The sequence below is a fragment of the Acomys russatus genome, chromosome 14 (assembly GCF_903995435.1).
Source record: "Acomys russatus chromosome 14, mAcoRus1.1, whole genome shotgun sequence".
NCBI lineage: Eukaryota > Metazoa > Chordata > Mammalia > Rodentia > Muridae > Acomys > Acomys russatus.
The window spans coordinates 7,765,358-7,909,536 of record NC_067150.1 but is presented as its reverse complement, the minus strand read 5'-3'; the positions used below and the strand labels follow the sequence as shown (position 1 = coordinate 7,909,536).

At 36.9% G+C, this 144,179-nt stretch overlaps 1 protein-coding gene across 1 annotated transcript; it reads right to left on the bottom strand.

Moving 5' to 3' along the window:
• Positions 1–67,424: 67,424 nt before the first annotated feature.
• LOC127198711 (hydroxysteroid dehydrogenase-like protein 2) lies at positions 67,425–68,658 on the bottom strand. The gene is given in 4 exon segments (XM_051156770.1): positions 67,425–67,787; positions 67,962–68,242; positions 68,245–68,452; positions 68,614–68,658. Coding segments are annotated over 4 exon segments (897 nt in total).
• Between the last annotated feature and the right edge of the window lie 75,521 nt (positions 68,659–144,179).

The following is a 144,179-nucleotide window of genomic DNA, read 5'->3' as shown; positions in this document are numbered from 1 at the left end:
GGGTATACACACACACATGAACACACATAAACACACACACAATATATATATATATACATATATATACAAACATGTATATATACACATCACACAAACACATATATACACACATAAAAGCATACATGCATAAACACATACATACAAAAGCATGCAAGTATACAAAACACATATTTATACAAACATATATTTACACATATACATAAAAAGTCACAAACACACATATACATACAGGCACACATACATGTACATATACATACACAAACACACACATAGGCATATATATTTTCATGTGCCATGATCAAAATACATGAAAACTGAGTACATGCACATGTATCTAGTATATAGCCACACATGTGCCATTTGTGATTTCTCTCCAAAGAGGTAAATTGGTCAAGTCAGTGTCCATGGAAGATGGCTGTCCGAGCAGATCATACTGAGGGACACTGATCTCAACCTCTAGTGACACCATTGGTGCTATTTGTAGCATTTGGAATCAGTTTTTATAAGAATATTGAGAAAGTTGAAATCAATATTTCTTGTTTTGAGATTTCTGGTTGTTAAGTTTGCCATGCATGACTTTTGTGTTAGAAGACACATAAATAGATTATTTTTAATTTTTTACATCTATACACTCACACAAGAATCTGCTGATTAAGTACAACATCTCTATGTATGAAATAGATGTTGTCTCTTAACTTCTGCTTGTATATGTACATATATAGAAAGTGAAGTGGAGAAAGTGAAGGATGCTACATAGATTTACTTTTCAATTTAGGCTTAATTTTTTTCTCTACTGGTAATTCAATGAAAGTCTGTTGTATTGTTTGGGTAACAGTCATCTTGAACTGCTTAGCAGACACAAACACAAATCTGGTAAAAAAAAAAAAAAAAAGCAAAAAATTAAAAACAGACCTCTGGGGTCTTGTTATATTGGCCTGGCTTGGTTTTATATCGTGTGGATACAATTACTGGGGTTATCCCTCAGAGCAACAGATTTGGTAGTTTTGATAACCTCATCAAAACTTTCTTGTTTCTGGAGGAGAGTCTTAGAGGAACTATCTAGGAAGAATGTATTCCTTTTTAGTGGAAGGACATGAATTTTGCTGAGAAATCTAAATAGATAATCTCTGAGGACAGCTGATAAGAGTTCTGTCTTGTTTCCACCTGGTGTATCCCCTCATGCCCAAATGTTGAGTTCCACACTCATGAAACAGTTTTCGTAATACATTGTATGACACATCCACATTTAGAAGTTTGGAGAACCAGAATTATCTCAGTTACCACAAATAATGGAACTTGAATTCTAATACATTAAATTATCTCTAAATTATTTTGGTCTGTTTTTTGTTCCCATTTTGAAAATCTGAAATTTAGAAGTTTCCAAGCTTCAGGATTCTCTGGTCTCTACCAAGTGCGATATTATAAGAGGTCATTTCTCAGTGACAGAAGAGTCTTCAGAATGGAAGGAAATTATAGAGAAACAGAGCTTGGAAAAGGCACTCTGGGAAACTAGAGCAGGAGGGGAAAGGCTTCCAAGCTCAGGTGTTTCAGAGGGGTGTGAGATGAATCAAAGAGATGACTATCATATTTTAAAGTGTGTTAAGTACTTTATATATCACTAGATCCTTAGTTTCTGGATAAATTGCAGTTTAAATTTTTAAGGGAAATTCAACTTCTTAATTTTTTCTAAATTCTTATCATAGATAACCTTGGAGGTTTCATTCATTATTCAAGGCTCCTCATGCTAATCAAAGTATGACAGTGAATATTTAGTCTTGGATGCTTTTGTTTTAAGTCATAATATGTATAGTTTATTTTGTTAATAACTGAGGTTATTAGAGTGACTCAATAGTCACTCTATTTATCCACATCCTTAATCCCATCCTGTGTCAATTATTTGTTGGTGAATGCTTTGTGGCATTGGTTCCACAAATCCCATGTGTGTAAGTTGAGTGGCACACTGTGGATGTGTTAAATGATGGATGATTGCTTCTATTCACGGAAAATCAGCAGAGGAATGGCAAGTAATCACAGAGTCTCTTCATTAACCCTCTACATCACACATTAGAAGCCTGTGTGATGACACAAATCAAAGACTACAGCAATGACATATCAAACAAGACAGAGGGGAAGTGGTGAATCAGTGCACTGGCAAATAGGAGCACAGTCCTCCCCCAGTCCTGTTCCTGGGACTCTGTCACACTGGGACACTTTACCTGAGCAATGCTGGACTTAGTCCTTTGCAAGATACTGTAGTGGAAATCGTAGAAGAAAATGTCTGATATTGCTAAGTGTGAGAAATCTTGGCCATGAAAAGGTCAATCAAATGTTTTGTTTTGTTTTTTTTTTCAAACTGGGAATAAAAGAACTTCATTATCTGTTAAACAGAGCCCTCAGTTTCGTTGCGGACACAGTAGTATAAAATTATACTTTTGAAAGAAAAAAATTATTCTTGAGATTTTGTAGCCCCTGAACGGATGAAGTGAATTTATTGTGATGAGTACAGGGAAGAAGTTGGGTTGGCAGGTGGGCAGATTGCCCTTTTGGGATCTCTACCTTAACATTTAATACTAAAGACACAGGATTAATACTAATTTAAATAGACTGCATTCCAATGTTCAGAGAGACTCAAAAGCATATAACTCATATTGAAAATGTTCATAGAAAACTTCCAAAACATGAATGGAATTTAAAGTTTGGCAACAGCTTACTGAGACAACTCATTTATATATTTAAGAAGTAGGATTTAAATCTGTATCTTAGTCTTCATAAAAAATCCCATGGTGCATAAAGAATTAGGACAGTGAAGGAAGGAAGGAACCGATACAATGAAGAATGAATAATCCCTTGAAAATATATTAAAGGTGTTCTTGGAAGCCACTCCACAGCTTCATAGATTGGAAAAAAAAACAATAACAGCTAACATAATTGATTGCATGAGAGATAAAAAGGCTTACAGTGCTGAAGCTGTGATGTATTTTGGGTAAAATGAACATTCTAAAGTATGATTTCTATTGCATTTAAGTAAAATGTGAGTGTCACACAAAGGTGTTATTTCAAGGGCTTAAGAAAGCTGGAGAGGTGTGTATGTTTCCAGACTTGCACTGTACATGTGTAAGCCTGGGAAGGCAGTAGATGTTTTGTGTCTGTGAGAACTGGATTGGGTTCACTTAACCACATGAACAATTTAAATAAAGAATGGTGATATCATGAGTATCCTACAAAGAGAATAGGACAAATGTAACTGCAATAAAGCAAACAGGGTATGGAGAGGCCTCATTGCTGCCATGCTAATATTTTTGTGTCAGTCTGTATGTGTGTTGCAGGGGGCAGGGAGTGACTGGAGAGTTACACTTATAGGATAAAGAGATGATATTGTTTTTGAGTCAGTCACCGAGATTCTGTGATGAGGAATTTATACGTGACTCTGTAGATACTGCTGAGCCAGAGCCTGGCCAAGGTCTTGCTTTTAGCCCTAAAAAGAGATATCACTTTGTGCACTACATGATACTTTCAGAAGTGGTAGTACATGCATCATATGTATGATATTTTATTATATATATGTGTGTGTGTGTATGTGTGTGTGTGTGTGTGTGTGTGTGTGTGTGTGTGTGTGTGCATGTATCCACACATTCAGACACATGTGGAAGCTAAAGGCTGGGTTGGGGATACTTTTGAGTTGAAGTCTTTCATTCAATCTGGTGTTTGCCATTCTGGCTAGATTGTCAGTTCAGCAATTGCCTGAGATTCACTTGTCTCTGGCCCTAAACATTGAGGTTACAGATAATTGCAGCCATGTCCAGGTTTCCGTGGGTTCTGGGGATCTGAATTTTTCCTCATATTTGTTTGGCAAGAACTTTCCTCTTTGAGCCATCTCCCCAGTGCCTTATCTCTTATTTTTGTAATCATTAAAATGTGTTTTCCATTATTACTTCACACAACTGCTCAAGGTACTGTATTACTTAATACCAAGACTTGAATTAGCTTTCTGAGGAGCTTTGTCCATTTCTGAAAACAGGGATAGAGGGCTGGCAGTTCTTATTTGTCCTGAGAACTATAAATACAAACTAGTTATGTAAATGAACACATTTATATGCTGTGACTTCATACACAACAAAAAAATCCCACCAATTATGTTTCTTAACAGTGGTTTAGGATGATATCAATGCAGTAGCATTCACTGGAAAAGGTATAAGTTTGTTGGCAGCAATTAGGTCATTACTAAAACAACACTAATAGAAAATAAAAATTGATTCACTGATGAACAACTGTTCTTTCTTTTTTTCTTTCTTTCTTTCTTTCTTTCTTTCTTTCTTTCTTTCTTTTTCTTTATCACTTTAAAGCCCAACCCAGCTCACTCCCTCCTCTTTTTCCAGTTACATCCTCATGCCCTCTTCCCCCATTTCTCCTTCTCCTACATCTCAGAGAAGGGGAGCCCTTCAAGAAGTGCCATCAGACTCTTGCATCTTAAGTCACAGAAAAACTAAATTTATCCTCCCCCGTTGAGGCCTGACTGAGAAGGTAACCCATCTAGTGGAAAGGGGTCCAGAGGCAAGCAACAGAGGCAAGCAGCAGAGGTAAGCAACATCTCATACTCCCATTGTTAGAAGGCCAACATTTTGACCAGGCTACATACCTGGTCACTAAGCCCAATGGGCCCAAGTTAGTTTACCCTATAGGTCTTCTTGTGATGTCCTTGACCCCTCGAGTTTCCTCAATCCCACTCTTCATAAGACTCTCCAAGCTCAGCCTATTGTTTGGCTATGGGTCTTTGCATCTATTTCCATGAACTGTTTCAAAAAGTCTCGCAGAAGACAGTTATCTTAGGGTGCTGTCTGCAAATATAGCTAAATGTCATTAATAGAGACAGAGGTTGACTGTCTTCCATGGGGTGGGTCTGAAGTCATTGGTTTGCAGTTACCTCAATCTCTACTCCATCTTTATCCCTACACTGCTTTTAGGCAAGACAAATTTTGTGTCAAAGTTTTTATAGGTGGGCTGGTATTCCTGTCTCTCCACTGGAAGTCCCACCTGGTTTCAAGAGGTGGTGACTTCAGGCTTCTTAACACCTGCTACTAGAAATTTCAGCAAGAGCCACTTCCAAAAGAGTCCTGGCAGTCTCTCCTTTCCAAGAGATGTCAGCCCCATTGATTCCCATTCTCTCTCCTAGTACTCCCCTCACCCTTGCCCCTCCCTATGCCTGATCTCCACTACAGTTACCATCCCCACCTATTCTCCCATCCAGTTCCATCTCTCCATCTACTTCAGATGTCTAATTCTATTTCCTCGTCCAACTGAATACCAAGCATCTCCCCTTCAGCCCTCCTTGACTTCTTTGGATCTGTGGATTGTAGCATCATTATCGTGTACTTTATGGCTAATATCCAGTTATAAGTGAGTACCTACCATGCGTGTCTTTCTGGGACAAGATAACCTCACTCAGTATGATCTTTCCAGGTTCCGTCGATCTGCCTGCAAATTTCACAATGCCTTTGTTTTTAAAAGCTGAGTAGCATTCTGTTGTGTAAATCTATCATGTTATTTTATACATTCTTCAGTAGAGGGATATCTAGGTCATTTCTAGTTTCTGGTTATTATAAATAAAGCTTCTATGAACATAGTTGAGCAAGTATCCTTATATGGTGGATCATTTTGCGTATATACCCAGGAGTTGTATAGCTGGGTTTTAATGTAAATCTAGTCCCAATTTTCTGAGATCCCTCCAGATTAATTTTCACAATGGTTCTACAAGCTTGCACTTCCACCACCAATGGAGGAATGTACCCCTTGCTCCACATTCTTGTCAGCATATGCTGTCTTTGAGTTTTGATAATCACCATTCTGACAGGGGGAAAAATAGAATCTCAGAGTCATTTTTTAATAACATCTTTTTTATTCAGGAAAACAGCAAACAAACTTTATGGATAGGGGGAGATGTCTGTCTGTCCAACCCCAGCCCCCATTGTTCTGACAGCAATAAGGAAAATGGGATAATGCCCCCCCAAAATAGTGGTATGTGTGTGCATAGAAAGAATGGATGCAAAACCTGAAGAGAGTGGTTGCAGAGGGGACAGAATAAATTAATACTGGGAATGATGCTGGTGAGAGACCATTTTACAACATTTCTTATTGACCAATCCATCTTAAATACCTTCTTTTCTCATCAGCAAGACTAGAGTCTTGGTGACAGTGACATTGAAGGTGGGGGCTCCTCTGGTGCTCTTGGTGAGAAGATCCATTGTAAAGTCCCTTTCCTGTAGTAGTGAGTTCTGAGTCAAAGAATTACAAAACATTTTCATTTCCCTGGTGACTAAGGATATTGAAATGTTCTCTTAATTGTTTCTCAGCCATTAAGTATTTCTTTGTGGAGAATTCTCAGTTTAGCTATGTACCCCATTTTTACTGGGTTATATAGGTTGTTGGTGTCTAATTTCGTGAGTTTTTTCCATATATTTTAGATAGTAAGCCTTCTGTCAGATACAGGATTAGTGATTATCTTTTGACAATATGTATGCTGATATTTTGTTCTACTGACAGTGTTTTTTACCTTGAAAAAGCTTTGCAGGCTGTTTCCAGGTTCTGGCTGGACCCAGGGGTTCTGCTCAAACTATGGCACCAACCAAGGACAATATGTGCAGTAAACATCAAACCCCTACCCAGATCTAGCCAATGGACAGGACATTCTCCACAGTTGAGTTGAGAGTGGGGACTGACTTTCACATGAACTCTGGTGCCCCATATTTGCCCACATCCCCTTGATGGGGAGGCCTGTTGGCACTCAGAGCAATGATACCATATGATTATATAGATGGGGAGGAGGACCCTCTCAGTCACAGATATAGGGGAGGGGAATAGGGTGAAAGTGCGAAGGAGGGAGAAATGGGAGGAAACAAGTGATGAGATAACAATTGAGACTTAATAAGAAAAAATTAATAAATAAAAGTTAAAAAAAAGCTTTTCAGTTTCATGAGGTCCCATTTATCAATTGCTGATCTTAGTGCCTGAGCTGTTGATGTTTCTGTTCAGAAAGATGTCTCATGTGCCAATGAGTTCAAGGTTTCCCCCCACTTTGTCTTGTCTTAGATTTAGTGTACTCAATTTTATCTTCAGATCTTTGATCAACTTGGATTTGAATTTGTGCAGAATAAATACAATTCTATTTAAATTCTTTTACATGTAAGCATCTGGTTTGACAAGCACCATTTGGTGAATATGTTTTTTTTTTTTTTAACCCATTGAATAGTTTTGTCTTTTTTGTCAAGAAAATCCAATGTCCATAGTTGTGTAGATGCATTTCTGGATTCAATTCCATTGATCAATCAGACTATTTTTATGCCAACACCATAAGGGTTTTTATTACTATTTCTTGGTAGTACAGCTTGAAATCAGGAATGGTGATACCACCATAAGTTTTTTATTGTACAGAATTGTTTTTAGCTATTCTGGGTGTTTTATTTTTTCATATGAAGTTGAAGATTTCTCTTTGAAGGTTTATAATGAATTGTGTTTGTATTTTGATGGGAAATTCATTGAATTGTAGATTGCTTTGCATAAGACAGCCATTTTCACTCTCTTTATTTTTAATTTAAGTAATTTATTCACATTATATCTCAACTGTTATCCCCTCATTAGTATCTTCCCATTACTCCCTTCCTGCCTCTTTCATCTTATTTTCTTCTCCTTGGTCTGTGACAGAGGGGACCTCCTCCCCCACCATATGATCTAAACTTATCAGGTTTCATCCTAGTAGCCTGCTTACCCTTCCCTTGGGTTCTATCAAGCCTTCCCACCAAGGGAAAATGGCCAAAAAATGGGCACCAGAGATCATGTCAGAATTAGTCCTCTCTACACAACTGAGGAGAATGTGCTATCCATTGGCTAGATCTGAATAGGCGTTCAATGCTTAATGCATGCATTGCCCTTGGTTGGTACAGTAGTTTGAGAAGATCTCCTGGGTCTAGATCAGCCAGCTTTGATGGTCTTTATGTAGATTTCTAGGATATTCTGGATCTTTCTATTTCCCCATTCTCACATACTTCTCTCATCTGGAGTCCCAGTGGGAAGACCCAACATCTATTTCAATCTTCTGCTAAGTGAAGACTTTGAGGGGACATCTATGTTCAGGTAATGTCTAATTATAAGTGAGTATATATGATGTGTATCTTCTTGGGTCTGGGTTAACTCACTCACGATGACATTTATAGTTCCACCCATTTGCCTGTAAATTTCAGAATATCCTGGTTTTTATTAGCTGAGTAGTATTCCATAGTGTAAACATACACAGTTTCGTTATCCATTCTTTGACTAAGGGACATCTATGTTGTTTCCATATAATGGCTATTATAAATAAGGCTACTATGAACATGGTTGAATATATGTCCTTGTGTAATGGAGTATCTTCTGGGTATATTCCAAGGAGGGGAATAGCTGGGTCTTGAGGAAGCCCTTTTCCCAGTTTTCGGAGAAAACAACAGCTAGATTTCCAATGTGGTCCCACAAGTTTGCATTCCCACCAGCAATGGAGGAGTGTTTCTCTTTCTCCACATCCTTGCCAGCACGTTGTATCACTTGAGTTTTTAATTTTAGCCATTCTAATGGGTATAAGATAGAATCTCAGAGTTGTTTTCGTTTGCATTTCTTTCATGACTAAGGATATTGAGCATTTCTTTAGGTATTTCTCAGGCATTCAATATTCCACTGTTGAGAATTCTGTTTAATTTTGAGCCCCATTTCTTAACTGGGTTATTTGGTTTAGTGGTGTTTAATTTCATGAGATCTTTATATATTTTTGATATTAATCCTTTGTCAGATGTAGAGTTAGTGAAGATCTTTTCTCAGTCTGTAGGCTGTTGCTTTGTTCTGTTGACAGTGTCTTTTGCTTACAGAAGCTTCTCAGACTCATGAGGTTCCATTTATTAATTGTTGACCTTAGACCCTGGCCTGTTGGAGTTCTGTTCCGGAAGTTGTCTCCTGTGCCAACGAGTTCCAGGCTCTTCACCACTTTTTCTTTTAAGAAATTTATTATCTCTGGTTTTATGTTGAGATCTCTAATCACTTGGACTTGAGTTTTGTGCATTGTGATAAATATGGATCTCCTTGCATTTTTCTACATGTAGCCGTCCAGTTAGACCAGCACCATTTGTTGAAGATGCTATTTTTTTTCTTTTTTTTTTTTTTTTGTTATATATTTTTTTTTATTAATTTATTCTTGTTACATCTCAATGTTTATCCCATCCCTTGTATCCTCCCATTCCTCCCCCCCTCCCATTTTCCTATTATTCCCCTCCCCTATGACTGTTCCTGAGGGGGATTACGTCCCCCTATATATTCTCATAGGGTATCAAGTCTCTTCTTGGCTACTTGCTGTCCTTCCTCTGAGTGCCACCAGGTCTCCCCCTCCAGGGGACATGGTCAAATGTGAGGCACCAGAGTACGTGAGAAAGTCATATCCCACTCTCCACTCAACTGTGGAGAATATTCTGACCATTGGCTAGATCTGGGAAGGGGTTTAAAGTTTACCTCCTGTATTGTCCTTGGCTGGTGCCTTAGTTTGAGCGGGACCCCTGGGCCCAAATCTGCCTATCATATTGTTCTACTTGTAGATTTCTAGGACCCTCTGGATCCTTTTATTTTGCTGTTCTCCCATGCGTCTCTCATTTAGAGTCCCAATAGGATGCCTTCCCCTCTGTCCCAGTTTCCTGGTAAGTGAAGGCTTTTGTGGGACATGCCCCTTGGGCTAGTATGCAGATATAAGTGAGTATATACCATTTGATTCTTTCTGCTTCTGGGTTAACTCACTCATTATGATCATTTCTAGCTCAATACATATACACTATGGAATACTACTCAGCTATTAAAAACAAGGAATTCCCGAAATTTGTGGATAAATGGATTGTGCTATCCTTTTTTCATTGAATAGATTTGGCTTCTTTGTCAAAAATCACTTGTCCATATGTGTGTGGATTTATTTCTGGGTCTTCAATTCAGTTGCATTGGTCAACCAGCCTACTGCTATGCCAGTACCATGTTGCTTTAATTACTATTGCTCTAGAGTACAGCTTGAGATCAGGCAAGGAGTTCCTCCAGAGGATTGTTTATTGTACAGGATTGTTTTAACTATTCTGGGTTTTTTTTTGTTTTTGTTTTTCCATATGAAGTTGAGAATACACCTTTCAATACTTTAAAAAATTATGTAGGTATTTGGGCAGGGATTTCATTGAATCTGTAGATTGGTTTTGGTAAGATGGCCATTTTTATTTTGTTAATTCTCCTGATCCACAAACAAGGGAGATTTTTTCCATCTTCTGATGTCATCTTCAATCTCCTTCTTCAGAGATATGAAGTTTTTTTCAAACAAATTTCACTTGATTCCTTGGAGTTACTCCTAGGTGATTTATATTACTTTTGGTTATACTGAAGGTTGTAGTTTCCTTAATTTCTTTCTCACCACAATTGTCATTTGTATACAGGAACGTTACTCGTTTTTTTTTAGTTAATTTTGTATCCAGTTACTTTGCTGAAGGTGTTTATCAGCTATAGGAGTTCTCTGGTGGAATTTTGGGATCAGTTATGTACACTGTCATATTATTTGCAAATAGAGATAATTTGATTTCCTCTTTTCCCATTTGGATCCCCTTGATCCTTTTTTGTTGTCTTATTGATCTAGCTAGAACTTGAAGAACTATATTGAAGAGATATGGAGAAAGTGTGCGGCCTTGTCTGGTCCTTGATTTTAGAAGAATTGCCTTGATTTTTCTCTCCTTTTAATTTGATGCTGGCTATTGAATTGCTGTATGTAGCCTTTATTGTGTTTAGATATGTGCCTTGTATCCTTGATCTGTCCAAAACTTTAAACATGAATGGGTGTTGGATTTTGTCAAATGCTTTTTCAGTATCTAAGGAAATGATCATGTGGTTTTTTATTCTTTAAGTTTGTTTATATGGTGGATTACATTGATGGATTTCCATATATTGAACCATCCCTGAATACCTGGAATGAAGCCTACTTGGTCATTGTGAATGATATCTTTGATGTGCTCTTGGATTTGGTTTCTAGTATTTTATTGAGTTTTTTGAATCAATGTTCATACGAGAAATTGGTTTGAAATTCTCTTTCCTTGTTGGATATTTGTAAGGTTTAGGTATTAATGTGACTGTGATCTCATAGAATGAGTTTGGTAATGTTCCATCCATTTCTATTTTGTGGAGTAGCTAGAAGAGTATATGTATTAGCTCTTTTTTGATGGATTGGTAGAATTCTGCTCTGAAACCATCTGACCCTGTGTTTTTGTTTTGTTTTGTTTTGTTTGTTTGTTTTGGGCAGAGGGAGACTCTTAATGACTGCTTCTGTTTCTGTAAGAGAAATAGCACTATTTAATTAGTTAGTTTATCTTGTCTTGATTCAACTTTGGCAAGTGGAATTTATTGAGAAAATTGTCCATATCCTTTAGATTTTTCAAATTTTGTGGCATATAAGCCTTTGAAGTAGGTCAGAGCCACTCTTTGTATTGCTTTAGTGTCTGTTGTTATGGCTCCCTTTTCATTTCTGATTGTGTTGATTAGGATAGTGACTCTTTGCTTTTTAGTTACTTTGGCTGAGAGTTTTTTGGTCTTGTTGATTTTCTCAAAGAACCAGCTCCAGGTTTTATTGATTCTTTGTATTGTTCTCTTTCTTTCTAATCTATTAATTTTGATTATTTCCAGCCATCTATCTCTCCTGGATGTTTTCCCCTCTTTCTAGGTCTTCAAAATGTGTCAGTAAGTTGCCTATATGCAATGTTTTCAATTTATTTATGAAGGCACTTAGTACTATGAATTTTGCTCTTAGCACTGCTTTCATTGTGTCTCATAAATTTAGGTAAGTTGTACCTTCATTTTCACTGAATTTTAGGAAGTCCATAATTTCTTTCTTATTTCTTCTCTGATGCAGTTGTCACTAAGTATACAGTTGTTTAGTTCCCATGTGTGTGTAGGCTTTTTGATATTTCTGTTGTTGTTCAAGTCCAGCAATATCTATGGTTGTTGGATAGAAAACATAGTATTATTTCAATCTTCTTGTATCCTTTGAGCTTGCTTTGATCAATTTTGGAGAAGGTTCCATAAGGTGCAGAGAAGAAGGTATATTCTTCTGTGTTTGGTGGGAAAGTTCTTTAGATATCTGTGAGATCCATTTGATTCATGACAATGGTTAGTGTCATTGTTTCTTGGGTTAGTTTCTGTTTCAATAACCTATCCTTTGGTGAAAGTGGGATGTTGAAATCTCTCATTACTAACGTGTGGGGATCAGTGTGTGGTTTAAGCTTTCTTAATATTTCTTTTACATATGTGGGTGTTCTTGTATTGGGAGCATAGATGTTCAGAACTGTGACGCCATCTTGGTTGAATTTACCTTTGATGTGTATGAGGTGTCATTCCTCATCTCTTTTGATTAAGTTCGGTTGATTAAGTTTGGGTGAAAGTCTATTTTATTTTATATTAAAATGGCTACACCAGCTTTTTTCTTGATCAGATACTATGTATGTTCAGCATGACACCAACTTGGATCTCCACCAGTTTTACTCAATCCTACTGATTCAAGTTCTGATGTCTTCTTTAATTTCTTCAGAGACTTGAAGTTTTTGTTATACATGTGTTTCAGTTGCTTGGTTACATTAAGATACTTTATATTAATTTTCATTGTTATGAAGGGAGTGGTTTCCTTGTTTTCTTTTTTCAGTCCTTTTGTCTTTTGTATACAGGACGGCTACTGATGAAGAGGATGTTTTTGATGTGTTCTTGGATTCATTCCATGAGTATTTTATTGGGTATTTTTACATCAATGTTAGTAAGAGAAATTCATCTAAAATTCATTTTTTGGTTGTGTCTTTGTGTGGTTTAAGTATCAGGGTGACTGTGTCCTCATAGTATGAGTTAGACAATGTTCTTTCTATCTCTATTCTTTGGAATAGTTTGAGGCCTCCAAGAGAATTCTTAAGGTCACATATATTTGAACAATATTTAGAAAGAAATTCTACTGATGAAGATATCACCATTGTTTTTTTTTTTTATGAAATGTCAACTATTAAGTCATTATCCCCAAAATTCTTTTTCTTACTGTCCCCAAAGTTGTCAAATCTGTTGTCTTCAACTCTCAACAAATCACACATAGGGATTCTGGCTATTGAACATTGGCAGGATGAACTAGTTGGCTCACCCAGCTTGGTCATCCAAAACTAATGATAATGATTGCTTGAGAACTTAATAAGACCATGGTTGGTCATAGGAGAGTGCAGTTCTTTAGGCTCTCCCCAGCCTGCCGGTTCCTAAGTACATCATTAGCATTCAGTAAGAAATTTTAAAAGATAACGATGAGAAAAAATATTCTTTCAATGATGGCACTATATTTTTAAAGAATGATTCATTGGCAATAAAACTTTCAAAAGATGCTGTAGTGTATGTTGAATAGAGTGTGCACTTCCATACTAGAGAGTTGTAAGAAAATATTTCCCAGGAATGTGGACTCCACCTGACAGGGAACCCAAGTCATTACCGCCAGAGTGATCAATAACCACCACTAATGTGTGCAGCTGGCGACACAGACCTGATCAATAAAACCTGCCACATGCTTTTGTTTTAGGAAATGAAGCCTTTTAGTTCTTAATTAAGGGAGAGACCTCACATCCGCAATGACGACGGCAATGAATATTACCACAGAGCACATGGGAAGGAATCTGATTTGCCATTTAAGAGCTGCATAAGGAAGTGGGAAAGCAAGGCCATAAATAGAAGGCCTTGTTATTGCTTCCTTATACTGTTAATTGTAAACCTATATAATTCTACTCAAAGTGAGAAAATGGTAATGGCTCAGTGTTATAAGTTCAGGAAAAGGAAGCAAAAATAATTTTCTCAACAGATTTCTTTATCTCTTATACTAAAAATGTGTTTTTTCAAATAATATGCCCTACCGTTTCTCTGTTCATTCCAGTTCCTTCTCAGGCCCCTCCCAGCCACTCTGTTTCTATTTATCTGCAGAGAAAGTCAATTTCCAAAGGATAATAATAAAATAACATAAAATGTAGTAAGATTTCAAAATCCTAGCACATCATAATAGGACAAAACAAACAAAGAAAATGGCAAAGGAGAAGGCCAAGTAACAGACATAGACAAAGACACAGTCATTCTCACATTCAGGAATCAAATAAAAACAATAAACTAGAAGGCATAGTGTATGCACAAATAACCTTTTTTGGTAAATATAGACATATATTAAATATATTATTAGTATTTGTGTGTGTGTGTGTGTGTGTGTGTGTGTGTGTGTGTGTGTGTGTAAACAGATAAAACAACATTGTGAAAGGAACAAGGAACTACCAAAGATGCTATTGAGTTCTTTTTCTGTTGGTCATCTACTGTTGCACATGGAGCCTATACATAAAGGGAGTTTGTTTCCTTAGTGAGGCTTCCTTAAAGAAAATAAAATTTTCATATGCAAGAGGCTATCAATTGGCTCCTAGGTCAGGGATGGGGCATGTCTCTGCTTTTCCTTCGATAACACACACAGTGCTTTCCTGTACCAAAGATTCTAACATGTGGGACTGAAATGTCTATGAGTACCATCTCAAATTCTCCATGTGAAATGAGTTGTATAGGTGTTGTCTTCAGCATTGGGGCCTTGCTATCAGTTTGTGGAGAGCAACCTATAGTCTTAGCAAGAGGGTAAGTTGTTTGGGGGTACACATGGAACCCTTTTGCCCAAAAAATTAATTAGATGTAATTCTTTACCAGTACTAGAAACTTCATTTGGTTACAAAAGATGTCCAGTTGGGGCTGTATCTCCCTATTAATAAAACCTCATTGAGATTGCCTATGTGTGTGTATACATATGTGTGTGTGTGTGTGTGTGTGTGTGTGTGTGTGTGTGTATGTGTGTGAAACTTCTGCATTGTTTCCAAACTAAAATTAGCCCTTAATTTAGCTGTTTTGCCCTCTAGTCCCCCACTTATCTCCAGCTGCCCACTTGAACTTTTTATTCTAATCCTCCACCATTCATCCGTAACTATTCTATTTCCTTTTCCTAGGGAAATTTATTTGCATCCCCCCTCATTCTCTAGTCCCTGCCTCTATATCTATCCTCTCTTATTCTGTAGATAGATGCTTGCTTATCATTCATAAATCAATAATATCTATGTATGAGCAAATATACACTATATTTTTCTTTCTGTGTCTGTGTTACTTCATTTAGAATGATTTTTCTCTAGTTCCATCCATTTATGTAAGAATTTGTTATTTTGCTTTTTTTAGCATATGAATGATATTTTAGTGTGGAAATGTGCCACATTGTCTTTATTCACTCTTAGATGGTAGATATCTATATTGTTTCCACTTTCTGCCTATTGTGAATAGTTCAGCAATTAGCATGATTGAATAAAGATCTCCGTAGTAGGATGAAGTGTTCTTTTGTATCTCTCTATGTATCACATATGTCATTCTTGAAGAAAATCAATTCCCATCTTGGAAAGAATTGTCACACTGATTTCCATAGTCCTATAGACAGGATTTCTATTAAGCTTGGAATGTCTCCACATTTAGAAACTGGACCACAAATACTATTCTTAGCTTGTTTAACCATTTCTATTTTATTTGGGCCCCTACTAAGGTACTGTTTATCATAAATCAACTGGAAGAAACCTGAAAAGAACGATGCCCCAATTTCCCTAAAGGGGGTTGGGTAGGGTTTTGGTTGCTTTCTTGGGCTATAGATCTTTATTTTCACTGGGAGTTGGTTATAAGCTAATATTGGTCTTAATCAGAAAGAAAGCAAAGTTGGTCTCAGGAATGTCTGTCTCTTCCTTTATCTTTCCTTCTAAGATATGGAGAAAGTTGTTGAAAAGAAAAAAGGAGGAATATACCAATATTTAGGCATGATAGGCCAAAAAGTAGATTATTGATTCTATTCCCCAGCTTAAGGCTTTAAATGTTACCCACAAGGTTATGTTTAATTCATTGGTACAAAAATGTGTATATTGTTGCAAAGTAAGTTTAATTTTGATGCATTCATATAGAATTCAAATTTAAGATTATTTTTAAGTGCATTATACGTATGTCTACTCTAATATGAAGTATTGTACCCATGCAAACTAAGTAGAATAAAAGGTTAACTTCTAATACTTTGAAAGTGCTATTGCAGGCTGTTTAGGGTAATTAAATAATACAAGTTAATTTTCAGTTGATCAAATCATGGTCATGTTAATTACTAGTCTATTTATATTATAAGAATTTGTATCCTAGGTTTAACAGATAGACATGTTTCTGTAGATAGATAAGCTAAAATAGGTAAGTCTTCAGAAACCTGAGACCTACAGAATATGGCATTTAAAGTTGGTTTTATTATTTTAAGATGCATGGACAATAAGACAGATAAACTCCTGGCAACACTATTAAAGAAGATGATGAGTATCAAAGAACCTCTTCTTAGGGAAATGGCTTCAAATGTGGCAAAACAGTTACTGGGCAGTATGTCTTCCTTTTGAACACAGACATAATTTTGTCTAAAGATGGACAAGGTTAGATGCAGGCAGAGTCAGTGTCCAAATTCGGACAAGACAGGGCAAGCATGTCCTCAATAGTTCCTGCCTCACAAGTATGTATGTCAGATATAGTCAGCCAAAATGCTGAAGATGAGGCTCAAATGTTATATAGAGGTTTGGGTGACTGTTCAAGCAGCCAACTGTCTCTGTCATTTTTTTTCACTTTGGTAGCTGCCAACCCACACTTCTTGTTTACTCAGGCAATTAATTTTATTCCTTCTAATGGGCTGGAAAACCAGATCATTTGGTTTTACAATTAAGCTTGGTTGTTTAGGGGTTAAGGTGTTTTTATGTATACATAGATGTTTTAAGTTGGTAGAGATGAGATATGATAGATATTGATTTAAATTTGCAATTGTAGACTCACCAAGATAGGAAAGATGGGTTGCTAAATACAAATAGCCGAAAACACTATGAATGTAACATTAATATAGTGTCTGATTGTTTCATTGTTCTTTTTGCTGTATGTAGTTTATATGTGTGTGTGTGTGTGTGTGTAATAATATAAATGTATATGTAAAAAAGAGGAAATAAAATTGTCATTGTTTGCAAAAATATAAAATAAAATCTCAAAAGCATTTTTTATGTGAATTTCCATGATGACTATGGATGCTGACCATTTCTTTAAGTGCTTCCCAACCATTTGATATTCCTCTTTGAGAATTATTGTTTAGACTTGAGCCTGATGGTTCTAGTGGATTATTTGTTTTCTTGATCTAGGTTTTTGAGTAGTCCTTTATTGGGTATGTAGCTAGTAAAAATATTTTCAGAAATTGTAGGCTGCTTCTTTGTCTGAATGATGGTGTCATTGCTATCAGATGTTTTCAGTTTCACAAGTCCTATTTGTTTATACTTGATCTCAGTGTCTGTTTTTATTTCTATATGCTTCTATAGTATATTTTGAAGTTAAGGATGGTAACACCTCCAGTAGCTCTTTTATTATTCCAGATTGTTTTAGTTATCTTGTGTTTATTTTGATTATATCTGAAACTCACACTTGTTCTTTCAAGACCTATGAAAAATGTTGTTGGAGTTTTGATGAGGAATGCACTGAACTTGTAGGTTGCTTTTGGTAGGATGGCCAATTTTACTATACTCATCTTACCAATCCATGAGCTTTGGACATTTATTCCACTTATGATATCTAATTTATTTCTTCAAGGACTTGAAGTGTTATCATACAATTATTTCACTTGGTGGGTTAGAGTTATCCCTATATATATATATATATATATATATATATATATATATATATATATATATATATAATTATCTGAAGCTATTGTAAAAAGATGTTGTTTATCTGATTTCCTTCTCAGTGCATTGTCATTTGTATACAGGGGGGATATTGACTTATTGTGAATTAATTTTGAATCCAGCCACTTTGCCAAAAGTGTTTATTAAGTGTAGAAGTTTCCTGGTGAATATTTTCTTAAAGGATACTGCCATATTATCTGCAAATAAAGATGCTTTAAACTTGTACTTTCCAATTTGTATCCTCCTGATCTCCTTTAGTTGGTTTATAGGCGTAGCTTGTACTTCAAGTACTATATTGCAAAGGCATGGAGAGAGTAGATAATCTTCTCTTATTTCTGGTTTTAGTGAAATTGCTTTAATTTTTCCATCTAAGTTGATGTTGACTATAGTCTTGATGTAAACTAATTGCATTATGGTTAAGTATATAATTTGTATTCTGATTTGTCTTTCAATTTTTTTATATGGCAGATTACTTTTATTAATTTTTGTCTGGTGAACCATCCCCACATCTCTATGATAAAGTCTACTTGATTATGTGGATGATCGTTTTGATAAAATTTTCTTTATTTTTTATATTACTATACATATATGCAATAAACTACATACAGCAAGAAGAACCATGAAATATTCAGGAATTATATAAAAGTTACACTCATACTGTTTTGGCTATTTGTATTTGGCTACCTAGAAGAAAACATCTTCCCTATCTTGGTGAGTCCAAAATTCTGAATTTAAATCAATATTTATCATATCTCATCTCTATCAAATTAAAAATCTATCTAGACCTAAAAACATCTTAACCTATAAACAGCTAAGATTAATTGTAAAACTAAACTATCTGGTCTTCAACCCCACCAGAGACTTGAGAAGGAATATAATTATTTTTCTGAGTAGAAAGGAACTGCAGGTTAGCAGCATCCAAACTGAGAAAACGACAGAGACATGCTGTTGCCTGAATAGTCACAAAACTCTCTGTAACCCTGGTGCATCATTTGCAGCCTCCTGTCTCAATATATCTGACAGGCATATTTGTGAGTCAGGAACTGTTGAGGACTTGCTACCCTGTCTTGTCAGAATTTGACCATCAACTCTGCTTGCATCCAAACTTGCCTATTTTTAGGCAGAATTCTGTCTGTGGCTGAAATGGGGACATTTTACCCAGTGGATTGTTTGCCATATTTGAAGCCATCTCTATAAGGAGGTTCTTTGATGTTCATCACCTTCTTTGAGGTAGGCTGGGTGTTGCCAGGAGTTATCCTGTGTTATTTTCAAGGAATCTTTAAAATAATAAAAATTCTTAAAGGTGTTCTCAACATCCTTAGTCATCAGGAAAATGCAAATCAAAGATTCCATCTTATATCTATCTGAACGGCTAAGACCAAAACTTAAGTAACAGCAAATGCTATCTAGGATGTGGAGAAAGAGGAATATTCCTCCATTGCTGATGGGAGTGCAAACTTGTATAACCACTCTGGAAATCTATCTGGCTCTTTCTCAGGAAACTGGAAATAATTCTCCCTCAATACCTAACCATACCACTCTTGGGCATATACCTGAAAGATGCTCCACCATACAAGAAAGACATTTGCTAAACTATGTTCATAGCAGCTTTTTTCTTAATAACCAGACTCTGGAAACAACCTAGATGTCCCTCAACCAAAGAATGGATAAAGAAACTTTTGTACATTTACAAAATGGAATGCTACTCAGCTATTAAGATAAGGAAATCTTGAAATTTGCAGGTAAGTGGATGGAACTGGAAAGATCATCCTGAGTGAGGTTATCCAGACCCAGAAAGACATGCAAGATATATACTCACTCATAAGCAGATATTAGCCACATAGTACAGGATAATTACACTACAACACAGAGATTGATGATTTTTAAAATTTAGTTTGCAAATATCTTTGAGAATTTTACATTTATTTTAATAAGAAATTTTTACCTGTAATTTTTTTCTTTGTTGGGTCTTTTTGTGTTTTTGTTATCAGATTGACTATGGCCTTATCAAATGAATTGGGCAATGATTTTCTAATTCTGTTTAATGGAATAATTTGAGGAGTATTGACATTAACTGTTCTTTAAAAGCCTGGTAGAATTTTGTGTTAAAACAATTCAGCTATAGAATTATTTTGTTGATCAACTTTACATGGCTGCTCTATTTCAGTAGGGGTTATAAATCTGCTTTAATTATTTACATGAGGTTATTATAATGTTAATAAGTGATATAAATAAAGATTATCATGTTTATACTTATATAATTTGGTGGAGTGTAGATTTTTAAAGTATGTCCCTATGATTCTATGGATTTCCTCCATGTCTGACATCATATCACTTTTTTCATCTCTAATTTTGTTAACTTGTATATTCTCTATCTGTTTTTAATTAATTTGCATAATGGTTTCTCATTCTTATTTATTTCTTCAAAAGAACAAACTCTTTCCTTCATTGATTCACTACTTTGTTTTGTTTGTTTATCTCTACTTTAATTTTGCCATGAGTTAATTATTTCTTGCAGTCTAGTTATTTTGAATGTGCATTCTCTTTTTTTAATATTGAGCTTTCAGGTGGGTTATTAAACTAGGAGTATTAGAGTGCACAATTTGCTTAGTACTATGAACTTGTATTATGAGCTTGCACTTAATACTATGAATTTGTCTCTTAGAAATTCCATCATTGTGTCCCATAAGTTTGGGAATGTTTTGTGTTCATAGTCTTTCAGTTCTGGAAATTTGCTACTAATTTATTTCTTGATTTATTTTTCACTCAGCAGGGAATTGTTGAGTTTCCATGAGTTTGTAAGATTTCTGTTGTTTCTGTTGTTGTTGATAACCAACTTAAACTGTGGTGGTCAGATAGGCTACAAAGTATTGTTTAATTTATTTTTCTATCTGTTCAGACTTTTTGTGTCTGAGTATCCAGTCAATTTTGGAGAAAGTTCTATGATGTGGACAGAAGGTATATTATTTTGTTCTTGGGTGCAACATATGTTTGTGTGTGTATGTATATGTACGTATAATTATATATATATGTATATATAATGCATATATATGCTTTATGACCAATTATTTTCAGGGTTCTTCTGTTTAGTGTTTGTCTGCATGACTTGTCTATTGAAGAGAGTGAGATATTGAAGGCTCCCATTATCAGTGTGTTATGATCAAGTCTCTATCTAAGCTGTGGTAGTTTTTCTTACTCCCTTTGAAAGGTCAAATGGTACAGGTATATAATTTCAGGTTTTCTCAGTGGTGCATCGCCAAGGATCACAAGCACAAGTACAATCTGAGTAATCTTGTCTTACTCTATATCATATAGTCATTTCCTAAAAGCTAAAACAACACATCCAGGATGAGATCTTGTTCAGACTCTGGAAGGGAACAACTCACCAGGTTAGGGAAATCCCTGAAACTTACCAGGTTCACAAGGTTCCTTCTCCCCAAGTTTATATACACAGCAATGATGGCTGGGCAGAGAGGAAACTCTCAGAGCAGCCATGCTGCCACAAGGTGTTTTCTGACTTGTCTAGCTGTTTGAAGGCCAGGAGAAAGCTTCAGGGATGCAGCTTTCATGAGATTCCACTTAAATTGAAATAAGATTTTTTTGTATTGTGGCTGCTTTTGATCATCCATGGTCCTGTACATAAATCTTCCATTACGTGCTTTAAATAATCTCAATAAAGCATTATTAATCAAATTTGACTTTGTGATATTATTAGTTTGATATGTTTTTTGTCCCTTACATTATATGATTATGCATTTGTTTACAATGTCAACCTAAATTCACAAAATACTTTGCTCCAAAACAAAATAAACCACAAAACCCCATTTCCCAAAAGTCCTGGGAAACTTGTTTAATAGTAAAGTAAAGAACTTTTTAAAAGAACCCTGAAAATGTTTAGTATCTACTTCAATATTCATATTAGATAGTTAAGCAGACTTAGGAGATCTTACATTATCACAATATCCTTCACAATATTAACAATTATGTATCCCAAGTCACCTATAGGAAGAATAGCGATTAAAAAATAAATATTGTTTGCCCATGAGTGCGCGAGCACACACACACACACACACACACACACACAGAGAGAGAGAGAGAGAGAGAGAGAGAGAGAGAGAGAGAGAGAGAGAGAGAGAGAGAGAGAGAGAGAGATGACATTGGGTTCAGTATCTGAAAAGCAGCACCACCACCACCACCAATACCACCACCACCATCGTCATCATCATCAATATCATCATCATTTTGGGTAAAGGGTTCTATTAGTGATAAACATAATTTTTATTTAGTTCAAAGTCTTTATATTTTCTGTTTTAATCAGGATTTCAAATGTTTTGTAGAAGAAACACTAAGATCACGTATAGCCATTAGCATTGTAAAGTAAGGTATTTGGAGGACCCACTTCATCAAGGATCGCATCTGTTCCTCCTTCCCTGGCATTTCCATAAAGTTATATATTGATTCTGGCTGCATATGAGAGACACCCCTATTAATTTATTCATAAGCTCTAAAATCCCAGCTCATGTCTTTATTAACAATTAATACTTGCATAGATGTGATGAAACCTGTTTATCATTTAGGTATTCTTCCTAATTCTAGCCATATTTCTTTCTTTTAAAAATATATTCTGGGGGGTGTTGTATAGGTTGCTGTTTGCTCACTAGACTTACAAATGCTTATTCCCATTGGGAGGCGGTCATAAGTCATTATTGGTCTTATACAGAGAAAAAATTAGGGAAAACACAGGGATGTCTCTCTTTGCTTTTATCTTGCATAAGTAGGCAAGAATATAGGAGCTGAAAGGAAAGAAAAGGAGACTTAGGAACATAGAGGGAGGATAGAACAAAAGCTAGATGATTGAACCTACTGTTTAACTCAAGGTCATAATTGTTACTTATAATGAAGGTTATGTCTAATTGATTGCTATAGAATTTAGTATACTGATACAAAACATGGGCATGTCAAATATTTGCCAGATTTTAACACAAGAATATATATCCTAAGTCTAACAGATAGATATGAATCTATCGATATATATGATAAATTAGTTGAATAAGGTCTTCAAAAGTCTCAGAGACACACAGATTATGGCATTTAAAGTTGTTCTTGCAATCCTAAATTTCTTTGACAACAAGACAAGTTAACTCCTGACAACATGCAGCCAACCTCAAAGAGGATGACGAGCATCAAAGAACCTCCTTATGGAGATGGATTCAAAGGTGGCAAACCAGCCATTGGGCTGCCTAAAAATGGGCAACTTGGACGCAGGCTGAGTCGATGGCTGCACTCTGCCATGTCAGGGTAAGCAAGTCCTCAATAGTTCCTGCCCTGTGAACAAGTCTGGCAGAGATATTAGGCCAGAAAGCTGAAGATGAGGCTCCAATGTTATAAAGTGTATTACGTGACTGGTCAGGGAGTAAACTGTCTTAAGTCAATTTGTACATTTTAGAAGCTGCTAATCCACACTGCTGGTTCACTCAGGAATTTAAGTTTTATTCCTTCTTAAGTCTCTGAGGGCCATTGAAGACAAAATAGTATAGTTTTACAACCAAGCTTAGTTGGTTAGGGGACAAGATCATTTTAGATCAAGATAAAGAAGTTAAGCTATTAGAGTTGAGATAGGATAGATATTTAATCTCATTTGGAAATTTAGTCCCAACAAGACAGGAAAGACACTTACTTCAAACAGGACAAATGCAGATGGTTAATTCATTATGAATGTAACATATAGAACTCATTATTCTCATGATTGTCATATGGTTTTCCCTGCCGTATGTAGTTTGTTTTATACATATGTAATAAAATAAAAGTATAAAAAAGAAAGAAAAAAGAAAGAAAATTATTCCTCTTATAAATTATTTTAGTTCTTGAGCAATTTTAAATGACCTCTTATGTGCCCAGGGTTTTGGGTTTTCTTTTATTTGTTTGTTATTTTACTGACTTGTTACAGATTTGGTTCAAATTCTGCTTTTGGGAATTTACCTTTTTATCTACGTGAAAAATCAGGGCAGAGATTTTGAGTGCTTTGTCTAGCTTTGAAATCCTCCAGACCCCTGTTGTTCTTTCAAAGCGTGAGTTCTTTTTCTTACATGGTTTATTTTTAATCTTACTTACCTCATACTGGCCATACTGCCCAGACAGCTACGTGGTCAACACAGATGCTACAGGAATGAAAATGTGGAATAAGAGAAAGCGCATCATCAAAATCTGAGTATCTCAGGGAGTAAAGAGCATCTGCAAGGATATACTTGTCTGAAAATGTCCCCTTATAATTGGAAAATATCATAACAATTCAGCTATTATGAGTCAGCTCTTTTTATATTTAGATAAAATTAAAATAAAACATTTGTGATGTTTATAATGCACATTTATATGAGCATAAATGAGGAAGGATGAAAACGAGACAAGGAAAACCAAGGGGATACTAAAATATAGGTAAGTGTTTTGCTTAAAATATGACAATTTGGAGTATAGTCTTTGCTCTTGCCCTCCATTTTTGCTGTTCTTCACTTCTGGAAAGCAAAGCTATATTCTTTATCCCCTGTCAGTTGTCTTCTGCTGTCCAACTGTGACAAAAGGTGTTTTATAGTAAAAAAATAAACAAAAACAGCAGCAACAACAACAACATCCAAACCAAACCAAAATATCAGTAAGGGTTTTTATGCATTATATTGGATGAATGATTAAACGATGACTTAACCTATGATTTTCTAAAGTAGGATAGGGGTCTGGGCATTAACTATTTATGTATACTCTCAGCCAGCAGCCTTTTGAGAAAATGTAGCCTATTTCCAACACTGCTCATATAAGACAAGAGCCCAAGACCTGGCCTGAGCTCCTAAATACTCATCAGCCTTCAAAACAACTCCACAAGCCACAAGCAGCGTTGGAAAGTTCAAAACATAGGCCTGTGTGGGAACATTCCAGTCTCAAAGCTTAAGACAGTGGATTGGGTTGTTCAAGAGATTGTGTCTGAGTATTTTTCCCACAGGAACAGTGACAGATATAGAAGTGAGTCTCTGTGGTAGTTTGGAAGAAAATGCCTTCCTAGTTCCATAGAGAGTGGCATGATTGGTAGGTGTGGCCTGGTGGGAGGATGTGTGTCACTGGGAGTGGACTTTGCCATTTCAGAAGCTCAAGGCAGACCCAGCTGCTCATTCTTTCTTTCCCTGTTATGTGCCAATCTGGATATAGAGCTCTCAGCTACCTCTCTAGTACCCTGTTTGCCTGCATGTCACCATTCTTGGTACCATGATGATAACAAACTAAACGTCTAAGCAATAAGCCAGTCCAAATTACGTGCTTTAACTCTCTTCCTGGTGTCTTTTCACAGCAATAAAACCCTAACTATGTCTCTATGGTCAGTCTACAGAAAAAGTATTTCTCATTTTAATACTTCAATGTAGATTTTGTAGAATCTGTTTTTATTGCAAGTTTTGTTCTCCTTGATAAACTTTAAGTAAGATGTAATTCATGATCACCTGAACTCAGTGAAAGGTATGCAATTATAATTTCTAATTTTTAAGTCTACTAGAATCTGTATTTGGCAGCAGAGAACAATAAATCATGAGGAAATGGAACTGTGATCTGTGGAATTAGTATTTACTTTCTCTATGACCAGCACAACCTCAGCAACTGTTACATGTAATTCATATGCACATGTTAATGGGAAAGACAGCTTAAATGTTAAGCTCCAAATGAGAAAAAAAATTCACAACATAACCCAGAGTTATTGGGAATTTCTGGTGAGATAAGCTCCATTATTTTATTATCTTATGGCCTGTAGGAAAATGTGTGTTTTTAGGATATTACAACAGTTGGTTTTTCTTAATGGCTTTAGTTTTTTGTCATAAACACTGATGGTCACCTGGAACTGAAATATTGCCTATGCCTTTATTTTAGGAAATGAACCCTCTTATATAATAATTAAAGCCTTCTCCCTCACTCTCATTTCAGCAGACATGTCAGTTATGATAGAGTGGAGAGGAAAGTTCCTAAGGGTCACTATGCAGAGGCAATGTCATACATTGTGTAGGATACATCTATTACTAGATGTTTTATTTTATGAAAAATTCATGGAGAAATAGATTAACCCTTAATTAAATAAGTACTATGCATTGGACATAATGTATCAATTCAGTATTATTTAACTTTAATTATAATACACTGAAATGTGGAAACTCTAGATAAACTACTGAAACATTTATTTTTTTCTAAATCATAGGCAACCTACACAGCTCCTGATGGTTTTTTGTGTGACCTAGCTAAATATGTTGTCATTTGAATATGCCATTAAAGCCAATATATTAAATTGTGTTCTTTGTAAACGCGTGTAATGTTTTTAGGATAAACAGTCATGCTACAATTGTTTATCTTGTTTAGTGGTCATTTGTCTACTAATTAAAGAGCTTTCTTTCTTTTTGAATCTAGTATATTTTTTCCTATAACTTCTACATACTATAATTAAGTGGGTAGCAGCTAATGTCAATTTTTAAGGTTTATCCAATTAAGACTACAGTGAATTAGAGGAAGAAAATAACATTTGCACAAGACAAATTAAAACTAAAGTTTTAGTAAAGGGTTAATAATTTCACATATTTTGAAATATATTATAATTATGCAAATTTATGCCGCATAGTGTCATACATCCAAATGAGGATAGTTTTGAAGTTGCTATGCTTTCACTGAGTCGCTATGTGCAGTTAGACAACAGTAGTTATAATAAAGGCATCTAGCACACAGGTGCAAATATTTCCTGTGCATTGAACCCTTCCATAAATTCTCATTGAAAGCCTGAATTTTTCAGATACTTACATCACTTAGTTGGTGGTCATTAGATCACAATGACAACGTTTTTATTGACCAGAATGTTTCACTTACATTCTCAGAAATTAGTTGAGTTTCCATGTTACAGTAACACAATCAAGCGGTCTGTCTTTGACCCAGTGACTTCACAAGGTGCAGTAACTGCTCTAATATCCAACTGTAAACACTATGTACATTTTGCATATACCACTAGAAAAAAACATAATACATATCAAGAGCTTTTATGAATGAGTGTGAGTCTATAGTTATTTTTTTATTTAAGTAAATTTTTTCATATTACATTCCGATTGTTATGCCCTCATTTGTATCTTCCCATCCCACTCTCTCTATTTCCCTCCCTGAGGCCTGTGACAGAAGGAGATGTCTTCCACCACCATATGGTCACAGCCTATCAGATCTCATCTGGAGAGCCTGCTTCCCCTTCCTCTGAGTGCCCCAGGCCTTCCCACAAAGAGGAAGGGGTCAAAAAAGTGGCACCAGAGTTCATGTCAGAGTCAGTCCGTCCGATCTCTCCACACAACTGTGGAGAATGTGCTGTGCATTGGCTAGATCTGAATAAGGGGTCTAGGTTTACTGCATTCATTGTCCTTGGCTGGTAAAATAGTTTGTACAGGCCTCCCTGGATCCAGATTCACCAGCCTAGATGGTCTTCTTATAGGGTTCCATGACCCTCTGGGTCCTTCTATCTCCCCATTCTCCCATACCTTTCTTACCTGGGGTCCCAGTAGCAAGTCCCTGCATCTGTCCCAATCCCTTGCTGATTAAAGACTCTCAGAGGACATCCATGTTAGCCCAGTTTATAGTTATAAGAGAATGACTGCCAGCTGAGGTGCTACCTTAGTGAAGTAGAGCCATGCAACAGGAATTTTAAAAAGAAATTTATAAAGAAGAATGGATGTTGCTTCAGACATGCTTACAGAAATAAGTAGTTAGGAGCTTTTGTCTATGTTGGTGAAATAAAGGAAGGGGGATAAAGAGAAAGGACAGAGACATAGATTATAGGTATATGTCCTGTGTACTATTTTATTACTAACATATGCTATCTTTACCTATTCTCCCTTCCAATTCTTGTGTGTGTGTGTGTGTGTGTGTGTGTGTGTGTGTGTGTGTGTGTGTGTGTTCTTTATATATTTTGGATATTAGATCTTTGTCAGATGTAGGGTTGGTGAATGTGCCTTCTTATTGAATGTTATGAAGTATTTATTTCTTTATTTCTTCCATGACTGAGTTGTCAGTGAGCATGAAGTTGTCCAGTTTCCATGAGTTTGTAGACTTTTGTTATTTCTGTTGTTGTTGAGGTTTAGCTATCATTCATGGTGGTCTAAGAAAAAACACGGTGTCATTCAGTTGACTTGTATCAGTTCAGGTTTGCTTTCTGACTATCTATATGGTAAATGTAGAAAATGTTCCTGGCAGTGCTGAGAAGGAAATATATTCTTTGGTGTTGTCATGAAAGGTTCTGTAGACATCTCATAAGTCAATTTAATTCATGCTCTCTGTGAGTTTTATTATTTCTCTATTTAGTTTCTGTTTAACTAATCTGTCCATTAGTGAGAGTGGGATGTTGAAGTGTTCCACTACTAATGTGTGGGGACTGACGTGTGATCTAATCTTTAATAATGTTTCTTTTACAAATGCAAGTGCCCTTGTATTTGGGACACAGATATTCAGGATTGATATGTGCTGTTTGTGGGTTTTTCTTTTGATGAGAATGAAGTGTCCTCCATTTCTTTTGGTTACTTTTGGTTGTCAGTCTATTTTACTAGATATTAAGATGGCTACTCCAGCTTGGTTTTTGTGGCCATTTGCTTTGAAGACCTTTCCAGCCTTTTATTCTGAAGTAATATCTGTCTTTCTTGCTGAAGAATGTTTCTTGTATGTAGCATAATATAGGATCCTGTATAAGCATCCATTCTGTAGGCCTGTATCTTTGTATTGGAGAGTTGAGTCTATTGATTTTGACAGATACTAATGATTGTTAGTTCCTTTTATTGTGAGGTTGGTAGTGATTGTGTGTTTGTGTGCCTTTTCTTCTTTTGGTTTTGATATTGTGAAGTTATCTATATCTTGTGTTTCTTGGGTATAGTTGGCCTTATTGGGTTGGAGTTTTCCTTCTCATGTCTTCTGAAGGGCTGTGTTGTTGCACAGATACTGTTTAAATTTGTTCTTTGTTGTTGTTGTTTTCTTTTCATGGAATATCTTGTTTTCTTCCTCTATGGTGATTGAAAGCCTTGCTGAGTATAACACTTTGGGATGACATCTGTAGTCACTTAGGGTCTGTAGGACATCTTCCCATGTTCTTGTGTCTTTCATAGTCTCTTTTGAGACTATGTGATTCTGATAAGTCTGTATTTAAGATGTATTTGGCCTCCTTACTTACAAGAGCCCATTTTAATTTTCCCTAAATGTCTTTAATGATTCTTGATTGGTCATTGACAAATACTCACAGTAGGTTCCTGTAATGGCTCAAAACCGTCTATCTTTCTTTTTATATATGTGTATATATTATATTTTCTATATATGCATATATTATAAATATACATATTACAAATTTTACTGTAGAGACTCAAAAAGTTTAGCTCATTTGGAATAAAATTTGGCAAAAAACCTCTCAATACATTTACTTCTTTTCTCATTTTAGAATAAATACTGTACTGTAGCATTACTGAAAAGAAAGTTACTTGGCCTTTTACCATTGTCATATTTTAATATATTTTCATTGTTCTGCAGATTTAGTATTTTAATTCTTAAATGGTGGGTGGGCTTTATTTCATGTCTAGCCTATTTGGCCTTTTGTAATCCTCTTGTATGTTTAAAAGCATCGCATTCTTTAGGTTGTAGAAATTTTGTTCTATGATTTTCTTGCAAATATTTTCTGGTCCTTTGAGCCTGGAAACTTCTTTTTCTTTTATTTCTATGACTCTTAGGTTGCATGTTTTCAAGGTGTCCAAATTTCCTGGATGTTTTGTGTGAGGAATTTATTCTATTTAATATTTTATTTGACAGATATATCAGTTTATTCAATTGTATCTTCGATGCCTAAGATTTTCTCCTATATCTTTTTTATTCAGTTGGTGTTGCTTACATCTGTGCCTCTTGTTGTCTTCTCTAAGTTTTCCATCTCCAGGATCATCTTGGTTTGTGTGTGTGTGTGTGTTTTTTTTAGTTGATTCTATTTCCGTTTTCAGGTCTTGCATCATTTTATTCATTTCCTTCACCTATTTGATTGTATTTTCCTGTATGTCTTTGATGTCCTCTATCTGTTTGATAGTATTTTTCTGTATTTCTTTGAGGGATTTATTTATTTCCACTTTAGAGGCCTCTATTTGTTTAATTGTATTTTTCTGTATTTCTTGGAGGTATTTATTTGTTTCCTCTTTATATGCTTTTAACATCTTCTTAAGCATCAATTTAGTGTTCATTTCCTGTGTTTCAGCAGTATTAGAATATCCAATGGTTTTAGGGGTACTGGTGAAGCCATATTGCCCGATTTTTGTTGACTTTGTTCCTACATTGTCCTTTAGACATCTGGTTGTCTGTGGCATTGGCTATTTGTTTCTGGAACCAGCTGGGTTTCAGACATCTAATAGAACTGAACTGACAACTGGATCAGCATGTATCTGAGACAGGAGTCCTCTTCTGGATGGTGGGGGAAGTCCAGAGGAATGCAAATGTGCATATTTTTGAGTCAGCCATGCAGTGGCTCTCTTTGGAAGCTGACACTGTGATCCTGACACTTAGATATGGCTCTGATATCTTGGACCCATAACCCTGTATGATCCTATTGTAAAGCTAGTCTCTCCTGTGGGACTAGTGGGACAGTACATTGCAGATTGAGTTGATATGTCTGATATTCAGGCACTGCCCTAGGAGAAGTAGGATGGATGAGAGGTCTGGTTGGTGGAATGGAGCACTCCTGGAACTATGCACCCATGCTCGAGTGGGTAGAAAGAGCTGGTGGGCAGAAAGTTTCAGGCAATTACTGTATGGGGCCTGGAACTGTTTGTACATAACTCTGCCAGGATATCTGCTCCTGTCTGGGAAATACAGATGTTGCTTTGGAGTAAGCTGCCAGATTACTCACTGGATCCATAATTTATGACCTTCTGACACTAAGATACAGGGCGCCCTGGCCACCACCATCTTGGAAGTTCTCTGGACTACTAATTTTGTAAGGAACAGAGACTGTAGAGCTCTGTGCCTCTTCCCTGTAAGGACACAGTTAGAAAGAAACCAATGACAAGCCTGGAAATTTTCCTCACATGGAATTATCAACAAACTTCATTCCACTTTTCTCAGATCATAAAACTTTGAGGTTGAAGGTGCTATTTCTGTTACACTGTTCTTATGGCCCAAGCTGCTTAATACAGGACTAATATTACAAGACTGGCTTGTGTGCTTAGTCATGGCTGCATTGAAATGCCTGATGGAAATGCACTTAGAGTCACTGAGAAACCTGAACTCTGTCATTCTGCGCTGCCACCTTCTCTGCTGTCCTTTCCACCCTGAAATAGTAGCACGGGTATTGTCAAACCGAATTCTTCATATTTGGTTGGTGTTTTTTTAATCTGAGTATCAAATATAAATTCTCACATTAACATGCTTTCAAAGTGCGTTGTCCTTTACTTTCAACAAATATTTCCCATCATGCTACACATTCTCTGTGGCAATGTTGCTATCACGTTAATCTTTTATTGTGTGTGCCATATTGAACTAAACATACCGATACACACATCAACCCTCTCTCCCTTTTCAATTATGATTTTAAACTTACCATGCCAGAAATGAGCTTATTCTTGTCTACTTACATATGTCAACAAGGCTCCCTGAAGGAGCCTGCACACTCCCATTGTTTGAGGAGGCTTGGCTTTGTTTTAGATCAAACCTAGGTACCTTTCATGACTTTTAAGAGTAAGAAATCTTCTTTTCCATGCCCAGACTTAGCTGTAGATGCTGTGGCTTTATATTCATGAAAATGTGAACACACTGCTTCTAGCATTAGCTTTGGTGTTGACTTCTCTTTGTATTTATTATAGTGAGAACATTTTTTGCCTCAGTTTAAAAAAACATTGCCGTGTGAGTAATCCTGAGAGTTAATCATTTATTCCAGCTTTTTCTGCTTGCCACTCTAAGATTCATTTATTCCATTGAAAAAAGGAACCTGCTTTTTTTATGAGAAGCCTATTCCAAGTGTTCTGGCTTGAGGTGTGGATGTTTCTCTTCTCTTTGCCCTGCCTCCAGCACATCTGTGCTTACCTTTGATTTTTAACAGTTTTGTTGCTGTTGTTGGTGGTATTGTTTCTGTTCCTGTAATTTTCCCTATGTGTTCTCAAACACCAAGAGATGTATCTGTTGGGGAAAGTCATAATTTTTGAAAAAAATTAAAAGTGTATTTTCTTCAAGTTTGATTGCTTTGTTCAATCTTGTTCTGGGATATCTACACTGCCCATTTAGACTATGGATTTGCCTCACTCTTCACCATTTTTTCTATGAGTTTTCATATATGTACATACGCAAACACACACACACACACACACACACACACACACACACTCAAGGACAAGCACACACCACAAAACTACACGTGTTACAAACTCTGTAATGGCTAAAAATGTTGAACACATTTTAAGGACTCATTGGTCATTTGTACTTCATAATTTGAAAATAATTCAATTTATTTCCATAAGGGTTTGGAGTCCATATGCATATTGGATTTTGTGTGTGTGTGTGTGTGTGTGTGTGTGTGTGTGTGTGTGTGTTGATATATTCATCCTAGATAGCAATCCCGTGTCAGGCATATATTTGGTCAAGACTTTTTTTCCATCCTATAGTCTATAGAGTGAAAGAATTATTAATTGTGATTTTAAAAATCATGCAAAATGATTTTCTTATGCTATAAATCTAGAGAAGGATTGGACTATATTATGAAAAAGGTATGGTATTTAGGTCTTTATCACATTTTCTTTTGCTTGTGGGAAAAGCTTTTGATGAAAGCACCTCTTGCTTTCAGAAACTGTAGTTTGTCCAACTTTACAACCAAGTTAGTGATTTCCCTTGATACTATTTAAAACAATGTCATCAATATGTCTCCTAAATAATGTCATCAATATGTCTCCTTACTCTGTATTCAGCTTGCTTAACTTGCCTTTAGTAAACAAAGGAACCAATCTTACTATGCTTTGGGATTCCCAGGGAAGCAGCTTCTAGAAGCCAAAACAAATGCATATTAATCTCAAACTACATTCCTTATCTGTTCTTTTTGGCCCTCCTATGCTTCTTTTCTGACCAATAATAGTGTGTGTGTGTGTGTGCTAAATATGAATGCATTTAAATATAATATCATCCACTACAAGCAGAGACATTGAAAGCAATGGTATAATTATCTAACAACAATGTTGGAGGTCACATAGGTTGACTACATATGTTTATTTATTTTCCTGCTATTCTGTGTGATGAGTCAGTAAAATCATTTTTTTGTGTTGTGCTGGTACACCTTTATGCACATGCATATGGAGATTATAGTCAACCACAAATGTGTCTTAAAAGCCATCCACCATTGATTTTTGTTAAAGGGTCTCTCAATAAGTCTTGGGTCTCGTTGGTGTGCCACAACATGTTTGTTGTGCTGTTTAAAAGCTATAGAGCAAAGCCCTTCGTTAAGGATAGGTAAACGAGATAGAGAAAAACACAGGTGTCAAATTTGGACTCCCTCTTAGTCTACAGTACCCTCAAAGAAAGTTTTTTTTTAACATTTTTCTGTGATATAGCCTCACTACATATATATTCATTAATGAGGCCAAGTTATCTTTATAAATAGACCTTGTGTTATTTACCAGCATAAAGGCTAGCTGGAATGGTATTGAGAGAGTATGGGTACTCCCAGGCTTGGGGAAGATCAATGATAAGAATATCTTTAAAACTCTCCACCAAAAGAATACACTAGAACACGGTGGACAGATGTAAAAGCCAATTGTAGTTGCCATTTACATCCATATACAAACCTTTAGCCAGTACCTACTTCTACGTTTACAATTCACTATGCAACATCCTCTTAAAAATCATGGTTTTGATGAAGGTGAAGCATATTAAAAGTATTAGAATGGAAATATTCCATGTAAATATATTTTTGGTAATTTAACTTTAAGGATATTCTAACTCATTCTGTTTATAAGATTCTTCATTGACGTATATTTTTTTCATGTAGAATTCATTTTAGCCACAGTAGATAGGCCAGTAAAACTACCTCATCTGTGAAAATTTGAGGTTTCTATTTCAAAAAGAACCTACTTGAGGTGGTAACCGAACAGAAATTTTAAAAAATCACTTCTTATAAATAGTCTAATGCAGAGTTTTCAAATTCTCCACTTCAAAATAGCTAACCATTTTTTATTTGAACTATGGCATATTTTTCTTCAATAGAACTACAGTTCTGCCGTATTTGGAGACATATCGATTATTAACATTTTTAATTAGACCACAGAAGATGGAAGTGAAGTGGTTTTCATGTCTGAAAATTCAGATTTCCCTAGTCAACGAATTTCAACAAATATTGCTCAGAATATTCATATTACTGTATGTATAACAGCGCTAAATATCAGTCATAGGTGAGAGGAATAATGGGAAAATGGGGGGGAGGAATGGGAGGATACAAGGGATGGGATAAACATTGAGATGTAACAAGAATAAATTAATAAAAATAAAAAAATAGGTCATGTTTGCACAGTAAAAAATAAAATAAAATAAAATAAAATCGTGGTAAGGAAACCTACGTAAATTTTTCTAAAATAATATCTTTTAAAAGCTATTAAACTATATTTCGTTTGAGATATACAAATATTTATGCAATGATTATAATAAGTTCATTTGACATCAAAAGTCAACCATAGAACAAGCATATCAGACAAGAGAATGAAAAGAACCCAGAAGGTTAAGACATATTGCTAGAATTAGTTTGAGACTAGGCAGAGCAATTCAATGAGAAGCCAAGACAAGCCAGTTAAAATCAGTCAGCTTTAAGAAGCTTTTGGGCCATAACATCTGAATTGAACCATCCATCCATAGTTCAGAAAAAAAAAAAACTCTAGAAAGTCTTAGGAATGGGTCTCATCTCATCCAGTCATCTGAGGAAACAGAAACAACTTCAATTTCTTGCTAATGCTACAAAAGGACATAGAACAAATAATAATGATTTTTATATAGCAGTAAAAGGACTGAGTCAATAACAAGAATTTACGATTATATGGGTGCTTATGTATTTTGTTGTTGTTATTTTCTGTTCTTGGAGGTGTTTAACATTTTACCTGAGTCAGTAGTCATAAGTCAATGAATGAAAAGTTATGAAGCTATGTGTGTGTGTCATTGGTCATTCCTGGATGGACATAATCTCCCTATAGAATTCTTCTGTGTAACCAGGCAATGAGGATGTGCTTGCTTCCTACTCTCATTCTAAGCAATTGTAACCCAGGCAGCATAAATCTTATGAACATGTGACTGAAATAAGATAACTAGAATTTTCCCTTGGTTTTTAAGTCATCATTTCTCTCTAACTTTTCTGCACAGTATCTTAAATTTATATTTTACTTTGAGATATATGTATGGTTTGAACATCTTCGTAACACTTTCTTTAATTAATTTAAAAATATAAGGCCTCTGTGGCATTGTGATTAGTGGTTCACATATTGAAAAAACATATGTAATTTACCAACATATTTTTACACATGTGGTATTATCCTTTATTGTATTTTTATACTTTTATTATTTTATTTTGAAATATATATTTATATTATTTCCCATATATACAAAATAAACTTCCTACATGAAGAAGAACTATGAAACAATCAGGAATTATATAAATGTTATATTCATAGTGTTTTGGTAATTTATATTTGGCAACCTTGAAAAAGCATCTTTCTATCATGGTGCATCTAAAATTCTGAATGTAAGTCTATATTATATCTCAACTTTATCAATTTACAGACAATTAACATAATACAGACTGAGCAGGTTTTATTTATGTATTTAGGAATATATATGTATATTCACACATGCCAATACTTCATGAAAACAAAGCCATTGATTTGAAATAGATAGAGAACTGGTATATGGGAGTACTTGGGAGGGGGAAGGAAATGCAAGCATTGTGTAATTATAGTATCGTTTGAAGCAAATAAATAAAATAATTAAAATTTAATTTGCTAAAATTAAAAAACAGAATTAATTTCACATTACATTCCGATTGTAATCCCCTTGCTTTTATCTTCCTGTTCCCACCCTTCCTTGCTCTTTTGCCCTATTCCCCTCCACTAGACCTCTGAATAGTGGAGTCCTCCTCCCCCACCATCTGACCACAGACTATCAGTTCTCATCTGGATAGCTTGCATCCCATTCTTCTGTGTTCCCACAGGGTCTCTCTGCCAAAGGGCAGTGATCAAATCACAGACAGAAGAGTTCTTGTCAGACCTATACCCTATTCCTCTCCCCTTTCCCTACATGGAGAATAAGCTTTCCATCAGCTACATTTGAATAGGTTTAGGTTGTCTGCTTGTAATTTTCTTGGTTGGTACATCAGTTTGTGGAGCCCCCCACTCCTGGGGCCAGATCAGCCAGCCTTGATAATCTCCAGTGGAGCTCAAGACACCTTCCCATCCTTGTATCCCCCAACTCTTCCATAAAACTCACAGTGCTTCACTTGGGCGTCTACATTAGGCTAATATCCACTTATAAATGAGTATATACCATGCGTGTCTTTTTGGTTCTAGGTTACCTCACTCAGAATGATCTTTCCTGGTTCCACCCTATTGCTTAGAAATTTAAAGATTTTCTGAGTAGTATTCCATTGTATAAATGTACACCAGTTTCTTTATCCATTCTTCCATGCTCATGGATCAGGAGAATCAGCATAGTGAAAATGGTCATCTTACTGAAAGCAATCTACAAATTCAATGCCATTCCCATAAAAATACTTATACAAATCTTTATAGATCTTGAAAGACCAGTTCTAAACTTCATGTGGAAAGACAAAAAACAAACAAATCAAAATAGCTAAAACAATCCAGTACAATAAAAGATCTTCTTGAGGAATGTCCATCCCAGATCTCAAGCAGTACTGTAGAGCAACAGTAAGAAAAATAGCATGGCATTAGCATAGAAATATGCTGTTTGATCAACAGAATTGAATCAAAGACCTAGCAGTAAACCCACACACCTATGGGCACTTGATTTTTGACAAAGAAGCAAAAACCTTAAAATGGAAAAAAGATAACATCTTCAATAAATGGTACTGATCTAACTGTATGTCTACATGTAGAAAATGCAAATCAATCCATATCTATCACCCTGTACAAAACTTAAGTCCAAGTGGATTAAAAATTTTGGCATAAAACCGGACATACTAAATCTGTTAGAAGAAGAAGTGGGGAAAAGCCTTGAACTCATTGGCACAGGACACAACTTCCTGAACAGAACACGAACAGCTCAGACTATAAGGTCAACAATTAAAAAGTGGGACCTTATGAAACTGAAAAGCTTCTTTAAGGCAAAGAACACTCTCAACAGAACAAAACAACAGCCTTTATACTGGGAAAATCTTCATCTAACAAAAGGAAAGGGATAATATCCAAAATACATAAAGAACTCAAAAAGTAACACCACCAAACCAAATAACACAATTAAGAAATGGGGTACAGAGCTAAACAGAGAGTTATCAATAGAAGAATATTGTATGGCTGAGAAACTCTTAAAGAAATGCTCAACATTCTTTGTCATCAGGTAAATACAAATCAAAATGACTCTGAGATTTCACCTTACACTTATCAGAGTGGATAAAATAAAAAAAACTCACGTGACAGCACATGCTGGCTGGAATGTGGAAAAAAGGGGAAGACTTCTCCATTGCTGATAGGAGTGCAAAGTTGTGCAACTACTTTGAAAATCAATCTTGTGCTTTCTAAAAAAAATTGGGAAAAGCTATTACTCAAGACCCAGCTACTTCACTCCTAGGCAGATACCTAAAAGATGCTCCACCATGACAAGGACATTTTCTCAAGTATGTTTATACTTATTCATGAAAGTCAAAGTCTGGAAGCAACTTTGATGGCCCTCAACCAAAAAATGCATATATGTGTTCTTAATTTGCAGTTCTAAAATATGTCAGATCCTTAGGGGGAGAGTTGATGCCAATAAAATAAGATCAAAGAACTTTAATACCATTCTTTAAGTGATGAACATGTAATCCAGAGAAAATATCTATATAAGAATAGCCTAACTGCCCACAACAGATGTCCATGAAACCTTCTTTCAGGTCAGTGCATGTCTCAGCACAAAGACCAACCAATGACCGAAGTATCTTTTCCTTGCAGATGACATGTAATCTAGAAAGTTGACCTTATATCAGTTGAGAATGGAATAATGCGTTCTAGAAGTTGGGTTATTAGGAAAGTGGAGGTAGAAGGTTGTTAAGCTTCAGTTACATGGTAGAAATAAGTTCTAGTACCATTACACAGCAGGATGATTTAGGGTAATGCCATGCATGATAGAGTTCAACACATGTGGATATAGGATTCCAATTACTTTACTCACAGAACATAAGCGTATCTGGGATTACAGATTTAAATACTCTGACTAGAATAAATGCAGAATTCACACATGTCAAAGCAGCACAGGATAACCCAAACATAAGCCGAATCATGTTGATTAAAATGATTAAATTTTAAGGGAATTCTGTGAAAAGGAAAAAATAACATCATTTGCTAAAGATATTATTTAAAACTCCCCATCTTTATAAAGATGGTTTTAATTCATGTACTTCTGCATATTTCCTCTGGAAATTATTTCAAGTTTTATTTGGGGTAAAATTTTAAGAGTGAACAACCTTGTCCATTTCCACAGCTTAGGCAGAGGATTCCAGTTTTCCTCCACTAAGCAAAATGCCAATGGGGTTTTGTGCACATCTCTGACCAAGAGAAGGGACATTCCTTCTTGTCTTACTTCAATGGAAGTTTTAGTCTTAATGTGGCCAGTTAAATATTTCTTGTCTTTAAAATAGACTATTTTTCTTTTTTCTTTTGAAGTAATATAATATTTTAAATGTTTTTTTCAAGTGCTAAATTTTGGGTTGTTAGTAAAAATTGTACCTGCATATGGATCACAATAATTTTTATGTTTCCACACTATAGTTAATAGAATTTCATTGATAGTTCTCTATCCATATTCCTAAGAACCACTGACGTTCATGCTTTTCAAATTTAAATTGTTTCAGTATTAACACATATATACTGTGATTAAAAACAGTGTTTTTTTCTATGTTTTGGAAAAAGTTGTTAACCATATATATATATATATGTATATATATATATGATTACACCCTGATGTTATTACATTAATGTCACCTATTAGATAGTATGGTTTATAAATATAAAGGAAAGAATAGTACAATGTTACAGAGCTTTATGTTTTAATATTAGTAAGTGATAGATAAGGACCTAGGAGTGATAGGGATTAATCAGATTGTTTAAGAGAAGCAAAGAACTACATGAATATAAAACTATTATGAACTTAAATTATTCACTTTATGGAGAAAATTATCCTGTGATAATTATAAGTCTGTGTTTTGCTAAGGGCCTGCTTTGTAAAGCATCTAATTAAAACTAGCTTAGTCTCTCCATATCTTTAGTGTTACTATATAACAATAAATGTTTAACATTTCCCATTCATATAAAGTCTCTTCCTAACCATATAAAACTATGATTAGCTATTAGTATTATGTAAAATGATGACATATTTTAAAGGAAGATAGCGACGTTGTTATTCTTTCAGTAGCTAGTTGCTAATGACTCATGTGCCTTTCATCTCATTTTTCAGTGTTGATCAAAAGAGGGAAATAGAAAATTTCACCTATAGAAAGTTTTAGAAGCTACTTGGACCAGGGATCAAAAGGATTCCATTAAAGGCAGGGTACTTAGGGAACATTTACTGCCTGGTGATATGTAGTGAAAAGGGCTCAGCATCACCTCTGAATTTAATTATGAAACCTGAGACCAATCTGACTGAGAGACAGTCTACAAACTAAATGGCAAATCTTTCATAATGTCAGTCATGAAAACCAAGGCTGGAGATCTTAGGGGATGCTAATGAGACAGTATAATTGCAGTGCTAGAAACTACACACAGTGATGGAGGACAACAAGATGCAAGGCAAGCAACACAAGTTAGGGTCATGCATAATACGGTATCAGTGTGAATATTTTAGTTTTTGAATAATATTTACCTTCATGTAAAGTGAAGTCATTTAGAAAAGCCACATGAAAATATATAGGAAATACGGGTTTTAAAAATGTTTTCAAAATGAGTTGTCAAGAATTTAAATAATATTTTTTGTAAAAAATAAAATAAAATTACCTTAGATGATATGACATCTAATAAGTCCTCTTGTGAAAATTTTCAGGGTAGAAGATAATTTGCAGGTATGAATTATTAAGAATTTTAAATAGAAAAATATACTAGATTATGTGGGTAGTGCCAAGATGTTCACATTTCATTAAGAGCATAGAATGAAAACAGAGATGTGTGTGTATGTGTGTGTGTGTGTGTGTGTGTGTGTGTGTGTGTGTGTGTGTGTGTGTGTGTGTGTGTGTGTGTGTGTGTGTGTGTGTGTGTGTGTGTGATATTTGAAATTAGCTTCTAATTAAACCAGAATTCTTGAATGAAGAAATTCAGGTGCCATCAAACCTGGGGAAGACAGGAATATCTCACAATGGGCACAGCTTCACTTTAGAGCTACTTATTTCTAATATGAAAGGTAGTTCTCCTGTGTTGCTTCTGGTCCAATAACCTGTGATAATTTTTTGCTGATCATTAGCAACAGCAAGACAACCTGAAATCTGCCATGGATGCAGTTTACTCATACTGGCTGGAAATTTTTGTACCACTGTATTTGGTTAGAGTGGTTGCCCAGCTATTTCTGTTCCTAAACTCTTCATGTGCTGAGAGTAGGTCGGTCTCAACAAAGAGTGACTTAGGTGTGATACTTTAATAAGCAAAACTTTTAATAATAACAAAGAATATATGTGTCTCTGTGTGTGCATGTGCATGTGAGTTTGGTTGCTAACAAGAGCCAGAAAAGGGCATTAAACATTTGGGCTGGAGTTACAGGCAGTTTTAAGCTTCCCAGAAACCAAACTTAGGCTCTCTGGGAGAAAACAACAACCTCTTGACTGCTGAGCCCTCTCCCTCATGGTCATCTCTTACCTGGGAATTCATTCAACATCATAATCATGTTGGAAATCTTACAGAAATGCACCAGTGTATAATATCCTATCTAGGGAGTAATGAGGAAACAAACACCCTATGTAAAGTACAGGAGGCTGTCCAGAAATAAGGCATGGGTTTTCATGGGCTACCAGACAAAATTAAAGAGGGAGATTTCTGTGCTAAGCTATGATATGAAATAACAGACATGATGTTACATCCTGATGATGTATTCCAAAGGAAAGCAAAGAGATGAGACAAATTTTATTAATTATTTATCAGGAACAATTAGAAACAACCAATACATTTCCACCTGTCATTCTTCATTAGAAGAACTTCTTCCCAGAACTCCCATAGTTATTTTTATCATGACCGCCATCTTTATCTTCATCACCATCGTTGCCAACAGTTGATCATCGTCATCGTCATTACCTTAGACTACCCAGCAGAAACAAGAGCACAAGTTTAATACCCAACTGAAGTAATCATACAAATGTAAACATTATTATTTATATTAAAATACTTATCAGTATAACAGGATCATAAGAATAGTTTTCTAGGATTCATTTTTGTACATGACTAGCTAGTCTTCTCCAATAATAGTGAATGAAGCCTTATGTATGGGAGTATTAAATAATATTTTAACATGATCTACTGCACACAGAGAATAGCCAACCTGGAAATTTGTACAAATGTTAATTTATGTATCACAAATAGTAACAATCCCTATAATAAATTATATAAAAATTGATGTTAGTTTTTCCTGATTTTTATATGAGAACAAATAAACCAGTAAAATAAAATCTTCACCAGAAGGAGCATTTTAATCACTCGCCATACAATTAAGGAACAGAGTCACATAGGTATATTGTTGTAACTTGGAAACACAACTTTGTTTTTCTGTAATGAGATATCTTCTGTGTTCCCAATCCACAACAACTAACAAGAATCTGACAAGTACCCTGGGAAAGATATCTCATTCTATGGCTGAGCAAACTCAGACAGAAACAAAAGGCAGTGAGGAAGTCATGTGCATTACCTTCCAAGGGTGAGTGGTAGCCAGTGAACCAAGTTAATAGCAGAACAAGCAATTGTGTAAGGAAACAAACCCTGTTCTTCTCTCACAAGTATGGAGCCCATGTAGAAATAGCAGTCTGATACTAAACTACTCTGAGGCCAATTATGTCATGATTCTGTAGCAAAAGTCAATAATTTAGAAAGGCATGGTTCCTAGGCTCTTCTTCCCTGATTCATAATATTGTTCAATACATGTCGGCTGGCTAACAAACTAAGGTCTCTAATGACTACGAATGCCACTAACATAGTTTGGCCTTGTTAAGATCTACTTTTACAAGCCGGGCAATGGTGGCGCACGCCTTTAATCCCAGCACTCGGGAGGCAGAGGCAGGCGGATCGCTGTGAGTTCGAGGCCAGCCTGGTCTACAAAGTGAGTCCAGGATGGCCAAGGCTACACAGAGAAACCCTGTCTCGAAAAACCAAAAAAAAAAAAAAAAAAGATCTACTTTTACATACTAAATTACCCTTTAAACAAAGTGGCAATTATTTTTTACAGTAAATCTAGGTAGCAGTTGTTGGTTCAAAGTTAAGCATAACTTTCTTTTCTAAATGATGTATGATATAATTAGTTAATTGAATATGTATTTCACACTTTCTCTTTCTGTTATTAAATTTTATTTTCATTCATCTTTTATTTTTTACTTTATTATATATTTTGTTAAAATATTACTTTTAGTAATGATGGTTTCTTACCATTTGTGGACTAAAAATGTCTAAAAATAATACTAATTCTAACTTATTGTCATCTGTGATCGAATTTTTAAAATGCTCCAATAGGCAATTCAGATCCATGAAAGAATGATGAATTAAGTAACATGCTTCTGATGGTGGATACTAAAGAATTAGGAGAAACTGAGCACACAGTACGTGGGGGAAGTGTTACAGATTAAAGCCACAAATAAGATGCCTGAGGATGAGGCAGTTCATGATGCTGTACCCCATTAGGTTTTGCTAAATCCGAATAAGTGTGAAGTGAAAGTTTCTGCTTTGTTGAAGATTCAGTTGTGTCAGGTCGTGTTTTGCTGAAAGCTATCTTGTGAGAGGTCATGTGATGGTGTTTCTCTGGAAGAGAGGGTATGTGATGTTTTGCTCAGAGCAGACACAGGAGAGGGCTGTGATGGAATGAGGGGAACCATAGACAGTGAGACTAGGCTTTTTGGAATTTCTACACTGCTCAAAACTGCACTGGTCTTTGCTTCACAGACAGAAATGGTCCAGAGAACCACTTATCCTTGTGCTCAGCCTGATTCTGACAGCTCTCATGGACTCATGACTAATAGGAGGAGCTCTGAATGAGTTCACATTCTTTTTGATGACTTGTCTGTACACATTCTCCATTGTTCTCCTACCCACAATGCAGTTGGTAAGACCTCAGGAGAAACCCCTGCCTTTCTTTTACCCTGTTTCCACTATGACCAACACTTTGAATGACCCAATTTAACTCCTAATTTATAAACCATCTACTACTCCACACAGCATCTGACTTGTCACCTAGTTATTCACCAGTTCAATGAATTTGAAATAGATGTTTATTTCCTAATTATGGGACATCTTCACCTCCAATTGCACTGACTCAGAAGGATCTTCAAGTGCTTCAACAAGATTTGTTTGAGTCAACTTCTCTGAGTAATCATTACATAGCACAATATTATGGAAGTGGCCATGCGTCCCAGGTAGTTATATCTAGGGTTCAAACATAATGTCAGGAATGGGCATAAGGTACTTTTGCAGAGGAATAATAGGAATTAGTGGGATTTTAGAGAAGGCAAGGGCTTACAGGGACAGAATGCTCTTCACACATACATGAAATTGTCAACCACCAAATTCAATAAAATTTCTAAGGAAATGAACATGAACATAGCAAAAGAAAGTACTACTTGATTAATAATGAGTAAGATTTGAAGCCTTTGATATAATTAAACCACTCAATTGTTTGTCTTTTTATTAATTTCCTGAATGAAGAAGTTTGCAAGATCTTCATTGACATACTACATTGAGTGTGGTCTGGATATATGAATCTAAACCCTCAATAGTACAAATGTTTCATACAGGAAAGAAGAGAGAAATTATTAGAATTTTTACTATAATTTATAAATAAAATAAACATACTTTTAAAGGCCCTTTGTTACTGTAGAATTTTGTACATTTGAATTCTGAATCAAGCCTTAAGCAGAATTCTGGCAACACTCCACATGATGAAGTTTTAAAATGAAATATTTAGTTGTATGATTTTTATTGTGTAAGCTTACCTGTTACTTAAAAATGATCAATATAACTGGAAGCAATAGTCCATACCTTTAGTCCCAGCATGCAAGAAGAAGAGCCAGGTGGATCTCTGTGAGTTTGAGCCCAGCGTGATCTACAAAATGAGTTCTAGTATAGCCAGGGCTGTTATACAGAGAAACATCATCTAAAAATAAAAAATATAAATAAATAAATATTAGGAATATTAGAGGATTGGTTTGAATAAGTGTGGATTTTGTGTCCAGACTTTGTCTGATATTATGATTGCCAATTTACCTTAGAAAAGATGCATATAATATATTAACTATGGAAAAAGCTAGACAGAGATTTTAAAATTAACTTTCTATTTATTATATTAAAATTTTTCATATCAAACAAAATTACTATTATTTGTTTTATGAACTACTATGTAAAGAAGTCATATAACTGGAAATAAGAAATAGACATCTCTATCTAATAATAACAAAAATTTAATAATATTTTCCAAGAAGAATGCATATTAGAGTCATGACTTGGTCTATTGTGAGTAAGTTTGTGCATATACAGTTTCCACATGCTCAGAAGGGTCTCATTGTGAGGTAGTTTTCAGATACATACTATTTCTGGAAATCTTTTTTGAATATATATATACATAACACAACATACTTTTACTAAATACCTTTCATTCATTATTTGACTTCCACACAATCTTAAAATGTCTTCAATGGATAAAGAAAGAGAAGTGATGTGGAATTAAATATTTGACCAGACTTTCTTCTTGTCACAGAAGTTGCTTTAAAACTATATTCTGAAGTTATTCCAATGGATATTTTATCTAAATTTTCTAACTACTCATGTTGAATTTCAACATTAAATATTCCTTGTTATTATCATTACTCATCAATTAATAGATTGTGCTTGCTTTTGTATTATTGTACTTTCTACTGCATTTTTTCATTGCGTACACTCTGCCTCCTGACTCAAGGTTAAGCTATTTAAGATTAGAAGGGCCGTAGTGATCTCGTGTCTCCACTTTCATTGATTTTTTTCACTCAGAACCTGACCAGTAGGATGCTGAGTTTCTTTCTTACTGCTAATGAGATATTTAGTGCCACCTAATGTCTCATCAAGATGACATGAACAGCATCAGCATTTATAGGAGAGCCCACACTCTCATCGTCCTTCCTGCATGATTATCTTGGGAAGCAACACATGAATATTTTACATACAGTTCTTTTGAAAAGGATTTATATCATGCTGAAGAGAGCTGGCTTTGTTGTTATTATTGTTGGAATCTTTTCAAGGAGTTTAATTTGCTGTACTTATATTTTTCTAAGTTTTTCTGGTAAAAAAAATGCAATATGGCAGGAAAGGTTCAGTGTATAAGTTATAAGAGAAACACAAGAAAATAACAGAATAGAAAAAGAAGGATTACTTTGTCACAGTGTGTTTTTATTGGAGATGTCATGTATCCTTAGACACTGAATGTTATTCAATGGTTTGCCTGTCTGCAGTTCTGCAAATGTAGACTTTAGGATGGTGATGTAGAAGCAACAAGAACTGGAAGGCTCAGCAGCAGCTCTGCATTACATGAAACAAGTCACAAGACTATGTAAGGAAAGAAAACATCACTCTAAGTCTAGATATGGTTGTAATTCTTTTGCTTTAGTATCAGAACAAACTGGATGCTCCCAAATACACTTAATGAATTGGCTTCATCCACAGGCAACATACAGCAATGTGGGCACTTACTGACTTTTTCTCTGTATGCAAAATATTTTAGTCTTTTAAATTTGGCTAGTAGGAAAAAATGTGGATTAAAATTTGTTAATCCAAAGAAAGGAAAATCACAAACAGAACTAAAAAACATAGGAACATTTATTTGTGGACTAATATAAGCACTTTTATAAGAATTCCTGTACTTCTATATTAAAATGGTCAAAAATAGGCACTCAGAAACCTAACTAGATCATTGCAACCATGTGAGCCCTTCACTCTAGCTTTGAGTCTTTGCATCAACATAAATGCTAGCATTGAAGTAAAATTTATTTATTTTAAAAATTCTTTAAAACAAGTTTTTAATGCTTTACATTAGGTTACATTTTCTGTATTTTTAAAGAGGAAAAATCTTAATTTATAAATTAGCATTTATTTTTGAAAGAAACAAGTAAAGAAAGAAAGAGAGAGAAAGAAGGAGGGAGGGAGCGAGGAAGAGAGGGGAAAGGAGAGATAAGGGAAGGAAAGAAGAAGGAAGGAGGGAAGGAAGGAAGGAAGGAAGGAGGGAGGGAAGGAAGGAAGGAAGGAGGGAGGGAAGGAAGGAGGGAAGGAAGAGAGATAGACCCAGGCATGCCTCTGTCTCTATAACTTCAGCACTAAGGCATGGAGACAGGCAGATCATGGGAGTTTTCTGCCTAATCGGCAGACGATGTGAGGAACTATGACTCAAAGCAATAAGGCAGAGAACAATGAGAGAAGAGCAACAGTTCTCAACTTGTGGTTAGCAACCCCTTTGGGAGTCAAAAGACCCTTTCACAGAGGGTGCCTAAGACCATCAGAGAACACAGATATTCACAGTACACTTCACAGTTGTATTACAGTATGAAGAAGCAACAAAAATAATTTTAAGTTCGGAGGTTGCCACAGCATTAGGAAAGTTGAGACCCACTGGGCCAGAGGAACCTCACAAAATCCTCCTCTGATTGGCTCACTCATGCTGAAAAAGGTGATCACTTACCATATACATGCACACTCCCTTCACTCACACATACACACACACACACACACGGACAGGCACAACCACAAGCACATGCCCGCACACACCCGTGTGCATGCCCACACATTGTCTGAGGAGGCTCTGATTGTCTACATGTAATTTAAAGATTCTGACAAGTGTTATAGTACCGAAGCCATGGAAAATATATGTTCATATGGTGGGAGAAATAATTAATTATATCCCTGTCCAAATGTGCTGCAAATGAAAGGCTTAGAACTGCTGGCATCAGGAGAAATGCCATCTCAGTTAAACATTAAGATGCAAGGATCTATCCTCCCAACTAAACAACAGAAAAACTGTGGGTTATGGACTCCATAAAGACCTTTTTAAATCATTTTTATTTTATTTTAATAAAGCTTTATATAAGACTCTCCATTTAATTTCAAATAGCTATTAAACATTAATGTGGAGTTTTGAAATACAATTAGGTCACATATTTGAAATGCATTTAAGTATTGTACGTCTTTGCCTTTTGCATATAGGCTAATAAAAAATAAGACAAAAAGACACCATTTAGATATAGTTTTCTGAAGTTACTGTGGAAAAATCACTTTTGCTGAACCCAGTCCTGTCAAACTTAGACTTTTATGTCTGGAATATGCATTCAAAATGACCAATATTAGATACAAAAATTTTCCCTCATGAAGTTTGGCATAAGTAATACATCTTAGCCTGAAGTCAAACATTTCATCAGTAACAGTTCTCAGATGATGCCTTCTGAGGTAAAGCCTTGTGCTTAACCTTCCAACACATTTGATTTCTTCCCAGTGTATGAGCAATACAGCACCCTGGTACAGGACTTTTCAGAACTTTCTGGGTTAAACACCTTAAATTAGCTTCTAAGAATGTTACCACTGATGCATAATGAGAAAAATAGAATCTGAAGATGAGCAGATACAATAGAAATGATGTGTTTTTCTTTACAGGACACTGGACTCTCTTCCTCACTAGTCTTGATTCAATGCCCTTTCGGTTATGTTCTGCTAACACATGACAGAAAAACCTTAGTATCGTCTTGATTTGAAACCTCCATGGATGAATATATGCCTGCAGACCCAGCTGACACTGAGCATCTCTTCCTAATGAAATAGGTTTAAGTCTGTGTCAGAGTTATGTAATATATAAAATAGGATTCTTTTCAAGAAAGATAACATTGCAAGTCAACTTCATTGCTCCTCATCTTGTCTTTTTACATTCTTCAAATATGAAGTTGAAATTACAGAATAACATACCAAATAAGAAAAACAATAACTTAATGTCACGACCCTGCTCGTATATACTCCCTTAGTAAGCAAGGTAAGTGGCACGAGCGGAACAGGGCTGAAAAACACAAGAGTAAAAGCATTCTTAAAGCAGTATGATAGAAGAGGAGTTTATTTGGCAAAAAATTTAATTTTAATTTGAATTATACCAGCTAATTAAAATAAATGATAGTGTTCTGTGATCTCTAGACAGAGCATTTTACTTTCACAAAAAAAAAAAAAAGTGATTTCACTGAACTCTGTGGGAAGAGGAGACACTTTGAACAAAAGGTATTTCCAAGAATAGAATGTTATTTGGACCTCAGATGATAATGCGAAATACATTTTGACAGATTGTATATCAGAGTTCAGTTCTATGGTATTTCATGCACGTATTTCCTTCTTTGCAGAAGATATTAGAATAAACTTACAGCCCCATTATTCCTTCCATTTCCTATATTTCTTTTTAAAGTACATTTTATGGTAGTGTTAGGTTGTGATCGTAGGCTGGTATTTATAGCAAGCTGTGAACATTATCTTGAATACATGCTCTCTGTGGGAAACCAGCCTATCAGGTTCTTTTAAACTGACTGTGTCAGATTTATTGGAATAAAATAGAAAATGAAAATGTAAAAAGACTATTTATATGCAGTGGTCCAATATCTGTGGACCAGCAGACAGGTGTGTGGCCATATGTAGACATGTGAATATATGTACATCAACATTTGTACAAATAAAGAGGTACTTAGTTCTAATCAAGAGAAAGTTTCCTGAAGGTGAAAAGAGCCATTGTGACTACTAAATTCTGCACGCCAGACCATAATGCTCTTGAAATATTTTCATTCTTTCTCTTCAAGTACTTTGTGAGTCAGACACTAATGACCCTTCTGTGAAAATGCAGAACGCAGCACCACGCAGGTAGGCAGTTTCTCTGTAGTCCCACACCTAGGAGAGGACAGAGAAAATATTTATTTTAAGGTGATTTGCTGCAAAGTGAGTGCATGCTGTGCTTCAATCAGAAAAGATCTGGGAAAGCATGGAGGAGGGTACAGGAGAAAACCCTGGAAAGAGCTCCTGAGAGCCACAGCAAGGAGGAATTTAAGGAGAGAAAATTGGCCTCAAAGTTGGATATAACTTGTGTCTGCGCTCACATGAGCAAAGTACAATTTTTCTACATTGAATTACTTAAAAATGAAATGATTATGTAAACATTTTTAAGTCCTGACACTGTTCTTATTAGCTATGCTTATCTGTAAAACATCCCCCCAAAACACTGATGTTAGAATCACGAGTTAAGAAATTGTTGTGTAGCAGTTTCCCTAGAGATCAAAATCTTCGGGTAAAGCAGGAAGCTCCTAAGGCAGGGACTTGTTCTAATGGTTGGAGAAAAGCTCCACCCTGCGGGGAGGTTCCTTATGCTCAGGAAGTAAACAACTCAGAATAGCCCCAGGAGGTCCCTGAAACTGATAGTCTACTAGACCCCTCAACACTAGTTGTCATGAGCATTAAGAACTGCTGAAAGACCCTTCCACACAAGCTGATCTTCCTCAAATGGCCAGGTACCAAGACAGCTGCTTGGAAGACAGAAAAATATAGCTGAGGCTCACTAAACTTCCCACAATGGGTACTCTGCAACACTCTGAGCTGCTTGCAGGCCTTGCAGTGTGCGCCGGGTTTCCAGCTTTGATCAGCTGTTACTCATGCTGGCATGGGGTTAGATGAGGCCACTGTCTTTGAGTCATTTCTGCTCCTGTAAGAAATTCTTCACTTATATTCCTGTAAGTAACCCCACTCAAACTCATCAGCTCACCAAGTTGGACTTCTGTGATAGCTGTAATTTGGTCTTTCATTGTCTCTCTATCTGGTGTGAGCAAATATTTGTTCACATCTCCAAGGAAATGTGTCACAAAGCACTATTTTTCTCTTTTTGATAATATCTATCAAGTATTATTATAAAAGATATTGAAATGTTCTGTTCCTCCATCTCAGCATGTCACCAGTGTGTTTTTTCACTACAAATTCAAATGAAAATTATCCTTTCTCTGACCTCTGAATATAATTCCCAAAGTGAGGTGATACTACAATGTACTCTGAAAAGACTGTATTTCTTCTTGTATGCAAATGTTTATGATAAATATGTATATACCACTACAAAAAACTAAACATACGCATCAAATACTAATAAATGTAAGGGAAGAGATTGACTTGAGCATAGCAGTTCTTGTCAGGAAAATCAGCACTTGCCTTGAATCAATGGATGTACAATTCATACAAAATACCAAAAACACACACATATTCACACACTAGGGCCATTTAAGAACCAGACACCTACAGAACACTGATCCAGCATCTCAGAATAGCCTTATTGTCAACAGATTGAACACCCTCCTCTCTTTGACATAGAGTGTGATAAACTGGAAAGGAGAGAATACAACAATCATTTGGCAGCATCACTTCCTGATAAATAAGCCTGCCTCCATATTAGATTTGAAATCCATCCTACTGTAAAGACAAACTAAATTCATCTTTATTTATGATGACACATGTTTCTTAAGTATTCGGTTATGTCCACGTGAACGCCAAGTAGTTCTGCACTTCCTGTTCCAGGAAATAACAGCCGTGCTGTTGTTTCTAAAAGTTCTTATGACAAGTTGTTATGTTTATGTTCTGCTTCTGTAACCACCACTATTTTCCAGCCAAATCCCCACTTGGAAACCCTCTACTACTGACCCATAAAAACCCCTATCTTCTCCATGCCAAATGCTGATCTTTTGAATCCCACCTTTGGGAGAAACAGCCTGAGTACATAAATAAAAAAGCTTACTTTCATTAATCTAGCCATGATTGGGTCAGTGGCCTTTCTTCTCATACCTCTAGAATTAACATAACCAATGTTATTTATAAAGAAGCCCACTAGGCCTCTAAAATCAATCAGAACCAGTGTCAGAATTTAGCCATTTCGTGGGGTGAAAAACAAGCAGAGGCATTACTGTAGGTAACTGATTCATTTTAAATAAACATCAGTGAATCAACCCACTTACAATAAACAAAAAAACTAAAAAATATTAATGCCAAAGTACAAGACCTACAAAGTTAAAACTATAAAACTCTGACAAAAGATGCTGAAGAGGCTAAGAAGAGAAAGATGTCTGACGAGAAACTGGAGTACGTATGTTGCTCAACTGTTTACACTACCCATTGTGGTTTAAAGCTCAATCCCTAACAAAGTACCAGAGGCATTCTTCTTGGAACCCGGGAAAGAAAACATTCTAGAAACTAAGGGAATACTATAACAATGGGAAAATCCATCACAAATAATTAAGTCAATCTTTGGGGTAAAAAAAAGTGGGAATAACATATAATTTATCTTTTAATATCCAAAAGTTACGATTAAAAAAAAAAAGAGCATAGTATTTACATACATTTTGGCACACAGACTAACAAAACCCAATAGACAGCTTTAGGGGTAACCACAAACGTCCAGAGCTCTGCATTTAAAAAAAAAATGGCAAAGAACAGGAATAGAGAGGCAGCCTTATCAATAAATTGTGCTCGTGAAACCAGGCTTCCATATACAGAAAAACAAAACTGCACTGTCTTCTCTCACCAGCTATAAATATCAACTCAAAACCAACTCAACATTGATTGACAATTTAAGTGCAAAACAGAAAATTAGCAAGTATTTCAAAGAAGATATAAGGGACACACAGATGCACTCTGGGGTCACAGCATCCTTCCATAAATGACATCCGATCACCTTGGACAAAACTGAAAGCAAAGTGATTATGTAAAAGTGAGAAGTTAGTGCTGATCATAAGAAACAAAATTCTTGACATGAAAACACCACCACTGTACAGGGACTCTTTCCCAACTGTACTTATATGGCGAGGTTTAACCACCAGAATTTATAGGAAAATCAATAATCCATGTGTGAAGGCTGGCCCAGGTTGAGCTTTAGTTAATTTTTGGTTGCTTGCATGTTTACAACAAAATAACATAATTCTCAGCAGACTGCAGTCATATTGAGCTGGATATTCATTATAAAACATAGGAACCCATCAAAAACTCATGCTGTAGTGACTTATTTAACCTTTATAGATACATCTCTAACAATAATTAATTAGTAAGTTGTTCCTCAAATCAGATCTTGTACCCAAGATTTGTGATGATATTTGCCCTGGCTCTTTTGTTTGATTGATTTATTCTTAAGTTTTGAGATTCTAATTACATTACTTCACATATTGTTTTCATCTCTGTGAATTCTCCCATGTATCTATCCTTCTCTCTTTCAAATCCATGGCCTGTTTTCAACAATTGCTTATATATATATATATACACACACACACACACACATGTGTATGTGTGAGTGTATGTGTATCTAGTCCTAAATTGAATGAATGCAAACTTCTCAGTCTAATGTTACTTCTATGAATATGTTTCCAAGGACATCCATTTAGAATTGGATAACCAGTTGGTATGCTCTTCTCTAGGTTGGCTCTAGTTCTTTGTGGAGGGCTAAGGCCTCCTAAATTCCCCCTCTTCCAGTCAATATTAACACATTAACATGTCCACTGTTGTTGTTCTTATTCAATGTTTATGTTCAAGGTCTTGTGTAGGCATGCTGGTGAAACTTCCGGGGTGAAGCTTCTGACATTTTCAGTAGACTTAATCTCACAGCAAACCCTGGCCTTCTAATTCTTACAATTCTTCGGCCCCTTATCTACAGTGTTTGCTGAGCCTTGTGTGCAGGAGTGTTTTGTAGATCTGTCCATAGACACTGAGCTCCACAGCTCAATGTCTGATTAATTGTAGTATGTAGTTTGACATAAAAGGGAATTTCGTACATGAGAGGTGAGAACTCCACTTATCTCACCATACAAATAAAATATATAGAATGTGTTTACAGATTACACTCAATAAAGTGGTAGCTGAAAGTTTCCCTCCAAGACCTATTGTTTAACTAGCCCTGGGTAGTTTCCAGTAATTTCCTTATCTCAATAAATATTAAGTCCAATTAGAGAGCAGTGGATTAGCACTAAGGTACGTGTGCTTTTACTGCACACTTAGGATTATTGTGTCGTGCTTGTCATTGTTCTGAATGATAGGCATAGCTGGCTAGATTTGCTGATTGCTTCCTCCTTTGGAAGTACAATTGGAACCTTCTGATAGCTTGAAACCTAGTCTTCATGGAGGTAGCTTTTAGGTTAGTTATAGCTCATGGGCTTCTGTGTCCTGTATCTGAAGAGCTATGTACTTTTTGGTTATAAGTTTCAGAAATACTGCCTGGCATTGTGGTTCATGTCTTGAATTCCAGCGCTCAGTAGTATGTAGAATTCAGTAATTTCATAGCCAGTCTTGTCTATATAATTAGTTCTAGGACAGACAAGGTTCTATAGAGGGACCCCGTAAGTAAGTAAGTAAGTAAGTAAATAAATAAATAAATAAATAAGTTTAGTAAAGACCAATATGAAGTTGTAGCAAATATGCTGCATTGTTGTTTCTGAGACCAAATTAACTCAGTGTAGGCCATAGGGAGTTATGTATACTCTTCATCCTCAGCCCTCATGAAGGCGTCTGACAATGCACCATTTATGGACCACACACAAACTTTATCTTCACACCAGAAAAAAACATTTACAAATGCTGCTTTCATTCATGGATGCTCACTGGTCACACTTTTTTTCTTACTATAGAGTGCAACCTGAAGGTGGCAGAATTGAACATTATGAACACATGTGTATACATATACATGCCCATACCATATGCATAAGAACACATAAACCCACAAAGATATGCACACGTATCCATCACATGCAAGTACACAAGCCTCTTTTCTAGCCAGCCTTTTCATTTTGTCTCTAGCTCTATCTTGCATCTAGTCTCCTCCTCCACTGTCAGATCACCAATGCAGTTTTTCAATATCACATTGGCCACCTTTTAAATATTCCCAAAGGGAGCAATTAAGAGTATCCTTCATAAAGCATGCCCAGCAGTCTTTCTTCATTTGACAGCCTGGGTAGAGTCCTTACTTTTTGCTTGCTCTCTCTGTGTTCTGCTTATTATCTCCTCCAAGAACAAGTAACAGCTTTACTTTTATGAATTCCATGTCCTGATTTATTTCTCCTGCTGTTTGACACTTTGGGTAGCTAAACCCTTTTTTGATTGCATCAGTGATTAAAACACACCCCCTGCATAGGCTACTACCCACCCATGTGTGTACACCATTTACATGCAGAGAAGAGGTGTAAAGAGACTGTTGCAAATGTGGTTTGTCCTGAAATGTCAGAAAGTTTGATTTGGTTTTCCTTGTGATCACCTTCAAAACAAAAGATGAGTTGGAGAAAATTGAGGTAACTTTGTAGCGCTGATAGAATTAGAGGAGTTATAAAGTAATATTTCCATATTCTGGAAAACAATTTGACAGGCTGAAAAGGGATACAATCATATTTTGAACAAGTAATATCACTCAAGGCTGCCATTATATACCAATAAAATGACTAGAAATTTATAGACTCATGAAGAACAATATTCTTTGATACATTGTAACAGAAATCAGCAAATTCTAATTAGAAAAAAATGTGAGTTGGGCATGATGATTCATGCCTTTAATTCCAAGACTTGGGAGGCAGAGAATGACAGATATCTGTGAGTTTTAGGCAAGCCTGGCCTATGTTGGCAGCTTCAGGACAGCCAAAGCTACATAGAAAGACCATGTCTCAACAAACAGAAAAACTGATGTCTTATAAATTGTGCAGTCATTGTAATAGTGTCTAAACAAGTGCAGTAAAGTTAACATGCACACTTCAAGCTGGTATATGTTAAGTTCACTAAAACAGTAATTCAATTATAAATATTAATAATCATCCAACAAACAACTGTGACTTATTTTGCCATTGTAGATACCAGCAGTAATGCTACATGAGAGACAGTAGCTTCTTAGGATTCTTCCCCCTGATAATGTGGTACTGAAGACTGGAGTTGTAACTTTGTAGCCTTCTTGCCTCAAAACACAGGGCTGCTTAAACCACCCATCATGGCGCACACTTAGAATCTGAGTGCTCTGGATGAGGCAAGAGAATCAGAAGCTCAAGGTCATTTTATGAACTTATTCTCAGCAAACACGGAATTCATGGAACTGTTTCTGCACAGTAAAATGTGTACAGAACATACCCTCAATTTGTATTTTCCTTATATATGCTTATACCCATAGAAGAATGTTTCTCTCAGCATCCTTGAGAGAAGCTTTTTTTTTTTTTTGGTAAATGGCAGTTAATTCAAGTACTCATGGTTACTCAAAGTGTTGAGACTAACTTACAGCCAATGGTTCATCCTTAAACAACTCAGCTATTTCATCTCCACCGATGCCATGGAAATACTTTGGAAGAACTGACAGAAAATATTCAAGAGCTGGAAGACAGATTGGTTGAGCAATGCCATCTTCTGGGAATGCCATAGCTCTTAAAATTATAACGTACCTGCAGCCAATTTTCTGAATTCAGCCTGTGCAAAAGTGGCCCTGCCAGCCAACAGTCATGAATAGGAGAGGAGTTCACTAGACCCTAGCTCTTCTGTTACTGTTCACTGGGGACATCTGGGAGAAGAAAAGTCATTGTCTTCACAGTGAAGCCACCAAGCTCCAGTGAATAGCTCCAAAGCCAGGGCCTGAGAGATGACCCTGATTAACAAAACCAAACCAAAGACAAAGACATAAATGCCAAAAAGTAGGGGATCTAACAGGGGTGGAAGGAAAAGAAAATAAAAATGGGACATGGGACTTATTAGAATGCACTACATACTATATATATATATATATATATATATATATATATATATATATATGTAAAATTGTCAAAAACAGATTTAATTACTTTTGGAAAATCAATGAAATCAATTCCTTACCTACTTCTGCAACACAGGCTGACTTTGATTTCAATGTATTTACAAGGGGAGAATGATTTGAAACATTCTATAAACTCAAGGATGCTTGGAGATGACAAAATATCCTGTGCAGAAGGAGGTGAACATTGCAGTTACTAGATTCTTAGAGCACTTGGCAGGGCCATAGCCAAGGATTCCTGTGGGAACAGTTAAAATATTAGCCACTGGAAGTTTGACCCTAGGGAAACTAACTTCAAAACAGCACACAAGAAAGTGCTTCCTAATTAGTAAGCCATGGCTATAACATGCTAGGTAAACATCTCCAATCCAATACTCTTTCTAAGGCATGCATATGGTAACATATTGACAAATCTAATTAGAGTAAATCTTAAGGGAGGAGACAGTACCATGTCTTTGTTCAGAGGCTCCTCCTTCTTTCTTTCTTTTTTTTTTTTTTTTTTTTTTTCTGTCTCATTTTTTTTTTAATTTATTCTTGTTACATCTCAATGTTTATCCCATCCCTTGTATCCTCCCATTCCTCCCCCCCACCCCCATTTTCCCATTATTCCCCTCCCCTATGACTGTTCCTGAGGGGGATTACCTCCCCCTGTATATTCTCATAGGGTATCAAGTCTCTTCTTGGCTACTTGCCTTCCTTCCTCTGAGTGCCACCAGGTCTCCCCCTCCAGGGGACATGGTCAAATGTGAGGCACCAGAGTACGTGAGAAAGTCGTATCACATTCTCCCATGGCAAAAACACAACTACACAAACACTCGACTGGAAACAACATCAAAATTAAGACTCTTAACAGTCACTGGTCATTAATATCTCTCAACATCAATGGCCTCAATTCTCCAATAAAAAGACACAGACTAACTGAATGGGTACATAAACAAGATCCAACATTCTTCTGCATCCAAGAAACACATCTCCTCCTTCTTTCTTATCTTGTCCCTCAGTGTAGTGCTAGCTACTGGGAACCAGGACCTAAGAGATGGTGAGGGAGATGGAGTCAAGAACCTGGGACACAGATGCTTGAGACCAGCATGTAGGTGCAGATCTATCTTATTGTGCAGCAGCAAGCATTTTCATACAGCTTTTCCACAAATAGGGAATTAACATGTGCTCTGGAGTTGGCAGCCATCCCACTAACACTATGCGGAGGTGCCAGGCTGCCGGTGTTCAAGGGGACTTCTGTGAAGACAGAGGAAGCAGTCACATCTGTGTTCTGGAGCCATTCTGCGCTTCTACAAGTTTTCTAGCATCATTTGTTAGTGTCATTCGGTGTGTCAGTGGAAATGGCCACTCATACTAGTAGAGCAGTGTGGAAGCTCCTTCACCACCCACTCGGCCCCACCCAGGACCACAGTCCCCACTCTGCCTGACCTCCAATACACTGTGTTGCCCAGGCTAGTGTTGAATTCACAGAGATTCGCTTGCCTTTGCCTTCTTAGTGCGGGGCTTAAGGGTGTGCTAACATACCCACCTGGATCTCATTCTTTGTGTCAGTAATCAAAGTCTCCCGCTTCTTATTTCTGTTTTTACAAACTGTTGATTTTGAAGAAGGAATTCAGCCTCTATGTTCTTCAGGCTTATTAACATCTAATTAGCTCCCTCCCTTTAGATGTACAAAGTGGCCTAGAAGAAAAAGAAATCCTGCAGACTTCAGGGTGGAAAAAAGCACCATCAAAAATGAACAACAACAACAAAAAGCCATGGTATATAGTTCTCTTGAATCAATACTTAAGAAATTCAAATGTGTAAATATAAGATATGAATGCTGTGTAAGATAAAAAATATTTTCAGGGAATAAAAACATAAGTACTCTATGTGGCTAGCATTTTTCAAACTAAATCCCTAAAGAATCAACTATTTACTAACTAACTAACCAACTAACTAATATCAACATTAAATAAACCTTATTAATTTTAACCATGAAATTACTAAGAATAAATTATAGTACTCCCCTTTATTGTTTTAAATAATTGAAGAATTTTAAGTTTTCATAATATCAGTTTCTTCTTCTGCCACTTTATTAATTCTAAGTGGGAACACATATTTTCTAGCCATATTTCATAAAATATGCTACTACCTCATCAGTACATATATATCATAGTGCCATAGGTCAGTAAGGATCAACTAATGACATGTTAGCATCTGCTTTATTTGGACACTGTTAAATGTTTGCTAGCTTCCTTCAACCTGTGCCCATATTTCTTCTTAACTAATTTAAATAGCAAATTTGTATCTATTGAATCTTGTGTAGACTTGGTAATATTTGCAGAATTCCTATTTGTGCATATGTGTTATCACATGAGTCTATACTTTTACCCATGTTCCTGGCTTATCATCATGTTTAATTTCAGCAGCAGCCCATGTTCTAAGAATACAATACCCCATTTAATCTATGCTATTTAAGAGAGGATACTTTGTGTCACTCTGTTTAGACTATGAAAAGAAAGTTATCCAGCTTGTGGTCCACAGCCAGCCATTAATAGCTTTCACTTAGAAACTGTTAAAATTGAGTCATTGCCAGTTGCTACCTTCATGTGGCTTAATTCAAATACGAATCATTCTCTGAGCACTCCCATGTCTGGTACTATCTGCAGATACTCTGAGATGCAATCAAAACACATTTAAAATACAGTAGTGATGGTAATGGCTGGATTGAATTGTTCAAAGTCTTAAGAAACATGGATTGTTTTGAAATGTAATTTTGAGAAATACTGAGCACTAATAGAGTCATTCTTTTAGATTACAGAGATTGTGATGTCATCTAAGAGAGCCTTTCATCACTCAGGGCCCTCACACATGTAAATGAGTCTTGTACCAATTTATATATAGTGTATCTTCAAGCTACATGTGGGATTTTAAACAATGCTAAGGATATAAAACAGGCCATTGTTAATTTATATATTGACTCTATATTGAAATGGTATTTACAATATACTGATTTAAAGAATATATAATATAAATTGACATCACTAGTTTGCTGTAGCTCATCATTATTAAAGACTTACACATTCTGAGTATCAGCTGATATTTGCATTACACCACATGGAACTAAAGACTGAACAAGTATCTAAAAACCAGAGAAAATAGAAACATCATGTGTCTATGTGATTTCTGTCAGAAAACATTAAAAAAGAGAATAAAGCAATATATCTCATTCAAAATTAAGAAAATTAGAAAAACAGAAGTGAAATTTCTTCAAATCTATCAAAAGTTCATTTAAAATATAATTCTCATAGCTGACAAAAATGGAAAGGAAAAGCCAAGTGGAAATGTCACTGGGAAAAGGAAAGCAAGCTGCAATTAATAAATTATTGAATAAGTGGGAGGAAACAACATGCATTTTTAAAGTTAGTTTTGATAGAATACATTTGATTCTGTGCTCTTTGGAGGCTCCATCTGCATGTAATTTCAGATGGAAACTCCGCCCTACTGTCTCTGTCTCCATCGCTAATGAGGAATGGAATGTGTTTTGGTCCAAGTAGCCTTGCTGGAGTTTAACAGTATTGATCTCCTTATGACTCACTCTTCAATTTAGTGTATTGAGAGACAGAGTGTCTTATTGGATGAGGCATGATGCTGAAGTCTTGACTGGATATTCTGACCACTTTCAGTCAGTCAGCATTCTAGGATGTTTTTCTGGAAAGCAGGATGCTTAGCATACTCTCTGGCCCATTTCTAAGGTGACTGAGAGCAGTCTAATCACATAAATTCTCTATTTCTGCTCATAAAGAGGTACTTTCTTATTACTTTTTACTGTGATTTGCAAGTTTTTGACCATTTTCTAAGGAAGAGATAAGACCCTACCTTTGAGCCAGTTGAAATTTAAAAATAAGAAAGTATACCTTATAATGACTTTGGTATTTTACGATAAAACCTTGGACCTCTGTTGGAATAAGTTAACCATGTGAAAAAGACAAATTTTAAAAATATAAAAATGTGTGTTGACGTATGATGGCATATATAACGTAATGTAAACAATCATTTTGTCTTAGCAAGGATACATTTACTTAATGCTGATATTACCTATGAGTCATATTTGGCATTAGAGATGCAAACAAACAAAAACGGCCATTGTCTTACAGAAGCTGAAGATATGTAGGATGAGCCAAAAATGAGATTTATAATATCATGTGCAGCAAACAGTTATACATATGAAAGCAAAGGTGATGCTTCTCAGTCTGTGGTTTACCTTACAAGAGTTCCAACTTTCTAATATTTTGAGTCGACTATGTGAGCCTCAACTTTAATAAGGCATAAGAACAGCTCTAATATTTAAAGGGATAAGTCATTAACCAAGCTTCTGTCTAAAAATGGCTTCAAAAGAGACTGACAGCTTTGAAATCAAGATCATTAGTGTGTGTGTGTGTGTGTGTGTGTGTGTGTGTGTGTGTAAGAGAGGGAGGGAGAGAGGGAGAGAGAGAGAGAGAGAGAGAGAGAGAGAGAGAGAGAGAGAGAGAGAGAGAGAGAAGTAACTTTACATGTTGCCAAGTGAATGGGGTATACAATTACAAGCATGATACAAAGTGGCCCTTCAAAACTAAACAGCAATCCTGGTAGTTTTATTATTGGGAACTATTTGGAAATCCATATAAGTTTGCAGGGACTTTGCTAACAAAAATCCTAGAGAGGGAGTTAAACAGAAGTTAATGTTGCTGTGTTCATTACTTGTATCTGTTCTATGATCAAAGAAAAGAAATGATTTTTTAATCAAGCGTTAAGACTATACCCTACTGTAGCCTGTCTATGGTGCAGGAGCTTAGAGAAGCTGATAAAATTGCATATACGTTCCAGAAGCAGAAGGAGAGGGAAACACTGGTGCTCATTTACGTTTCTCTTTCTCATTCCGTTCATCAGTCAGGGTGGATCATCACACCACAATTAAAATAGTATAGGAACCCTCCCACAGTAGCGCCCTGAGGATTGTCTCCAAGGCTATCCTAGGTCCTGTCAGATCTGTAATCAATGGAAATCACCATGCCCAAAGATTAGAAGATGAAGGTGTTGATAATGGTGATTTCATCTGTGGCCTTTCCTTAGATATCGATATGGATTATAGGTGATTCTCCTTTCCCTAGATACATGGTCTTTTCTCCATTTCTGTCTTTGTCCACAGAGTTTCTTGTTATGAGGACACAGGCACAGTACAGTAGGATTCATACACATAGCCTTATTGATCTCTAATTACAGTCTTAAATGTATAACTACAATCAACCCCATTTACTTTAGAGCATCAACACACAGCAGGGCCTACACAAGTCAACATGCATCTAAATAGGTACATTAGTTTGAAATTGAATTTCAACCTTGCGGAGTAACATTGGTAGTTTAAAAGTTGACAGAATATAAACATTTCTAAACTCATTGGCAGGGGGAGCTATTTCTTGAGAGAAACCCATTTATAATTACCTAATATGTTAACAATGAAAAGTAAGAGGCCTTGCAGGAATACAGCAGCATTAAAGTTAACAAAGGGGAGCAATGGCACAGCCAATCTAATGGGAACAGTGAAAGTCATAAGGCCAGCGCAACCGTTTGACAAAACTCCAGCAAAGCTGAGCTGAGTAATGCAAACACTGTGGGACTGTCCTCCACTTTTCAGCCTTGATCTCTACATGTTGCATGCTTTGTGGTTTTTTTTTTTATTTGTACAATTTGGGGATATTGAAATGACTAAATTTTTCTTCTGAATCATTTATGCTCTTTCCCCAAAACATTGCTTCTAAGCTTCCCTGGTGGCACTCAGAGGAAGGACAGCAAGTAGCCAAGAAGAGACTTGATACCCTATGAGAATATACAGGGGGACGTAATCCCCCTCAGGAACAGTAATAGGGGAGGGGAATAATGGGAAAAAAGGGGGGGGGAATGGGAGGATACAAGGGATGGGATAAACATTGAGATGTAACAAGAATAAATTAATAATAATAAAAAAAAAGCTTCCCTGGGAATATCCTGACCATAGTACTTCTCATGTTTTTAGGGAGATATCAATATCTAGTCTCACATGAAGGTCTTCCTTATGCCCTGGAGGTTGTGACTCAACTAATTATGCCAGAGGACTCCTTACAAGGCTCTGACTCAAAGATGCTCTTTGGCACATCTGCTCCTGAATGTTCCTTACTCAGGAACAAACAATCAAACCAAAGTAAACAACATGTAGCAGTAGGCTACAGAAATTAGCAGCAGATAAAAGTAAATACCTCTTCCTTATAATTATGGACAAAGAATGGTGTGAATAAATTATAAAGGAATACAATAGTAAGACCTCCCTTTCTTATAAAATGTTAACTCATACAGGGCCACTATAGTGTCCTACGTCCAAGGAACAAAGATTAGATGTATAAATAAATTCTACAAACATATAAAATAGAAACATTGTATTATGGTGGAAATTGAATAATAACTGCAGAAGCTTTAGCCTGAAGGTTTTTCTTGGGCCTAATGACAATTAGAACTCTGACTATTAAAAGTTTATAATACACTGGTTGGGACACAACAATCTGCCCAGTCTGGCTTAGAGATTTTCTGTCTAGTGCCCTTGAAACCACAAAAATTCCCAGCCTGAGAATAGGTTGTCATGTTTTGACAAAATATGCCCTTGAAACTACAATGTTGTTAAAAGTTGAGTTGTGGGGTCTATGAGGGAAAATTGAAATAAAATATAATTCTGTTCTGTCATGGTTTATCAATGATGACTAATCTTCTGACCAAGCAGAAGCTTAAACACGTGTCTGGGCACAAGAATGATATGCTCTGTGTTTTGGAACAACATGCATCTGTCTCTGCCTACAGAGTTCCATATAAAGAAGCATTCTGCCTGCCATTCAGTCCAGCTGTTAAACCCCTTCTGATCCCTATGCCTGACTCACTCCTCCCTTGTCCTCCCTTTCCTTTCTTTCTTCCCTCATCACTCTTGAATCCACCCTTCTTCAAGCCCTTCACTCATCCCAGGGTAGGGCCCCAGAATGGCAATATATACAAGGGAAAATAAAACATGAACAAGATGTTTGAAATTAAATTTCCTTTTAAAATGAGATTAAGCCAGAAAATCAGAGGCAGAAAGGAGAGAGCCACAGAGAGAGTGCATAAAGCAGAGAACATGAAAACATACATCGGACACTCAGAAAGAGGGAAGGCCTGAAGTAAATAATGTGGGATTGGAGGGAATACATCAAAAATGGAGGCAGTGCAAGGAGCAGACAGCTCAGCTCTGTCCGGTGATGGCATAAATAAGAAAAACTGGCACTGTAGCAAAGTTTTGGGAGATGCTCATAATATTAACTAAACACTCTTGTCAACTATACAATTCAGAAATTTATAAACATTATTTGTGTTGAATCAAAAACCATCTCTGAGACTCAATAATCTACTCTTGACCACAGACCAAGAAAAATTTTAACATCTGCGCTTAAGTGCAGGTTTACACAAGACCCATATATTTAGAAAGTGTAGTTTTTAACCTTTCTAGTTACAGTTGAAGTTGTTTGAAGTCTTTCTAAGAGAGATAAGGTTAAAAAGAAGGAGACTTTAAAAATCTGAAGTAATACAGAGGCCTTGAAATTTGATGGCTATTGTTTACCATCTAAATATTCCTTAAAATGTTAGAGTTGGGTATTGTGAACATCTTCACATTGTGGAGATGGATGTACTGTGCAGTCAAACATGCCAATGTGTTTCTGCAGACAATGTATCAATGAAACAAAGGCCCAAAGATCCGTCTTCACATCTACTCATACTTGGACTGTCTTTACTGTTCACCTTAATTTAAACATTGAATCCTCATTTTTCTACTCAATGTCAGTCTGACTGATACATGATAGGATTAGGGGGGAGGAAAGATCTGATCCGTGTTACTGAGGCTTTAAGGTGTGTCAGAGGGTTGAGACTCCATTAGATAACACATCCTTCTTTTTACCAGGTCACCTGGAATGCTAGTTAAGTTTCCCTTTATTAAGTTTTCATTTCTTGGGGCTACTATATAGCCTGAATTTTTGAATCTTCTAAATATTCATGTGTTGAGGGGCTGGGAAGGTATCTCCATGAGTAAAGAAACTTGGTGTGAAAGCAAGTCAACCTAAGTTCAAATTCCCAGGACCGATGTCAGAACAAGCCCAGCATATCTGTGCATGTTTATAACTTCAATATTGGTGGAGAGAGTGGAGTGCGGAGAAAGTTGTATTTTAGAATTCAGTGACCAGCTAGCGTAGTAGAAACAGATAACTTTAGTTTCAATGAAAAACAATCTAAAAAATATGGACTATAAAGAAGAACAGCTGAAGAAATATTTCTCTGATCTTCATGAGTATGCATGAGTGCATGCACCAGAACACACATATGTACTCACCCATAAGCACAGGGTCTACATATTGAACCCAAATCCCAGTATGAGAATAGTGATTGGAAGGGGATTCTTGGAATGAAGTTAGGCATTGACATGAAGTCCTCATTGGTGGAATATCTGCTATTAAAAGAAGCATAAAAGCTTACGTAAGTGTGGATGCAAGAACCCAGCTTTCTATGTCATTGGGTGTTAGGGGCTCAAGGAATCCTGAAATATTAAGCATCTAGGATTGTTCTTTCAAAGGAGGAATGTATAACCTGTTGTTTATCTGATGGGCCAAGCCATATAAAGCTCCTACAACCAGGACTGGATGTGGATAGTACTGTAAACAACTCTTCCAGCCAAACTCCCACAACAAATACCAGAGGTGGCAAACGTCATAAAAGACCTCTATACTATCTGTATGACTAAGGCCAGGACAAAACCTTCCATGTGACCCTAAGCTAGTACATGTGGCCAATCTCTACAACCCAACTTTTTGGAAGAAACGACATGTGCTCTGAATTGAGTTTTGATGTAATTATGCTTCCTTGGGATTGTATTACACCAAGAAACATTTTTCCCAAATAATACCATGTTTTTAAAATGCTGACAATGAATCATTTGGCATCATGTTCCTTAGAAATCTTGATCCAGATTGATAAGGTCAATCTGAACTGAAATTTCATTCTTATCCCTTCATGATTCACTTGCCTACCCAACACGTGGAGGACACTCTGATAGAGGACAACCAGACCCAGAATGTCAGAATGATGAGAACAAATATTTTTCTTTAAAGCCACCAAGTAGAATGTCATTTTTTTAGCAGCTCAAACAAACTAGAACATGAAGCAATAGCAAGACATTGAAAATTAGGTGACTTAAGGGCAAGCATGCATTACTGCATAATTATGAAGGCTAGAGTTGCAAAACAAGGTGGTAGCATTGGTGGTTATTTCCAAGAATTGTGACGGAAAAGCCCAACACCAACTCTCCCTTTGGTTGGTGGATGGCCATGCAGGGGTATGTTCATATGGCATCAGGTATGCATGCTTGAATGTGTACAAAGTCACCCTCTTTAAAGGATTCCAGTCAGTTTTGTCTGCTGGTCTCCCTGTAGCATGCCTGTCACCTATACAGGTTGGCTTTTTCTCATGAGGTGTGTCTAAGGTTGGGCCAGACATTGGTTGGACATTCCCTCAATCTTTGTTTATCTTGATCCCTATACATCTTGCCAGCAGGGTAAATTTTGGGTTGAAGTTTTTGTAGATGGTTTGGTGTTTCCCTTCCTCTACTAGGAATCCTGTCTAGTTAGAAAATGAACTCTTCAGTCTCTATTATCCTGCTACTAGGAATCTCAGCTAGAGCCACCTCCCATATCCTCCCAGAAGCCTACCCTGCCTTGAGTCTCCTGGGCCCAGAGAAGGTTATAGAGACTGAAGCACCAATCAAGGACCATGCATGGACTGGACCTAGGCCCCTACACAGATGTAACCAAGGGGCAGCTCAGCTTCATATGTGTCCCCTAGTAAAGGGTGTGGGGATTGTCTCTGACATGAACTGTGTTGGTAAAATTTTTTATCACTGCCCCCTAGTGGAGCTTCCTCACAAGCACAGAGGAAAGGATGTGCTGAATCCTGATGCAACTTGAGAAGCTTGGGTGGGTGGGAAGAGGGCTCTCTTCTGAGAAATAGGGGAGGGGATGAGGGAATAGGGAAGGAGGGTGGTAACAGAAGGAGAGGAGGGATCAGGTTATGATTGAGATGTAAAGTGAATAAATATATAAATTAATTAATTAAAATAAAGATTCCAGGCAGTCTGGGTCAGGGCCCATTCCAATGGTTCATTTTAAACTTATTATATTCACAAGAAAACTAGAGAGAAAGAAGTCATATTCTGAGGAACTGAGGGTGAGGATGTTTCCCATTAACTTTTTATATTTTAGAGATATTTTCAGCAAAATGTGTAAACTCACCGGCAGAAATTATTTCATCCATGCAAACACAGAACAATTTAACTGTTTTTTAAAGTCATTTATTATTGTTGTTTGTGTATATAGTGTAAGTGCCATCATGTATATGTGTGTGAGTGCATGGACACATGGATGCACACACACACACACACACAGACACACACAGACACACACACACACACACACACACACACACACACACACACACCAGAGCACTCTGGCAGGCACAACATAAGTGTCAGTTCTCTTCTTTCACAATGGGAACCAGGGATCTAAGTCAATTCATCAGGCATGTGCTCCAACATCCAACACTTTTACCATTGGAGCTGCCTTACCAGGCTTCACATAACCATTCTCTCTTTTTTCTTCTTTCTTCTCTCTTCCTCTACCCCTCTCTCCTGCCCCAGCATTCTGTAAAAATGTCTCACTAAGTAGCCCTAGGTCTGTCTGGAAATTGTTATGTGGATTGGGCTGGCTGTGAGTTTGAGGCTCTCTTCCTGCATCTGCTTCCTGAGTAGTGGGATTACAGGCATGAGCCACTCTTGGCTCAGCTACGTTTCTGAGAACATCTGTTGAGGATCCTAGTATTCTCTCTAGCTTCCACTAAAACTTCAGTCGTGTCCTTCTGAGTCTTCACCAGAACCTCTTTAGCGGTCATTTTCCACCAGTACTGTTTGTGTTTATAAATCAGCTTGCTGATATAATATGAGGCTCCTTTGTCATTGTTGTCTTCTTTCTAACTCCCATTACAGTCTTTGAAGTCCATACATTGATAAAATGTGGTACAGATATTTTCACAGTGCATCTGAAAATGGCTTCCATAATCTGCTAGCATATTTTTTGTTAGGATGCCATTTAATACAACTTATACTTGATTGGTTAGTTGTTTAATTATAATTTCAAGTCTTATAGATACAGAAACTCTCCTTTTTCTAGAACAAACATGTGTCCTTATGAGACCATGGAGGAGCCAGTCAGTTTTTAACTGCTGAGCCTTTTACTTCAGAAGAAAACAGTCGACACTTTCACTTCTAGTCCCTCACAGCCTGGAGTTCATCTGGGTCATCAGCTTCTCCAATCTGATCATGAGGGCCATATTTCCTTTAATCTTCAGTTTTCCTGACATGAAAGCCATGGTTGGCTTTAGTTTCTCTGAAAACATTCTGACAAAATCACCAGTGGTCATTCTCCTAATTGTGTCTGCCCGGCTGGAAGGCTGTCCGTGCCCAACTTTCCCACCCTTACTCTTCAGGTCAAAAAACCATGTGCCACCATCTTCACCTGAGAGTTCAAACTGATAGACAGCTTATGTGGCTTTAACAACTTCATCACTGAGAGAGTCCTTAACAATTCTAAATGTTTCTTCCACAGCTCCAAAATGTGGTCTTGGTGGTGGCTGCAGATACATCTATGGTTGTGGCTGTGGATGAATCTGTGGTTGCACCTGTAGCTGTGCTGGCAGCAGTGGCTGGGGCTGTGGTTGTGGCTGTGGTTGCAGCTCTGACTGCAACTGCAGTGGCAGCTGTGGTTGCGGCTATGGTGGTCGCTGTGGTCGGGATTGCAGCTGTGGCTGAGGCTGCTCTTCTTTTACTTCTGGGACAGGGTCATGTGATTCATTTTCCTTCTTAAGTGCATCTGGATGTTCATCTAAGAGGAAATCTGGTAACAAGGGATGGCCTGGTGTAATTGCATATACATCAAAATCTTTTATTCCTTCTTCTTTTAAGATATTTTCATCAATAATAAAGTTGCCAGTAAAGCTTTTTGGCCTTTTGAAGATGGCATATGCAGCATCTACAATGATGTAAACATTCCTACAGTGGCTTTCCACACCAGATCTTCCCAGCATATCCACAGAGCAGTATGTATGGCTGTTCTAGGCCATAAGGCATTGACAGCATATTCACCTCTAAATTCTTCTGCCATTCCAAGCACACATATAGACATGCCATACTTGGCAACAGTATAAGCCCAGTGCTGCTTGAACCACAGTGGGTTTAAGTTGAGGGTTGGGCTGAGGTTGAGGATATGAGTCACTTTGCTCTTTTGTAAAAAAGGAATATATTGCTAACACATTTTGAATCAATTCCATGTTTTGGAGGCTCTCTCATAGCAACACACAACTTCTGACTACTATTTATCTAAAAAAATTTGGCTCATTTGGTTGCAGAGACTGGTGAAGCAACTTCAAAGTCTGCAGGCTATACCATCAATAAGGGGAGACTGACGTGCACTGTCCAGGCACGAACGTGCATGTAACAGGCAAATACCATTCTTTGTAGAAGCTTCAGTTTTGCTTTTAATGCTTTCTGATTGAATAAAGCACTCTCAGATTATCTAATTTTGAGAATAAGCCTCCTTTCTCTGTATAAACTAATTATTCTTTAATCCCATTTAGAAAATATCATTAAAGTAGTGTCTAGGTTTATATTCAACAAAGGTATTATAGTCATGCTGATGTGTGGCAGGGGCCACTGATCAGGACTCACCTGGCCTTATAAATTGCAGACTTTATGGAAAAGAGTGGACAAGCTGGAATATCCAATGGGAACAATAGCAAAAAGGCCCAGTCAATATCTTTCCTCTTTAAAAAGCACAGTAGAAACTCTGTAAGGTTTTAGACAAGAAATTCTTTACCTCAGTCTTACTGTATCAATGCATGTAGAACTTAGACTTGTGAGTTTTTGGTTTTTGTTTTGGCAAATAAAAAAATAAATCACCACTTGCAGCCTGTTCTCCCATAAGACAGAGAATCTACTGCTTTCTCACAAATCAGGGAAGGCAAAATGCTTCCCAACTATGTCAACAAATATTGAGGGTGATCCTGAGCCCTCTCAAATGACTCCACAAGCCACTCTGCATGGCTACTCAGAGGACATCCTCCTTTGTATTATTGCACATTATCCTAGGTCATCAAGCAGGAAGACCTCTATATTCTATAGGCGGTGGTGTCTGTCAAGGAAACTGAAATCTAAGGTCTCCCATCAGGATGACAGCAACACTCCTTAACTAAGAGCATCCAAGGAGGTCTAGTGAGGAGTGTGAGTTTTGACTCACAAATAACATGAAGAACACAACGCTCTGCTTATCTAGAAATACTGATGAAAGTCTACCAAAGACTTAAACAAGGCCCAAGTTTTTTTAAATACTGAAGATACAAAGATCTTGGAACAGCTCAAAGTCATTTACCATTTAAAACAAAACCACACACATAAAAATCAATGTGCATAGAAAAGAAAAGCAACGATGTCATCTGTTTCAAGATTATGTAGTAAGTAGTATAAAGCTTCCATTCTAAAACAAAATTACCAGAAAAATTAAAGTATGCATGAAAATAAATACAAATAGAGGGTTTCTGTCAAGTTAGAAGACATTGCCATGAAGACAATGGAAAATACCTTAAGAATAAAATAATACCACTAAAATTTATAGAATGGATACCTAGTGGAACAAATGGAAAGATGAAACAATGAGTGAACACAAAGATTTACCAACAGGAATTATCCAGGCTAAACAAGACCAAACATAAGCTGGATAACATGAGCAAGACTTCATGAGATATGTAGAATTTTAATAATTGATGTGACTCTGTTTTTGGAGTCCTTAAAAGAAGTGGAAACATGGAATAAGGAAGGTATGTAAGCACGTAATGGCAATCATCTGCCAAAACCCTACAGACTCATTTTCCTCCTGTATTAATTACATTTTTATTTATGTGAAGAGACACCATGACCATAGCAACTCTTATACAGAAAACATTTAATTTGGACAGGCTTATAGTTTCAGAGGCTTAGTCTATTACCACCATGGTGGGAAGCATGACAGTTTACAGGAAGACGTGGTACTGGAGGAGCCAAGAGTTCCACATCTTTATTTGCAGGAAGTGAGGACAAATTGTGTTCCACAATAGTCAGAGCTTGAGCATATATGAGAACTCAAATCCCGTGGACCACTTCCTTCATCATGGCCACAGGCACTACAAGGCTATACCTCCTAATAGTGCTACTCTCTATGGGCCAAGAATTCATATGTATGAGTCTATGGGGGTAATAGACTCACCGCAAATCAGACAAAACTTATAGGACCATCCCCACAATATTTTTTGTCAAAAAGTACTGATTCATTACTGGTCTCAGTAATCTGAGAACTGAAAGCAGAAAACATTTGGAAACAAGGAAAGGAGAAATGATATCTTACACACTGGGGATTGTTCACCCCCAGACAGGGAGCATGAGTGTGGATGGGGTTAGTGTGGGGCACCATGCTCCTTAACTGTTGCAACAGATTCCAGAGGTGGAATTTTGTCGGTCTTCAGTGGTGCTGGGCTGGCCTTGGAGAGATAAGTCTCCCTGGGTCACTGTGGTCCTCTAAGTAACCGCAACACACTCATTAGTTGCTACCTGAAGTATAAGGGATCACTCCTTGGTTTGTCCTTTGTCATTCCCTCTCTCTATATATCAAATAGACATTGCTGTGCATCTCCCCAGGAAAAGTCATTCATCTCATAGAGAGAGGGAAGGATGTATAATGTAACATTTATTTTAGATTTATGTATTTAATTTTATGTATATGAGTGTTTTATGTGTACATATGTAGGAGCACTGAGTGAACGCCAGGTGTTGGAGGAATTTGAAGACAGTGAAAGAGTTCCTAGTAACTGGAGTTACTGATACTTGTAAAACCCCTTGTAGAAGCTGGGAAATGAACTTGGGTTCTCTGCAGGAGTAACAAGTTCTCTTGAGCAGTGTGCCATCTGTTCACCCCCAAGATGTCACTTTTAAGAGTCTTACCTCTTCACAGTGTACAAAGTCATATACATAGCCAACTTTACATGCTTTAAAAGATGACTTCAAATAATAGACTATCAATTTATATATCACAGATATTAATTGCTCAACATACCAATGACTGGACAGAAGTTTACAAATAATGTTTTCTTTATTTTTAAAATCTTACTCCTGAAATTATCTTTTCAAGACATGCATCAATCTTCCAGCTTCTCTGAATGTTGCCAGAATGGGCATTAAGTAGTGATGCAAAAGATGATGGCTGTCCAATAAATTCATTCTCATTTCACTTATGCAACTTCTTTGGAATTTGAAGGATAATTTTCTATTGTACATCTGACATCAAGAAACTCAGGAGTTCAGCTAAGGATATTACTCTTTCAGTTGGATGAGCATAACAAAAGCCAAATTGAGGGTGTCGAAGGAGAGAGTATCAGAAAGCAGAGCAGAGGGGAAGGTGCACAAGACAAAACTGATTTGCCAAGAATACTGCTAAATATATTTATATGTAAATCCACTGCCTAAATTAACAGTATAATAGGTGAACTAAGAAGAACTTTGAAAGTAGCATGAAGGATATTTATATACAGGTGATAATACATTTTAGCTCCATAAAAAACTTCTTTAGTTTGTTAAAAATAACAGATTTTTTTTTTTTTTTTTTGAGAAAAAGCAAATAACAGTTTCAATTATTTCAGGTGACAAAACAATCCAGAATCTTACTGACATTTTAAAAAGTGTATTTTTTCTACATAAAAATGCATGCTTACTACTGAAAATGAGCTGGGTGTGGTGGCACACGCTTATAATTGAGGGCTTGGTGAAGCAGAGGCAGGCTGATCTCTATGTCACTTGGTCTACAAAGTGAATCCGGGACACAAAAGCTGCACAAATAAACCCTGTCTTTAAAAAAAAATCCAATAAATAAACAAACAAAATGTGAGTGGACTGAGGAATATAACATTTTAATTCATTTCAGCAGGACTGTTTCCTTTTTTATTAAAGTCGTACCAACTTTGAGTTTTAAAGGTTTTTAAACTTGACAGGGGAATAAATGTTATTGTCCTGATTCCTCATTTCCTCCTGCCTTCAGTTACAGAACCACTGCATGTCCCTCTAGTACTGCTGGTTCTCAGCCATTACCGTGAACCTCTGTCCTCTAGATGTGGCCATTGGGTCTTCCAATCAGAGTGGTTGTGATCACCTCCATAGGCCCTCTTAACCTTCCCTCCTAGAATAGAGGTGCTTACCAGACACTCCCTTGATAGCTGTAGAGGAGTGTCCATTTACAAAGAAGAACCCACACACACATTGGTTGTAGCTCGTCTGATCAGGGTTAACCTTCAGTCATCTAAAGAGCAGGCTCCAAAGGAAAATCAAACTCAAAACACCTTCCTTGCCATAGAGACAATAAGGAAATAATCACCAATGGCATAAATCTCAGAAACAAGACTGACTGAGCAGAGAGAGGGGCGAGGTGAAACTTTAAAATGATCGAATGATTACCTTCCTCCCTGTGTCATCCGCTTGTGAAAGGTGAGATGCAAATTAGACCTCTAGGATGTAGATAGATCCACAGTCCTCTAAGACTATTGGATCTATGAATAAAATACAGCCTACATGTTCCTGTTTTCTGTCTATGTATCAGGGTATTCTAAAGTTTTTTCAAAAATTGTGTGGATTTCAAGTTATAAAATTGTGATTTTTCCCCTAACTTTGGGAAATAGTACTTTATGATATTACAACAAGCCTGTTAGGGTGTGTTCTTATGAATAAGTACAACTTTCTGACTCTCTTCTGGCAACCTGACAGTCCTCAGAGAAACAGACTCTTATTGCACACAGATGCAATCCTTAGGCTCCCATAGCATTACATTTAGTTCTTTGTAATTGATTTTACATCTCAAGTAAGGTTCAGTGTTATCCCAGTTCTTTCTGATAAAAAATTTAGTGGATCAATATATTTCATCTAGTTGATACTTCATGTTATCTTTTGCCCTATCAATGCTTCCATTTAAAAATGACCTATTCAAAATTTGAGTGCTAAGTTAGAGTGAAATGACAACTAAAAATTGTGTACATTGTTCACATTATACTACTAAACATTAAGGAACTTGGAATAAATTTTATATTTAGTCTCCAAAAACCTGGTGCCCTCCTGCGGAAGCTGAGTTGTATATCCCATACTTGCTTTGGATTAAAGTAAAATTTATGCTAGGAATTGACACATTATTTTACTCAAGAAAGATGCCAGTTCGATAAAGAAGTTTTCCCAGAAAACAATGCTGGCCACTTATTTATATATTGTGCATGGCAACATTTATTCAATAGAGACAGTCAAGTACTTGAAACAAAGAAGCAGTGGCTCATGAAGTTGACTGCCACACACAGTACAGTCTATAGATCTGTAGGCCAGAGCTCTTGGGAATAATTAAGATTTATCCCCAATACATTATAATGTGCTTTAAGACTAAGAAGATTAATTTCTACAAATTATCTACTGATTAGACAAAACTCAGGCCAATGTCGGACCTTCTTAGTCCTTGCTTTTTCCTTATGTTTTATCACTCAGGGCTTTCCTAGCATATAAAAATAACATTGCCGTTCATCTGGTCAAAAACTAGCTATGCATAGCTTTCAGATAAATTTTAATTTCTTATCATGTTTACATATGAAACGTGAAAAGATATCCTTATGACATCATAAAAGTTTCATTCAAAAAACATACATAAGAAAGCTGGCTGCTGTCAATCAATATTTGTGTAATATTTGTTAATATTTTATTCATAGCTTCTGTGTCTAGATTTCCTTACATAGAATATTTTTACTCAGAATGTATTCTTTTGTATCTTTTAATCCCCTAGTGGAGGATTTGGGTATTCACTGTGCTCTGTATTTGTGTCAGCATAAGTTTTACAATAAACATTTACAGAAGCTTTTTAAAAACAAAAGCAAAGTATGATTCTTCAAACATTGTGTTAAACTCAAAGGCACATGCTTTGGGTTAAATTCAGAACATAAATATCCCAGTCAGTTGACCTTACTTTGACTTACTGTTAGCTCCAAAATAAACTTTTCATGGTTATACAGAGACTTTAATAACAACAAAATTTAATTGCAATTTATGGTTGACCTTCTTCAAAAATACCAATGATATTTGGAGTGGTAGAAGTGCAACATGTCTTTGAGAATCCTTAAACCCAGGCTTCCTAGAAGTCTAATGACATTTAACTCCAGGCACGTGTTCTCAGAATAATTCCATTTTTTCACAGTAGCAGGCATCTACCTTTAGCCTCTAGTAAATACACAGTGAATGAATAACTAACAGACTTTACACCTCTGCAAATGAAGGAAAGCAGGATTTTTGGGTTTTGATATTGGTTATGTAGTAAAATATTCTCAATTCAGATGCAGGTATAAGTAGAATTAAAAATATCCTCCACCGATCTGCTTTACAGGTTAACAACTCAAAATGAGAAGGCAACTTGATCTCAGTTTATCTTAACTGTCTCCAAGTTAGTTATAGATAAAGACATCCATGTTATTACAAAGTCTTTCCAAACTGCATATATGATGCCTGTCCGTGCCACGGGATGGCAATTGGCTCTGTGTGGAAGGTGGTGATGTAAGGGCGCCTCTTGACATTGCTAAGTGACCAGAAATTCTGCTTGCAAGCTCAGTTTTGCTTTGCACTAAGGACACTGAGATCTCCATCTACAGGACTCCATCCTCAGAGGCCACTGGATAAATCTCTTTGTTTTAACGTCTTTAATTGCTTTGGAGCTAAAGATCTCTGGTAACTTAAAAGCAAGACTTTGCTACAGTCTATATTGGTTGCCCTGCTTCCCAGGCTGAAAATCATGGCGTTAAAGGCTTTTCTAAAAAGTCAGAGCTCTACTACTCACCCAGCTGTACCTGATCCCTTCTCCTCTGCTTCCATGTAAGACAGGTTGGGGTGTGCTTCTCAATGTTTTCCTGATCACTGAGCCTTTGAAGGGATTTGATGCATATCACTGTACAATTTGGAAAGTCGTTTTTATTAAGCATGACTTTTAGGCCAGAAATGGACAATATGGATGTTTTTAATGCCACTGATAAATAACTTGCCTAGAGTTCAAGTTCTGGTGACGTAGAACCCGCTCTTCATTTCAAGTTTGTACCTTTCAATTTTGAAGTTTCTAATCATGTTCTTCACTGATATGAAAATCCACCCCAAATCCAGAATAAGCAAATTTTAACATCAAAAGCTAAGCAGTAGTTTATAAATTAATATAATTGTATATCTATGAAATAATAAAACAGTAAAAATAGTGTGCCTCCACGCTTCTCACCTTGATGACGATGGACCAAGCCTCTGAACTGCAAGCCAGCCCTAATTAAATGCTTGCCTTTATAAGAGTTCTCATGGTCAGGGTGTCTCTTCACAGCAATGAATCCCTAAGAAACCACCCCCTATACACACAGAGACATACAAATTTATAATTAATTTAAAAACATGCTAAAATAAAACTTTAATAAAATAAATAATAAGACTGACCTTGTTCTGAGTTATCATATAGGTGACCTTCAAGTCTCTAGCACAGCACAGTCAAACTGCAGAAACATGAAGGTCACAGTGACCTGAATGACATGTGGTTAATGGCCTCTGCAACACTGACCTGTGGGGATCCTCATGGACACTGACCATCCACCTCATCCTCATTCCCATCATGTGAGGAGGAGGCAGGTGCACAAAGCTCATGCTCCTGGCACCAGAGTTGAGATGACTAATCATGCATTTTAAAAAATAAGGGTAGCCCCGCTATCATAACAGGAATAGAACTAACCAGATAAAGCTCAAACATTAGACAGTTATTTTCTTAGCACGACAGTTTTCTACCGTAATGGACCATGCCACTGATTTTCCAGTAAAAGTGGAAATTTCCTGCCTGGAGAAAGATATGTATCACACTGAGCCCACAGGCAGTTTGAATTACAAACACCACATGCAGAAGCATAACGAGATGCATAAAATAAAAGCCTTCTTTGAAAGTAGTGCTACAGGCACAGATCCCATAGGGTAGGGGCCATTAGAAGCAAGAAGAGGGATTAGAAAGTAGAGGGACGATATAGTCTAGAGGTCAAGAGAGGGCAGTGGATCAGCGTCAGTGATCAAAGACACATAGAAACAGAATCCTGATAAAACTAACAGGACAAAACAAACAGCAAACTTGTACCTTGAAGGTCAGTGTACTTTCTAAAGAAAAGGGCAATTTCAAGGTGCTGGCTTAGACGGCGTAGGTAGACATGTTATAATGATACAATGCCAGTTGAACTCTGAATTCAGAAAGATGAATCCAAAAGCCAGACCAATTTCTGAACATAACTTGCCCATGGAAGACCAACTATCTAATCCATGGCTGGTAAAGCAGGCTTTCTTATTCCTTTTATAGTGATAAAGCCTAGTGTGTCGTCAATAATCCAAGTGCCTCTCCGAAGGGCCATACATGTAAAGCTTAGTCTTCACTGTGGAAATACCTAAAGAAAGACTGTTTAAGTGTTAGGAACTGTTAGGATTGGGCCCTCTGGGGCCATGCCCTGGCCGGTATGCAATTGTTATTCTGTCCTGGCAGCTACCTGTTGGGAACATTGTGCCTTGCTGAGCTAACCACAAGTTCCTGTTTTGCATCCTGGTTACGTTGTTTACATGGTTCCTCTTGTCCTGGGGACTTCCCATCTACATTGTCTTGTATTTTTCCACCTGCCTCTGTACTGTATAAAAGGCCTTGGCCCCTCATTAAAAGGCATTCTCTTAGAACAGATGACCCGCTGTCTTGAGTGTTCTTCAACATGTAGTCCCTTGCTCAATACGTCGGGGTAATTGCAGCATGGGCGCTGCAAACGGTGGTCCCACCAAAATTGAGAAAGAAGGGAGGATACTAACGGGTCACCTGGGGAAGCTGGCCTGCACCTGAGGAAAGTAAGATACAGGTGTATTGGAAAATGTGTGTCACTACATCCACTGCCCTCATGGTGGACCAATTAACCAAGTTATTAAAGGAACAGGGCACCAGGATTAAACATAAGACAGCTAATGAATTTATTAAAAATATAGAACAGAGCAGTCTCTGGTTTCTGATATTGCGGGGATTAAACTTACAGGACTGGGACCAGGTAAAAAGTAATTTACAACAGATGTTACAGAGAGAGGGTTCAGGAAGGGCCCCTATAGCTACCTTTTCTTTATGGCGTCTCGTTCAAGATGCCCTGCGTATTACCAATGAAAAAATAAAAGAACAGTTAGGGGCCTTGAATGAAACTCTAAATGAGGTACAAGAATAGGAATTTCTGAAGTCACTGGCTTCAGATACAAGGACACTTTCTCCTTGGAGTCCGAGGATGAGGAAAGTTTATAAAGAGCAGATATCAAGACTTTGAAATAGTGTTTGCACAAAATGACTATAGAGGGCGGGACAGACAGTAAAAAAGACATGGATCAACCCCTGCCCTACAATCCTGATTTTCAGAGTCAAGTCTCTTTGGCTGAGGCCTCTACACCTCTGAAAGGAGTTATTTTTCCTGGGATAGTCTTACAAGGAGTATTAAAAACAAGCCAAATTACAAATAGCTCCAGAGAAAATTCAACAACAACACTCCTATCACTATTTAGGCCATCAACTTCTTCAAAATGGCATCAAGCCACGCACATAAGATTGCCTTGGATTTAGATCCTTGAGAACCTTAAATGATTTTCAAAATCTCTGAGGAGACATCGATTGGATCTGACCTAGCCTAGGAATCTCCTCTGGTCAGTTGAAGCCTCTTATTGATATCCTGCAGGGTAATCCAGATCCCTCCTCTGCCCAAATATTAACACCTGAGGGACACGCATGTATCCAGATAGTGCAAGAGGCATTGACCAAAGCACATGTTAATTATGTAGATTACAATCAGCCATTATAGTTACTAATCTTTTGTACAAACCATGCCCCCATAGGGTTGTTTTGACAAACTGGGCCTATGTTATGGGTTCATTCACAAGCGTCGCCTACAAAAATGGTTATGTCGTTTCCACAGGCTACAGTGTCGCTTCTTTTCAAGGCTTGTAAAATAAGTATGCAAACCTTCGGTAAAAACCCAGATCATACTATTAAACCCCTTTCTGCAGCACAATTATTATGGTTAAAAAAATAATAATGATGATTGGACTGTATTTTTGTGTTCTGTTTCTAGTCAATTTGATAATCATTATCCTCCTAATAAGTTGAGTGACTTTTTAAAGTTACATCCTGTGATTTTTCCTAAAATAATTAAACACCAACCTATTCCTAAGGCCAGAGTGGTGTATACTGATGGAACCTTTAAAGGTATTGCCATCATAGTATCAGAGTCCGTAAGCAAGTCCGTAACTGTACCCACTCGGTCTGCACAATTAGCTGAATTACAGGCAGTTATATTATCTTTACAACTTTTTCCTGATGAGCCGCTTAATATTTTTTCTAATAGTAAGTATGTAACTCAGATTTTAGCCCCTCTAGAGACTTGTCCATATATTTCACCTGTCTCTAATGTACAATTACATTGTTGGAATTACAAGGGCTTATTTGGTATTGACTCTCACCCATCTTCATTGGGCATTTGCGAGCCCACTCTTCCTTAGCTGAAGGGAATTGCAGAGCAGACCAATTAACTCAAATGCCCACACTTTGTTTTCAAATGACTGGTATGGATCAAGCTCGCCAACTTCATGCCAAGTTTCATCTTAATGCTCACTCCTTGTGACACCATACTGCAATATCTAGAAATCAAGCCATCTAAATAGCAAAGGATTGCATCATGTGCTGAATTCCTTCCTATTTTACATTCCGGAGTCAATCCTAAGGGACTTATGCTTAATCACATTTGGCAAATGGATGTTACTCATGTTCCTAGTTTTGGTAAATTACAGTTTGTACGTGTGTCCATTGGTACATATTCTGGACTCCTTTTTGCATCTGCCCATTCAGGAGAAAAAATTAAAGATATCAAGGCACATTTATTGCTGGCCTTCCCATACATGGGGACTCCCAAACAATTAAAAACTGATAATGGACCAGCCTACACTAGCACAGGGTTTGCATCCTTTCTCTCTTCCTATGATATTTTACATAAGACTGGCATTCCTCATAATCCACAGGGCCAAGCTATTATAGAATGGGCACACTACACATTTAAAGCTTATTTATGAAAGATTAAGAAGGAGGAATATAGTGGAAAAACTACCCCGCATTCACAATTAGCCTATATATTATATATCTGAAATTTTTTTAACTATTGATGTTTCTGGAGCTTCTGGTGCAGATAGTCATTAGAGACCTCCTACAAGGCATAAAGGAATGGTGAAGTTGAAGAATCTGTCCACTGGTATATGGAAGGGTCCGGACCCTCTTTTGGTGTGGGCCCAAGGCTCTGCTTGTGTTTTCCCACAAGAAAATGAGGTACCCTTTTGGGTTTCTGGGTGCTGTGTGTGTCCTGTCTCTCAACTATTTGCCCACCAGCCTTCAGGAGACAGTATGGGCACTAGTGAAGAACTCTCCGATCTTGATGCCGGGAGTGGTGGCACACACTGGTAGGATTTGCTGAAGGATATAGAGGCAGGAGGATCATGAGTAGAAGTGCCTGGAGTAGTTCCATTTCTAGTGGAGCATACAGGAGAGAGTGGTTTGATCCTCTTTGGAGAGAAGAGAGACTTGACATCACTGCCGTCATTATCGGAGCCATCATGTTAGCTGCCACCGCTGTAACAGCTACTAGAATTGCCATCTCCCAGAATTTAAACTTTGGAAAAACTTTTTGAGGAGGTGGCCAGTGCCCTATCTACTCAAAATTCATTGAACTTTATGATTCAATTGGCTGTTCAGAATCTTAAACTGCAGACAGCCTTGTTGCAAGAGCAAATTGATATTTTGTGGGATGTTCATATGCTTACTTGTTATCCTATGTATCATCATGCTTGCGTTACCCCAGCTAAGGTGACCAATGCTTCTACATGAAAAAGCAACAGGCCATTCAAAAGTTCCACACCAAACAGGTCCTTGCATCCCTGGCATTGGATAATACCATTGCCCAAAATTTGGCTTAGCCTTGATAAATGAGTGTCCAGTGATGGGTAAGATCATGGAGGCCCCTGCCAACCTAAGATAGGGTGACTGTGTTTTGAGACAGCCATACCAAGGATGGGTAAAGCAGAGGGCTAATGTTCTGGCAACCAAAGAGAGGAGTTCATTTAATTTATATAAAGGGGGGACCTGTTGGAAACTGTTAGGCTTGGGGCCCTGGGACCATGCCCTGGCCAGTATGCAATTGTTATTCTGTCCTGGCAGCTTCCTGCTGTGAACATTGTGCCTCACTGAGCTGACCACAAGTTTCTGTTTTACACCCTTGTTACCTTGGTTACATGGTTCCTCTTGTCCTGGGGACTGCCCACCTACATCCTCTTACATTTTCCCACCTGCCTCTGTACTGTATAAAAGGCCTTGGCCCCTCCTCATTAAACGGCATTCTCTTAGAATGGATGACCTACTGTCTTGAGTCTTCTTCAACCTTCAGTCCCTCGCTAGATACGTCAGGGTAATTGCAGCACAAGCACTGCATTTAAAAAGTGAAACTATTAAACCATTAAGGGTACTGCTGGCAAATGGGAATATTGGTCTCCACAGTAAGTCAGTCCTGTTCGCAAAGTGTAAAACTGAGAGGCTTACCATCACTCAGTCTCTTTAGTTTTCTATCTTAAAATGTAACAGCCTCCTCTGTGTGTGCTTTGCATCCTTCCATAAAACCCTTACTTAACTGATGGACTTTAGGCCATGAAACCATGATTTAAATAAACTTAATTTATTTTTGAACTTAGCCTACACCAGGCAAAGCATTACAGCCACAAAGGCTACTAATACTAAAACCATAGTGAAGAGATCTCTCAGGGAACATTGAGAATACCTGTGAGTGACTTTAAGGACCAAGTGTAAAGGTGAAATATAATACAGCCATTTTGCTGGTCTGGGGAAAAAAGGCCCTAATATGTCCCAACTTGAGTTTAGTATATGTTAGTGTAGAATGCAAAAACCGTGAATATATGAGCTTGCATGGGAATACCCCAGGGAGACAAGTACCCACAGAGCAGTTCTTATCTAATAGGTGTACCTTGAAGTCACCATGACCTCAGAAGGGATTGTTTCCATAGGATCAGGAAGAATAAAATGGCTTGGCTCTCCCCTGCACCTACTTATCTGTGAATTTTGGTTTTTATTTCTTTAACCGAAATTCGTCTGATATGAAACTGTTCTTGCAAATATTATTTAAAAGTAACTCTTCTTCTAGAGATTAACTATTGGACTGGAGATGATGGAGTTTCAGCTAAATGCCTGTCGCTGGACACAATGATTTATTCACGTGAGTCGTCACAGATTTTACGATTTTAAACCTTTACAAGATTCCATGTTAGATATTTGAACATCTTAGGGAATTAAATATATGCTATCAGATGTCCTGGGATTTATAATATGTGAAGATAGTCTAGCTGTAAATGATAGACTCATAGGATTAAATAGCATGTTTTAGCTTACAGAAGATAGTCCCTGACTTCAAGTTTGGTTCAAAGCAAAGACTTAAAAGAAAATCTCATTTTCTTTCTTCAGATTTATTCCCTCATAGCTTTCTTCATAATATAACAGGAACCCAGAAATCATATAGACAAGTGAATGATTTATTTTTAATACTTCTCTTTCTAATCATTCTGGCAATTTTTCTTTGGAGAACTCCACTCACTCTATTTTGGCAAAATAACAGTCTTCTCTGGCTGATTGGTAGCCTTGTGCAGTAAAGGAGGTGTATAGAGTAGTAATTAAAAAGCAACATCAAATGCTACCCTGAACAAAGCACTTACCATGACTTTCCCTACATGACTAGTGGTGTATCAGTATACTTGCTTTCACACTGCTTACTGTCCTTGTTTCTCCAAATTCTACAGAATTTCCCGGGAATCATCTTAAAAGCTTCTTACTTTACTTAAGCATAATTTAAGATCATATATTCTGTCCTTCTTGTAGTTTCTTCAGGGAAAAATCCTTGGCTTTGTGTAGCTGAACTTAGGCTAAGTTCGGATACTTTGCAAACAAGTCTGATTAGTGTGAGCTGACAATTGTCTTACAGATGATAATGTTTCTGGAGATCAGAAGGAGACGCTCTTGATTTCCAAGTGACAATTTATCTTGGATCATTATCCATTAGCATTTACCTGAAATGGATTGGTACAAGAAGAAATAACAAGTTGTTATTGGGGAATCATTCAAAGGATTCTGGAAGGTGGGCAATCAGGTTGTACCTTTGTCCTCAAAATGGCTCTGTGGCTCTTATGACCTAGACAGCCACTATTGAGTAAACAACAGTGGATATAGAGGTACTAATTCTTTGCAATCCCATGCATCAATTTGAGAATCTAATGTTATCATTAAGTTCTCACTTAACTTACTATCACACATATTTCATAATAAAACCAAACAATATATAATCACACACCAAAAGATTGCATATTCAAGAGGAAAATAGAATAAGAAAACACATTACTTATTAAGTACTACTATCTCTAATTATATTCCTTTCAACAAATATTCTATGATCCATAAAAACAGGTATACCACTCAGACCTATTCTTATACATGGCCTTTCTGTTGAATAGCACATTTTCTTCTGAAGTTGGTGGACTTATTCTACCATGTGAGATAGGTACTTAAGTTGTGCTTGCCATGCTCTCCCTAATGAAAAAGAAAGAGTGGTTTTTGTTGTTGGTTGTTGTTTCATTAGAGTCTGAAAGTTTTATAAATAATCTACAAAAGTACTATTCACAGAAAAACAAAAATGTATAGGAAAATACAAGCTTTCAAATTTGTGAATTATTATTAGAACAGACACATATATTACTTCTGTGTGGCTATTGATGTTCACACATCACTGACTGTTTTCAGAGTGTGGTTACGCAACAACTGTGCAGATCATGGAAATGGCTTGGATGAATAGAAAAGGTTTAAATTCATGCAGTTATGTTAACTCTCTCATTAGTCGGTGACTGAGATACTGTCTTCCTACCTTCCCATCTGATGTTAGAACTTGATGCTCCAAGAAGAGGGACTAAAGTCCAGTGGTCACAAGTGAACAAACGGAAGCCCTAAAGAGGAATGATCTCAGGACGTGTTGAAAACTGTCAGGATTTGCTGTTTCTGACCATTGATTTTCATATATACCAATTGGTAAGCAATGTTGTTAAGGTAAACAAATACCTGATTCACAAGCTAGAAAACTAGAAATCCAGGAAAGATAGCATAATTATGATCAGGTATTAACTTCTCCTGAAGAGGTAAGCCAATTCTCTCACAGAAAAAAATGCCTTCCTTAAGTGGAAAAGTAACAGCATGAGGGTTCAGGGAAACAAGTTTCAATCTAGCTATATTGAAATATTACACAGACAGCATGAAAGAATTTGGTTCATGTTATTCTTAGATATAATTTAAAATTATGTGTGATTATAGGAGTAAAAAATTCATACTTGGCTATCATAATGTTCTACTTGTAGGTTTCTAGGACCCTCTGGATCTTTCTACTTTGCCATTCTCCCATGCTTCTCTCATCTAGAGTCACAATAGGATGTCCTCCCCTCTGTCCCAGTTTCCTGGTAAGCGAAGGCTTTCCTGGGACATGCCCCTTGGGCTAGTATGCAGATATAAGTGAGTATATACCATTTGAGTCTTTCTGCTTCTGGGTTAACTCACTCATTATGATCATTTCTAGCTCAATCCATTTATCTACAAATTTCGGGAATTTCTTGTTTTTAATAGCTGAGTAGTATTCCATAGTGTATATGTACCACAGTTTCTTTATCCATTCTTTTACTGAGGGACACTTAGGCTGTTTCCATGTAGGGTACCAGCCAAGGACAATACAGGTGGTAAACTTTAAACCCCTACCCAGATCTAGCCAATGGATAGAACATTCTCCACAGTTGAGTGGAGAGTGGGATATGACTTTCTCACATACTCTGGTGCCTCATATTTGACCATGCCCCCTGGAGGGGGAGACCTGATGGCACTCAGAAGGATTGCAGGTTACCAAGAAGAGACATGATACCCTATGGGCATATACAGGGGGAGGAAATCCTCCTCAGGAACAGTCATAGGGGAGGGGAATAAGGGGAAAATGGGAGAGAGGGAAGAATGGGAGGATACAAGGGATGGGATAACCATTGAGATGTAACAAGAATAAATTAAAAAATAAATAAATAAAATAAAATACTTTAGAAAAAAAATTCATACTTGGTGAGCACATAGGAACTTCGAATGAGTTTCAGTATTGTGAATACCTGTATTTCTTAAGTAAAGTCAAAATCTTGACATATTACATGACTACTATTAATTGCCAAATTTTGAAAAATTAAAGGTTAAGTTTAAAAACAGAAACACCACAGTAGGAAAACAAATAGGTCTGTAGGTCGAATTTAACACACAAACAATATTTAAAAATTTTGAAGTTGTTTATAGGTATTTTGAGTGGCATATTTTAAATGTATTGGAAGCTCCTGTCAATGTTTATACACAGAGACAGAGTTAAAAGGACACAGTCACCACTTGGAATTTTCTTATTAGGTTTTAGACATTGAAACAATGGCTTAAATAAGCACAAGTACTCAATAAAATTTAATCTTAATATTATTCTGGTTAATGTCAATATTTTTATTACAGCATGAATGGATTTTACTCATAATCACAAACTGGATCAAAATCAAGAGTACACTATTCCCTTTAGTTACCTGAATTCCAAAAGTTTTAAATTCACTTGTTTCCTTTTGGGTCATCAATTTTCTTTATTCCTTTAATGAATGAATGACTTGCTCTGTTATGAATTATTTATGAGCTAATTAAAATAGTATAAACTCCACATTTGTGCTAGATACAGATGGACTGTGTATGGACAGCTCACCTGGAGGGACAGTCGTGGTATTACATAAACGTATTTCATAATTGCTATTTAGGAGAGCTGTTAAGAATGGTAAGATCACCTATTGTGTAGCTCAGATTGGACCAGCATCACTTTGAATACCATATGTTAAAAACACCCCTGCTTTATCCCTGCGCTATTGGAGCAGCTGCTCCGAGGAGATGGTTTCTCATTAGATCTTTGAAAGAGAAAATCACAACAAAGCCAAAGCAGAACATCAAGAAAGCTGCTGCATCAAGGTGATGCACACACACACATGTACTCCTGCATATATGTTATTTCTATGCTGTAGACACCTTGTGGGATAAAGGCATTTCATCTTATAAAACACACATTTTTTAGAAACCACTTTGTTTCTAATAAAGCCTGTTTTGGTGTTTGAGAGGAGCCATAAGTCAATGTTTTTAGCACCAGTGCCAGGTACTTTAGTTCAAACAATACCTAATCTGTTTTGAGCACACAGAAGGAAAAAGCAAAATACTTGTATAACCTTGTCTTTGAAATAGCAGTGAGAGTGTAGATAGGGAAAGGAAAGACAGAAGCTCAGCACTGAGATAAGTCAAGTAGGGAGAATGAAACCCGGGCAACAATAGTTGTGGAATGCAGAGGTATGAAGGCAGCAGACAATGGTGAGTGAAAGCAAGGCCTCTTGATACTGGAATTCAAAACACTGCTTAGAGTTTCAACATATGCTTAAGGCCCAATGAGAGGGTAGGCACTCTCTGTCTCTTTAAAAGTGTTTTGAAGAAATCTTACATTGTCTGTGCTTACTTTCTGGTCACTGTATGCTCAGGTTGACATTGAACATGCCTTAGCCTCCTGAGTAGCTGTGGTCACAGGTTTGTGCCACCAGCCCAACATGACAGATGTGTTTCAGTTTGTGGTCCTTGCCTAATTAATTAAGATAGGGGTTGAGCTAGGGGAGAATCCACAGTCTTACACAAGCTAGCAAGCATCCTAGCACTGATCTTTATTTTGGAAACTGGGTAGACTAGGAAAACTGCAGATTAGTATTAGTAGCCAAGTCTTCTGACAGACGGACCATACCTTCATAGGCTGGGAAGATGGCTCAGTGGGTAAATGGGATGCTGAACATGCATGAGGATGTGAATTCGAATTCTTAATGTCCATATAAGAAGCCAGGTGTAGCCACATTTATAGTAGTAGCTAAAGGAGTTGGAGGCAAGATGATTACTCACATCTGTTGGCTCCATTTAGCAACAGGTTCCCCTAAGACTATCCCTCAAGGGGGTAAGATTGAGAGACATAAAGCAGTCATGCTTTATGCAGGGTGCATATACTTGCACTGTCATGTGCACACATATGCACACATACACATACACACACACAAAGAGAAACAGAGAGAGGGAGGGAGGGATATCTATCTATCTATCATCTATCTATCTATATCTGTATATCTCTCTCTCTCTCTCTCGATATATATATATATATATATATATATATCCTTTTGACAGAGGATTTCAGCTCATTCTTTTGCTGTTGCTGGAAGGACCCAGAGTCTATGTGAATTTTAATGAAGTCAGTATATTTTTGAAAAGTGGTCACTACCATTTAAACTTTATTTGAATGGTATATAAAAGTACTAAAATTTAGTACTACCTCCCTGAAATTGAAATTGTCCATTTGGGTGTTCAAGAGCTAAGTGGGCCGGCCGATCCAGTGAAGGTGAGGGGCTAAAAGCACAGCTGCTGTTTTTGGTTTTGCCTGTTGAGGTCAGCTAAGACCCAGAAGATAACAGGACCCTCTAACAGTCCCAGCACTCCAGAAAGTCTCTCATTCTCTCAATCACTGAGTTCATGGAGACCTCAGACCTCAGATTTTAACTGTAGTACACCTTGCAAAGAGGAGCATTGTGGTGGCAGGGGGATGTTTCTCTGTTGCTTCCAAAGTAAGTTAGAGTGTTAGTAACACGTTGACCCATTCTAGCAGATGATAAATTTAAAGAATGAAAGTTTTCCACTGAAGTCCCTAAAAATATCACCTGACAAATGTCTAAGCTAAAAGGGGGAGAAGGCTTAAAATGTGGCTACTCACAGGTATTTAACTTCCTTGGAAATACAAGCAAAATAATAGTAGCGATATTTAAGTGTGTGGCTGCAAAACACTATTTAGACATCCCCAATCAGGAATCTCATCCTACACATAAAATTTTGGGAGGAAAAAAAAAAAAAAGACTTCAACAGAGGAAGGATAGCAGGCTACCAAGAAGAGACTTGATACCGTATGAGCATATATAGGGGGAGGAGGTCCTCCTCAGTCACAGTCATAGGGGAGGGGAGTAAGGGAAAACTAGTGGGAGGGAGGGAGAAACGGGAGGATACACGGGATGGGATAACAATTTAGATGGAATATGAATAAATCAATAAAATATATTTAAAAAATAAAAAAGAAGATGCTGCAAAAAACAAAACAAAACAAAGCAAAAAAACAAAAACAAAAAAACTTCAAGTCCTCTACCCATACCTACCCCACAACATGATGGCTTCCCCTTCTTTGATAGTTGTCTTTACTTAATGAATAAAATTTTCTTTCATACTAAGTCTGCTGCTCTATCCTTTCTTCTCAGTTTTTTTGCAAATTTTTTTCTTCCACTGGGATAGCCATGACTTGTTGCCTCTATGTAGAGTCAGTTTCTGCCTTCCTCAAAGGGAGTATATTGAAACATTATGCTAAGCAAAATAATCTCTAGTGGGTCAAATGGAATAAAATCCTACTGGGACCTCTAGTCACTATATCATGTCACTTATACTAACACGTTTCCGACCTAACAAAGTCAGCTTTAGTTTTCCATCTCGTACACACAGCAGAAATGTGTGGTTTATGGGTAGGTCTATGGACAGTCTTAGCCTAAGAAAGTCACTAAAGAAAGAGGCATTTGCTCCACCTCCATTTAAAAGGTATAAGTATCTATTAGAGAGTGGAATGAGGCTAACTTCTTAAGGAATTAGATTCACAGAAGTAATGGAAATTTCAGCATGAATGCCTTTTCAATAGGAACAAGGTCATTAGATTAATTACTCGAGAGGCAGCTCTGGTCTACCATGTTTGGAAGAGGAAAACAAAGATTTCCCCCCCACGAATATGTCAACCGTTCTGATAAACACAAATATATAAAAACCTGTGGGACACACTGAGTTTATAAGTACTACTTGGGTAAAGGCCAGCCCATCTCTCTGTGGAGTATATGCTTACCTTGGTCCACTTTGGCTTGGCTGAATTCTTTAACTTGTCTGGTGTTATTTCCATGCCTCTACTGTCTTTCTCATCTGTTTTAGACTCCCTCTGTTACATGGTTCCTATAGCTGTATTCACTACTTGCTCTAAATATAGCAACTTCAAGTAACAGTATTTTAATTTCTCATGCTTCAGGAAGTCAGATGTCCCAAGTTAAGATATCAATGGACTTCAACCCTAAGGAAGAAAGTCTCCCTGTCTGTCTCTTTTCTGAATTTCAATGGTTACTGGCAACTTTGGCACTCTTTGACCTGAAAATCTATCAACACCTAACCCTGTATAGATCTCTTAAATCTATTGATTTTTAAGATGGTGAACAAATTCTTTATTGGTAGAATAAAACTACCCTGTCTAATAGGAGCACATCTAAATTTATGTCTTAATTATTGTAGACCTGAAAGCCCATAATGCCTTATCCCTATGTTTCTTATACATACCAAGTTTGGAAGAAGACTATTTAATGAGCTACATATGCTCTCTATCAAAGATTATAAAAACCATTACATTACTTTCGAAAATTTCTTTTAAAAAAACCTCTCAATGTTCTTGCACATAATTATCAAATTATCAAGGGCTATGTGATTTAGATAGAATCATTTTGTTGAATGTAGTGACATCAAAAATGGGAAGAGAAGAACAGCAGTAGGAAAACAGAGAGGGGTAAGAGTAGAGACACTAATGGGCAGTAGATATGAACAAAGTACATGGTGTTCATAAGGAGACGTATCCAGAAACCCACAATTTTATTGATTGTATAATGATTAGAGAAAGATTACTAAAATACCTAAGAGAATGCTATAGAATATTGTGATTTTGAGATGCAGCAAAGAAACATAACCAGTATTTTTATAGTGAGTGTGTGTGTGTGTGTGTGTGTGTGTGTGTGTGTGTGTGTGTGTGTGTGTTCTGTTGTGTTACAGAGCAATCTGTTCTGTTCAGGAGAGAGGAGGATGCCATTGAAGTTGCTGGTAGCCTTTTCTCTCTCTGTCACATGAAGCTCTGACCTTATTAGTTCTTTGGGTTACTCAAACTCACTGGTATTTGAGAAGAAATTCTCTCTAGGTACACATGGGTTCATGTGCTTTACTCATTTCTTTCTTGAAAGAAGGCAGCAATTGTAGCAACTCTATCTCAGAGGTGAAGCGACTTGTGTCAGACAATTCGCTCAGGTAGTGGCAGAGTTGTACAAAGAGTATGTTCATGTTTTTAAATATGATATTTATTGAATTTCATAAACTGAGCCAATATGTTTTCACAAGCACAAACAACATGTAGTCCACTCAATTCACTAACCTGGGATCACTTTCGCTTTTTTTTTTTATATGTTCTTTCTTTGCCTCTGGATACAGGAGGGAACAGCAATATGCAGCCTTGTACATCAAAACTGCTGCCTGCCAAAGCTTTCTGGCTCCTGCATGCTTAGCTTGCCTCTCTGTTCTGCAGTGATTCCAGGTACCTGGCCTGACCTCCCCAGGTGTGACACTTTCCCCAACAGGAGAAAGGTGGAAGCTAAACATCAAGAAAAGATGGCTTCAATACTTAGATTAATGAGTCCTGGCAAACAGATCTCTTTCCATTACAAACGTATGGTTTGTGTTGACTGGGTCACAGGTAGTCTCCACCTAAGTGCAGCCAACAAACATGAGAATAAGTGGCATATATTGTTCATTGTTAATCATCAGGACGTGTGACTTGCCACTCACAGAATAAACAGAATCTTAATTACTCCTTTTCATCTTGCCTGCCAAGCTTCACTTATCATCTAGAAATGGAAAAGGAATTCGGTAGTTGAAAAATAAAATGATTAATTATATGGATCAGGATCTATGGATGAGAAAAGAAGAAATTGAAAAAAAAAACCCAGAGCTCTTCCAGTTCATGCTGAATTTCATGTAATACCTCCTCACTGCTGTGGGTACAGTCACTTTGTTAGTTAACGGTCCTATGATAAATGTCGTCTGTCCAGTGCTCATATTAGAATTAATATCATGTTCATGAAGTGGCATTCCTTTAAAAATGTTGAACCATGATATTTTCATCCTAAGGACAACTTGCAGTGAAGGTTGAAGTTCAGTGGCACTTTAGGGGAAGTCCTCTGACAGGTATTAATTGGGAACAGCATCTAACAAGTGAGGTAGAACCTGCACTCTCTCAACAGTATAACCACATCTAAAGACTTGTGAGGTAAGTTTACATCTGCTCACTTAAAGACCAGAGTAACACACAACGGACTCAGCACATCATTGACTGCTTTTCATTGTTAGCTTACTTCTTGGAGAATGCAAAGCTTTTCTTTCTTTCTTTCTTTCTTTCTTTCTTTCTTTCTTTCTTTCTGCTGGCTTGCTTTTTTTTCTTTTTAAGTGTCATATTGCATAAACATAAACCTAATTTCAGTAAACTAGATGAGCTGATAGAGTGTCCACTGAACAGCAGATGTTTCTCAATGGCCTCCATATTTGTGTTGTCCTTGATCTCAAAAGAAAGAAAGAAAGAAAGGATATTCAATTATAAGAGAAAGCAGAGCATTTGAATTAAAAAGTCAATACATTAAATTAATTATTTTTCTGCTGCATTAGAAAGAAGCACAGCTCTAGGAATAAATTGGCAGCACAAGCATTTAATATCTAAAGGACATTGTAGTATATCTCATAATGTCTCTGCTGTGAAACACGTTCACCAGCCATATCAGGACTATTTACAGAACATTCAAATGAATTTACAGGAAATTCATTTCAATTTGCATCAAGATGCTGCTGTGGACTCTTAGAATCGAGTCTTAGTCTCAGGTACTGGGATGCCATTACATTTGATTCTAGGCAATGTGTTTGGGAGTCAGTGTGTAGATTGGATGTGTGAAGGACCATGTGGTTCTTCCAGTGAGACTCTCCCCATACACTTCCAAAGAGTTGCTTTTTCCTGCAGTGAGGGGTTTTCTATCATGCCCCAAACTCAGGGGCTGATTCATATCCTCTCTTAGTCACATGGGATTGGACAGCGTTCTTCCCAGGAAAGGGTATTCTGATAAGATGGCCACACCATGCCTTTTGAGCCAAGACCATGAAATAAAAGATTGTGAGTGCCTTATTTTCATCCTTCATGTGCATCTTAGAAATCATGAGGATGTACACAGGAAGTATTCTGTTAAAATGGTCACAATAGAGCACGTGGATGATGGAATAGGGAACATGAGAGATAGAAGAGCAACTGCCAATGTTCCAGTCACAGCTGCTAGGGTGTTCCAAGACCAGAGAGCAAACATGATTATTGCAATCATTTCTTTGTGTAGCCATTTCCTATATGTTAATATCTTAAAACCTGGAGTTCATTTTCATTTCCAAGTATGATATTTACATGAATAAAAGACCTATATTAAAGTGTACATACAGGGTTGGGTTAGTCAAATACTTCATCAAGACACATGAGCACTTGAGGTCTATCCTTAGCACCCATATTCAGAGGAGGATGTAGAAGAGGCATATGCTTGCAGTCCCAGCTCTGGGATCCACAGAAGCAGGAATCGTGAGCATTACTAGCTAGCCAGCACAATCAAGTTATTCCACTCAATACTGCACTAAAAGAACCTAGCTGAAAAATCCAGTGTGGGTGACCCTTGAGAATGATACTTGAGGTTGACCTATGTGCATAAATCCAAGGCACGTACGTATCCCATGAACGTGCACAACCACACACACGTGCGGAGTAAAGAGTACCATTGTAGATAATAATGAATCCCGTGCACTGTATTATTTCATCATGCTGCATTAATGTATAGTTATTGCTTCAACTATAATTAATACATACATAATAAAACATACAATACAATACAATACATACTACATACATACTTATTACACTGATACAGAGTGAGGGAAATGAACTTTGAATGTCCTTGTACCATTTTTACAGTAGAGGTTCCAAGGACCAATTAAGAGATCTGAATTCCAAGGTGCATGTTCTCTGCTACCCGGTGGGGTAACCTTGTAGAATAGGAATTTAGGAATTTTCATCTCATTTGTAATCTTAGAATTAAAAGTCTCTTCCTTTACTCAGTAGTCTGTGGTTCTCATATCCAGGACAACTGATTTACTTCAAGACAAACAGAGAACTGACAAAAATTTGTCAATTTAAAGCATATAGTACAAGAAAAATGTTTATACATCATGTTTATTAAACTTGAACTAAGTTGGAACTAAAGCCAGAATAGTGGGCACGCCCTAGAAATTGATTTTACAATCTAGCTATTCCACCATTGTGACCAAATCTGGTGACAACTCACATAGCTGTTGTGCCTTTCCCTGACCCATTTGATGTCTCTGATCCCAACTAGATGGCTATTGTGTTCTTGCAGGAGAAGGCTTGCAGGAGCAACTCTTTTCTGTAAATTCATTTTAATTATTATTTAAATTGTGTTTGTATGGGAGGGGTGGGAGTGAGTTTGTGCATGCAAGTGCAGGGGCTCCAGGAGAGGGTGTTAGATCATCTAAAACTCCAGTAATAGGAAATGTGAGCTCCCCAATGTGGATGCTGAGAACTGAAAGTGGGTGCTATGGAAAAGACAGAGGAAGTAAGCATCCAAGTATAATTGAAACAGACAAATAAAAGTTCCTTTTACAAATTTTTGCTTTTATTATTCAATAGACATATAAGCTAATGAAAAATGTCTATAGATGTTATGGAGACATGGTTCAGCAGTTAAGAGCATTTGCTGCTCTTTCAGTGGACCTGATCAATGGCTATCAGTCCCTGGTATCTGCTTTAGGTGGTTCATACCAACTATAACTTCAGGTCTAGTTGACTGACACATTCTTCTGAAATTTACAAGGCTAATTATACATGTGGTGCATATTCATGCCCTCAGGCACCTATACACAGTAACTAAATGAATAAACAAGAAAATAAATAAATAAATAAATAAATAACATGTTTAAAGCAGAAAACAAACTAATGGTGGTCAGCGCTCTTCTCTTTCACATTTGTGGTCCTGAGGTTGAAGTCAGGTTGATTTTGCAGCACACACTTTTGATTGCTGAGCCATCCCACCACCCTCCAACCCAGTCTCCTCTAGCTTTTACATATCTGTGAAGAGCCAGGCAGTTTTCAGGCTGCTTGAGGAAGCTTCTTCGGAAAACCGCTTTAGGCACCCAAGATGTAATTGCACCAAGGAAGGAAATCATGCAAAATAGATTGGCTAAATACAGGAGAAGAAAAATATGTGGAGGGAAACAGAACAACCCTTTGATATGTAACACCCTGCTCCTGTTTTATTTATATATTAAAACATTAGGGTAGTAGGCAAAATCGTGTGAATACGGGTAGAACCAGGTCTTGCCAAGGGCCAAGGAAAACTCCAGGCCAATGAGCCAGGTTAGCTTCTGACATTGAAAGCATTCCATCTAATTACCTTCTGCCAACTTTTAGAGTGTAGTTATTATTTTTTTTTCACAGAGGGACGTTTTGGTTCTCTATGATAGTAAAGTATCTTTAAAATCCGCTGCCCAGCTTTCACATTCTTTATCCCCACCCTCTGCTCTCTTTTTGATGGTCTTATGTAGCTTATCTTGAACATGTCATGTACCTAAGGCTGGCCTTGACCTCTAAAACATTTTGTCCCTCCTTCCTGAGGAATCCCAGGTTTGCATCACCTGAATTAGCTTAGTATAGTCCACCATTGAAATCGAAATGGCCTGAGTTAGGAGTCATGCAACTATGATGGTTTTAATGATTATTTTTATTGCATTATTGTGAACCATCTTCAAATATTGTCTATCAAATATTAAGATGACTTTAACAAGAAACAATCGTGGCAAAACAAAAGCAAATCAACTTGCTTGGAGTACAGATCTGAATGCAGACTCATTAAACATGAGTCATTTAATTAAGTTGAAATAATACATTTAATTGAAAGTCATTAACCTATGCTTACACCCTGTGGTGACTTTATCCCAAAGATGAAAAAAATATATACTTATGAAATATATAAGTAACATAAAAGCCTACTGACCTTCTCCACCTTGTAAAGGATGCTAGGAGTTGGCTTTTATTATTCTTCAAATGTAGTTAAAATTAAGCTAGTATTCAAGCAATTCCAGTTGCCTGCGCAGTTTAACTTTCTGTAGGAGGTAGTGTGATTAATTCTGGGAGAGTCTTCAAAGTTACTCTCCTTCATCAAGTTTCCTTGCTCAGAGCATGCTCAGGTGTGGACTACACTTTTCTTCTGGATTCTGGAAACTGTAACTCATTTTCAAATCCACTTTTGTGTCCTAGAGAATCTATTGGGGTTTAAAAAGAGTATGTCTGAAGGTAGATCTAAAATTTCTGGATTTCTTATTCTGAATGTCATATGATAGGGATTTCAGGCACACAAGCACAGAGAGAAAAAGGGAGACAGAAAGGGAGATGGCAGAGGTGGAGAGGAAGAAACAGATAGAAAAGAGGGAAATGAATATGCACAGAGAAACATGCAAATATGGACATTAGGTCAGAGATGTCTGCTTCAAAGGAAAAGTTAAAAAGCGAAAAACGTTTTTAAGAAGTGTTTCCGTAGACCATCTTGTTTTGATGATAAAATTATTTCTGTCTGAGAAATAATCCATTGAAGAAGGTCAGTGGCTGCCAGATCATCAAATTGCCTTCTAAATATAAAATATAATAAGTAGCATGCCTGATCCTGCTCTCTTTCATAACTGTCACTGACACCATCACTCAAGCAGTGTCTGTCACATACAGAATCTGCCACTCATAATAATGTGACTGTCTCAGGTCAGAAAACAAGGAGTCTTCAATCAGTGTTGACATATGTATCTCTGGTGTCCTTTCACTGTTCAGCAGTGAGTTATAACCTGTCGTGATCTTAGCTCACCTATTCCTCACAAGAGAAGACAGGTGCTTTCTTGCATGTACAAAGAAGTCATATCTAATCATGAAAAATGGTAAAGACATAGAAAAAACAGAAATATTTTGAATATTAAAGTTTACTTTTATCAAAATGAGCTCTTTGGTTTTCCCTACAAATAAGATGTCATCATGGAATTTCTGCCTCTTCTTGTATGTCATTTGGTGTAACTAGAGCCTGAGACTGCTGAAGTGATTTTTATAAAACTGTGTTTGTTACTATTAGCTATCACACAAATAATTGAGACTCTTTTATAATACATGGCTTCACAACATAATCCTGATCAGCTTAAGCCTTTCCTTAGCCCTGTAGGCTATTTTGTTTGACTTCCAGCAAACATCCTGAATTAAACTTGCACTTTGTAGCTTTTCTCAGATCCAGCTCTTCCCTCCTGATCTTCTTTGGATCTCTCTACTTGTGGCTGAATCCCTTGCTTCCTCTGCTAACTCCTTCTCCCCTGGATGGCTGAAAATATAACCCTATTGTCTCCTCTGATCATTGATTGGCTATAACATGCTTTATTGGCATATACAACATTTAGATGGGAAATCAGAATTTAAATTGCACGATAATCTCATGCCTGCTTGAAACTTCAGAGAATGAGTTGCAAATGTAGACAAAATGAGATCAGATTAGAAGTCAGAAAGTGTTTTCAGTAGACATGAGACCCACAGGATTCAACACTAGGACTTCAGGTGGTATTCCTGTTTTGTGGGGCTGGGGAACCTTGGGGAACCGATAGGGAGAAGCAGGCATATGTAGGATGAGCCCTAAGTTTATAACCAGCCTAATGAGGTCTCTGTCTCTCAGGGCTCTGAGAACGAAGATGTCACCAGCTCAGGACAACAGAGAGTCACACATCCATAGCCTGGCACTTACAATAGACTATATTCCTTCAAAACACGAGCCCACCTTCCTCCCATGCTAATTCGTTATTTATAATTGATAGGAAGTGAGATTACATGTGTTTGGGTTGTTGTCCTCAGATGGGATTAGGTTCCCATCCTTATTATTTGAGTTTTTAGCACAGTAACCATTGAAGCACAATTCCAGCATCAAAACTTGCTAGTCTCGATTTTCCATGTGCTCAAGCTATTTAACAACCTCAGCTCTGGGAACTAAAGTGTAGAGAGGGAAGTGTCAGATATAACTGCAGAACAGCTTCTCTCTGAGGCAAGATAGGGAAACACATTCTATTATTTGTTTTTTATTGCTTGTTGATGCCTAATTACATTCAGTCAGTGACTAGAGAATGTTGGTATGTAACTTCCTCAGTTTCCTAGTGATTCATATGAGATTTTTCTTAGCTACACATTTTATAATTTAATAGATCACTTTTCCTTCTGGTGTGTGGAAGCTCCAGCTACTGACAGTGGAAGCTGTTTTCGCAACGCCTTTTCTGACTGGATTTCTTTAGTGCTTTTTTTCTACTTTCCAGTGAACATTTTTATCGTTTTGTCTATCAAGTAAACATCCTTTACTTGATTTTTAAAACTTTATTATACAACATAGTTGCAAATTTAAAAAAAGAATTCCAAAAATGTTCCACAGAAATCAAACCAAAACCACCCATGTTCTTGAAAAAAAATTAACTTTCTTAGTTTTTCTGTCACTATTACATAAAGACACAATTAAGTGATTGATACTGTAATGAATACCAAAGACAAATCCAATTATAAGGAGAAATGTTGACTTTGTCATTCAGCCAATTTCTTTAAAGTCTGGGACATGGTAGTACCACACGGTACCGCCCATGGCAAAAGCAACCACTTATCTCATCCTTCCTGCAAGAGCATCAGTTCTCAGGAGCAACACCTGTATTAGGTCCCACCATGCCCCAGGGGATGGATCAAACTTAAATATCTGTAGTTCATTTGTGATCCAAGTTACAGCACCCACCAACACAGCCACCAGAAGAGATGAGGCAAAACAAGTTTCTTTTTTCTTCATTCTTAGCCAAAGGAAACCACAGCTGTCAAATTCAAGGAGGCCATTTGTTACAATATTCCATTAGGTAGTTTTATTAGTTTGATTGGCAGTATTTTAAATTCTCAACTGAGATTTTTCCAAAATCAGTCTGAGATGCTAGATAACTGGCCTACTAGACAGGAATCTGTTTTTTATCTATACTATCAATACATCTTTCTTTTGAATGTTCCAGAACATCCCACTAAAAAAATATGGCACCCTGAGACACTGAGTGCTTTGCTCTACTGATCTTTGAAAAAGTGAATTTCAGGAAAGGATTTGCTACTCCTGGGCATGTCTCTCTTACTTAAAATCAAGTCATAAAAATCTCTATGAGGAAAATAAAGAACAAATAGAGTAAATATGTGTATTAAACGGGGTGTATTGGATTGCTCACAGTGTGAGGTTTAGAGAATCCAACAATGTCTTGCTGGAGAGGCTGTTGTGTTTGCTCAGCCCAAATGCTGGTTGTCTCAGGGTTCCCCATTTACTGATAGAAGTCTAAAGGACTCCTGGATTTCAGTCTACACTGCAAGCCCAAAGAGTTGGCTCTAATATTAGTGAAGGAATAATGCAGCAATAGGATATATGAACTTGCCAACTGGAGTGAGGGCAAATAGGCAAAAACGGAAATTTCCTTTTTCCATATCCTTTTACTGGGGCTTAGTAAGAGATACAGCTCACATTAGGATGAGCATTCTTTCTTCAATGTGATCAAGAAACTCTCTTACCGGAGTTTCTAGAAGCCTGGGTTTTAGTTTATTCCAGATGCTGTCAAGCTGACAACCAAGCTTAGCCATCACAAATTCTTTCCCTACACCAGAAGGGATAGGGATAGTTACCATTGGAAGTTGAGATGTGATGCTCTAATGAGAATGTGTGAATCTGTGAATGTTAGTTTTTCACTATTTTCCATGTGTTCCCTGGCCTCATCTCATCAGGTCTCTAGCCTGACCCTTTGTTTATCTTTGGTTTAGAAAATACGTTTTTCCAGAGACACTAAGTCACTTAGAAGAAAAAGTGGGGAAGAGCCTGGAACATATTGGCACAGGAGGCAACTTCCTGAACAGAACACCAACGGCCCAGGCCTTAATGTCAACCATTAATAAATGAGACCTCATGAGGCTGAGAAGCTTCTGTAAGGCAGCAGACACTGTCAAGAGAACAAAGTGACAACCAACAGACTGGGAAAAGATCTTCACCAACCCTACATCTGACAAAGGTCTAATATCCAAAATATATAAAGAACTCTAGAAATTAAACACCACCAAACCAAATAACCCAATTGAGAAATGGGGCTTGGAACTAAACAGAGAATTCTCAACAGAGGAATATCAAATGGCTGAGAAACACTTAAAGAAATCTTCAACCTCCTTAGTCATCAGGGAAATGCAAATCAAAACAACTCTGAGATTCCATCTTACACCCATCAGAATGGCTAAGATCAAAACCTCAAGCGACACCACATGCTGGCAAGGATGTGAGGAGAGAGGAACACTCTTTCATTGCTGGTGGGAATGCAAACTAGTACAGCCACTTTGGAAATCTATCTGGTGCTATCTCAGAAAACTGTGAATAGGGCTTCCTCAAGACCCAGCTATTCCACTCCTTGGAATATACCTAGAAGATGCTCCAGCACACAACAAGAAAATTTGCTCAACCATGTTCATAGCAGCCTTATTCATAATAGCCAGAACATGGAAACAGCCTAAGTGTCCCTCAGTAGAAGAATGGATAGAGAAACTGTGGCACATATACACTATGGAATACTACTCAGCTATTAAAAACAAGGAATTCCCGAAATTTGTGGATAAATGGATTGAGCTAGAAATGATCATAATGAGTGAGTTAACCCAGAAGCAGAAAGACTCAAATGGTATATACTCACTTTTATCTGCATACTAGCCCAAGGGGCATGTCCCACGAAAGCCTTCACTTACCAGGAAACTGGGACAGAGGGGAGGACATCCTATTGTGACTCTAGATGAGAGAAACATGGGAGAATAGCAAAGTAGAAGGATCCAGAGGGTCCTAGAAACCTACAAGTAGAACATTATGATAGGCAGATTTGGGCCCAGGGGTCCCGCTCAAACTAAGGCACCAGCCAAGGACAATACAGGCACTAAACTTTAAACTCCTACCCAGATCTAGCCAATGGTCAGAACATTCTCCACAGTTGAGTGGAGAGTGGGATATGACTTTCTCACGTACTCTGGTGCCTCACATTTGACCATGTTCCCTGGAGGGGGAGACCTGGTGGCACTCAGAGGAAGGACAGCAGGTTACCAAGAAGAGATTTGATACCCTATGAGCATATACATAGGGAGGTAATCCCCCTCAGGAACAGTCATAGGGGAGGGGAATAAGGAGAAAATGGGAGGGAGGGAAGAATGGGAGGATACAAGGGATGGCATAACCATTTAGATGTAACAAGAATAAATTAAAAAAAAAAAAAAAGTCCAAAAAAAAAAAAAAAAAAAAAAAAAAAAAAAGAAAAGAAAATATGTTTTTGATATCCAGTCTCATACTGAGTCTCAGACTGTTCTGGTATTCACTATAGAGCCAAGATTGATCAAAACCCAAAGCAAGTGTCCTGCCTCAGCTTCCTGGGTCCTGTGATTTTGGCTGTGGGTCATCAAGCCCTGCTCAAGACCTCTTTGCTTATCATCACTCCAGCCAGCCCAACATATTTTTCATAAAATGAGAGTGGACCTATTCTCCTCAGATTTTAGCCAGGTCACATTTTTTCCTTCTGAAGATTTGGGCATATATAAATTTTAATTTATGCTCATGTTTCTCCTGTTTAACATTGTTGTGGAGATCTAATTTTCAAGTCAATTACAGACATAAATGGGTTTATAGGAATATTCTTCCTTTGTTCTGAAGGCCCTAGACCATCAAATAAGTTTCTCAATGAACTAAGATGTGGAACTCTCTCAGAGTAATGTGTCCATTAAAATGGTGATTATATTTAAATACAGTTTAAAAAATTCTACCTTCACAGTATAAATGGCTCATCTATAGTCATGAATTATGACCTAGACAATATTAAACTACTCTTGCTTTTTTCATAAATACATGCACAGATATTTTAAGCACAACCTTATTAAAGGTCACAAACTTAAAATAATTAGCAAATAAAATCCATGGACATGGATAAAAGTCTGTGATGGTACTTCTTTTAAATCTTTAAAGATATCGCTTGGGTGCACTCTGACAGGAATCTATATAGTGTCTGGATGAGTCAGAGGCATGAAGCAATGGTGTAAGAACTCAAGCTCAAGGTTGATTTTAAATCAGTCATAATCTTTGTTTTGTGGCTATTGACAGTGTACTAATGAAAAGTGTTTAACCTGTTTAATTTTACAGTCATTATTAGAGAAGATGTATTAATGTCTGTGGGCTGAGAATTGAGCACTACTGCAGGTCACTTAACACAACTTACCAGTATTCAATAACTTTGAGTTATCAGTAGTAAAGCAATAATACCAGGCAGTAGTAAGAAATTTAGATGTTCAACTAAAGCACACCTGATGCTCAGGTAGAATCTGCTGTTAGAACTCTTCAATCTTTTGAGTGAGACATGTCCCTGATAGGCTTGTGTACTTGAATATTAGATCCCCAACTGGTGACTCACATGGGGAAGTGATGGAACCATTCAGAGGGAGAGACATTCTGGGTGGAGAAGCATGGCACTTGGGTATGGGTTTTGAAGGTTTACAGGTTGACTCTTGCCTTCTCTGTTTCCCTCTGCATCCTGTGTGTAGATGAAAATGTGACTGCCAGCTTCCTGTTTCTGGGTGCTGTCATGACTTCTCCACCTTGATGGTTGTGCCCTCTAGAACCAGATAAATCGTTTCTGAGTTGCTTTTTGTCACAGTATTTTATCACAGCAGCAGATTGACAACTGATAAAAACCTCAAGTTAGCAAGTGAATATCTTCCAAAAATATCCATTGCCTATGGAGAAGCACAGTAAATAATTACATGGGGGAAAATCTAGTGTTTAAGAAACTTACTTTCTCTGGCTCATCTATTTAAAAATGCCGTAAGTCATGCTTTACAGACTTTCAAATAAAGCATTAAAGAGATTTTGAAGTTTGAATCCCCTTTCATAAATTATATAATTTAAATATGTTCAACAAATATTCAAGACAATGGTGTCTTGAATCCTGTCAAAGATACAGTAAACACATCAACAAAACATCTCTCCCATTTCTGCAGCAAGCAGCGACTCTACGAAACCTTTTCGTGAAAAATATTAATTTGGGTTTTTAGACAGTGTGCACCAATCATGAAACACATTTTAATTATTTCTTCTCTCAATGCTCAAGGATAATAAAAATGTAATAGCATAGGGAATTGTGTCTCAGTAACAAGATCACTAGATGACAATAGCTACTTTGATTTGGTTATTCCCAGATCATCTGTTCCGAGCAAAACATTCCAACAGAGTAGACTGCTGGCTGGAAACCCATCAAAGGCTCCCAAACACAAAGGAACAGCAGACATTTTCATGTTCCCACAGCCTTTCTATCGCTCACTTCTCATTCTCAGTGTGTGTGTTCACTCCTTATGAGATGAGCGTTCTCACACTGCACACGCCTTTCATTAGCTTTACGCTGACCCAGTGGCAATGGTAACTTGCTAGCCTTCCTTACAACATGAGGCTCCTCTAATACTTTGTTTTCTAATTATATATGAATCCATAGAGTTTACTCCTGTGATGAGAAGAAATTACATTTTCATTGAAGTCTACTACATAAACTAGAGGGCACCATATAGAGTTATAAGCTACAGAATTGAAAATTGGTCATGTTATACTGACAAAATCACACATACACAAACACACACATGGTAAGAAGGGACTTGCTCATTTCAGAGTTTTTTTTTTTTTTTAATGAGGCTATTTACTTTTAGAAAATGTAATGAGAGCTTTGCATTCTTGGCTGAAAATTATTTTATTTAAAACATTTTCTTTGTAATCAAGTCTCCACAAAAAAAAAAAAAAAAAAAAAAAAAACCAAAAAACAAACAAACAAAAAAAAACCTTTATGGTTTCAATTTCCTCATCCCATCAGGGACCATCAGTTTTCTTTTTAATCCCACTATGACTTGATTGAAATTCCAGTGACAAGCTTTGAATCTCTCTTTTGTCCTTTCGGCAGCAGGAAGCCAGCAACCACCTTTTCCTTTCTATGAACTTCCTTCTTCATATTGATCTAATGCTCTTTATATTCTTTTACCTGTATTTTATACTTGGCTCAATTCAGTTCTGATTGTACCATTAAATCCGTGTATCATAAACTGTACTGCAAATCTGATGATCTGTGATTCTCATTTAAACTAAAGCAAAAGTGCAACAGAGTTCTTATCCCAATCAACAAATCAGAACAAATGTTCAGATCAACTTATCCTGAGTCAAGTGGTTGTAAGACAGTACTACCTCAGCAGGGTTATCCAGGATGTGTTCTGTCTCATCTCTCTCACTTCACTAACTCCCTTACTGTGCTGGGTTGCTGTGTTCCCAGGTATTCATTGTAATTTTCCATCTCTCAAATCTCCTGGATCTAGAAAAGATGGTTCCTCTAAATCTCACACTGAGGTTTACAACTGTTAACATCCTGTAGATACCTCAGCTAAACACATCCAAAACTCAGCCTCATTGCTTTGTTTTATAGTCCAAATTCCTCTTTATCCAGTTGACTTGATTATCCTTGTCCATATAGTCCACTGTTCAATAGTGGCACTTAATCTCTTAAGAAAAAGGCTAACCTTTTAAATATCATCACCTTACAACAAATCCATCATCAAAGTTCCTTACCAATTTTCTAGCCACTTAAAAAATTTGTACTCAGAAAAATGATAGATCAAAATAAAATTTAAAAATGATATTTACTTTGCTTGACATTCAGAATTTACTTTGTCTTTTATTATTCAAATATTTTATTCTTAAAATTTTTCTTTTTCTTTTTTGAATTGAAAGTTTGAACAATATGTTCTAATCATACTTTCCACTCCTCCATCTTTTTGTAAAGCCTTTTTACCTCCCAGCTCATTCAAGTCTATGCTTTTTTCCTCTATCTGTACAAAACAAACCGAAAAAAAGAGAACTTAAAAAGTGAACCATTTGAAAATAAGTAGAACCATACAGACCACACACACATACACACACACACACACACACATACCACACACACACCACACACAAACATGCATACACCAAATACTCACTTCTCAGCGCCCCCCAAAACTGGAAGCTGTAATACAGTAGCAAAACACTAGTAAGATGAATAGAAAAAGCCTGAACAATTTATTACGAGACCAAACAGACAAACAAACAAACAAACAAAAAAACCTACAGAAAGCCAGAGAAAGCCATGATTGAGTTTATTTTTTATTTTATTATAATTTATTCACATTATATCCAGATTGTAATCCCCTCACATTTATCTTCCTGTTTCCACCCACCCTCCCTCTTCTGCTCTATTCCCCTAGCCTAGAGCTCTGACAAGTAGGGTCCTCCTTCCCCACGTTCTGACCACAGCCTATGATGTCTCATCTATATAGCCTACCTCCCCGTCCTCTGTGTTCCCCTCAGGGCCTCTCCACTAAGGGTGGCTGAGAGTTCTCTTCAGAGGTTCATCAGGAGTCCCCACCTCTGCCTCCATTCCACACATGGGGAATTAGCTGTCCACGGGCTACTCAGAAGACATCTGTGTTGGGCTAATATCCACTTATAAATAAGTATATACCATGCATGTCTTTCTGGTGCTGGGTTACCTCACTCAGGATAATCTTTTCTAGTTCCATCCATTTGCCTATAAAACAAGAGATTTCCTTGCTGAACAGTATTCCATTGTGTAAATGTACCATAGTTTCTTTATCCATTCTTCAGTTGAGAGACAACTGGGTTGTTTCCAGATTCTGTCCACTATGGAAAATGCTGCTATGTACAAAGTTTAACAAATCACCTTGTTGTATGGTGGAGCATACCAAGGAGTAGTATAGCTGTGTCTTTAGATAATACTATTCAAAATTTTTTGGAGAAAGCACTAGATTGATTTCCAAAGTGGTTGCACAAGTTTGCACTCCCACCATCAATGGAGGAGTCTTGTCCTTTCTCCACATCCTTGCCAACAAGTGCTGTAATTTGAGAATTTTATCTTAGCTGTTCTGATAGGTGTCTGGTGGATTCTCAGATTTGTTTTGATTTGCATTTCCCTGATGACTAAGGACATTGAGCATTTCTTTAAGTGTTTCTCAGCCATTCAATAGTCCTATTGAGAATTCTCTGTTTAGCGTTGTACCTCATTATTCAATTGGATAATTTGTTTTGCTGGTGTTTAATTTATTGTCTTCTTTATATATTTTAGATATTAGCCCTTTGTCAGACGTAGGGTTGGAAAAGATCTTTTCCTAGTCTGTAGGCTGCTGCTGTTGTTGTTGTTTGACAGTGTCCTTTGCCTTACAGAATTTTTCAGTTTCATAATCTTCTATTCATTAATTGTTGACCTTTGAGCATGAACTATTGGTATTTTGCTCAGGAAGTTGTGTTCTATGCCAATAAGTTCAAAGCTCTTCCCCAATTTTTATTCTAACAGATTTAGCATGTCTGGTCTTACGTTGAGGTTTTTAATTCACATGGACAAGAGTTTTATTCAGGGTGATAAATATGTACCTATTTTCATTTTTGTGCCTGTAGACCTCTAGTAAGACCAGCACCATTTGTTGAAAATGCTTTCTTTTTTCAATTGCTTCTTTGCTGAAAATCAAATGTTCACAGATGTGTGGGTTTATTTTTAGGTCTTCAATTCAATTCCATTGATTAACCACCCTATTCTAGGACAGTACCATGCTGTTTTTATTACTGTTATTCTATAGTATATTTGAGATCCAGGATGGGCATTCCTCTGGAAGATCTTTTGTTGTCTAGGATTGGTTTAGTTATTCTTGTTTTTTTGTATTATTTTGTTTTGTTGTTATTGTTTTTCCATATGAAGTTGAGAACTGATATTTCAGGGTCTGTCATGAATTATCTAAGTATTTATATGGGAATGCTTTTGGTAAGATGGCCATTTTTACTATTATTTTTCATTTTTACTACTTTGATTCTCCCAATCCGTGAGCATGGGAGATCTTTCCATCTTTTGATATATTCTTCAATTTCTTTCTTCAGAGACTTGAATTTTTTTTCATATGACATTTCCCTCACTTAGATAGAGTTACACTAAGAAACCGTATATTATTTGTGGTATCGTAAAGGGTGTAGTTTCCCTAATTTATTTCTCAGCCCATTTGTCATTTGTATACAGCAGGGCTACTGATATTTTTTGCATTGATTTTTATTTTAGCCATTTTGCTGATGGTTTTTATCAGCTGCAGGAGTTCTTTGGTTGAATTTTGAGGGCCAGTTATGTATACTATTATATCATCCAATTGTGAGTTGTGAAACTTTGACTTCCTCCTTTTCAATTTGTATCCCCTTGTTCTCCTTTAGTTGCCTTATTGCTGTAGCTAGAACTTTAAGTACTATGTTGAATACATATGGAGAGAGCAATTAGCTTTGTCTTTTCTCACATTTCAGTGGAATTGATTTAAGTTTCTCTCCATTTAGTTTGATGTTGGCTATAGGTTTGCTGTATATAGCCTTTACCATGTATAAACATGTGTCTTGTATTTCCAAGCCTTTTAACATGAATGAATGTTGGATTTTGTAAAATGCTCTTTCAGCATCTAAGGAGATGATCATGTTTTTTTAAATTTCAGTTTGTTTATATGGTTGATTACATTTATGGAACTCCATATACTGAACCACCCCTGTGTGCCTGGCATGAAGCCTACTTGGTCATATTGGATGGTAGTTCTGATGTGTTCTTGGATTTGGTTTATGGGTATTTTATTGAGAATTTTTGCATCAATGTTCATGAGGGAGATTGATCTGAAATTCTATTTCCTTGTTAGGTCTTTCTGAGATTTGCATATTAAGATGACTGAGGCTTTTTAGAATGAGTTTTGTAAGTTTCTTCTGACTTTACTTTGTGGAATAGTTTGAGGAGTTTTGGTATTAGTTCTTCTTTGATGTTTTGATAGAATTTTGCAATGAATGGCCTCTTTTGTGTGGGAGACTTTTGATGACACCTTTCATTTTCTTAGTGTATATAGAACTATTTAATTTATTTACCTGCTCTTGATTTAACTTTGGTAAGTGAAATTTATCAAGAAAATTGCCCATACCATTTAAAGTTTCTAATTTTGTGGCATATAGGCTTTTAAAGTAAGACTTAATGATTCTTTGGATTTCCTTCATATCTGTCATTATATCTCACTTTTCATTTCTGATTTTATTAGTTTGGATATGTTCCCTTTGCTTTTTAGTTGCTTGGGCTAAGGGTTTGTCTATCTTGTTGATTTTCTCAAAGAACAAGTTCTTGGTTTCCTTGATTCTTTAAATTGTTCTTTTTGTTTCTAATTTACTGACATCAGCCCTGAGTTTGATTATTTCAAGCTGTCTACTCCTCTTTGGTATGTCTGCTTCTTTTTGTTCTAAAGATTTTAGGTGTGATATTAAGTTGCTAATGTGGGATCTCTCCAATTTCTTTAGAGGCCCTTAGTGCTACGAACTTTCTTTTTAGCACTGCTTTCACTATGTCCCATAAATTTGAGTATGTGTGCCTTCTTTTTTCCCTAAATTCTAGGAAGATTTTTAATTTCCTTCCCTAACCAGAGGTCAATCAATAGGGTGTTGCTCAGTTTGCCTGAGTTCATTGCCTTTCTATTGTTTCTTTTTGTCGTGAGTTCCAAATTTCATCCATTCTGGTCTGATCAGGTGCAATGGGTTATTTTGATCTTCTTGTATCTGTTGAGTTTTGTTGGTGACCAAGTATATGGTCAGGTTTGGAGAAGGTTCTGTGAGATGCTTAGAATAAGATATATTCTTTTGTGTTTGGGTGAAATGTTCTGCAGATACTAGTTAGGTTTATTCCATCTGTCAGTTCTATTATTTCACAATTTAGTTTCTGTCTTGGTGATGTGGGGCTTGATGCTTTAGTAATGTTTCCTTTATGAATGTGGGTGCTCCTGCACTTGGGCCATAGATATTCAGAACTGAGAAATCATTGTGGTGTATTTTTCCAGTGATGAGTATGAAATGTTCTTTGCCATTTCCTTTGGTTAATTTTGTTTGAAAGTCAATTTTATTAGATGCTAGAATGGCTACTCTCCCTTGAGTTTTGGGTCCACTTGCTTGGAATACCTTTTCAAGCCTTTTACTCTGAGGTAATGTCTAAATTTCTGAAGTTGTTTCTTGTATACACCAGAATGACGTGTCCTGTTTTCACATCCATTCTGTTAGACTGTGTCTTTTTATTGGAGAGTTGAGATCATTGATATTGAGAAATATTAATGACCAGTGGTTATTGGTTCTGTCTTTAAGATGTTGGTGTTCGTAGAGTCGGTCTGTTTGTTCTTTCTTTTGGTTTTTGCAGATGTGGGTTTTTTTTTAATTTCCTTTGTTTTTCTGGATAAAGTCAGCCTTTTAGTTTGGATTTTCCTTTTAGCATCTTCCATAGTTCTAGATTTGTGGCTAGATACTATCTTTGTTTCTTTTTCATGGAATATCTTGTTTTCTCTCTCTATGGTGATTGAGAGTTTTGCTGTGTGTGGTAGCCTGGGTTGGCATCTGTGGTCTTTTCTGTTAGTATCCATATGACATTCATCCAGGCCCTTCTGGCTTTCATAGTCTCTGTTGAGAAAGCAGGCATAATTCTGATAGATTTGCCTTTCTATGTGATTTGGCTGTTTTTCTCTTGCATCTTTTAATATTCCTTCTTTATTCTGTATGTTTAATGTTTTGATTATTATGTGGTAGGAGGAATTTCTTTTCTTGTCCAATATATTTGGAATTCTATAGGCTTCTTTATATTTATGGCCATCTCTTTCTTTAGGTTAGGGAAGCTTTTCTCTATCATATTGTTGAAATTATTTTCTGGGCCTTGGATCTGTGAGTCTTGTTTTTCTTCTATTCCTATTATTCTTAGATTTGGTTTTTTATATTTCAATCCTTTTAGTGTTAACATTTTCTTTGAATGTTGTATTGACTTCTTCAATAATATCTTTGACCTCTGATACTCTGTCTTCCATCTCTTCTTTTCTTTTGGTGATGCTTGTGTCTACAGTCTCTGTGCTCTTCCCTACGTTTTCCATTTATAAGATTTTCTCAGATTGTGTTTTATTCATTGCTTCTATCTCCAGTTTTAGGTCTTGTGTCATTGTTCATTTTTTTCTCTGTTTGCTTGTAGTTTCCTGTCTATCACTAGTCTGTTTAGGAGATTTGTTCAAGTCATTCACCTCTTTCTTTATATGTTCCTATTCTAGTTTGAGGGATTTATTTTCCTCATTTAAGGCCTCTATCATTTTCATAACCTCAGATTTGAAATCTTTCTCTTGTGAATTGGGTGTGATAATATATATCTCCAGGGCTTATTGTGGTGGTGGGACTGTTGTTTTCTGGTGGTATCAAATGGCTCTGAGAATTATTACTTGTGTCCTTAAGCTGATCTCTTCCCATGGTGATATCTCTGATTTGGTTTGGTGGTCTTTGATAGTCAAAGAGTCTGAGGGTTTGTTTAGACAGTGGGACTTTGCTCCAGCACCCATCCCAACTCATCTTTGCTGAGTTCACTGTCTCTGTTACTCCCTTTTTAATTGACTTTGTTTTGTGTTGACTACCTGCTGCTGGTCACAGAACCTACCTTTCAATGACACTCCATCAGAAAAGCCTTATTTTTTGTTTGTAATAGGTTGTTGTCAGTTGGAAATAGTTTCTTGGCAGATCATGTACACTTCCCCCTTTAAGCACGGGACTCCATCTTTTTTTGAACTAGTCAAGGCCCTGTGAATATTGCCATAGTCTCTGTGAGTTCATATGTTATCAATCCTCTTATGTCTGGAAGACATGGATTCTTTGGTGTCCTCCATCTCCTCTGGGTCTTATAATCTTTCTGTGTATCTTCTGAAAAGTTTTTTGAGCCCTGAGGAGAGGAGTGTGATGGAAACATCCCATTTATGACTGAGTGTTCTGAAGTCTCTGATTCTCTCTACATTGTCTAGTTATGAATTTATTTATTAGTTCCCACCTTTTTCAAGCTGAATGTTCTCTGATAAATGCTGAGGGAGATACTGATTTATGATTATAGCACAATATCAGAAGTCATTTTATTGTTGTATTACTTCATAAAAAGAATAATATGGGCTTTACCTCTATGTTATCTATGGCTTATGAGTCTTAAGTTCTTGGCCCCCCAAGCAGTGACAGGCATGGGTTTCATTTTATACAGTGGACTTAAATTCAAACAGATAGTAGTTGGTTACTCCCTCAACATTTAAGTTACTATTGTGTCAGGAGCCGACATTCGCCATTGCAAGATGGCGCCGGTTTCTGGGTTCTTCTTGAACTCAGCAGTGGTAAACAACTCCTATGCGCATGCGTGAAGCCCGCCAAAAGCCATGCTAATGAAGCTTTGAGACACGAACCAATCGAATCTACACCCGCCTCCCTTTGCTCTATATAAGCGGCGCCAGCTCTGTGCTCTGGGTCTTCCGTTCTTAGCTGCGCAGCCAGGCATCATGATGTATCCCCAATAAAGCGTACTTCAGAAGGATCCTGTTGTGGCGTCTTCCTTGCTGGTGAGGCGGGCGCGACACTATTGTACAAGTGTATTTATACATAGAATCGAATAGGCAATTTCAGCTTCATATGTAAACACTGAAATCCCAGCCAGCTAAAACATCTTAAAACATAGAAGAACTGTTAGAAGTATCACCATCTCCAATTTCAAGATATGTTCTAGAGCTATAGCAATTAAAAATAGCTTGGTATTAGTATAATAGACATTTGATGAAAATGAAATTGAAGCCCCACACATAACTGTACACATCTATGAATACCAGATTTTTGATAATGAATCCAGAAATACACATTTGAATGAAAGACAGCATCTTCAATGAAAGGCATTTGTCACACTGGATGGCTACGTGTAAAAAAAAAATCCAAATAGATCCATACTTATCACTTTGTACCAAACTCAACTCCAAATGTATCAAGGATCTCATAAGGTCAGATATCCTGAATTTAAAAGAAAAGAAAGAAAGAAATAGCCTAGAACTCATTGGCACATAAGAAGACTGTCTGAACGTGACATAGATAACACAGGTATTTCTTTTTTCTTTAAGGTCTAGTCTGTGGAAAATGATAGTTTGTTTGACCACCAAAGGGCGTTTTTGTTGCCTTAAGCAAAAAATTAGGGAATATTACTCAACTGTGTTTTTTTGATAAAAGGTTTAATAAGTTTTAATTTTTTTTTACCTTGCAAATGAAGAACAGCAGAAAATGCTTTATGCATATATGAATAAGGTGCTGTTTCTCAAGGTAATTACTTTGATCCATAAAAATAACTATTTATATAAAGAACTGAAATTTCAAGAAACAAATATCTGGCTAATACTTTGAATTCTATACTAAATTTTATAATGAAAATAAAAGGAATTATGTAGAGTAAGTAGACCACTTTTCCAGAAATCTCTTTTATTACTGACTACATAAAAACCATTTTAGATTTTTTTAAAAATTAAGAGCTGGATAAATAAAATTTAAAAAATTCTCCTAACATCTATCTATCTATTTGTAGATACAAAAAATAAAACTTGGAGAATATTTAAACATTTAAATTAGTTCCCATATTATCCTCATAATTCGTGTTCGAAAGTAATAATTTCCTGATCTTATGTTAAAAATGAAGAAACCGAGAGGAAGCTTAGTTGTTAATACCATACCCTCCATAGAATCCATGTTCAGTTTCCAGTGCTGCTTTACAGCTCACTACCATCTGCAGTTCCCTTTCCTGACCTCCACAGGCACCAGGAATGCACAGAACGCACAGGCATACAGACAGGCAGAACACCCATACACATAAAATGAGTAAGTGCAAACTTTAAAAATTTATATAATGGCTTAAAATGAATATTATTCATGATATTAAAAAATGGTTATAAGCAGCAAACACTATGAAATATGGAGTCCTAGTCAGGAGTGAGCATTTCTTATTTCCAACTACATATATATTGCTTTTTTGTATTGCTTAAGGGAATAATTATTGAAAGTGTTTTTCTCTGCCAATAAGAATTCCCTAATCCATTATCTTCGTGCCAGAAAAAAATATAATGATAACGGGATCATTTCAGTATAAACAAAGTAGCCACTGTGCCATCTGCTCCCTGGGTCTGGATGAATTGGAGACTGGCCTGGTGCCATCCCAGGGTCCCCAGACCATGTCAGTCACTTGTCAGCAGGAAAGAATTAACTTGTTGGTTTATTAAAAATTTGCCAATATTGGTTAGCTATATTGGCAATTACTCTCAGTTATCTAAAATATTCCTCATGAGTTTTCCTATAAGGTGATATGCTTATTACTGCTGCAGCTTCAGTGCACTTTATGGCACTGAACAGCGTAGTTTTAGATCAATCTTGAGCACAACACATTTTAGGCAAGGCTTCTCATTCCTCCAAATGGGAACTTGGGTCATTTTGTGAGTGTGTGCCTCTATAGTATCCTGTTTGTGGCTACCTGTGTACTCTGGAATATAGAAAGTGTACTTGTGTTTCATAACAATTAGCTTCCTACAGGATCAGGCACAAGCTAATATCTGCCTAGCAAACAGGGCCTGATGGATCTTCCTTTTTTTGTTTTATAGCTTCATTGGTGTTTGGTTCTTGTTTCCATCATTTCTGCTTTGCATCTGAATGAGTCTATGGATAAACGCTTTATGTCCCATTAAACAGGGTGAAGCCTCTTTGTAATTTTTTTTTTGCCTTTGTTCAAATAAATTTTATTTTGAAAACAAAAGAGTATATTTTAATTTCTCTTGATGACAATTGTGGTTTCCCAATCTGAGTGCAAGATTTGCTGATGTAACAACAGTATCACCAATAAAACCAATTTGCATCTGGGACAATGAACCAGTAAATAATTAATAACAATTTGAATTTAGAAAAAAATGGAGGAAGAACTGGAGCTGTTCATTCATGATACAGCATTTATTGGTTTGTGTAAGAACCTTTGCTACAGCCCAGAACAACAGGAGAAAATCAACAAAACGTCATACTATCTTTTCTTTTACAAAATAGTATTTTTATTTACTGTGTGAGTGTGTGTGTGTGTATCTACAATGCAGATGTAAAGCCCAGAAGACAACCTTTAGGAATGTTCATGTCCACTTTATTTCAAAGCAGCATGTTTTCTGATTGTTCTATATTGGGCTCCCGTGGAGCTGGACTGAGCGCTGCTGGAGAATCACTAACACATGTCCCCATGTGCAGATTTTACATAGTTTCTGCAAATCTGAGCTAAGACCTTCAAGCTTATGCAGACACTGATCTTCTTTCCTGAGCCCTACTATGTAGCACCATTTTGAGTATTTAAGAGTGCAAAATAGCAATGCTTCAGGACACATCACCCAAGAATGAAAATAGGAAAGACATTAAAAACAAATTCTTCCATTTAGAATTTAATGTGACAGAAATATATTCAGTGTAAAAACCTTTGTGAAATTATTGTTTTCAGTAAATTTTGTTTCCTCTCATATTTTACTTAACATAAAACACACATCATCAATCTCTAGGATCAGTCTATTCTCCTCTCTTAGGATTAAGAGATAGAGTCAATGTGGAATCTAGACACAATGATGTTATTTTAGCTTAACACAGACAGAGAATGTACCAATTTGAAGACAATGAACAGAACAGAAAATTGTCATGTTTAGTAAAAGAAGCCAAAATCACAAAGAAATATTTTGTATTATCTTAACCTGTGGAATCCCTGTGAGAGCCATCAAAGTAGAAAGGTACCCTTTGGAATGTTAAAGGAGAAAGGAAAAAAAAAAAAAGAGGGAAAGTGAAACAATATCAGAGATATTGTGGTCATTTGAATCAGAATGTCCTTCATGGGCACATATATTTGGATGATTAGTTTTCAACTGATGAACTGTTGATTAGGAGGGATGGCAAAAGCCCACACCAGGTGGCATTGCTCTATTTATCTCTCTGCTGCCTTGCTATCAGGATATAGTTTAGCTACTGCTCCAGCACCGTGCCATGATGAACTTCCTGAGTTTTTAAGCAAGTCCCCTGTTATATGATTTCTTTTATAATAGTTACCTTGGTCCTGGTGTTTCTTCACAGAAATAGTAGAGTGACCAAGACAGGTTGATATATGAAAATGTCATAATGAAGCATCTTTTCTTGAACAATTATATAAGTAGGGTAAAGTAGCAATTTCTCAGGTATTCAATCTGCACTGTAGTCAGCTGGAGTTTACAAAGTGCCTCGAGGAAGAGAAATATTAAAAATCATATTCTCAAAAGCTTTCATAGCTCTTTGTGCCACATATCTTCAGGAAAGTGAAATCTTCTTACCCTTATTCTTTGTTTCAGAGTTGAACATAAGTGTTATCACCCAGTGTGTATGAAGGTGGTCAGAGTGGGAAAAGCCACACCTGCACTGGGGCCTTCCTTATATTTCATTATTCCTTGCCATTTGACAATCATGGTCAAAAGGTAAGGCAAAAGTAACATATAATATCATATCATAACATAATATAACAGCAGCAGCAACATTAATAAAACCAAAACTACTGAACTTGATTTATGAAAGTATGTCATGAAAGGTTTCAAAAATTTAAGATTTGGGGTACATATGTGAACTTCATTTTGCCTAAATTTTATTTTAAAGTGTATTTTCTTGACACTTTGTTTTTTTATTAATTAATTCAGATTACATTTAAATTGTGATCCCATCACTTGTATCCTCCCATTTTCCACCTGATTACCCTCCCCTAGGTCTTTGACAGGAGGGGACCTTCTCCCTCACCATATGGTCACAGCCTATCAAGTCTCATCTTGGTAGTCTGCTTATCCTTTCTGAGTGCCATCAGGCCTCCCCACCAAGGGGAAGTGGTCAAATATGGGGCACCAGAGCTCATGATGTCACTGCTCTCCACACCACTGTGGAGAATGTCCTGTCCATTGGCTAGATCTGAGTAGAGGTTCAGTGTTTACTGCATGTATTGTCGTTGGTTAGTACAGTAGTTTGATCAGAGGCTCCTGGGTCCAGATCTTCCCATCATGATATTTCTTGTAGGTATCTAGGACCTTCTGGATCCTTCTATTTCCTCATTATATTTGATTAGAGATACATTTAAAAACCACTTAGTAGATAAGAAGCTGAGAAACTCACAGTCTAACATGTACTTTTATGGGGTGGCAAATAGTTTAGTCACAGAGTGCTTACCTAGCGTTTGAGTCCACAGGATTGATACCGAGCCTGAAAAAGTGAAAGAATCTAAACAAATAAAATATAATTTCAATTTGCCAGATTTAGAAAACGATAAATATCCTTGTAACATTATCACTAAACTATCCATTCATTATACATGAAGCATAATGTAAGGGGTATGTGCAACTAGGAGTGACTGGCATTTGTGAAATGCCTTCCATGCATTGAATGTAAGAAGCAGGCTTCAAAATTGTTACATGGTGAGGTAATGATGCATGCATAATGTCATATTTATCCCTTAGAATTCTGTGTGTTTTAGCAATGCATTTTGATCTATTTTGATCTCTTAAACATTATCTAAATTGAACTTCCGAGATGGCAATGGCCAGGGCATACCATAACTGAGTGTCAGAATATCAGTGACTGCATATCGGGTAAGTAACCTGATGGCTGATACCCAAACACCAATATTGGTATTTCCTGGTTGGGATGGAACATCCTGAGAGATGGAGACACACAGTTCTAAGACCCTAAACATCTCTTCCAGGTCCAGGAGTCAACACACAGTCTGGGGTACACAGTGATTGTCCTTTTTTCTATGCTAGTATGGGCCCCCAGTAATAGGGGAAGTCTGCTCCAGCAACCAGAACATGGATCCTTTCCACTTCCCAGAGAGTGGGATACCGGGATACCTGGGAAAGAACCCCCAACTGCCAACCAACGGTTGCCCTGTGGAGACCATTTGGACAATAGGAGCATACAGAGATCCTAGTCAAAGATGGCAGAAACCATCCAAATCTGAGTGTCTGGAGCCAAATTTCTGCTCAGCTAACAAGCTACTGTGTGGCTAGTTCTGAAACTCCATGACCTTTTCCCATTCTTTTGGACAGCCACTGCCAGCCTGAGAATAACGCCTGACTCCAAAGACAAGCTGATCCAGCCTTGAATTCAGGCCTACTAGCTGTCTTGAGAAATTCTGCCGGACCTCAACGGATCACAAGGGCCTGAAAAACTCAGCAGGTTCTGGGAACAAACAGCCAATGCCATGGACAACCAAATGGATATAGGCAAACTTAAGAACACAATCAACACAAAACAGGGCAAAATGGCTCCACAAGAATGCCCCTCAAACACTGGATATTCTAATGTGGCTGAAACACAGGAAAATGACCTAAAACCTAACCTTATGAAGTTGTTATAGGCATTTAAAGAGGAATTGAATAATGTCCTCAAAATCATACACAAAAATACACCCAAACAGCTGAAGGAAATGAGTGAAACTGTTCAAGACAAAAAAATGGAAATAGAATCAATAAATAAAACACAAAGGAAGTAAATCCTGGATATAGAAAACTTAGAGAAGAGAACAAGAACCACAGAGGAAAGTATCACCAGAGAATCCAAGAGACAAAGGAGAGAATTTCTGGCATAGAAGATAGAATTGAAGAAATCAATATAGATGTCAAAGAAAAATGTTTAATAAAAAAATCCTGACACAAAACATTGAAGAAATCAAAGACACTATGAAAAGACAAAGTCTAAGAATAATAGGAATAGAATAAAAAGAAGATTCCAGGCCCTAGGGAACAAAAAATATTTTCAAGAAAATAATAGAAGAAAATTTCCTCAATTTAAAGAAAGTGATGCCTTTAAACCTACAATATGCTTACAGAAATTCAAATAGACTGGACCAAAAAAGAAATTCCCCCGATACATAATAATCAAAACATTACATTTACAAAACAGAAAAAAAAAGCAAAGGAAAAAGGCCAAGTACCATATAAAAGCAAATCTATCAGAATTATACCTGACTTCTCAATAGAGATTATGAAAGCCAGAAGGACCTGAGCACATGGCATGCAGACACTAAGACCACAGATTTCAACACAGATTACTATAGCCAACAAATCTTACACTCACCATAGAGGGAGAAAACAATGTATCCCATGACAAAACCAAATTTAAACAATATCTACATACCAACCCAGCCTTACCTAAAATACTAGAAAGAAAACTCCAACCCAATGAGGTCAATTATACACAAGAGAACACAGGATATAGATAACAATAGCAAAACCAAAAGAAGACAAGCATACAAACACTATAACCACCAACACCAAAATAGAAGAAGCTATCATTGGTCACTAATTTATGTCAAAATCAATGGAGTCAACTCTACATTAAAAAGGTACAGGATAACAGAATGGTATGTAAGTAGGATCCAATCTTCTGTTGAAAACAAAAAACACCCCTCAGCAACACAGAAAGGCATTGCCTCAGAATAAAAGGCTGCAAAAAGTTACACCAAGCAACTGGACACAATAAGCAAGCTAGAGTAGCCATGAAAGTATCTAATAAAATAGGCTTTGAACTAAAATTAATAAAAAGAGATGGAGAAGAACACCAAGCAACTGGACACAATAAGCAAGCTAGAGTAGCCATGAAAGTATCTAATAAAATAGGCTTTGAACTAAAATTAATAAAAAGAGATGGAGAAGAACACCAAGCAACTGGACACAATAAGCAAGCTAGAGTAGCCATGAAAGTATCTAATAAAATAGGCTTTGAACTAAAATTAATAAAAAGAGATGGAGAAGAACACTTCCTTCTCATCAAAGGAAATATCCAGCAAAAGGACATTTCAATCCTGATCACATATGCCCCAAATACAATGATACATTCATTTGTAACAAAAACATTACTACAGCTTAAATAACATACTGATCAACACACATTATTCTGGAAGACTTCAACACCTCATTCTCACCGATGGACAGATCATTGAAACAGAAGCTAAAGAGAAAAATAATGAAACTAACAGATGTCATGAATCAAATGAACCTAGTAGATGTCTACAAAAATGTTCACCAAAACACAAAAGAAGATATTTCCTTCTCAGCACCACATGTAACCTTCTCCAAAATTGACCACATAGTTTTATTACAAAGCAAAGCTCAACTGATATAAGAAAATTGGATTAATCCATTATTCTTTATCAGATCAGACCTCAGCAACAACAGAAATTATAGAGAGCCTACACACTCATGGAAACCGAACAACTCCCTGATCAATGGCCACTGGATAATGAATGAAATAAAGAAAGAAACTGAAGACTTCTGAAAATTCAGTGAAAATGAAGGCACATATCCAAACTTATATCTCACCATGAGAGCAGTGCTAAATGGAAAGATCATAGCACTAAGTGTCTTAATAAAGAAATTAGAGAGATCCCATACTATCAACTTAACAGTTCACCTGAACTCTTGCTGCAGCAACACGGGGCGGGAGCCCCAGGAGCTTGGGCGGAGAGCAGGACTCCACAGGTGTAGAGAAATGACAGACAAGGCAGGCAATCACCAGCTTCAGTTAGGCAGAATGGGGAAAACCTAGATACATCCTGCCCACCAGAGGCCACTGACTAGGAAGGGCAGACTGGAATTTCCCAAGAGCCTAGACTGGAGGATTTCCAACCCATCCCATCCCTTCACCTTACAGATGATGTAGATGAATGTGGAGGAAGAAACAACTGCAGGATGGACGTGGGCCGTGGGCTGCTGTGAGCCTGGCCCCTCTGGGAGATGTCACAGGCCTGCAGATCTCTGAAGAGAACGCCACCACCCCATTCCTACCCCACCTCCAAAACTGCGGTACCAAATTTCACTGATTTGCCCTGGGATATTAAAAATATGTATATGGTTGATGAAAATAAAACACACCTCCTGGCAACAACAACAACAACAAACAAACAAACAAACAAACAAAAACAGTTCACCTGAAAGCTTTAGAAAAAAGCAAGCAGACACACCCAAGAGGAATAGACAGCAGGAAATAATAAACCTCGTGTATGAAATCAATAAATGAGAAACAGAATATACAGATAATCAATGAAGCCAAAGCTGGTTCTTTAAGAAAATCAACAACATGAAAAAACAAAAACAAAAACAAAAACAAAAACAAACACAGAGCCAAACTAACTAAGAGTCAGAGACAGTACCCAAATTAACAACATAAAAAACAACATACATAACAAAAGACAATGAGACAATTCAAAGAACCATTAGGACTTATTTCAAAATCCTGACTTCCACTAAATTGGAACATCTAAAGGAAATGGATGATTTTCTTCACAAGGTTGTCCACTTACTCTACATATTTTCAATATAGCAGTAGAAGTACTAGCTAGAGCAATACAATCACTAAAGAAAATCAGGGACATTCAAATCCCAAAGAAATATAATATCACAGTATGCATAAGTGACTGCAAAGATTGTACTAGAGAACTCCCACAGATGATAAACACCTTCAGCAAAGTGGCTGGAAAGAAGACTGATTTAAGGAAAAATAGCCCTCGTGTGTAAAAATAACAAACAAGCACAGGGAAGAATTAGGGAAACAACATGCTTTACAATAGCCATAAATAATATAAAGTGTCTGGGGCAATGCTAATAAAGAAAGTCAAAGACCAGTATCACAAGAACTTCATGTTTTATGAGAAATAAATTGAGCAAGATATAAGAAGATGAAAATATATCCCATACATGGATCAGTAGGATTAACATAGTAAAAATAGTTATTTTACCAAGAGCGATCTACAGACTCCATGCAATACTCGTCAAAATACCAACACAATTTTTTACAGACCTTGAAAGAACAATTCTAAACTTCATATAGAAAAATAAAAAATCAAGAATAGCTAAAACAACTCTGTGCAATAATTGAATTTCTGGAGGCATCTCTATCCCTGACTTCAAGCTATACTACAGAACAACAGTAATTTTAAAACTGCATGGCACTGGCATAGAAATAGACTGATTGATCAACAGAATTGAATTGAAGACCCAGAAATTAACCCACATACCTCTGGGTACTTGATTTTTTCCAAAGGAGCCAAAATTGTACAATGGAAAAATATAGAATCTTTAATAAATATTACTTGTTTAACTAGATGTCTACATGTAGAAAATGCAAATAAATCCATATTTGTCACCCTGCACAAAGCTCAAGGCCAAGCGAATCAAAAACCTCAAACAAGATCCACTAAATTTATTAGAAATGTAAGAGTCAAAGAGCCTCAAACTCCTTGCCACAAGAAATAGTTTCCTGAACAGAACACCAATAACTCAGGCCTTAAAATCAATAAATAATAAACAGGAGCTCTTGAAACTGAAAATTTTATGTAAGGCAAAGACCACTCTCTATAGAAAAGAAATGAGCAGTCTACATATTGGGAGAAGATCTTTATGAATCCTACAAACAACAAAGATCTGTTACCCAAAATATATAAAGAACTCAAGAAACAACAACAACCACCAAACCAACAAAATAACCCAATTGAAAAATGAAAAACAGAGCTAAACAGAGAATTCTCAACAGACAAATCTCAAGCGCATTTAAAGAAATGCTCAAAGGCCTTCAGGACATGCAAATCAAAATAACTCTGACATTCCATCTTACAACTGTCTGAATGGCTAAGAACAAAATTCAAGTGACAGCACATGCTGGCAAGGATACAGAGAAAAGCAGAACACTTCTCATTTGCTGGTGGACAAAAGGCTTTGGGAATCATTCTGTTCCTTTCTTAGAAAGCTTGAAATGACTTTACCTTAAGACCTAGCTGTACTACTCTCGTGTATACACCCAAAAGAAACTCCACCATACAATAAGGAAATTTGTTCTAGAATATGCATAGCAGCTTTCTTGGTAAACACTAGACTCTGAAAGCAAGCTAGATGTTCCTCAACTGAACAGTGGATACAGAAACTGAGACATTTACATAATGGAATAATACTCAACCATTAAAAACAAGGAAATAATGAAATTTGCAGTCAAGTGATTGGAACTAGAAAGGATCACCCTGAGTGAGATAATACAGACCGAGAAAGACACACATGGTATGTACTCATTTATAAGTGGATTTGGGCCATATAGTACAGGATAGACATGTACATACATAGAGAAGAAAAATAACAAGGAGTGCCCAAAGTAGGATGCTTACATCTCACTTAGAAGGAAACGTAGAACAAACAGAGGTATTGGTGGAAGAGAGGGAGCAAGTAAGCAGAATGAGTAAAAAGTGTGGAGATCAGACCTGGAAGAACAGGGTCAGGAGATTTGAAGGCATGCAGAAAAAAAAGAAGCTGTCTATGGGTGCATCTCTGTGGCAAGCTGAAAACTAAGTCAGAATAGACCTCTGGAAGGATTTGAGACTGAGACTTCTATTGTAGAAAGAGACTGAAAAGGACACCCTCTCACTGAACAAAACTCCTAATGGAGGGAGGAGAATACTAACTCATCCACAAAACCTTGTCCCAAAATCGATTCTGCTTACAAGATGTGCAGGGATAATGACAGAACAGATAGAGTATAGATTGAGGGAATGTCCAACCAATGCCTGGCCCAACCCAAGACCTACCCTAATGGACATAGCCAACCCCTCACACTATTCATGCTGCTTTGCTATGTTTGCAGACAGGAGCCTAGCAGAGTTGTCCTCTTAGAGGCTCCACCCAGCAGTGGCTCAAAATAGATTCCAAGACTCACAGCCAAACACTGGGTGAAGCAAATGTAGACAAGTAAAAAATTGGGCAAATGATCAAAGGACCTAGATGTGACAAGAGCTCCACAAGATCAACAGAGCCAACTAACCAGGGCCCAGTGGGGCCTGTGGAATCTCAAGCACCAGTTAAGGACCATGCATGGACTGTACCTAGGTCCTCTACATACATGTAGCCAATGGGAAGGTTAGGCTTCATATATATCCTGTAGTAAAGGGAGTGGGGACTGTCTCTGACATAGACTCTGTTGCCTGCTTTTGATCGCTTCTTCCGGATGAGACTGACTTGCCAGGCCACAGGGGAAACGAATGAAGTCAGTACTCATGCGCTGTGTTGAGCTGGAGTGGGTGAGTGGGAAGTGGGTTCCCTTTTCTGAGGGTATGGGGGAAGGATGTTGGAATTGGGAGGAACAGAGGGAAGGGGCTATGAATGGAAGGTAAATTGAATACATAAATGAATTAATTAAAAAGTTTCCTAAATTGCTTTGGGTTGGATGCCAGTCTCCAGAATGATTTACCATTGAAATGAAATTGCCATTTCACATGCTTACATTCCAGCCTCAAGAAAGGAGAAGGAATGTGGACATTGATTTCATTATTACTCATGTACATATAATTGATTATCCCAAAATAACTTTAAGCAATGAAGAATGCCTATATCAGAAAATGTTTTTATGTGCTGTGAATGTTGTACACCCATGATTGGAAACAGAAGCAGAAGTTCCTGTGCTCAGGAGAGTGATGGACTTTGCACAATGGAGCTGTTTGTTGGAATATCCATTTATATCCTCTATAATGTATTTTATAAGACATCAATAATTCAATTGATGAGACTACAAGGTGGATATGGAAGAAAATGATGGAATGAGAAAAGGAGAAAGAAGGGGTGCAAGGGAGGGGGAAGGAGGATGAGGGAGATAGAGAGGGATGAATAGCTCAGGAAGGAAGGGAGGGGAAAGACAGGGATGAGAAAGGAAAGAGGACAGAAGGAATATGAGATATAGTAATGACTGGAGCATTACTCAAACAAACATTCAACGTTACACCACAGATGCAGCAGACCCAGAACACACACAAAAAAAGCACATGCCCAAACGTCCTATTAAATTCAAATGCCATAGGTGGAAAGAAAAAACGGCAAGACCTTGGAGGGATTTGAGGGGATGTATGCAATCTAACAAGAAACATAAATAGAAATATCTAGTTTCACTTCAGAACATGTGTAAGCAGAGGCAGGAGCAGAATGAACTTCTAATTTTTAAAATAAAAGAAACAAGAGATGCAAATTCTATATTTTTTTACAATGATTCTCCAAGTAGACATGACTCATTTTCATCACAGTCATAAACATGGATTCCATAAAACTTGTTAGTATAATGTAGCATATTTATGTTAATTTAAGCCAATGTCCAGTTCACTATTCTACAACAATATTTTAGTAATTTATAATGTATTTGTTCACACAAATTTATTACTATTAAGTATTTGATGAAGCCAAAAATAGATGAGAAATATAGATTTTTTTCAACAAACTAGCTTTTAAAAGAAAGTCTTCAGAGAGAGAAAAAATAAACAATACAATACAGGCCATTGAAAGCCTACTTGAGTTACAGCTCAGAAGGGAGATGGCATTGACTGTGGAAAAGAAAACACAACAACAAGAATGCTATTTCCATGCCTCCATAGTGATGTGCTATGGTGGAGAAGCTTATGAAGGCAGTTTTCTCTCTGTTTTTGTTTTTTTAAAAACTGACCCCCCTCCACCATATGTGGGTGTGTGAATGTGAACATATGTGCACACGTGGTGACCAGAGTACAACCTCAGGTGTCATTCCTCCTGCACCATCTCATCCACTTATTCCTATATTCTTCCCTTCCTTCCTTCGTTCCTTCATTCTTCCTTTGTTCCTTCCTTCCTTCTTTCCTTCCTTCCTTCCTTCTCACCTTCCTTTCAAAAGCCTGGAACCATTTCTAGTGTCTGCTTCAGCACCATGCCTGCCTCCAGTTACCATGTTCCCTGAATTTACTGTCCTGGACTCTATTCCTGCCAAACTACATCCACCACTGCCATTACCATCAAATGCTCTCTTTTATAAGTTGCCATGCTCATGGTGTTTTATCACAACACTAGAGAAATAATACACACATTTTATTAAACATAATCTTGGGAGTGGATGGGACTGTTAAACAGGGTTGCTGAACATTTTCTATGCATTGTTAAATACTAGGCTCAAGAAAGAAAATTTAAAAGAAAAGTATTTCCTAACAATCCACATGTGAATATTGAAAGTGATAGAAATACAAATTGTTTTATTGTAATTATAATTGGTAGTTTAATTATTATCTATGGACAGTATTGATAAGACTTTGGTAGCAAGTATTTCTTTTTTTCTTTTTGGCTATGAATGAGTTTTTTTTTAACATATACATTTATATTATTTCACTTGAGTAAAATAACTACATACATCAGGAAGAGCCACAAGGCAATCAGGAATTAGATAAATGTTACATTCATAGTGATTTGGCCATTTGTATTTGGCAAACTTGAAGTAAATATCTTTCCTATCTTGTTCGGTCTAAATTTCTGAATAGAGATTAATATCTATCATATCTCTATTAGCTTAAAACATCTATCTTGATCTAAAAACATCTTAACCCCTAACCTACTAAGCTTAACTGAAAGACTAAACTATCTGGTCTTCAAACCCATCAGAGACTTGAGAAAGGATAAAACTTAAATACCTGAGTGAACAAGGAGTGCAGATTAACAGCTTCCAAAATGAAAAAAATGACCAAGGCAGTTTACTGCCTGAACAGTCACCCAACACTCTCTATAATGTTGAAGCATCGTCTTCAGCCTTCTGGCCCAATATATCTGAAAGACATATTTGTGAGGCAGGAACTACTGAGGACTTGCTTACCTTGTCTTCACAGAGTTTGGTATCAACTCTGCCTGCATCTAAACTTGCCCATTTTTAGGCAGATTCTGCCTGCGGCAGAAATGAAGATATTTTACTCAATGGCTTGTTTGCCACATTTGAAGCCAACTCCATAAAGAGATTTTTTGATGTTCATCTTCTTGTTGTCTTTTTGTCAAAGAATCTTAAGAATAATAAAAACATATTTAAATGCCATATTCTGTAGGGCTCTGAGGCTTTTGAAGACCATATTTAACTATTTTACCTTATGTATCTGTAGAGTCATATCTATCTATTAGACATAGAGTATATATTATTGTGGTAAAATTAGACTAGTTTTTGACATGAACATGATTTGCATCAATATACAAAATTCAATAACATTGAATTAAAAAATAACTTTATTTGTGAGAAACAATTAGGGCCTTGAGATGAGGAGTAGATTCAATAATCTACCTTTTGTTCTATCCTCCCTCTATATTTCTATATCTCCTTTCCTTCTTTTCAGCTAGTATCTCCTTACCTACAAAAGAAAGATAAAGGAAAACAGATATGTCCCTGAGTCACAGCTCTCTGTAAAGGACTAGTAATACTTATAACCAACTCCCAATTAAAATAAGCATCTGTAGACCAATAGAGTAAACAGATATCTATCCACCTCCTTAGAGGAGATGGGACGTTCTTCTCTTAAGGTTTCTTCAGGCTCGTTTAGGGTGAATAATTTCTTTGAAGGGCTCCCCACAAATAAAATTGAGGAAATGGTTAAGTAAGGCAAGGACAGCATTTGTGGCCCATATTTCAAAAGTTGTGAAATTCTAGCCTTAATAGGAGTCCTGTGTAGGACAGTCTTAACTGTTGGACCATTTGGGATCATAAACTTTTTACAGTGCTGCCGTGTTCTGTTGGGTAACAGCGACTAAGACGGCTGGGGCTGGAACATGGAGAGTACAGGATGGCAGTATCCACCTTGCTGATAGGAATGAATAATGTCAGGTCTGATTCAGCATCTGTGTCCAGTTCTTTTGTTGTGAAAACATAATTTCTCACATGATGTAAAGAATTGAAATGGCAGAACAAGCAGGTAACTAATATTGCTAATCCCACCACATGGGAATAGCTCAGAGACTGCCTGAAATATAAAATATTATCCATAGACAAGGCTTCTTGCTGGTCACAGATTCTTTGTGACTTATAATTGGAGATCATTCTTAGTGTGGCATGAAGGAAGATCTGCAAATATCTAGCTTCTGCTCATACAATGAGCAGATAAGGAGCCCTAACACCTCATACAACCATAATGGCAGCTTATATTTTTATACACTAATTCACTTCACAGCATTTTTGAGAATATTCGTTGTTTTCCTTAAGCAATTCTTGATTATTTTAGATTTTAAAAATTGTATAATCAAGTGCAATATAATTTGAAATGTAAAATGAGTTTTGATTTATTTACCCCCACCATGGAATATCTTGATTGCTCATGAGTGAAGTAAACATTAATTTATGTTGGCATTTTAGTTACAAAATAAATCACACTTGCTATTTTTGGTTCAAATGTCAATGAGGAAAATAAATACTCAACAATCATTGCTCCTGTTACTCTGATCCCACAGTATCACTACTACTTAAATTCTTAATGTTTTGTGATCTGTACTGACAATAAAATCAATGAAATAAGCATAGTAGTACAACTGATAACATAAAAAAGTAATTAATTCAAGAACAATTATGAATATTAAGTTAAGAGAGGTTGCTTGCCTACTTTTAGGGAAAATGATAGATATTGATTTACATTCAGGATTTTAGACTCACCAAGATAGCAAAGATGTTTTCCTTAAGGCTGCCAAATACAAATAGCCAAAACACTATATGTATATGTACATAACTCCAGATTGTTTCAGTGTTCTTCTTGAATATAGGTAGTTTATTATATATGTGTGTAATAATGTAAATGTATATGTGAAATATATTTAATAAACAATTTTTTAAAATAATCTGACAGCTAAATTTTTTAAAATTTGACCTACCATCCATTTTATAAGGCAAAGAAGTCAGGCATTTCTCTAGAGGAGTTTCTATAGCAACTTATGCAATTGCATAAGTGCTAAGGATCTACATGATCCCACAATACTAACACTTTTCACTTTAAGCAATGGAAGTTTTTTTTTTCTCTGAAAAAGCCAACTTTCGTCTGGTGAGTATGAGTTGTATTAGTGAAAATAAATATCAAGACTGTGTCACTTTCCATGTGTGAGACACCCTGAAAATGACTGTAAACATCAACTACATTGTGCCCAAATTTAGGGCATACTTGAGACGCAATGAAACTTTTGAAGAGGTCGATGGCTGTTCACAGTGTGTATGGCCATGCTTTCTGGGATCCATTTTGTTCTTCCTCCTCGTAGCCACTGACAGTACAATTAATTCCATTTTCCTATTAAGCTAATCTAAAGTGATTTACTAATATAAAAAATGAGTGTAAACAACTTCAGCAAACAATATTGACTGATTAAACATGAGGAAAGAAATGGAGAGCCAGAAGATTCTACTGTTTGCCTTTATACTGATCGAGGAAAGGGAATTCTTCAATTCCAGAAAATTGGGAGCATTCTAAAGGCCTTCATTTACACAAGAACTCTATCATATAGTTAGACCACAAGACTCTTCTGGTTAACATGTGTGGGGTCAGAACACCCTATAGACAGTAAACAAGTCAACATAAGTATCTAAAAGCAGTGACAAACCAAGAGATCCCACTGACTGTTTGAATGAAAACTTGCCTTGAATGCAGAAATAATACAGTGTCTCTGTAAGAAATACAGATAACCTAGGCATATGCTCCTATTCTTCCTCACCCAAGTGAGCAATGTGCCCAAAGCACACTGAAAACATGGATTAGAAGGAAAAGAAACAACAAAGAAAATCTTTTTCCTGACTCATGTAAGAGGAAGCTCACTAACAAAGCTACTCAAAGCTAGAAACATATTTGGAAAAATATTCTGTGAAAGAAAAGCCATTTTCCAATTAATTTTTCCTGAATCTATTTTCTAAGATTTGAATTTTCACAAATATGTCAAATGGAATCACTTAAAATACAGACCTCACACTATGAAATGGATTTCTAGAGCCAAAGATTGATTTATTAGCAGATACATTCTTGCCTGTGCACAAATAAGATCAGATGTATTTAAGTAAGAATCAACTGAGTAGTTATTACTTGAATTATAAAAGAGTAGTCATAAGATCACTTTTCCCACACATCAAAATTGAGGAGGATGGCAGTGTAATTTTGGTAAAAATAATTGTTTTAAGAATTTTATTTCTGCCTGACCAAACCAACCTCCTGGCAGATAACTTCTGAAGCAAATCTCAAACTGTCAGAAAATAGCCATTTATCTCCACTTATGTCATGTGAGGCTATGCCATGCATGAACGGTTTCTTTCTTCTCCACATATCATTATTGTGAAGAATAGAAAATGAGATGAATTGTTAATTCTTCCTGCATTTCATACAACTGTAAACATTTTAAAAGTATCTTCAGATGCATTATCTTCATATTTATTTGAAAAGCATTCCAAAGACTATTTCTTATAATATTAAGATATTTATGTTGGCATGAGTGAAAGTTAATGAATTAAAGACAAATAACAATGACAAGAAAACCCACTTAACTGTGATTAGTTCAACTAAGGGTTTATTGTTGGACTGTTTTATGGGTAGCTAGCCTTCTACTGACTGTATCCTTTTTATGCTTTTTTCTTCAAAATTATTGATCACAAATAATATAGGACTCATACTGGAGGATGGTCTGATATACTTGGATGTTAATTACTACTTGATGTCTCTGTACTCCAGTAACGTTACCTAAGGAACTTTCTGTTTGACCAATAGAGGCCCATCGCACCTGGGCAGGACAAATAAGATAGGTGTGACTAAGGTTCCCAGACTGTGGGAGACAGAAGGACTTTTGGAAAGGAGGACCAGAGAAGAATAGGAAGGAGGAGGCCATGACATGGCTTAGAAAATGAAGAAGCACATGGCTGGTGTGGCCATGTGGGGAGCCGTGCTAAATTCTGCCATGTTAGAAATCCCATGCTTAGGCTGCACGCTGTGACCTTCGAGTTGCTGACTCTTACTGAAGGACTTCTTGTGTTCTAGGCTGTTTTTGGATTTTTTTTTTTATTTATTTTTTTATCTTTGAAAGAAATAGGGAATCCTTACAGGGAACCACCCAGAGGATTATGGAAGTTCTTGTAGGGAGCTATTCAGGCAATTGTATTTCTTCCTGGGGGCTAGGGAGAGTGGGAATAGAATAGATCCTATTGACTTTGGTTTATAAAGTCTTACTTGTTGGTATTAAAGTGATTCCTGATCAGATATCTCCAGATTCAATTGACTCAATATTGACTCAATATTTGTCCTGTCTCTGTAACTTACTTTCAATCCCCACTCAGTCTTTCATGTGAACCCTGGTTCGATTTGTCCCATGGGCTAGGATACTTCATTTGGCACCTGAATAGGGTCTGAAAACAAGGGATTAAGTGGCGGACATTGCATGGAGTGGGCTCTGTGAAAAGGCAAGTGGACTATTTCCCCCAAAGTTGCCTGCTTTGCAGAGGAATGGCAAGATGAGCAATGCAAAGACGGGACAGAGCAATAGCTAAGATTTATTCAGAGAGACATTGGAAAGTAAGCTTCAGACACAAGGAATAAGAGCAAATACTGAAGAATTGGTTAAGTTTTTAGAGTTTGTCAATGAAGTGTGTCCATGGTTTCTTGAGGAAGAGTGGTTAATTTAAAAATGTGAGATATAGTTGGTAAAAAAAAAATTACCTGAGCACTATATTATGCTTTTAGACTTAAAAAGATTCCTATATATATTTTATTTGTGTATTTGTTGGTTTTAGTTAAAGATGGTTTAGACCCTAAATATGCTGTTTATTGTCAAGGTTTTGAACCTGCTTCTTTTTGTCTTGCCTATCAAACTGTTTGTTTGCTTTATGATCTTCATGTCAAAGTCATATGTTTATGTCTGTAAATTTGTTTAATTGTCTAAATATTGTTTCATTTTTCTATATTTTGAGAGAGGGCCAAGCTTTACTCGCTGCCCAATTTTCTAAACAACAGTGCGGCCCAACATGGTATGCACAGCCCATGAGGTAGGAAGAGTACTGCTTCCACGGTACTGGCCAGCAGCGGGCCTGCCCTTTGCAGGTCCTGGGCCCAGGCACAACAGCTGCCCATGGGGAACAAGGTCAGGGCTGGATTGTCCATGGGCCTGAAGGTTGTACTGGCACCACTCCTGGCTGCCTGTGGATCTCAGTTCTTACAGAACAGGGATGGCTGTGAAGACGTTCCTGGTTGGAGAAGTACGCTCTGGGGAATAGAGTTTATTGCCTAAAACTTCCAATTTTCTTGCTTAATTTTTATTGTAAGAGACTAACAGTTTTCTAAACTGATCTAGGGAATGGTAATAATGCCAAACTCCTTAGCTACAATGTGTTTCTAATTTTCTTGTTTCTTTGTTTAATTTTTACTTGAGATATTTCTAAAAAACATTTAGATTCTCACAAAAGAGAGATAAAATATCCTTGTCCTTATAACCAAACATTTACAGCTGGGAGTTTCCAACTTAGATCAAACTAGCTAAACAAGCCCAGGGCTAGAAAGTTCTTGGGCCAGATAATTTTTCAGACACTGCTCCTAGTTATCTGTGGGCTCCACTCTTACAGAGTAGAGATGGCTACAGACATGTGACCAGTTGGAGAGGCAGAACTAGGATGTTGATAGTTTTCTAAACTACCCTAGGAAATGTAGTTGACTACCTAGAACTTAGAATTTTCCTCTTTCCTTGATTAATTTTTGTTTGAGATATCTAAAGATTGTTTTTTACTAGAATTGAGATGAAATAATTAAACAAGGTGCTGTGGTACACACCATTAATCCCAGCACTCAGGAGGTAGAGGCAGGTGGATCACTGCGACAGGGCGTAGTAATGCACACCTTTAATCCTAGCACTTTAGGATTAACACAGGCAGAACTCTTTAATTCCAACCTGTTCTCCACAGGGTGTGATCTCCTGATAAGCTAAATTACTTACATGGATGTAAATTAAATTAATAAATTAATGAGACTATACAACTTATGGGAGCATTGCAGGCAGGACTGCCCTCTCCTGTGGCTGCTCCCAGGGATATTTTCAAAACTGTCATAAACCTTAAACATTGTTTTTTCAGTATTCCCTTGCATACAAAAGATTTTCATTGCTTTGCTTTCAGTGTACCTTCTGTGAATTTTAAAGAGCCAATGATGAGATATCATTGGTGGATTTTGCCTCAGGGAATGGCTAACAGCCCTAGCCTATGTCAGAAATTTGTGGCTATAGCTTTACAAAAGGTTAGAGAAAATACACTGACTTATATATCATTCATTACATAGGTGATATGCTTATTGCTGGAAAGGATGGACAACAAGTGCTTTTTTGTTATGCTTTTATGGAGACCCAATTCTTTCAGTCTGGTCTGAAAATAGCTCCTGATAATGTTCAAAAGGTTAATCCATATTCCTTTGGGATTCCAGCTTTTTCCTTCTCAGATAAAACACCAAAGTATCACATTGAGAGTGGATAATTTAAAGACTTTAAATAATTTTCAAAAGTTGCTTGGTGATATAAATTGGCTTAGACCTTATTTAAAATTAACAACTGGAGATTTGTGGCACTAATTCAAAACCTTACAAGGAGATTCCTCTCCAACTTCACCCTGGGAGCTTACAGTTGAAGCTAGGAAAGCCTTGGTGTTAGTGGAAGAGGCTGTCTCCCATCAATTCATAACCTATGTAGATTACAACAAGCCTCTAGGGTATATTATCTTGGCCACTCAAACTATGCCTAGTGCGGTGTTCTGGCAAAGTGCTCCTATTATGTGGGAACACTTGCCAGCTTCTCCCAGTAAAGTATTAGTACCATATTATTTGGCTGTTGCAAAGTTGATTCATATAGGTCGATTGTAAGAAAGAAAGTATTTTGGCAAAGAACCTGATTTTATTATTCAGCTGTATTCTAAGGAACAGCAAAATTGGCTGTCTGATAAGATGGATGATTGGTCATTGGCTTGTGCACACTTTTGTGGATATATAGATAACCATTTTCCCTCTATTAGGCTTATCCACTTTTTAAATAAACAACCAGTTATTTTTCCTAAGATAATTCAATATCAGCCTGTGAGACATGGTTTGCTAATTTTTACTGATGGATCTTCTAATGGAAGAGCTAGCTACATAGTAGGACAGACATATGTTATTCCTTCTACTGCTAAATCTGTTCAAATTACTAAGCTGCAAGAAGTAGCTACTGTTTTCCAACATTATGCCTTTTGTTCATTTAATTTATATTCAGATAGTGGGTATATAGCAGAAGCAGTTCCTCACCATGAAACTTCAGGACAAATCCAAGCCTAATCACGGGCTAGTGGATTATTTTTTCAAATCCAAACAGCAATTATAAAAATAAAACACTGTTTTTTTTTAATGGGACATTTAAGAGCTCACAATGATTTACCTGGACCTTTGGCTGCAGGTAATATATTAGCAGATTCAGCTACCAAAAATTTGGTATGCCTTCCAAATGTAGAAAAGGCTTAAAAGCTCATGATTTACATCATATTGATAGCCAAAGTCTAAGACTTCAATATAAGATTACTAAAGCCAAGCTCGAGACATTGTGAAGGCATGTTCCAGTTTCTTCCTGTATAAAATCGGGTAGTTAATCCCAGAGGACTGGTCCCTAACCAACTTTGGCAAATGGATGTTACTCATATACCTGAATTTGGAAAGTTAAAATAAGTTCATGTGTCTATAGATACATGTTCTGGATATTTAATTGCTTCCCGAGATGTCACAAACAATGTAATTGCTCACTGTCTGTCTGCCTTTTCTCACATTGGTGTGCCTAATGCTATGAAAACAGATAATGGCTCAGAATATATCAGCAAAGCTTTTCAAAAAATTTGTGACTCTTTCCATAAAGCATGTTACAGGTATTCCTTATAATCTTCAAGGACAAGGTATGGACAAAAGAGCTCACTCCACCATAATAACCTATTTACAAAAAGTAAAAAAGGGGGAATTTTACCCCCAATCACCTAAAAATGTTTTGACTCATGTTCTCTTTATTTTAATTTTTTTAACTTCTTGATGCCAAAGGAAATTATTCAGCGAGTCAATTCTGGCACACCGATACTCAGCCATCCTTCACTAGAGGAGTGAAATGGAGGGATCCTTTAACTGGATAGTAGAATGGACCTGACCCTGTATTGATATGGGGCCAAGACTCTGTGTTTTCTCACAGGAACATGATGCTGCACACTGCTGGCTACCTGGCAGGCTTGTGTGACAAATGGATGCTGGCCTGGATGAGTCTGCTGATGATCCTGATGTTGGAGGTGAAGCTTCATTGGACACTTATTCCTGATCCTGCTCTTCTTCAACCTGCTTCTTGGGATAACGTATGTCAACAACACTCACTGCTTGATTTCCCTGTGTTTGAGGAGGAAAGGAGAACTCAAGTGTTCCAGTACCTATGAGGCATCCTTCTTATGAACCTGACTGAACTTTGGAGAGGGTGCTTTGCAGAGACTCCTCCGGAAAATTTTCCTTCCGGAAACTCAGATTTTAAGGTTTATAAGTACTTTCCCACCCGAATTGTTAGGGTCAGTTTCATCTGCAGGACTGTGGAGAACTGAAAAGGGAATTGTGGCATGCTGTTAAGTGATAAAATATCTGTTATTATCTGCGATTATTATCATAGCTACTATTGTATTTGCCATTGCTTTACTAATATTGTTTATGCCTTAACTAAGAGGTTAGCAATTTGAGATGACCGAGCAAGGTACAACGTCATTGTAGACTTCCATAGACTCTTTGTGAGTAGGATACAGCTAGGTTCACATTCAATATAATCTCTTTAGAATTAATAGTATTCTACAGCATGGATTATCCTTGGCAGGGATGGCAGGGCTCAAAATTATAACATGTGCCTTCCTTTCTAACACAGCTCATGTCTCAGCAATTGCAGCTGATACAAGCACAAGGGCATGGCATAGGGCTCAAAGATACTGCCCTTCTTCATGTGTTGATATGGAGGTAAGCCAGACACAGGTAAGAGTGAGTCTGAACCTTATCTAACCCAAGACAGGCTATGAATGATGGAATTCATGTGCCAATGACGGGTAGTGATGTGTTCTACTCACTGACCTAAGACAGGCTCTTCATAGTCTTATTATAGGGGGTTCTGTCCAGATGAAGAGCATCAGCAAGTATTTGGGATTATGGATGGGAGGAGGTCGTTGGATAGAAATAATCCTTAGAAGCAAATGGTGTGCGGTTGGGTTTGGTATGCCATACCTGCCCCAATATGGGATATAATTTAAGGAATTAATATCTACTCTGCCCCAGGTTAAGTAAGGCTATTTTAAAATATAATAATAGGTGTCTGTGTCTTGACTGATTGCTAGTGGGTTAGAAAATACCACAGTAATAATAATTATAGGCTTACTAATAAACATTATTAAGCCATGCAGATAAAATAACCACAATAGACAGAGGTAAGAGGTAAGACTTTAATGGTAAATGCATACTTGCTGGGTTCAGTTGCTAGTCTCTCCTCCAAACACACACACACACACACACACACACACACACACACACACACACACACAAACACACATACAAACACACACACAAACATAAACACACATGTGCTCACACATTTAATCACACATGCACCCACACATATGTGTATGTGTACACACACAGTACCATAATAATGGAATATGTTTTCTATTTGGCTTGGTTGAGTTCAACAAGTTTATGACTGTGAACTGGTATAATTGTCAGAAGAATCCCCCACTACTCTGAAAAGATTTTTAGTTGACCAGAGCTCATATGGTATGTAGACTTGTGCCTAGGAAATTGGAAATTTGTACTTATTATCTTATTTAGTACTTGTAGTGACAGCTTAAGGCAAACCTTGTTATTACACACAAAGAAGAGAAATCAGAAGCCGAAAGTTCACAGGTTAAAGCACATTATAGAGTTTAGTCATGAAGGCTTGCTCTACAGACAAGTTCCCAATTGGTTTTGCTTTTAGAGTGTTAGGATTGCAAGAAGAAATTTTTTCGACAAGTGATAACAGATATCCTTTTCATTGGGATTACATGTAGCATATACTTGGTGACTTAAAGGCCGGTAACATATTCTCACAATTAAACAGTTAAAAGCCTTAGCTTTCTGTGTTATCTGTGAGGATAGTTTTCATAGAAATTGTCTTTTGGTTGTCTTCTGTCTTTGCACAGTGTGTGTGTGTGTGTGTGTGTGTGTGTGTGTGTGTGTGTGTGTGTGTGTGTGTTTGTGTGTGTGTATTGTCTTATTCACTAATCTAAACTTATACACTTATGCAGTTATATTAGCATAGAATTTATTACAATGACCCTGTTGTTATGTTTGCACTGAAAGTAAGAGAAGTATTTATATTTACTCACATTTTGAAGACATTCATCACTCTTCATCTAGTCATTACTCATAACGTAAATTTATTTTGGCCTAAAGTTTACCTGACTTTCTGTACCTTTCTTATTTCCTTTCCTCCTCTCTTGGTTCTTTTCTTTTTCTCTTTTGTTCCTCTCTCTGTGTCTTTTCTTCATTCAAGCCTTTGGTGTTGAGAGTTTTTTCAGCTTCTTCTTTTATGAAACAAAGATACCGTGAAGTGTAGTATCTTTGTTTTATGTCAGCTTGATTTCATAAGATAATTTTGTTTATCATAAACTTTCAAGTTAATTATTTCTTGACTATGGCCTACATATTCTTTTAACAAGTGAGCCACTAAAAACCATTGTGTAACTGTTCAGGCAGCAAACTGTCTCTGTCATCTTCTGATTTGGGAAGCTGCTAAACTGTACCCCCTGTATACTCAGGTAATTAAATTTATTCCTTCTCCAGTCTCTGATGGGGTTTAAGACCAGATAGTTTTGTTTTACAATTAAGCTTAGTTGTTAAGGGGTTAAGATGTTTTTAGGTCTAGATAGATGTTTTAAGTTGATAATGATGAGATACGGTAGATATTGATTTACATTCAGAATTTTAGGCATACCAATATCGTAAAGATGTTTCTTCAAGGCTGCTAGAGACAAAGAGACAAAGAGCCAAAACACTAAGAAAGTAACATTTATATTTCATTGTTCTTGCTGTAGGTAGTTCATTGTATATGTCTGCAATAATATAAATGTATGTGTAAAAAATAAAAAAATATTTAATAAAAAAAGAAAAAAGAATGCTGACATTAGAATATGATAAATAGGAAAAGGATAAGTCACACTTTACCTCTTATGCAACTATTGTTTTTGCTCTATCATAATGGAGAAGCACAGAGTCTTTGCACTCAGTCAGTTTCTTCTCTTGTGACTCCTCCATCGTTAATGGTTTTCTTTGTAATACATGTGCTGGATAAACACTGAAGAAAAAAAGAACTGAAGCATATAAACTGTCAGCTTACTTTTGAAGGCACAGGATAGTGAAGAGTAGCAAACAACGGATTATCCTGTGCCCATGTGTTAAAAAAAATCATGAGGCCTTACTTAGACAAAGAAGATACAGAAAAGGCAAGAGGCTCTGTTTTTAATGTTAAGTTTTAGTTTGTATTACATGCAGAAATAAAATTATTATTAGACTCTCCATGGTACAATATGTATGACCATATTTTCGGCAAAACCCTGTTAAATGGAGATGACTTTCAGGGTAGTTTGGTCAATGTTTCTATGTATTAAATGTACTTAGATGTTTTTGTATGTAATTTTCCAACAGCAGAATATATATTATACATGACTTTTTAATTATAAATGTTAAAGAGATGAACTTTCTGTTTATCTCCAAAATAAGAACATATGAAATTAAATAAAATAATGAATATTCTAAAAATTAACTTTTCTGTGTTTCTCTTAAAATGGTCATTTGAGCTGGTAGCCAGGAATCATTCATCCACCTGCATTGTTAGAGGCATTCTACGGCTGTCGTTGACATTTTGTTCTTCTGAAGTCACTTGACAACTATTAATATTCTCATAATTAGAGTTATTTTACATAATACAGTTTAGTTGAACATAGCTTAATTGTATGGGTATTGAAGAATTTCACCAAAGTTTTGAAGTATACTCCTTGAGGAATTGAGTTGGTTCAGTTTTCATAAAGCTTTGTCTAATTCAGGTTACCCAGAAGCTGAGAGGATTTGCAGTGCTGTGTATTTTCCTGTCTTGTTGAGTGCTGTCTTATTTCCTCCTAAATCTGAAGTGCCTTTACCACATATGGTTGGATAAACATTCTTGTGGGTATTCACTAATATTCAGCAGGGTTTTGTTTTGTGAGACAGATTCATACGCATCTCAAGTTGGCCTTAATGTATGTCCCAGTACCACCTTAACTTCTGTCCCTACTGCCTCTTCTTAAGTGTTGAGAGGTAGAGTGTTATGGGTGTGCAACACTAGGCTCATTGCCTGCTTATGCAGTGCTAGGGGGAAGGTCAGGGATTTCTACTTTTAGGCAAGCACTCAGTCACTGGAGCTACAGTCCAAGCTCCTTCAGAGTTAATCATTCTTGACACCAGTTCTTTCAGAGATATTGCCCACTTCCATATTCTCTGGAAAAAGACAAAATAAGTAAAAAAAATTAAGTAGCTATCTCTATCCTTTCAAGTCCTTCCAGATATGCTTTTTCCTCCCCTTTTTGTTCTCAATCTCTCTCTTAACCTCACTACTATGAAGATTTCATGGCAAAGGGTTTAAAGTTAATCTGCCGCAATTTCTTCAACCAAGTTACCTCTTATCAGTTCTTTTATAGCTATATTTAAAATAAAGGGAATTTAGGGATTTCCTTAAATATGTTGGGACCAGAAGCTCATTTGCTAATTAAAATCTGTGACTGATACATGCCATAGCCTTATAGTCTTGCAAGAAGCATCTGAATCATATGTTCCACTTCCACTGAAACAAAAATCAGTGGTTAGTTCTCATCTGGCCTATGACTCAGTGTTCTCCCCTTCTCCTGGATGCTTAAATGTCCTTTTCATGAGATTTTGTCTGAAAGGAAACTTCAATTTCAACTAGAATAAAAGTAATTTTTATATAGAAGCTACATTACACCAAAGCATTGAAGTAGGTAAAAAGCTCCCTGACCAATCCACTTGTGTATAAAAATAGATACCCTTTTTAATTTGAGAAACATGTTTTGTCCTTGAATATCTAAGAGAGTATAATTGAAACAAAAGTTGACAAGAAATTCCTTTTTTTTTTTTCCTTATAAAAATAGATTCATGGCACAGGTTCCAAGTTGACAGTTCATAGGAGTCCAATTTAAACATTTTTGTAGTTTTTGAAGGATAAAATCCTTGAAGTTATGAACTCTACCTTGATGTTTAGATTCTTATAACCCGAATGGAAACCGAGAAGCTCATGGTAAAAACTGAAGATCGTTTTTTGATTCCAGTCACCAAATTTTCCTTCATGCATAGCTGTCATGTTGCTTTTAGTGCTCCAGATACACATAATCATCACTGGAGTAACTGTACATATTTTCAGATGTTAAAGAATGTTATGTAAATGGCTAGTTTGGATTTATTTTAAGGCATTTTGGTGTACTTTGAAAGCATACTTTTAAATCATGAATAATCGAGTTCTTTGTATTTTTACATAATATCTGTCATTTATAAGAAAAATGGAGCAAAGTGGTTTTGGTTGTTAAGCAGAGATTAGATCAATAATTCATGAACATCTGCAGGGAATGATTGCTAAACTGTGTGCATGTCACAAAAACACTGAATGAAAAGCATAATAAGAAATTATGCTCATCACCACCCATTAGAATAGTTTCTCAAAGTAGAAATGATTTACCTTACCTTAGCTGCAAATTTTCTCTTGATAGTCCACCTGAACATTATTTTCTCTCTAACTGCTAATATTTTAAATAAATATGTTATATAGTGTGAGAAGGAATAGTCATTTACATGTAGAGGACACACCAGTGAGATATGAGAACAATCAGTAAAGCACAGGGGCTAAAGAAAAGTACTTTTCCTCTCAGGTGAATACAGGCTGTGTAATGATTCTCTCATTCTCTGCCCTCTGCCCTTCGTAACATGAATGGCCTTGTTTTACTTTCACCTAGCACGGCCACACTACATCCTCTTTGTGGAATTGTTTTGTGGAGAAATTCAGAAGAATAAATCAACATTTCCATAGACATGCCTGACAACCTGGAAGAACTTTTTCAAGTTTCTTAATGAAAAAGTCATATTGAATAAAACTTTTACCGTGAATTTTTTCTATAACATATAAATTTTATAATAATTTGTAGAGATAAAATGGCCACTTTTTATTATGTTTTCAAGTATAAGAAAATGTAATTGAGAAGTATAGAAGCATATACACAATATTATTTATGTATTTAGTCAGTGTTGTAGTTACTTTTCTGTTGTCATCAAAAGCAACTTATGAAATAAGGAGTATATTTTGGGTTATGGCTCCAGATGGGACATCAATATTGTGGGATGTTGTGGGGGACAAGCCCTTGCACTTCCAAATGTTGTGAGGGTCCTTGAAGCAGGGATAAACAGGAGCAGTGCAAAAATCAACTCTCAAGTCAGATGTTTAATGCAACTTGACAGACAGTGTCCTCGGTAGCTGCCAGCAGGCAGGCATGTAAACATGCAAGCATACCATAGAACACAAACCTCAGTTCTTTATTTAGTTTTTTTTTTTTTTTAAGAAAGTGAAGTCAAAAAGATTTTACAGAGGGAAAGTCAATTATTTAACATGACAGTTGCATATAATTCTACAGAATTTTAACCTCATATAAATTTCAGGAAACTGAAGCAAATCCCATGTCTATGCCCTCCTAACCCCAAAAGCAAGCACATCATTTTATTTTTTATTAATTTCAATGTTTGAACTCGTGAGCCAGTTTTGGTTTTGTTCAAAGGGCAGAGCTTTTGTGGTTTCCTTTTATCTAGACATGTGTACTCTTAGGCTATTTTTGTAGAGAAATACTAGATATAGCCTCAGCTTGCGGTTAATTTTCTAAGTTCAGTTTGATGCCTAGCTAGGCGTCTTCTTATGGAATCCTAATCTTTTCTTCTTTAGTATGGCAATTCCAAAGTTTGCTATGTGTGGCAGTTAATCTTTCCATAAAAGCCAAATTATTAATCTAAGCTGCTCTGCTCACCATTCCACTCTTGATATATACCTTCCTCATAATCCATCCAAGCCTTCTCTTTAAACTTCCAAGACCTAGGCATTTTTGTTTGTTTGTTTGATTGGTTTTTTTTTTTTTTTTAATCTTTTTGCTTAATAAAAAGTTCAGCCCTGGAATATGTCTTTCCTCAATGCCTCATGTTTATCATATGACATTTTTAAATCATAAACCATTGAAAAATTTAGTAAGGAATAACTCTTAAATTTTTCCCAAATTGTAGCTGCTTCCTCGTATGAAACATCTTATTCTTAAGCATGAATTGCTGGCTATGTATTATTACTTGATTTAGTGAGAATTCTAGCTTTCTTTGTTCAGTGAGTTTTGGAGCACAAAGAACAGCGGAAGGGGGGCACATCAAGATAAGAAGAAAGGCTAACAGAATGAAAGCCGCCATTATGAAAATAATAGGTGGCATCAAAACAGCTGATGAATTCAGGGGTCAGGAGGCATTGGAACTTTGTCAGGCAATTCAACCACTGTACATTTGGGGTCATCTAAAGGAGACCTCAGGCTCAATATTTGTCAAACAAGTTGCATGTTCTCCACTCCTGGGTCCCTGGGCATGCTGATGATGGCAAAATGTGGCATGGTAAAAGGCCGCTAGAGTAGGAAGTTGAGAGATCAAGTCTTCAACCACAGACAAAAGGAGAAAAAGTGAACTACCAGTGGTCAAGACTATACATTAACAAGCCCAAACCTAGGAACAGTACTTCCTTTATCAAAGCTCATTTCATGAAAATTCCATAATTTCCAAAAAGAGTGATACATATTAGGGACCCATGGACCAACTTACAGATATGTACATTTCTTCATTGGATTATCATAGTGTCTCCTCCATATGTTGAAACACCATACTGTACCTCAAAACATGTTTATTTATTGATACAATATATTATAAACAAAGCATAAACAGCCCCATAACATTGTTTATTTATTGATCCAATAAACTATCACCAAAGCAAAAACAATCTTTTAAATGGTTAAATAATATAAATGTAGTAAAATAGATACTATTTATATGGTGAAGCTGTGATATAATTAATAAATATTCAGTTAATAAGCATAAATGTTGGCCTTTATACTTCAAACTTGGGTCTTATACTTTAAATATAAGAGTAGAGATGAGCATACTCTCAATGGAGAACTTTTAAAGTTGAATTTCACAATATATGCAAAGAAACAGCTTAAAGAAAATAAATGAGTCTAAAATTCTGAATGTAAATCAGTAACTCATAACAATTTAAACATCTATATAGACCTAAAAATTATCAATATTCCTCAGTTGAGAATTCTTTATTTATCTCTGTACCCCATTTTTAATTGAGGTATTTGGATTTTGTGTTTAATTTCTTGAGTTCTTATATATTTTGGATATTAGCCCTTTGTGAGATGTAGGGTTGGTGAAGAAATTTCCCAGTTTGTAAGCTGTGAGTTTGTTTTGTTGACAGTGTCCTTTTCCTTACAGAAGCTTTTCAGTTTCGTGGGTCCCAACAATAGCTATGCTGGTTCACTGTCTCCAGTTTTAATTATTTCTTGTAACTTTTTTTTTTCTTGTCTTTTTTTAAGGGATTTCTTTTTCTCTTTAAGGATCTCCATATACTTTATAAAGTTGGTTTTAAGTACCATTTTTTTGTTTTGTTTTGTTTTTGTGTGTTGACATATTCGGAGCTTGCTGAGGTAGGGTAACTAGACTCTGGGGCAACAAAATTTCCTGTCTGTTGTCTTTTGTGTTCTTGAGTTGGCCTCAAGGCAATTGGGATTTATGATGATTATAGGTGTAGGTGTCAATTTTTGAACTTGTCTTTATTGAAAATCTGCTTTTTTTTTTTTTTTTTTTTTTTCTTGGTTTCTGATTACTTTCTCATCTTCTTGCTCAAAATTCTGCTTGAGCAGAGTTTCTCCATTTGAGTTGAGGACTGAGCAACTGGACTTCTGGTCCAGGGTAGGCACTGGTAGAGCAGGGTATCTGGCCAAGTTGAGTGTTTGAGCAAAGTGAAAAGGAAGTATGAGGTATTTGGAATAAGGTCGGGGGAACCTGAGAGAGTGAGATGGATACCTTATTGGCCACCCTACTCAAAGTTCTGGAGGCCAGTGTGACTTCTGGTGATGTAGGGTGGATGGCTGGGGCATGGAGACTAGGAAGGGAAGAGAGACTGTGAATAGGGTGAGCAGGAACACAGAGAGCGGGGCCCCTCTTCTGCTCGGTGGGATAGCTGGACTTTTGGTGTCTAGCATGGCCTCTGTTTGAGAAAGGGTGTTTGCGCCTGAATTGGAGAATGAGACACACTAGGAGGAAAGCGGTTATTGGGGATAAGGTGCTGAGACACTGAAAGAGTGTTGGGAGTTTGCAGTGGGCAGCCTACCTGGAGTTCTAGCTAGAGACATGGATTCTGGTGAAGTAGAGTGCCTCTTCTGGATTTGGGCCTGGGACAGGATGATAAGGAGAAAGGATGTTAGGAGTCAGCAGACAGTAAGAAAGTGGGGGTGGCGGACTATGGACAGGTAATCTACTTAGATTTCTGATGACTGCAATGTTTTCTGATCTAACAGGGTGCCTCTGCAGGAGTTAAAGGCCTAGACCATTTTTTTTTCTTTCATAAAACACCTGCATACTCAAAACTGACTATAAGAGACATTGAAGCCTTCTTTTATATTCCCCACAATCCCAATCAAAACAGTCCAGACAGAAAGTCATTGAAGAGAGTCCTTCAAAATTGTAAGAATGCTGAATTTTGTTAGAGATGCTTCATTGTTTATCCCTTTGCCTGGGGACGGAGAAGGACTCAGTTATCATTAATGTATTGGCCACTTTGGAGATTGATCATCTTCCTGTGAGCACATGGGCAACACAAATTGAGCTTAGTGCATTTACTTTCTTTTTGAAGGGAAGGCACAATGGTGAGAAGATGAATATGGGAGGTATGAGAAGCAAGTGTTATTAGGGTATATTGTATTAAATTCTCAAATAATCAATGTCTTAATTAGGGGTTTATTGTTGTAAAGAGATACCATGATCAAGGAAACTCTTATAAAGAAAAATATTTAATTTGGGCTGGCTTAAAGTTTCAGAGGTTTAATCCATTATCATCATGGTGGGAGGCATGGCAGCATACAGGCAGACATGGTGCTGGAGAAGGAGCTGAGAGTTTTACATCTTGATCTGCAGACAGCAGGACAGTGTGCCATATTAGGTATAGCTTGAGAATAGGAGACCTCAAAGCCTACCCCCACAATGACATACTTTCTACAACAAGGCCACATCTACTCCAAAAAGTCATATATTTTAACAGTGTTACTCCATATAGACCAAGCATTCAATCATATGAGTCCGGGATGGGGGCAGGGAAAAAGTTGCCAATGTTAGTTTGTAAGAAAGTTAAATATTCTTTTCTCTGATTCAAATCACTTTTATTCAATTTAGGGTTTGTGTATCTTTTCATTTGTAGTGATAACATTATAAAACTCTCATAATTTTTAAGTCTTAAAGTCTTATGTATGTATTGAATATTAATTAAACCCAAACATAGGATAGGCACTCATGTTTCCTATTGAAATTTAAAACCCCCATTGGATTCCAAGATGCTGGGGATGAACATGCACTGATCTGATCTACAGGAAGGATACTGGAGACCAGAGGGGAGCCACAGACAGCAAGACCTGGAGAACACTATGTGAGATGATCCGCACAGTGTAGATGACAGGTGGGTCTTGCCTCTGGTCATCCAACCACCTTTGGAGGATAGGAGCCCAGTGCCCTGAGTCTGGACTAGAACCTGCTTGTGAACTGCAACAGAACTCTATAGCATGAACTTGGTATTGGGACTAAACTCTGCAGAGTGGAACACCAGAGCTCCTGGCCTGGGGAAATCTCAAGAAAACAGGTGGATCTATCCTCAGACCCCCAACCCCACCCACCCTGTGACTGTCCCAGAAAGCCTCAAGTGCCACTTAGGGGCTCAGGGTGCTCTGTACATGTTATCCAGCCACAGATGCACGTTCTGAATGGGACTAGGCAGAACCCTAGCTACCTGCCAGAGAGGGCTTCCTTCACAATTGAGCAGAATTGGACTGGCCTAACCACGATCCACAGCCCACAGCTTGGGAGAGGTTGTACAGGCCTGAGGGCAGAAATCTAGCCAACCAACAACAAAATGAAGGCAGCATATGTTTTCTCCCTGGTGGGCAAGACCTAGGCCCCATTGCCTCGATGGATTAGGCAGAAACCTAAACAACTGCTAGAAGCGAACAGGAGTTCAGGCACTCTAAGGTGATCTGAGCCTAGAATTCCAAGGCCCGAGGCCTGGGGGCAGGGTATTCAAAGCCCAGATAAAGACAGGATAACCAGCTCTACATACACTACCTCAAATGGATCCTGGGGTTGCAGCGCACCAACACCTACCTCTGCTGACCCAGTGAGGAGCCCACGGTGTGGAGAAAAGTCTTCTGGAGCTAAAAACAGGTAACCTGCCTGTTCCAGGGAAGAGTTCCCTGATTCTCACAGGCAGGGGCCCCGACCTATAACAACAATCTGTTCTCAATGACCAATGAAGAACACCACAAGCCATCTCTGAACATAAGAGACAACAAGATGACTAAAGGCCAGTGTAAAAAACACAAACAACAAAAACCAAAACAATATGGCACCTCCAGATTCCAGCTACCCCAAAGAAAGCAACCCTGAGAACTCAAACCCAAATCAAATACAAAAAAATAATGATATCAAGTCCTTAGTAATGGAGATGATAATGGAGGAAATGAAAAAAATCCATGAACAAATGCAGGAAGATGCAACAAAACAG